At 42.6% G+C, this 144,179-nt stretch overlaps 1 protein-coding gene across 1 annotated transcript; it reads left to right on the top strand.

The window, feature by feature from the left end:
• Nucleotides 1–46,946: 46,946 nt before the first annotated feature.
• On the top strand, nt 46,947–126,737 carry LOC124556441 (heart- and neural crest derivatives-expressed protein 1-like). Its single transcript, XM_047130391.1, has 3 exons — nt 46,947–47,093; nt 115,426–115,658; nt 126,326–126,737. Exons 1-3 carry the CDS (start codon nt 46,947–46,949, stop codon nt 126,735–126,737), a joined length of 792 nt encoding a protein of 263 aa, XP_046986347.1.
• Nucleotides 126,738–144,179: the final 17,442 nt, after the last annotated feature.

Raw genomic sequence — 144,179 nt, 5'->3', positions numbered from 1 at the left:
TTTGTTGTTGTGAAACATGAGGTCGTGTTTTGAACACCTTTCGTAAATACACTCCTGGAAATTGAAATAAGAACACCGTGAATTCATTGTCCCAGGAAGGGGAAACTTTATTGACACATTCCTGGGGTCAGATACATCACATGATCACACTGACAGAACCACAGGCACATAGACACAGGCAACAGAGCATGCACAATGTCGGCACTAGTATAGTGTATATCCACCTTTCGCAGCAATGCAGGCTGCTATTCTCCCATGGAGACGATCGTAGCGATGCTGGATGTAGTCCTGTGGAACGGCTTGCCATGCCATTTCCACCTGGCGCCTCAGTTGGACCAGCGTTCGTGCTGGACGTGCAGACCGCGTGAGACGACGCTTCATCCAGTCCCAAACATGCTCAATGGGGGACAGATCCGGAGATCTTGCTGGCCAGGGTAGTTGACTTACACCTTCTAGAGCACGTTGGGTGGCACGGGATACATGCGGACGTGCATTGTCCTGTTGGAACAGCAAGTTCCCTTGCCGGTTTAGGAATGGTAGAACGATGGGTTCGATGACGGTTTGGATGTACCGTGCACTATTCAGTGTCCCCTCTACGATCACCAGTGGTGTACGGCCAGTGTAGGAGATCGCTCCCCACACCATGATGCCGGGTGTTGGCCCTGTGTGCCTCGGTCGTATGCAGTCCTGATTGTGGCGCTCACCTGCACGGCGCCAAACACGCATATGACCATCATTGGCACCAAGGCAGAAGCGACTCTCATCGCTGAAGACGACACGTCTCCATTCGTCCCTCCATTCACGCCTGTCGCGACACCACTGGAGGCGGGCTGCACGTTGTTGGGGCGTGAGCGGAAGACGGCCTAACGGTGTGCGGGACCGTAGCCCAGCTTCATGGAGACGGTTGCGAATGGTCCTCGCCGATACCCCAGGAGCAACAGTGTCCCTAATTTGCTGGGAAGTGGCGGTGCGGTCCCCTACGGCACTGCGTAGGATCCTACGGTCTTGGCGTGCATCCGTGCGTCGCTGCGGTCCGGTCCCAGGTCGACGGGCACGTGCACCTTCCGCCGACCACTGGCGACAACATCGATGTACTGTGGAGACCTCACGCCCCACGTGTTGATCAATTCGGCGGTACGTCCACCCGGCCTCGCGCATGCCCACTATACGCCCTCGCTCAAAGTCCGTCAACTGCACATACGGTTCACGTCCACGCTGTCGCGGCATGCTACCAGTGTTAAAGACTGCGATGGAACTCCGTATGCCAAGGCAAACTGGCTTACACTGACGGCGGCGGTGCACAAATGCTGCGCAGCTAGCGCCATTCGACGGCCAACACCGCGGTTCCTGGTGTGTCCGCTGTGCCGTGCGTGTGATCATTGCTTGTACAGCCCTCTCGCAGTGTCCGGAGCAAGTATGGTGGGTCTGACACACCGGTGTCAATGTGTTCTTTTTTCCATTTCCAGGAGTGTATTTGGAGTTCTTCACACTTAAGCAGTCTACACTATATTAAAACTGTTTTGAAAATATTGTTAATTCTTCTGTTACAATATTTTATAGTGATTAAAATTCTATATATTTTTGAAAATAGTTTTATAACGTGTGGACTATTATGACATACTTCGTTGGTTGTGCACCATCTTGTATCATTAAACGGAATGAGGCCTTTTATCACGGAACATGTGGTATTTGCTATTTAACTTAGTTTCTTTAATGTCTTGACAATTTTATCTGTCTTGAAAATGGAAACTGTTGTTGGTTTCCAATTGCTTGTTTTTCAAAATGTCCGCCTCGATAGCTGAATGGTCAGCGCGACGGAGTGCCGTGCCAAGGGGGTCGGATTCGATTCCCAGCTGGGTCGGAGATTTTCTCCGCTCAGGGACTGGGTGTTGTGTTGTCTTCATCATCATCTCATCCCCATCGACGTACAAGTCGCCGAAGTGGCGTCCACTCAAAAGACTTGCACCAGGCGAACGGTCTACCCGACGGGAGGCCCTAGCCACGCAACATTTCATTTCATTTTTCAAAGTGAATTTAACTTGTATCTGGTTTTTTATAATACTTTATTTTGATTTCAATTACTGATTATCGGTGTGTAGTAGAGTAATAATGTAACATATAGACATATAGACAATTAAGGGGGGGGTGGGGGGGTAGGATGTCAAATTCGCTGACTTGGAGCAGGAGAGGCACCACAGAACATTTCCAGTGTCTATACTTTTACAAATAAATTCATAAAGCTTTTTCAGCATGACCAGGAAAGATTCAGGATTCACACTCATAGCAATGGAAGTTCAAAAATATAACAAAAAAAAGTTTTTACTCGTGAAATTTCATCATTTTTTCACTTACTATAGGCTGCATTTGTTGCTATAGGTACACTTTTCTTCATAAGTAAGAGAGATTCTTAGATTAATTTTGCACAGCATACAATCCATACTTACAGGTGTACAAAACTCGAGAATTTATTTAATCTTTGAAAAAATGAATGAGCTGTTACACTTTAGACTTCATGTTTAGAAAAAATTCAACCTCAAATTTTATGGTTAATTATATCACTTTTTATCAGTTTTTTACAGATTTGTAAAATTCTCGAGTTTCATACACCTGTAAGTATGGTTTGTATGTTGTGCAAAATTCATCGAAGAATCTCTTACTTATGAAGAAAAGTGTAACTATAGCAACAAATGCAATCAATAGTAAGTGGAAGAATGGTGAAATTTCACATGTAAAAAAAAATATTTTGTTATGTTTTTGAACTTCCACTGCTATTAATGTGAATAATTCTGAATCCTTCCTGGTGATGCGGACAAAGTTTTATGAATTCATTTGTAAAAGTATAGACAGTGGAAATTAAAATGTCCTGTGGTGCATCGCCTGCTCCAAGTCGGACAGTCTGATTTCCTACCCTCCTTAAATTCAGTATTTGCAAGGCTTTCTCGATTGAAATACTTTTAAATTTGAATAGAATATTTGTTCCTGTTCGCCTCCGTTGCTGAGTGGTCAGTGCGGCTTATTGGCATTCCCGATATTTCCAGGGATTTTTCCTTGGCGGGAGGACTGGAATGCGGTGCAGTCAGTCTGGTGATGTTGACGGAGGAGCTACTTGGCAGAGGAGTCACGAAAACACAACGGCTGGGAGAGCTCACCCTACTCCCTTCCATACATCACCCAATGACGCCACTGCAAGAAGACGAGACGGCTGTCGGTCGGTACCGATGGACCTGCCAGGGCCTGTGTGAGGAGTTCACGTTTACGTTTGCATTTGTTCCTAGGTACATGACCGTGTTATATCTTGGAACATTTTTTTCGTATTTGGATAAAGCTTACTTTTCCGGAGTTATTTTTGTAATTGCAGAAAAAAAGCTTAAGGGCGCAAAAAGTGAATGCTATCATGTACAAATGAGACTAAAACGATAATTAAACTTCTGTTACAGGTTGAAAGTCTGAAAAGTGTTCCAAGGTACGATATTCTCCGCAATTAGATAGTAGACACAAGTGTATGTCGCATGTCAAGGAGCCTTCCATAAATTTGATGTGGTGTTGATCCGTGGTCTGATTATGGTCGCCTGATCAAATGTAATTGTCAGTGAATAAATATTTATTAACAACTTCTGTGGTTTCATTATTCTGGTCTTTAATTAAATTGAAGCTGCACAGGACCGTCTACAGGAAAAAATTTGCTTTTGGTTGTTACTCGACATAGCTTGTGTAATATGGATGTACCATCCAAATTGGTCAACTGTTGCTATCGCTGCTTCCCACATAGGACTAGAAGAACAAATTCCACTGATGGTCAAATGATTAACAGAACTTTGTTCAGGAGTATATCACAAGATAAGCCTTTAAAACGATACTTTCCAACCTATACACTAGAAAATGACAAAGGAGTACGGTATCCTCTCCCATTCCTACAATTTGCAAACTACTTCGTAATATATTTCAAAAACAAGTTCATTGTCTGCAAAAAGGTGTCAGAGTGGTAATATGCACACCGCACGATAAATAAACGTAAGTGGCATCTGGGAAATGTCAACTCGCCGTTTTCACCAGGCATAAGTTACCCCAGGTGTCATTTCCTTACTAATCAACATCCATAATATCCCTGCGTTCCTATGCGTGACTCTATACCTTCATGAGGAGACATGGTAGAACTCAAGCCTAAAATCCTGAAGAGGATTAACATCATAAAATCTCTAGCCTATACTACTTAGGGAGCCGATCCTGCGACGCAGTCGCACATATAAGAGTTTTAATCCGAGTCAAGAGGGTATATGGTTGCATGTTGCATGACTGTCTCTTCTTATGCGCTGAAAGTTTCATATCACCTACAATCTCAGTCATGCACACTGAACTGGTGACATCTCCATTTGCTCTGAGACGGTAGCTTTCGAGTTTAAGATGCATGTTAACAATAATATTGTCATGAAACTGGAAGGATCATATATCCTCCCATATCGATATACACTGACAGAAAAAAGTCACAATACCAAAAAATAATTAATGTACAGTAATGAAATTTCGGGAATACATATGCATAGGTAACGTGTATTTAAGAGATTAACATTGCAAGGTCACAGGTTAATGTAAACGCGAGATATGCCATTGTAAATGTGAAATGCGGGTACATTAATAATCGGTGTAACCGCTAGAATGTTTAATGAAAGCATTAAAATGTGAATGCATTATGTTGTACATGGTATCAGTCTGTGGGATGGGGTTCCACGCTTGTTAGACTTTGTCGGTCACTACAGAGACATCTAATGGTCGTTGTGGACGACGTTGTAGTTGTCCGATGATGTCCCGCATGTGCTCGATTGGAGACGGATCTGGTGATCGAGCAGGTCTACATCTACATTTATACTCCGCAAGCCACCCAACGGTGTGTGGCGGAGGGCACTTTACGTGCCACTGTCATTACCTCCCTTTCCTGTTCCAGTCGCGTATGGTTCGCGGGAAGAACGACTGTCTGAAAGCCTCCGTGCGCGCTCTAATCTCTCTAATTTTACATTCGTGATCTCCTCGGGAGGTATAAGTAGGGGGAAGCAATATATTCGATACCTCATCCAGAAACGCACCCTCTCGAAACCTGGCGAACAAGCCACACCGCGATGCAGAGCGCCTCTCTTGCAGAGTCTGCCACTTGAGTTTGTTAAACATCTCCGTAACGCTATCACGGTTACCAAATAACCCTGTGACGAAACGCGCCGCTCTTCTTTGGATCTTCTCTATCTCCTCCGTCAACCCGATCTGGTACCTCTGGTGCCTCGGGCACGGATGTGGTGTGTTGTCCTTAGGTTAGTCAGGTTTAAGTAGTTCTAAGTCTAGTGGACTGATGACCTCAGATGTTAAGTGCCATAGTGCTTAGAGCCATTTGAACAACACGTCGAATACCAGCTTGACGTACAAATTTGCAGTCGGGGGCGTGGGGTAACCACGTGAGTACCCCTGCTGTGAAATCGCACCGCAGAACATAATCCAGTGTGTGTAATAGCAAACAGCTCGGTTCCAGGCCCTCCTCCTAGCCGATACACGGCACCGGAGCAGAGCCAGCTGTCGTCAGACCTCCAGTCTGCCCTCGGGTAAGCTCTCGCTTGACACCACTGAAGTCGCAAATGTCGGTGGTTTGGAGTCTGTGCAATGCACGCTACAGGTCGTCTGGTGTCCTTTAAGTAACAAATTTGTAACACTTGATTGCGTCACTGTGGTGGCAACTGCTGCTCAAATTGCTGCTGCAGTCGCAGCGTGATGCGCCAGAGCCTTACGCCGAACACGATGGCCTTCCCTCTCGTGGCCGTCCAGAGCCCGGCGTTCTCTTCACAACCGCAGCCTGTAGCCATGTGCAGTGGCTGCATTGCTGTCCAGTCTTCCTGCAGTATCGCAGGAGGAACATCTAGCTTCTCGTAGCCCTTCTCGCTCAAACTCAGTGAGGTGCTGATAGTGGCATCTTCGTCGTCTGAAAGGCATTCCTGACTCACGTCAACTCACCACGTCCAATCTCAAAGGTAACTAGCGTTCAAGACCTTTACAGCGTGTATTTGAAATAAACCTGATTTGCATCCTCATAGTCGCGCTACTAAAGCTACTCTTTTGCGGCTGGTGCGAAATTTGAGTAGACGTTATCTTTCAGATCTAGAAACACATATTGGTTTTGCGTTGTTTTTTATCCATCAGTGTATTTGTCATTCTTCGTGGCATTTGGTCGTAAACTTATCGATCTCCTCCGTCGCCGACTGTATGCTACGTCAATGCAACTACTGCTGCTTTAACCGATACCAGTATTTCAGAGAAATCACTACCCGCTGTCAGTTCTTTCAGTGTAAGTGATTATTGTTGCTTGGCATGAGCGCTTAGCGTGGCACTAGACGGGTAATGGAGTTCAGGCGATCTGCGTGCCGACATTGCTCGGACGTACTTGCTAATTTGCATTCGATGGAATTATTTACGACGCTTGCTGTTTTATTTAAGGTTTCATTGTGAAATGATCAGTGTCGTACGTTGTCATGAGGAATGTTGATAAAATGGAGTGTATTTAAAAGTGTTTGAAATCAGTAATGATTTTGGTAATTAACAGTATACGCTAACAGTCACTGTTCTTAATCGATCAGTTACGATCCGCTTCCTCGAATTATCAGTAAATGAAATAAATATACCGTTAACTTCTTGCAGTGGGGAGATGCAACATCATTGTAAAACAGGCTATCTAGTGGTCTTGTTACACAGGAAGACCGGTGACAAGGATGTCGCATCCTCAGATCCCGAGCTTGACTTCGAGCCTCAACGTATGATGAGTGAATTGGAAATGTTCAGCGGCTCCTCGATTCTTCAAGCAACGTTTGACAGGACGAAGGACAGGGACAGTGAAGTGTTAGTTATAAATTGAGCGAGCAGTGCACATGTTTGAATAATAATGGTAAGTCAATCTGAAAATGGTAGTGTAACTATCGGAGAGCACAATGTTAACGAACACAGTACTGCTGCGGAGCTCATCGATGAATAGAACAGAATTCCAACTCTAGATGCTCAGAAAATTTCAATTTAAATTTGGACGTAAGCACTGTATCGCGTGAGGCAGGAATAGACAACATTCGTGTTGAGAATGAATGAAGGTGTGATACGATATTGAAATGGTTACGAGAACTGAAGACCGATAGTCAAAAATTAAGTGTATGTAATAAAAAAAGAGCGTATAGTTGAACAGAAGATTTGAAAACTAAAACGAAAAACTAGTTCATTGGAGCAAGATAATAGAGAAACTGGACAAAATGGTAGACGATTATTATCAAGAGCTGAGAACAAGTTTGGAAAGTTTTATTATAGGATCAACGAAAACCGAACATTCTGATGACAATCAGGATAGTAAACAATACGATGCAGAGAAAGAAGATGAGGTGGTGGAAGTTCATTCTCAGTCTGACAGCAACAAGAAGTTCAGCAGAATACGGTGATTCATGATGCAACTGTTGACATGCACAGGACACGAGATGAAAGTGATGCAGACACCAACTAGATTTCTTATGTACGACGACGTCCTTCTGATTTTGAACTTAACATTAAAAAATGGCCGGCCGGGGTGGCCGAGCGGTTCTAGGCGCTTCAATCTGGAACCGCACGACCGCTACGGTCGCAGGTTCGAATCCTGCCTCGGGCTTGGATGTATGTGATGTCCTTAGTTTAGTTAGGTTTAAGTAGTGCTAAGTTCTAGAGGACCGATGACCTCAGATGTTGAGTCCCATAGTGCTCAGAGCCATTTGAACCATTAAAAAATGGATAAATTTGTCGAAACCAAACAAAACTGCATTGTCGACAGTGATCGAAATTCGACATAAGAGGATTTTGAGTTGTTGATGCAAGGAAGCTACAATGAGGACTTATTTCAGCGTGATGAACGGCGATTTTTCATATAAACGGACAGTTTAAAGTTTAGCGTTCACGAAAGTCGAATGAGGCAGATAAGATCGGTTTTTGTGGACAGAAAACGTATGTTACTAACCACATAGTGAGAAATTTCAGTTTGGAAAAATTCACATCTACAATATTTAAACCAACATTCGCAAGTGGCTATATGACCACGGTTCAACGAAACAAGGTAAGCAGTTTATTAAGCCACGACGATCATGCCAAAAACCGCAATCAGAACTTCGTAACCATTTTTGAGAAGAAATTTAAGTGGAACAGTAGCTCGAAAAACAGAGCGAGAAGAAGACAAAAAAAGGCTCGTGCACTGAATTCGGAAAGAAGAAGAGAAAAAGCGACTGGAAAAGGAAGACGAAGATATTTCGTGTTTAATTTCGAATGATAACAAGTGATGACCTTCAGTACTTTGAATTGTGTAGAGATTTATTAGTGTCTCCATAAATGAGTGTGTATTAAACATCGTTGCACTGTTTCAAACTCACTAGTGCGTGACTTTTATTTATGTGTTCTATGATGTGGCGGCGCGGGTTTTGTTTTGGCGTGATAACTGCCGATTATTCTCTCCCTGTGTCTGTGGGGTAACCGGGTGCGACGCTACGTCAACGGACGTCTTGAGTGCAGACAACTGGTTCCTGGGAGCAGAAAGCTACTGCCACCATTCAATGGCCAACTCGGAGTACGGAGGAGGTGACGTTACGGAATAGGGGTGTTTCTTGTAGTTAGGGTTTGGTCCCTTTATTTTTCTTACTAAAGACATGCAGACGTTTTACAGCACTGTATAGAGGAACAGTTCGAATACAACGAGTGTCTATCAGCATGAAAATGCAGCCTGTCATAAAACAGTGTCTGTGAGGCCATGGTTTGTAGACAGTAACATTCCTGAAATGGAACAGCCTGTCCAGATTGCCGCCGTCAACGCAGTGAAGCACCTTTGAGGTAAGTTAGAGCGTCGACTTCACTCCCTAACTCAACGTCCAACATGACTAGCTCATCTGGTTTCAGCTCTTGAGAAAGAATTGGCTGCAATCCCTTAATAGGCATTCAGACGCCTCACTGAAAGTGTCCCAAGCATAGTTCAGGCTTCATAAAGGTGAAGAGTAGACGTATCCCATGTTAATGTCCACTAATATGTGTTCAGATCCTTTGGATCAGACAGTGTATAACAGTAGAATTAGACAGCATACACAAGTAACTTCAGCGTCTCAGGTGTGTCTACATTATATTCCTCTCGGGACAGGTGGCACAAAGTGTTTCCAGCTTCTTTACGAGAGCTGTAATCTCCGATGAGGTAGCTAGCTTCTTGCTACCCATAGGAAAGTCCTTGCTAACAACAGAATTATTTACTGTTTTATAAGAGAGTTAAAAGCCGACGAAGTAGTGTTATATACCGACTCTGTGAGCACTGTGCTGTCTCTCACGATTGTTGTTTCGAGGAAATCTGTAAACCGCCTAGCGCAGGATGTCGTTTGGAATATGCTTGGTGACTTTGGTTTTGACCTCATTAGCATAGTGCTTAGAAGACGCGTTTTTGACTAAGTGCCCGAATAGACAAAAAAGGTGCATGAATATTTGAATACTGCGAAGGACGTACGTCCGCCGCTTGCCACAGCAAAAATTTACAAAATCCCTTGCACATGAGGTCAAATGTTCATAGGAACTGCTAAACGAAGCATCAACACTGTGCTCGAAGAACAGAAGAGCACTTGTCGTTCGGGATACACTGATAAATCGGCAGTAGCAGATATTATACCGGGACAAGGGATTCCCCGATATTAATTTTTGTCAAGGTTAACTGGCAGTTGATCTTTATGTAGATAAATATAAAATATTGCGTATATATAGGCGAAAATATCCGTTACATCTCAGTTAAACTATTGGCGACAAATGACTGAAAGTAGTAACCACTGTGAAATACCTAGGAACAATAATTTAGACCAACCTAATGTGGAAAGACCGCATAAAACAAATTTTAGGAAAGACAGATGACAGGCTGAGATTCGTTGGGCAAATCTTAATGAAATATAATTCATCAATGAAAGAACTGGCTTGCGAAACACTTTTTCGAACGACTGCTGAATAGTGTTCATCAGTTAGGGATCCATATAAGGTTGAATTAATGGAAGATGTAGGGAAGATCCAATGAAGAGCGACGCGTATTGTGACGGGATCATTTAGAACGTTACGGGGATGTTCAACAAACTCCAGTTGCTGACACTGCAAGACAGGTTTTGTACATCGCGGAGAAATTTACTATTGAAATTCAAAGAGAGTAAGCTGCTCCTACGTACGTCTCACGAAATGACTACAATGAGAACTCATACGGACCTTTACCGACAATCGTCATTCTGCCCACGCGCCATTCGTGACTGGAAAAGGAAAAAGAGGGGTAGAGGGCGGGGGGGGGGGGGGGAGGGGGTTGGTTGGTTGGTTTGGGGAAGGAGACCAGACAGCGTGGTCATCGGTCTCATCAGATTAGGGAAGGATTGGGAAGGAAGTCGGCCGTGCCCTTTCAGAGGAACCATCCCGGCATTTGCCTGGAGTGATTTAGGGAAATCACGGAAAACCTAAATCAGGATGGCCGGACGCGGGATTGAACCGTCGTCCTCCCGAATGCGAGTCCAGTGTCTAACGGGGGAGGGGGGGAGGGAGATAGCAGCACCAGTAGTGTCCTCCGCTGTATACCGTAAGATGGCTTGCAGGGTATAGATGTAGGTGCACACATAGGTTACTAGGCTAGGACGTACAGAGAGGTTATAGAAATTCCAAAATACAAAAACAACTCTACCTGAAAAGAAGAAGCACTGAAATTAGACAAGTTCGGAACACTAGTGGTACAGTAAGTAGACAGCGCCAACTCTTCTGCTGTACAAGCAGCGTAAAATGCGGCAGCGCAACCTTAGGCAGGTGGTCACGTGTCATCATTGGCATCAATAAGTTCACCAAGTAGTCAAATCTCTGACATCATCGGTTTTAAGGCCATTTTGCCGCGTTCTGCGACATGTTTCTGTGGCTATCGTTTCACGGCCCATTGCGGGAGACTCCTCAGGGTATATAAAGACCTGGTCACTTCATTTTCAAACGTACACGTGATTGACGTGAAAACTTGCATTGTACCATCGTACGGAATGTGACAAGAGCGGAAGATATCCATAGGCTGCTCTGTTTACGTTGGATCCCGCGACAAACTCAATTAGGGCAACGAACGTCCTGATCTGCTTGACAAAAATATGTTACAACTGTCACATTTCACAAGCAATATTTATCCTTGCAGCGGAGTTTGTACTATTTTGTAACTTCGGGCAGATTAAAGCCGTGTCAGAGACTGTGACTCTAAGCCAGGAACAAGATATACAGGAGAGGGTCTATGAAGTTTGGAAGATAGAAGGGGAATGCACATAGAAATGGAGCTGTGAAGGGGCGTCTTAGAATTATGTTCTAGAAAGGTAAGGTTCTGGGATCGAATATCTATCTAGCACACACTTTCAATATGTCAAGAAGTTTGAATCTTAACCACATTTAATTTCCCCTCTTTATAGTGACTTCTATCCTTCGCATGCAGCTAATGCAAAGACAGAACTGACAACTTACATAACAAGAACATTAACTTCGAAGGACCTTGATTCTGGGCCATGTAACAATGTGTAATATGTTACCAACGCTTCCTCAATTTTGGTCTCAAGGCAAAGGAGGTCGTTCCCATATATATATGTTCTGGGAAATATATACAGGGTCGTCCATTGATCGTGACCGGGCCAAATATCTCACGAAATAAGCATCAAACGAAAAAACTACAAAGAACGAAACTTGTCTAGCTTGAAGGGGGAAACCAGATGGCGCTATGGTTGGCCAGCTAGATGGCGCTGCCATAGGCCAAACGGATATCAACTGCATTTTTTAAAATAGCAAACCCCATGTTTTATTACATATTCGTGTAGTACGTGAAATAAATATCAATGTTTTAGTTGGATCACTTTTTTCGCTTTGTGATAGATGGCGCTGAAATAGTCACAAACCTATGGCTCACAGTTTTAGACGAATAGTTGGTAACAGGTAGATTTTTTAAATTGAAATACAGAACGTAGGTACGTTTGAACATTTTATTTTGGTTGTTCCAATGTGATACATGTACCTTTGTGAAATTATCGTTTCTGAGAACGCATGCTGTTACAGAGTGATTACCTGTAAATACCACATTAATGCAATAAATGCTCAAAATGATGTCCGTCAACCTCAATGCATTTGGCAACACGTGTAATGACAATCCGCTCAACAGCGAGTAGTTCGCCTTCCATAATGTTCACACATGCATTGACAATGCACTGACGCATGTTGTCAGGCATTGTCGGTGGATCACGGTAGCAAATATCCTTCAATTTTCCGTACAGAAAGAAATCCGGGGACGTCAGATCCGGTGAACCTGCTGGCCGTGGTATGGTGCTTCGACGACCACTCCACCTGTCATGAAATATGCTATTCGATACCGCTTCAACCGCACGCGAGCTATGTGCCGGGCATCCATCATGTTGGAAGTACATCGCCATTCTGTCATGCTGTGAAACATCTTGTAGTGACATGGGTAGAACATTACATAGGAAATCAGCATACACTGCGCCATTTGGATTGCCATCGATAAAATGGGGGCCAATTATCCTTCCTCCCATAATGCCGCACCATACATTAACCCGACTAGTTCGCTGATGTACCACATGTCGCAGCCATCGCGGATTTTCCGTTGCCCAATAGTGCATAATATGCCGGTTTACGTTACCGCTGTTAGTGAATGACGCTTCGTCGCTAAATAGAACGCGTGCAAAAAATCTGTCATCGTCCCGTAATTTCTCTTGTGCGCAGTGGCAGAGCTGTACACGACGTTCAAAGTCGTCGCCATGCAATTCCTGGTGCATAGAAATATGGTATGGGTGAATCGATGTAGATGTAGCATTCTCAAACGGACGTTTTTGAGATTCCCGATTCTCGCGCAATTTGTCTGCTACTGATGTGCGGATTAGCCGCGACAGCAGCTAAAACACCTACTTGGGGTTCATCATTTGTTGCAGGTCGTGGTTGACGTTTCGCATGTGGCTGAACACTTCGTGTTTCCTTATATAACGTAACTATCCGGCGAACGGTCCGGACACTTGGATGATGTCGTCCAGGATACCGAGCAGCATACATAGCACACGCCCGTTGGGCATTTTGATCACAATAGCCATACGTCAGCACTATATAGACCTTTTCCGCAGTTGGTAAAAGGTCCATTTTAACACGGGTAAGCCGGCCGAAGTGGCCGTGCGGTTAAAGGCGCTGCAGTCTGGAACCGCAAGACCGCTACGGACGCAGGTTCGAATCCTGCCTCGGGCATGGATCTTTGTGATGTCCTTAGGTTAGTTAGGTTTAACTAGTTCTAAGTTCTAGGGGACTAATGACCTCAGCAGTTGAGTCCCATAGTGCTCAGAGCCATTTGAACCATTTTTAACACGGGTGATGTATCACGAAGCAAATACCGTCCGCACTGTCGGAATGTTACGTTATACCACGTACTTATACGTTTGTGACTATGTTGTGTACATAGTTCCGCGTAGTCAGCGCGTACATAACTTTCCTACTAGAGCGGGCCCGCTGAGTAGAACAGCACAGGCGCAGCGCTCGTCCATCTCCGCACTACGAGATGGCGCTACCATTGAGACGGACCAAATTCTGCTTCCGCCGATCCGCGTATTAATATGTAACGCAGCCAATGAGATTGCTGCAAACGTAGAACCTTTTCTCCTCGCGGATCACACTCGCGCAGTGATACATGAACGCCCGAGGTGTTATAACGAGTGTACAGACCTCCGATTAGTCAGTCTGCATTTGTCTGCACCAGTCTGTACCAGTCTGCATTACTCTGTACCAGTCTGTACGAGTTCTACATTTGTCTGTACCAGTCTATAGTCAAGTTTCAGTCTGCGCCTAATAAGATTACCATATTCCTGTACATAGCCATGAAGATATATGTATAGACACTTTTGCCAAGTATCAGAGATATATGTGAGAATAAGATTAACGTACCAATACCAAAGGAACTTCAGATTGTCAATTGTAAATAGCATCCAGAACCAAGTTAAGTCATTTTTATGCTTGTTATTATTTTAATAAATGTGTGTGAAAATTAATCAAGTTCTGTTTAAAGTTGACCACTGTCAATCTGCTACTTTAAGCGTGCAAGTGGCATTTCTATCGTCTGACCTAACGGCAGAAGATAAACACGCCACGATAAGACCACGAGACATATTGCTGACACTCGCCTACTTCGTTAAAGCGACAAGTCAAATAATCTGATGGTGTGTGTGTACCGAAGGTCTTACAGTACGCACACCACAGACTACTACAGCGCCATCTATCACAATGCGAAAAAAGTGGTCCAACTAAAACATTCATATTTCTTTTAAGTACTACTCGAATATGTAATAAACAATGGGGGTTCCTATATCCGTTTGACCTATGGCAGCGCCATCTAGCGGCCAACCATAGCGCCATCTGGTTTGCCCCTTCAAGCTAGGCGAGTTTCGTTCTTTGTAGTTTTTTCGTTTGATGCTTATTTCGTGAGATATTTGGCCCGGACACTATCAATGAACCACCCTGTATATCGAAGCGAAGCATTTAACATAAAATTAAATGTTTACTTCTTAACTGCTTTCTTCTTTCGCTCGATCAGAACACTATTTAAGGCTTCACTTTGAATGACACCGTGTTCAGTTACATCCTAAGAAACTTTTCAACAACTGAGATTAAAGATTTCACTGAGTTATACACCGATGTGCCACAAGTCACAGGATACGGTGCCCCGTAATATCGTGTCGGCCCTCCTTTTGCAAGACGTAGTACAGCAACTCGACGTGACATGGACTCAACAAGTCCTTAGACGTCTCTTGCAGAAACACTGAGCGATGTAGACTCTATAAGCGTTCATAATTTGCGCACGTGTTGCCGGTGCACGAACTCACATCTCGATTATGTCCCGTAAATGCTCGCTGGGATTCATGTCGGGCGATCTGGGTGGCCGAATCATTCGCTCGAACTGTCCACAATGTCCTTCAAACCAATCTCGAACAGCTGTGGCCCCGTGACACGGCGCATTGACATCCATAAAACGGCCAACGTTTTCTGGGAACATGAAGTCCCTGATAGTGGTCTCCAAGTAGCCGAACACAATCATTTCCAGCCAATGAACCGTTCAATTGGACCAGAGGAGCCAGTCCATTCCATGAAGCCACGGTCAGCTTACACAGTGCTTTGTTGACAATTGGGTCCATGGCTTCGTGGGGTTTGCGCCACACTCGAACCCTGCCATCAGCTCTTATAAACGAGCATCAGGACACTCTGACCAGACCACGGTTTTCCCGTCGTCTAGGATCCAACCGGTATGGTGACGAGCCCAGGAGAAGCGCGGCAGGCGATGTCGTTCTGCTAGCAAGAGCGCTCGCTCGCTCGTCTGCTGCCACGGCCTATTAACGCCAAATTTCGCCGCATTTTCCTAACGGATTCGTTCGTCGTACGTCCCGCATCGATTTCTGTGGTTATTTCGAGCAGTGTTGCTTTGCTTGTCTGTTAGCACTGAAAACGCTCCGCAAACGCCTTTGTTCTCTGTCGTTAAGTGAAGGCCGTCGGCCATTGCGTTGTCCGTGTTGAGAGGTAATGCATGAAATTTGGTATTCTCAGCACACTCTTGACGCTGTGGATCCCAGAATATTGAATCCTCTACGAGCTACGAAATGAAATGTCCCATGCGTCTAGCTCCAACTACCATTCCGCGTTCAAAGTCTGTTAATTCACGTTTTGTGACAGTAACCACTTCCGAAACCTTTTCACACGTATCACCTGAGTACAAGTGGCAAATCTCCGAACCCACTGCCCTTTTATGCCTTGCGTAAGCGGTACTACCGCCATCTGTAGTTTTGCATATCGCTATCCCATGACTTGTCACCTCAGTGCGCCACGTCGATGACAAATAAAAGATAGACATATTTTAAAATGGTATAACGCTGAGGACGTTGCATATTATTTGCTTAGTTGTAGATTAGTATAATTATTTACAGCGATGTATCGCTCGCAGCAGTCGTATTATCGGCCATCAGCGATCCCGAATTATTTGGATTACATACTTGAATTACGGTTTGATGAAGAGCGAAATCGGCACCAATTTCCAAAAAATGATTTGAAACTTCACACGCAGCAAATTTTATTGCTGCGTTTTCTTTCTGTAGTTCCTCACCTACAAATTCCGTTGAAAAAAAGTAATCTGTCCATAGAGAACAGTGAACTGGCGTATTATCAAATTATTGTTGTTTTCGACACAGTCACATAGTATGACAACAATCATAACCAGTTCCATTCATTCGATGGCCATCTTTGGATTCTATACGTCAGCCCGCATCTCGTGGTCGTGCGGTAGCGTTCTCGCTTCCCGCGCCCGGGTTCCCGGGTTCGATTCCCGGCGGGGTCGGGGATTTTCTCTGCCTCGTGGTGGCTGGGTGTTGTGTGCTGTCCTTAGGTTAGTTAGGTTTAAGTAGTTCTAAGTTCTAGGGGACTGATGACCATAGACGTTAAGTCCCATAGTGCTCCGAGCCATTTGAACCATTCTATACGTCATAAGTGGTATTTGAAAGCACTTTGTTCACCGTATTCCACCTGTAACGTGTAAACTATTTGGTGGCCAACGTATAGCCATAACTGGTTATGACTGTTATCGCATTATGCGATTGTGTCAAAAATAAAAACAAGTGTGCAATTTCTCCTTCTGTTTCTGTTGTCACCTAACAACGTACTATGCACATTTGCAGAAGTTTATGTATATTCTCAATTTCTTTTACACCACAGCATTACTCGGAACTGAGCTTCATACACAAATAAATTCACGAAAGAGAGAAATTCATCTGATTTAATAGGCGTCAGGTACCATTTAGCTTAGGTTTAGAGAAGAACCTCTGGCCTATTGTTCACTCTTATCCACTGCAAGAAAAAAATGCTATCATTCGCGTATGTCAAGTCGGTATTCGCATTCTCAAAAATCCTTGACATTATACAATATTTTACATTCAGTCACTTTCGTGTCATTTCGAAATTACTCACAGCATGTATTTTAATTCAGATTTCTGTTACAAAAGGCCATCACACATTATTCGAAGTGAGATCTCTGAAGCCGTAGCTCTGAAGAGCAATACTTTATTCACATTGCAGCTGCTCGTATGCCTACGCCAATGGAGTGCTGGCGCCTGTTTGAGATCAATACTCCCGGCTGGAAACAATGCGGCGTACGCTTCCACATCAAAACCATATCGTTACAGTGCAAACGGTGGTAAATAATTATCAGGCTGTACTGATAATTGACAAGAGTTAGAAACTCGTCCATAAGGTAACCATCGTGCAGTCAGGAACAGAGGTATCTTTCGGCGGCAAGTAGTTTCAATCTCGACTGCGCAGCCCTTATTGCTCGGATTCGTTAAAAAACGCGTTCTCATGGTTCTCAGTACTTCCAGCATTGTATGGAGAGACTTCCTCAAGTAATACGTGTGTGATGAGTCAAAAAAATGGCTCTGAGCACTATGGGACTCAACTGCTGAGGTCATTAGTCCCCTAGAACTTAGAACTAGTTAAACCTAACTACCCTAAGGACATCACAAACATCCGTGCCCGAGGCAGGATTCGAACCTGCGACCGTGTGATGAGTCGACAGCTGTACATGCTGTAGAAAAAATCGCGCATTCTGACTTCAAAGCGTGATCCCTAGCACACTAGCAAAACAAAATTGCTTTTTCCAAATTTCAAACTGTGTAAATTTCCAGTAGAAAATAGACGTCAAAAAAGCAGTTTGACAACACTGAAAGCAAATGTACAGCAAGTATCTTCATTTAAGACGTATCGGACGCTGGAATCCTATGTATCAGATGAATTAGTGTGAAAAAGAACGCTTAAAATCGCGTGACTGTGTGATAATTGTAATATAAAGCGACCTACCTAAGAAAATATGATTTCAATAGTAGGGAGCAAGAGAATCAGCGCAAGGTGAAAAATAATATTAGTAGGATTGGTGTTTTTTACTTTAGGAAAACCCATAAGCAACGCCGACAATGGACAGGAAAGCCCACACAATTGTAGCATTAGGTAACAAAAAAGGTGGACGCTTCAAGGCAAAATACGCATCGAAAAGTGGAATAATTGAAAACAACTGTACACTAGTTTCTGTGTTAGTGTCCATTACTTGCACGTAGTTTGTAAAAAGATGTGCTGTAACTGCTGCATAATAATTAAGAAGCCATACACGTTACCACCCAGTATAAAATTACCAAATAATAACTAACGTGACTATAACTGGAAAGTAGTCTTCGCCTTAATTATTCTGACCCACACTGACCCCCAGTCTATTAACAAGGTATTTCATTTTTAATGTCTTGAGTGAGGATACTTGCCATACATGTGATTTCATTGTTATCAAACTGCCATTCTTCCAAGTCCATTTTCGTCACAGATAATGTTGCATTGTTACCGTGCAAGAAATCGAACTGCGAAGTCCGACAGTACGAATTGTGCTTCATCCTGTATGAAGACGAGGACTGATTAACGGAAACTAATTCTCTTCGATCCGTGCCACACTTAACTGAGGTGACTAGGAATCGCATTGTCGGTATGCGAGAGTACGGTAGCACTATCACTACTATTACGATATCAACCGGCGAAGATGTTGATAAGAGAAGGAGGGCAAAGAAGGTCTTTGCTCGTGCAAAACACCAGGAAGGGCAAAGCAACTCCTAGCCACTGTAGATATCTGCATCGCGAAGAGTGCATAAATCTCGATCTGGGAGGGAGTGCGATTATAGCTGGTTTCAGTTACCGCAAGACTGCAAGAAAAAAGCCTTTTCATGTCGTCATCGAGAAACACGAGTAGTGTTCTGCTCCTAGTAATGGTAGGATAAGCTTGACTGTTTCGCGTTGGATGATTTCAGCTGGAGTGGGAGACCTGGTTGAAGTTTGATTCAGTATTGACTCGGAGGGCTACACTATCGCTTTAGCAGAATATATGCTGCCAATCGATCGATCCCTTTTTCCTATAGAAAATTAAAATCATCCCATTCGTGAACGACAACAGCAGCATGTCATATCAACAACAACCAAAAATTGTAGTATTTTCAGTGTCGTAATGGCCCATGAAATCTTCACACGTAGCCGGCCGCGGTGGTCTAGCGGTTCTAGGCGCGCAGTCCGGAACCGCGCGACTGCTACGGTCGCAGGTTCGAATCCTGCCTCGGGCGTGGATGTGTGTGATGTCCTTAGGTTAGTTAGGTTTAATTAGTTCTAAGTTCTAGGCGACTGATGACCACAGAAGTTTAGTCGCATAGTGCTCAGAGCCATTTGAACCATTTTTTTCTTCACACGTATATCTAACTGGGAATGTTTTGGCACTGATGGTTCGAAACTGAAAGCTGTGTCAGGAGCGTACTTCAGAGACTTCGGAATCATGTTTTCGCAGTATAGGAGAGCATTAAGAGAAGTCGGCACACCACCTTCTTCGTCCCTCGAAGGCTCAACAAGTTGTTGGACAGTGAGGGATGGAAACATTTACTGCTTTAAATTACATATAGATTTCCCGACAAAAAAAGTGCAGCACCCAGAAGAAATGGTCGGATGTCACTGTAAATTCGTACAAGTCCACACAATCTGTAAATGATAAGAGTTGCAGTTCACTATGACAAGTAGAACGGCCACCCAAGAGCATTAGTGTTGTTCGTGTTCAGAGCTTTTACCAGGCCTAGTAGGAAATATAAGGACGTGAACAGCGTCATATGTTGAGTGATCAATGTGAAGGATACAGAGACGCCGAGAACTCGTGTGAGCCTGACATTTTGAATGGGGTGTCATTGTGTGTTTCCATTTGACAGAATGGACAAATGCTGCAATATGCAGATTGGTGGGGCATTTGGATGTGACAGTGGCCCGATGTTGGACTGTGAGGGTAGCTATACTCGTCGTCAAGTGTCCGGTTCACCACTATTAGGGGAGATCGCCCTATTGTGCACCGAGCGCGTCTCTGCCCGCCATCCGATAACAGGCGGTGGATTCCCTTAACATTCTGTGTCATAAACTAGCAGCAATCTGAATAGGGGCATATGTAGGCTGCTGTTAACACCACAACATAAACAGAGACGCATTATGTTCAGCTATGAATCACGATTCTGCAGTATTCCGGATATCATTGTCAGCGAGTACGGTGGCGACATGGGGAGAGATCTCATTCTTCCAGTGTTTTGGAGAGGCCAAGTGCTGTTTCTCCCGGCTTCAAAGGGTGAGGAGCCATCGGTGTGACTTCAGGTCACGGCTGGTAGTGATTGGGGGAGCTTTCACGGCACAACTTTACATCACGGACAGTCTGCGTCGTCATGTGTTACCTCATATGCGATAATATTATGGTGTCATTTTTCAACAGATCAATGCACGTCCACACAAACAGTAAGATTGACAGGTCTGTACCGGACGAAACAGATGTGGGACCACCCCAAACATCAACTACTACATCCCGCTGCACGTATCTGGGATATCAGCGACCAGCTTGCCTGTGGAGAGGATACAACATTGTGACACCCTTCCCTATCGAATCAGTGCACGCATCCAGGACAGTGGGGATACAATGACACACTGCTAAGTGGACTGATACTGTCAAGTTCTTTACAACTTTGACTCGATTTTGTAATCATTGCAGTAGCATTATACGCACTCTCAAGCCGTGAAATTTTATTTAATTTGCTCCACCCCTTCTGGATGTTACAAGGACGCCACAGCGTGATTCCTTGCACACAACAATAAAAAAATTTTAACAAAATTTCAGCCCATATACAAAGAACCTTCAGTAAGTAACGCAACACACTTTTCCTAATAGCAGGTTGGTTTTATTCAGGATTTTAATACAGTATATTATTCCCCACTCTTTAGGCTACAAAACCCTATTTTTCAACTATGGTCTCCATTCGATGCGACGACCTTACGCCACCTTGCTGGGAGGGTACGATTCTACTGGCCGAGGTCGGAGCCAACGTCTTGCCGCATCAATAACCTACCCGTCATCCACCAACTGCTTCCCGCGGAGAGCCTCCTTCATGGGGCCAAGCAGTTGGAAGTCGGCAGGTGAGAGACCATAGCTGTAGGGTGGATGAGAAAGAACAGTTCAGTCAAGTTTTGTAAGCTCCTCTCGGGTGCACAGACTTGTGTAAGGCCTCGTGTTGTCATGGAGAAGGAGAAGTTGGTTTGCATTTTTGTGGCAAAGAATACTCCGAAGTCATTTCTTCAATTTCCTGAGGATAGCGCACTACACTTCCTGGTTGCTCGTTCCACCGTGAGGGAGAACATCCGTTCAGAGTCCCAGGAGATCGTCGTCATGACCTCACTGGCTGTGGGTGGAGAGGTGGTGTGGTGCCACTCAATGGATTGCCGTTTTGTTTCCTGTTCGAAGTGATGGACCCACGTTCCATCGTCTGTGACGATGTTCGACAAAAAATTGTCACAATCAGCAAGCAGTTTCGCACAGATTGTGCTTCGTTGTTTTTTATGGTCCTCTGTTAGGCGCTGAGGAACGCAGAGGGTGCACACATTTGAGTGGACGAGTGCGTCAGTAATGCCAACAGAAATGTCCACTGAGCAGTGAGGTGGCTGACTGTGATCCATTGGTCACCTCGAATGAGTGTCCGCACGTTCCACCATTGCACGAGACAGCCGTGTGCGGCCGGCCGGCACGTGGGAGGCCGACCTCGTAGCGATGCTGACATACGCCTCGTCCAACGACTCACCGTGCTTTTGTTCACTGTCAGCTCTCCGTAGACATTCTGCAAGCGCCTATGAATATCCGCGATGCGCTTGTTCTCCGCCACAAGAAACTCAACGACAGCTCCGTCTGGAACACACCTCCCTTACAGGCGCCATTTTCAAGGCTACATATAGCGCCGCCACCTGTCGGAACTTCATCAAACTACAGATGCTGAAGCGGAAATATTCCACGATGTCCTACAACAAATTCCGCATTTTTGCAATCGAAATTGGCCGAGAAAAAGAAATGTGTTGCATTATTTTTCGAACGCTCCTCGCATATTATCGGCAGAAAAACGACGTCAAAGAAACAATTTTCCAACACTGTAATCACATCACAATGAATATTTCGATTCAATGCTGTGTAATTGTCGTGCCCAGTTGATGCAGTGTGTACCATTTTTCGTTAGACTACATGAGTTGGAGAACGGGTATGGGCTTTTTTTTCAACAATGATATGCGCAATAATGCTGTAGTATACACTTTTTCTTAAACGATACATATCATAAAACAGCAGATTTTTTAACACTGAACATAACAGTTATTGTTCAGACATGTGAGCAATGTTCGTGAAGAAAAATAATGAGTTAAAAATTCACGCAGAAGTGCCGCAACACGACGTGGCACGGGCTTGACTAATGTCTGAAGTAGCGCTGGAGGGAATCCTGCAAGGCTGTCCATAAATCCGTAAGAGGGTGTGGAGATCTCTTCTGAACAGCACATTGCAAGGCATCCCAGATATGCCCAATCATGTTCATGTCTGGGGAGTTTGGTGGCCAGCGAAAGTGTTTAAACGCAGAAGAGCCACTCTGTAGCAATTCTGAATGTGTGGGGTGTCCCCTTGTCCTGCTGGATTTGTCAAAGTCCGTCAGAATGCACAATGGATATGAATGGATGCAGGTGATCAGACAGGATGCTTACGCACATATCAGAGTCGTATCTAGACGTATCAGGGCTCTTACATCACTCCAACGGCACACGCCATACAGCATTGCAGAATCTCCACCAGCTTGAAGAGTCCCCTGCTGGCATGCAGGGTCCACGGACTCATGAGGTTGTCTCCAAACCCGTACACGGCCATCCTCTCGATACAGTTTGAAACGAGACTCGTCCGACCAGGCAACATGTTTCCAGTCATCAACTGTCCATTGTCTGTGTTGACGGGCCCAGGCGAGGCGTAAAGCTTTGCGTGGTGCAGTCATCAAGGGTACACGAGTGGGCCCTCGGCGCCGACAGCCCATATTGACGATGTTTCGTTGAATGATTCGCACAGTGACGTTGATGGTCCAGCACTGAAATCTGCAGCGATTTGCGGAAGGGTTTCACTTCTGTCACGTTGAATGATCCTCTTCAGGCGTCGTTGGTCCCGTTTTTGCAGGATGTTTTTCCGGCCGAAGCGATGTCTGAGATTTGATGTTTCACCGGATTCCTGATATTCACGGTACACTCGTGAAATGGTCGTAAGGGAAAATCCCCACTTCATCGCTACCTCGGAGATGCTGTGTCCCATCGTCCGCGAGCCGACTATAACACCACATTCAGACTCATTTAAATCTTGGTAACTTGCCATTGTAGTAGCAGTAACCGATCTAACAACTGCGCTAGACACTTGTCGTCTTATATAGGCGTTGCCGATCGGAGCGCCGTATGCTGACTGCTGACATAACTCTGTATTTGAATACGCAGGCCTATACCAGTATACAGTGTAAATTAAGTGTCATACGACAGCAAAAATTATAAAAATTAACCCTGTGAACATGATACACATACTACATTCAGTAAGAGGGGCCAGCTGTAATATTTTGAATACACTATCAATGACAGCAAGTCCTTCAGAAACCATACACAGTCCTCAGAGCAGATGCTCCCTACATCTCCTAACATTTAGCGACTCGCTGTTTCGTGCTTCTCTAATTCTTCGCGTAACAACGCACAGTTACAAGAGGAGCATGGAAGTGCACTACCGGTCCTTCTCCATTCCTCGGCGGAGTACAATAAATGTAACAGAGTTTGCTAATTACCTTTGAAGCGGGTTGCTAGACCTTCTGGTTTACATTCTGTTGAAGAAGTGTAACGGACATGAAAGTGGAAGCGTGATAGTTGGTACTAATGAATAGCACCAATGGCAGGGCGACATACCGAAAACTGGGTTGGAGTGCAGTCAATGAAGTAGTGTGAAACCTTACACTCAGACAACATGGCTATGTAATTTTTATGGTTAGAGGAACCACCAAGGATAAAAGAACCAGGGGTGGACCAAGGACTTGAGCCGTGGCGTCACTTTTTTTTTCATTGCTAATAATGGACTGAAAATGTGTAGGAGGGGTGTAGTGTGTGGAAGAAACAGATCAAACGTTTAAAGGAAAAATATGCCTTCAAGAATGGCGTAATAGAAACGATTGTCCTCTCATTTCTGTTTTAGTATTATGTAATTGTGTGTGTTTTACATTAGGCTTGCTATATAACGATGACGAAGCCAGATCCAATATCAAGGAGCCTAAAATTATGAAGCAAAAAATTGCACCAGTACCAATCCCTCGAAAGCCATTATTCTAACTGTTGTGTACATAGTTCCGCGTAGTCAGCGCGTACACAACTTTCCCACTAGAGCGCGCCCCGCTAAGCACAACAGCGCAGGCGCAGCGCTCGTCCGCTCCGCACTACGAGATGGCGCTGTCAGAGACGGACCAAATTCTGCTTCCGCCGATCCGCGTATTAATATGTAACGCAGCCAATGAGATTGCTGCTAACGTAGAACCTTTTCTCCTCGCGGATCGCACTCGCGCGGTGATATCTGAACGCTCGAGGTATTATAACGAGTGTACAGGCCTCCGATTAGTCAGTCTGCATTAGTCTGCGTTTATCTGCACCTGTCTGTACCAGTCTACATTATTCTGTACCAGTCTATAGTCAAGTTTCAGTCTGCGCCTAATAAGATTATCATATTCCTGTATATAGCCATGAAGAGAAATGTATAGACACTTGGTCAAGTATCAGAGATATGTGAGAATAAGATTAACGTACCAAGACCAAAGGAACTTCAGATTGTCAATTGTAAACAGCATCCAGAATCAAGTTACGTAATATCTATGATTTTTATTATTTTCATAAATGTGTGTGAAAATTAATCAAGTTCTGTTTAAAGTTGGTCACCATCAATCTGCTACTCAAAGCGTGCAAGTGGCATTTCTATCTTCTGACCTAACGGCAGAAGATAAACACGCCACGATAAGACCACTTCGTTAGAGCGACAAGTCAAATAATCTGATGGTGTGTGTACCGAAGGTGTTACAGTACGCACACCACACTAACGCAAAACTATACCCACTGCACTAAGTGGGCAGGATAACTGCAGAGTATAGAATAAAGATCTCGTAATGTATGTAATTACAGTCTTGCAACGTGCTTTTTTTTGACGTCCATTTTCCACGGGAAAAATTTTTGTTAGAGGCGTTTCTGTACCGTTAGTACGCAAGGTATCGTGGTGTGGTGAATTTCGGTTCAGCCAGTATACACATACGACAGGTGATTAAATCACATTAGAGATTATTCTTTTGTGTTGTTTTCACATTCTCATTTTGATATATCTTTCGACGATATAAAATTTTACTTTACAAATACGCATTTGATCACGTTATAACCAAGTCAACACTTGCAAAGTTTCTTAAACCCACGTAGTGTAAGCGCATCAAATACGTAAACCACGCATATTATTTCTAGAGCAATATCGAACCATCTTTCAGGTTTAAGAAATATTTGTTGTAAAACGTATACGAGTCTGCATCCAACAACCATGTTATGTACATATTTAAACTCTGACGGGTAATCTTCTGATATAGATCTACGAATGTAAAAGAATTGCGTGTTAAGCCCTGCGCATGTTGTTATTCACATTATGAAAGTTATAGATTACAAGGCGATACATTCTGATACCAGTATTCGATGAGGCTTTGTGGAGCAGTCAGTCGCCATTTTCATCTGGGCACCTGCCACACATCTCCGGGTGAGCCACAGAAGACTGTTGTTATTGTGGTCTTCAGTCAGCAGACTGGTTTTAAGAAGCTCTCGACACTAGTCCCCCCCTGTACAAGCCTCTTCAGCTCTGCGTAACTATTTCAACCTACATCCATTTGAACCTGCTTAATGTATACGAGTGTTGACTCTCTCATAACTTTTAGTCCCCCCCCCTTCCCCCCTCCCACATATAAATTTCTGTCCATTAACAAAGTAACCATTCCTTGACGCTTCAAGATGTGTCCTACCAAAGTATCCTTTTAGTGAAGTGGAGCCATAAATTTCTTTTTTCCCCAATCCGACTCGGTATCTCCTCATCTGTTATTTAATCTACTCACGTAATCTTCAGCATTTTTCAGTAACAACGTATTTCAAAAGCTCCTAATCTCTTCTTTTCCCAACCGTTTATCGACCATGTTTCACTTCCGTATGGGGATACACTCCAAACAAAGACTCATACTTTCAGAAAAGACTCCCTAACACTTGAATCGATAAATGATGTTAGAAAATATCTTTTTTCAGTATTACTTTTCCCGCTAATACCAGTCCGCATTTTATATCGTCTCAACTTCTAACATCAGCTATCTTGCTGCTGAAATAGCAAAACTCATCGACAGTATTAATGTCTAATTTCATAATTTAACTCCTTCGGCAACGTCTGATTTAATGCAACTACATTGCATTACCATTGTTTTACATTTGTTGCCGTTCATCTTTAACATCTTTACTAGTCACTATCCATTCCGTTCAACTTCCGCTCCCAACGCTTTGCAGTCTTGGACCAAATGCAGTGCTATCAGCCATTCTTGGAGTTTTTATTTCTTCTACATGAAATTTTATTTCGTTTCCAAATTTCTCTTTCGTTTCTTTTACTGCTTGCTCAATGTGCAGACTGAATAGCATCGGGGATAGGCAACAACCGTCTCTCAACAGCTACAAATTTCCTTTCACATCCTTCGACTCTTCTAGCTGCAGCCTGATTTACGCACAAGCTGTGAATAACCTGTATTTTGTCCGTCCCTGCCGCTTCAGTCTCGTGGATTGTAGTCCACCCAACATTGTCAGAAGTTTTTTCTAAATCTATAAATGATATAAAAGTAGGATTGCCTTTCGTCACGTGTCTTCTAAGATAAGCCATAGGATCAGAAACGCCGCGTGTGTACGTACATTTCTCCCGAACCCAAAACGATCTTCCTAATGTCAGCTTCTACCAGTATTTCTATTCTTCTGTAAATAATTCGCGTCAGTATTTTGCAGCCATGAATTATTGAATTGAAGGTTAGGTAATATTCACTCCTGTCAGCACTTGCCTTTTTTGAAAGTGGAAATACTACATCGCTCTTTATGTCTGCGACTGTTTTGGATTTCTTACATATCTTGCACCCCAGTTGGAGCAGTTTTATCATGGATGACTCTCCGAAGGACCTCTATAGCTCTGAGCGAATGTCGTTTACTCCAGGTCCCTTTTTTCGACTTACATCTTTCAGTGCTCTGTCAAATTCTCCTTGCAGTATTATGTCTCCTGTCTCATCTTAATATATTTCCTCTTCCATTTCTCTAATATTGTCTTCAAGTTCGTTTCCCCTGTAAAGCCATTCTATATGTTCATTCCACCTTTCAGCTTTCGCTTCTTTGCTTACAAGGAGAACGTCCAATCGCACCTAAAAAAAAAAAAAAAAAAATGTTCAAATGTGTGTGAAATCTTATGGAACTTAACTGCTAAGGTCATCAGTCGCTAAGCTTACACACTACTTAAGCTGAATTATCCTAAGGACAAACACACACACCCATGCCCGAGGGAGGACTCGAACCTCCGCCGGGCCAGCCGCTCAGTCCACGACTGCAGCGCCTTAGACCACGCACCTCCCTAGATTTATTGGTATGATGGTCCAATGGATAGCCCGTCAGAAATTGACCACAGATCAAGCATGAAGAGTGGAAGAAGGCGTAGAACTGGGAAAAATCAAAATAGAAACAGTGAACGGTCCAAGCTCAAGATGTGCAACGTCGAGCGAATTGCAAGAATCCCGGTGCAGTGTTTGTGTGGCCACGGTGTTGTACTACAAAGCGTGAGGTATCTTTCTCTCGTGTTCGATTTTTTTTATAGTTATGAACTTTCCGCCCGGTCATTGACGTGTCTGTTCTCCGTATTTAGTCTTGGCAATTGTCATCCTATTCATTGGTTATAGAATATGAGTCATGAGGTAAGAATATATTACCTTCGCAAGTAAATGTGATGAATAGTGAGTGCAGGCGAGATGCCGCATACACCTCTCACAGAAATGAAAACAACAAATAAAATAGTGTGAACTATGTTGCAACAAAGGAATTCAAGGATCAAAACTTCCAAAACGGAAAGCAAGAGTCATAATATGTGGTATTTGTGTAGAACGTACCTTTGGAGGTCCCTTCCTTACACCTCGCTGTTGCAAACAGACGTCACACTACGACACACACACAGATTTGAATACAGAGAACAGACACTTCAATGACCGGACGGACAGTTCACAATTTTGTGAAAAAATGGGGCACAAGGGAGATATGAACACGGATCTCCTCCTTCGCAGTTGAAAGCCTAGCCCATATACCACGACGCCGTGGCTATTTGAGTTCGCCTCGATGTTGCACGTCTTGAGCTCGTATCGTTCACTGTTTGGATTTTGCCGGCCGCGGTGGTCTCGCGGTTCTAGGCGCGCAGTCCGGAACCGCGCGGCTGCCACGGTCGCAGGTTCGAATCCTGCCTCGCGCATGGATGTGTGTGATGTCCTTAGGTTAGTTAGGTTTAAGTAATTCTAAGTTCTAGGGGACTGATGACCACAGCTGTTCAGTCCCATAGTGCTCAGAGCCATTTGAACCTTTTTTTTTTGTTTGGATTTTGCTTCTTTTCTCAGAGTTCGGTATACCTTCTTCCTGTTTTCATGCTTAATCTGTGTTCAGTTTTAGACGGGCCATCCATTGCGCCATCTTACCACGAAATCTGAAGCGATGCGATGAGGAGTTTCCCTTGTTAACAAAAGATTATTATTTGACCTGTTGATATTCATACATCTGCTTCTCTTTTGTCCAAAGGTCTCCTATTTTCCTAGAGGTGGATGTATCTTTCCCTTAGTTATGTACGCTTTTACAGTCTCGAATTGTCCTTCAACCTCACTATTTAGACGTCTGGCTTCCCTCACACCAGCTTCGTCTACTGAATTTTCATTTTTCTCCTTATCAGTTAAATTCAATATCACATGTGACATCCAAGGATTTCTACGAGGCCTTGTCTTTTTATCGCCGGCCGTGGTGGCCGTGCGGTTCTGGGCGCTTCAGTCCAGAACCGCGTGACTGCTGCGGTCGCAGGTTCGAATCCTGCCTCGGGCATAGATGTGTGTGGTGTACTTAGGTTAGTTAGGTTTAAGTAGTTCTAAGTTCTAGGGTACTGATGACCTCCGATGTTCAGTCCCATAGTGCTCAGAGCCATTAGAACCATTTGTCTTTTTATCTATTTGGTCTTCTACTGTCTTCACCATTTAATCTCTCAAAGCTACCCATTCATCTTGTATTCCTTTAGTCTATTCTAGTCAATCGTTGCCTAATGCTCCCTGTGACTCCCAACAACCTCTCGTTTATCCAGCTTATCTAGGTCCCATCTCCTTAATTTCCAACCTTTTTACAACTTCTTCAGTTTTAAGCTACAGTTCATAACCAATAAATTGCAGTCAGAGTGCACATCTGCCTCTAAAAATGTCTAAAAAATTAAAAGTTGGTTCCGAAATCTCTAACCATCTTATAATCTATCTAGTGTTCCCACGTCTATTTCACATATAAAACCTTTTTTCTTGATTCTTAAGCCAATTGTTAGAGATAATTAAATTATGCTCTGTGAAAAATTCTACCAGGCGACTTCCTCCTTCATCCCTTTTCCGCAGTCGATACTCTCCTTGTTTTCCCTCTCTGCCTCTCCCCTCACCATTATTACAATTTCGTCTCCCTCAACATTCTGAATAACTTACTTTACCTCATCGGGCATTATTTTAGTGCCTTCATCATCTACGAAGTTAATAGGCATATAAACTTGTTCTTCTGTTGTAGGTGTTGCTCACGGAATTTTAGGAATTTGAGGCGCGTGTAGCTTTTTTTGATATTATCTAGACCTAAAGACTGTACATTTGCGCGTTCCATACCAAATGTGTGGTGAGAATTCTTTTCAAAATTTCGTGGCCCTCTTTGATTACACACCACGGCGTTCAGGGTTTTGATGCAGCGCGTGGTATCAAAGATACGTTCGGTCCTGTAATATCAATCATTTAGGTACTACGGACTATTATTTTATGCATGGCTTTAATTTTCAGCAACTGAAGTATTAATTTTTCAGGATAAATTTCAGTCATCAGTTTCCTGAAAAAAATATTACCGACTACTTTTCCCGTTATTTTAACTCCGTTCCTTCTTGCAGAATTACTCAAATACTTGGTAAACCTATAGATTGATAGAAGTTATCGTTTGAAACAAATGTGGATGAAACGGAGGTAACAAAATCACTGACACGAGGTAGTGAGACGGAAAGCTGATTTTCTGGAAGTCGTTATTGCAACAGCTAAGCGAATTTTACTCTAAATTTCCCCGTTAGAAATATCGAAAACCATGACCTCCTTAAAATTGCGTTAACTCCATTAATAATCAGTACCAAGCGACCGCTACGGTCGCAGGTTCGAATCCTGCCTCGGGAATGGATGTGTGTGATGTCCTTAGGTTAGTTAGGTTTAAGTAGTTCAAATGGTTCAAATGGCTCTGAGCACTATGGGACTTAACATCTGTGGTCATCAGTCCCCTAGAACTTAGAACTACTTAAACCTAACTAACCTAAAGACATCACACACATCCATGCCCGAGGCAGGATTCGAACCTGCGACCGTAGCAGTCCCGCGGTTCCGGACTGAGCGCCTGAACCGCTAGACCACCGCGGCCGGCGGTTAAGTAGTTCTAAGTTATAGTGGACTGATGACCTCAGAAGTTAAGTCCCATAGTGCTCAGAGCCATTTGAACCAATAATCAGTAAATAATAGATCATGGAGTCCAGGGTGACCGACCGCTACGATGGAAGCGGAAACTAGCTGTGATAGGTCAGGATGTATATAAGTTCATGTCCCCGGACGTGGCTGCAGTGGAATGGTGGCATGTGTGGGGTGGCAATCCTCAATGAAAACAATGCTGGTTGAATTAGTCCTTTCTTTATTCCACAACAACAGTGGGGACCGAGCTGGAGAGACGATCAGTGGCCTCCGCGACGCAAGCGACCTATGCCGGAGCCACTAGTAGCCCGTCATAAGGACGGCCCATTGCGTGATCGCCGGGAAACATCATGCCGTCGGTACACGGACCGTGCATTCGAATGTCAACGTTGAGTGCGCCGAGTTTCTGACGTCATAGCGTGAAAAAACAAACACGTTGGGGAGTCTTTCGGAACGTGTAGAGCACTGGTTCCCAACCTGGACGTAATTACTCCCCGAGGGGTGAAATGAAATTTCCTAAGTGGTAAAAAGAAGGGTTCACTAGTGTTTGTGTCTCGAAACTGTTTTCAAAAGATCATTATTATTTTCATCACTCTTGTGTCTTTGTCCAACAGTTTTCGCAGGGTCGGCACGGTTAGGGTAGGATTTGGCTCGGTTAATTTAAGGGGCGGCCGGATGCCCTTCCTGTCGCCAGCCCGTGACACGAATGATGAGGACAACACAAACAGCCAGTCACCGGGCAGAGAAAATCCCCAATCCGGCCGGGAATCGAACCCGGGACCTTATGACCCAGATGCAGCAATACTAGCCACTAGACCACGAGCTGCGGACATCATTATTATCATCACTATTTCGTAAGAAGTTAAGACTCATTACATAAGTTACAGATAATTACATTTTTATTCTAAATACAAGTATTACCGCGTGAGATAATGCGATGGAGGTTACAGCTTATGAAACGAATGTATGAATATCTTCCTTGTTCCTCACATAGTCCACCTACTGCAAATATACACTGTGACAGTAAAATTGATAGATATATGCTTAAATATCTCATAAAAATGCCTTCTACGAGTTCTGTGTAGTTCCCACAATGGACTTTAAATTGCTTCATTATCCACTTGACTACAATTGAGATCACAACACAGCTGTAATTGTGTAATGCTACTGCATTGCTGTGCGGGAGCAGTCAGACGCAAAGTACTGGCAGCCTAAAGTCTTCCAATTTGTACCGTTTGAGGGATAAGGAATCCAGGAATCTAGTGGTACACAGGCAGAAGGAGACTGTAGAGAGGGTATCTACCATCAATGTGGATAACTAGCTTTCTTTTCAGAGGAGAAGTTGTAGGTATCACTCGCGATGCACCGAGAATTATTATATCAATCTATAAATATCAATAAAATATTGTTAAAATTAAGCGGTACCAATTGTCTCATGGACTCATTATTTCTGGGTTTATTAAGACACCTACGAAAACCAAATATCATTAATCTTCCATCATTTAAAAAATAAAAGCGTTCAAAGAAAATTCTTTTTCATTCTAAAGTTTGGTTAGGCGCTAATGTTGTTGGAGGGGAGGGGGTTGGGTATTAGCCAATATCTCATTGCACTCAGAGGTAGTAGTCTAAGAAAGGTTGAGAAAACTGGTGTAGAGCAATATCAAGCATGACAGATAGGCCTATTCTGAACATGCGTCTGAATGCAGACCAAAGAGATGGAAAAACGTCACCTACGTCACATGCACGCAATCTCTTTTTCAGTGAAGAGCCTGTAGAGATCATATTAGCTTTCAGCTGAAGCCCGTGTTTGGGATGTTTATATTACACCTTACCTCCTATGGATATAAGCCTTTTTAAAGCACTAGCAATTTATGTCTTGAAAAGGCGTCGTTTATTTGAGGAATCGTTGTGAGAAAATGACGGGAAACGTCATATTGATGATTAAATAATTTTCGGATTGTAACTTGTATGCTACGTAAGTATGACGTTCAAAACAAACCATAAAAACACATTATAACTAAACGTCAATTAATGGCGCATCTGCGATCAAAGCCTTCAGGACATAGTAACAAAGAAGACAAGACCGCATGTTACGGTATTTCAGTGTAATTTAATGAATAGAGACGCAGAGTTAAACACGATGCTTGAAGTGTTGCAAGGTCACGTCCCACTACATCCACATGTCTTTTATTCGCTTTCGCATTTCCTAATACATTCGTATTAATTTAATTCAAACATATTCTATAATATTTGATGTTTTGTAAATGTAAGCGCACTTCCTCTCAGGAGTGTGCATGTTCGATTGGCTTTATCTACCAGAGAGCTTGCACTCCTTGCAGTAAGATATTTTGTACTTGTCTTGTCTCGTATTTCACTTGATCTAAAGATTCTGCTACTGAATAGAAACAGCGATAAAATAAGAATGACCTTAGGATTTTCCTAAAAAGAGGGAATGATGGAATCATTTTTATCGTATGTGGAGAACTATCGTAAATTTCTATCGCACTATTTGTAACGGAATTCTTGTAGGCCGATGTCCTTACTCGTTGAACATAGAGCTTTCATTTTTGCCTTGTAATATGTTCACGCATATTGACGTTTTTATTTATCTAAACTACAGACAGAACAACATGATTAGCAAATGGACAAGGGAGGAAATATGCGTCTTAATAGAGCTGACAGAAATTTTACACCCCTCCATTTAGTAAACTGTTTGGTTTGCGAGCCAGATACAGCAAATGTTTGCCGGTGGAGCGCGCGGCGATCGCGTATACCATTGAGAAACACGCACCGTATGCACAAGCCGCATCGTTTTTAAGCGTTCAGCAGCACGTTTGATCTCGGCACGCTCAGCGTTGACGTCCGAATACACGGAGCGTGCGCCGACGGCTTTTGGATCTCCGCTGTCATACTTCTCTTGACGTTACTATTATAGCACTTGTACAGGTCCACTTTCGACCGTTTGGGATGTTTATCGACTTTCGTGGTCGTATCGAGTTATTAGGAGACGACATATTGGATTTCGCTGTCTCAGATGAACCTCATATTTGATTAGTTTTATGCTATAACTTGTTTTCTATGAATATATGAAGGGCTTATTTCAATAGTGGTACAAGTCCATCACCTCCACTTTTCTGCCCATAATGCTTCTGAAATTAATGATCCAAACAAACAGAAAGAAAGGCTCATCTCCAGCAAGAAGCCATACGCTTGAATATTTCTCGTATCTCAACTGCAGATTTCTCAGCGCTCATTTAACTTTAAGACTCTGTATCTCAAAAGGAACAAATATGGACTTGTACCACTATTGAAATAAGCCCTTCATACGTTGTTTCAATATCGATAATCTCTAAAACGCGTTCGTGTTGGTGCAATTTGTCGTAATTAAGTGTAAAGTAACGACAGATCGGGGTTAAAGCCTTCAGGAGGAGTAAGTTAAAATACAGTGTCACAAATTATGTGTGTTTACGTTAGTGTGGTGGACAGAGGTGTCGAGTTATAAAGTGAGATGTAGCTGGTATGCCTGGTAATGTCTGGGTATTGAAAAAAGCAATCAGTCACATTATTTCTGAGAATCATTAAGTCACGGCAACAAGTACATGGTGGTTGTAATTAAACGTTCGCTACTTGAGCCGGTGTAGAAGGAAAACTGTTTACCGTAATGTTATAAGAAAGATGTTCAGACTGTACGCTGGAGGATTTGCGTTGTTAGTAGAGTTAGTGTCATGACTTACCGTTAGACGCCGGTAATGGTACGGTGAAATACCTACAAAAACTTTTGTGCTTTACTGTGGTACGTAGGTGTTTGTGAACATAATGGTTCAAATGGCTCTGAGCTCTATGGAACTTAACATCTGAGGTCATCAGTCGCCTAGAACTTAGAACTAATTAAACCTAAATAACCTAAGGACATCACACACATCCATGCCCGAGGCAGGATTCGAACCTGTGACCGTAGCGGTCGCGCGGTTCCGGACTGAAGTGCCTAGAACCGCTCTTCCAGAGCGGCCGGCTTGTGAACATAATGAACTGCATTTCTGTAACAAGTGGTTCAAAATGGTTCAAATGGCTCTGAGCACTATGGGACTCAACTGCTGAGGTCATTAGTCCCCTAGAACTTAGAACTAGTTAAACCTAACTAACCTAAGGACATCACAAACATCCATGCCCGAGGCAGGATTCGAACCTGCGACCGTAGTGTGTAACAAGTGGTATCTGATGAAGTAATCACGCACTAGTCAAGTTTTCTGCTTGCTTTTGTTTGCTATTTCTTTCATTTTCTCTGTCTTATGTACAAAATATCTAGGAGTGTGTCATCAATGGCGAGTTTTGAGTAGCATCTGCACTTCTGTTCTTGTTATGTTGAAATTTGCGTCTTTTAGCAAAGCTCAGAACAGTTTACAAAGAATAATCTCGCTAATATGTTAATGCAGTTGTAATTGTGACGGAATCATGAAACTGTTTTATTAAACAAGCAGCAGAGGAAACAACGGGAGAATAGATTATGAAAAAGCTCATGCTCTGTAAAAAGTAAAAGCCTAATTTCGTCACTTCTGTTTTTGCAAACCCACACCGCTTCCTATTTAATCAACTATCGATTGCCCTTAAAAATTACATTCTTCAGCTAAAAGAAATATTTATTTACTTGTATACTGCGGCAGATATTGAAGTTGCGAATATCAACCCACGCAGCTGGGAATTGCCTTATTAGCAGCTTCTGTGGTTACGCAAGGTAGAATGCTATGCACAGTAGTAATGGAACGAGATTGCTAATGTACATTAGCAAGTCAAGTGCGTAAGTTTTTGTATTCTTATTGTCATGATAACTTGCGTTTATAGGCTAATAGCGTATCATAAATTTCTGTAATTTTTCAAAGACTGCTGTAAATTTGTTTTAATCTTTAACCGCTATTCAGCAAATACACCTCATCTTCGTGTCCTGTCTTCTTGTACTGTCGTCACAGACTCTGTATGTGTCAACATAATTGTAAGGCTTTCTCTAAATAGAGCGCGTATATCAAAATAAATTTGCAACAGTCTTCGAAAAAGTTTTACTGAAGTGCTCTCTCTCTCTCTCTCTCTCTCTCTCTCTCTCTCTCTCTCTCACTCTCACACACACGCACGCACGCACGAACACACACACACACACACACACACACACACACACGCACGCACGCACGCACGCACGCACACACACACACACACACATTATACAGGTTGGTCCATTGGACGTGACCGGGCCAAATATTCACGAAATAAGCGTCAAACGAAAAAACTACAAAGAACGAAACCTTGTCTAGCTTGAAGGGGGAAACCAGATGGCGCTATGGTTGGCCCGCTACATGGCGCTACCATAGGTCAAACGGATATCAACTGCTTTTTTTTTTAATGGGAACCCCCATTTTTTATTACATATTAATGTAGTACGTAACGAAATATGAATATTTTAGTTGAACCACTTTTTTCGCTTTGTGGTAGATGGCACTGTAATAGTCACAAACATATGGCTCACAATTTTAGACGAACAGTTGGTAACAGGTAGGTTTTTTTAAATTAAAATACAGAACGTAGGTACGTTTGAACATTTTATTTCGGTTGTTCCAATGTGACACATGTACCTTTGTGAACTTATCATTTCTGATAACGCATGCTGTTACAGAGTCGTTACCTGTAAATACCACATTAATGCAATAAATGCTCAAAATGATGTCCGTCAACCTCAATGCATTTGACAACACGTGTAATGACATTCCTCTCAACAGCGAGTAGTTCGCCTTCCGTAATGTTCGCACATGCATTGACAATGCGCTGACGCATGTTGTCAGGTGTTGTCGGTGGATCACGATAACAAATATCCTTCAACTTTCCCCACAGAAAGAAATCCGGGGACGTCAGATCCCGTGAACGTGCGGGCCATGGTATGGTGTTTCGACGACCAATCCACCTGTCATGAAATATGCTATTCAATACCGCTTCAACCGCACGAGAGCTATGTGCCGGACATCCATATTGTTGGAAGTACGTCGCCATTCTGTCATGCTGTGAAACATCTTGTAGTAACATGGGTAGAACATTACGTAGGAAATCAGCATACATTGCACCATTGAGACTGCCATCGATAAAATGGGGGCCAATTATCCTTCCTCCCATAATTCCGCACCATACATTAACCCACCAAGGTCGTTGATGTTCCACTTGTCGCAGCCATCGCAGATTTTCCGTTGCCCAATAGTGCATATTATGCCGGTTTACGTTACCGCTGTTGGTGAATGACCCCTCGTCGCCAAATAGAACACGTGCAAAAAAATCTGCCATCGTCCCGTAATTTCTCTTTTGCGCAGTGGCAGAACTGTACACGACGTTCAAAGTCGTCGCCATGCAATTCCTGGTGCATAGAAATATAGTACGGGTGCAATCAATGTAGATGTAACATTCTCAAACGGACGTTTTTGAGATTCCCGATTCTCGTGCAATTTGTCTACTACTGATGTGAGGATTAGCCGCGGCAGCAGCTAAAACACCTACTTGGGCATCATCGTTTGTTGCAGTTCGTGGTTGACGTTTCACATGTGGCTGAACACTTCCTGTTTCCTTAAATAACGTAACTATCTGGCGAACGGTCCGGACACTTGGATGATGTTGTCCAGGATACCGAGCAGCATACGTAGCACACGCCCGATGGGCATTTTGATCACAATAGCTATACATCAACACTATATCGACCTTTTCCGCAATTGGTAAACCGTCCATTTTTACACGGGTAATGCATCACGATGCAAATACCGTCCGCACTGGCGGAATGTTACGTGATACCACGTTTGTGACTATTACAGCGCCATCTATCACAAAGCGAAAAAAGTGGTCCAACTAAAACATTCATATTTCTTTACGTACTACACGAATATGTAATAAAAAATGGGGGTTCCTATTTTAAAAAACGCAGCGCCATCTAGGGGACGAACTTTAACGCCATCTGGTTTCCCCCTTCAAGCTAGACGATTTTAGTTCTTTGTAGTTTTTTCGTTTGATGCTTATTTCGTGTCAAAATTACTGCAATAGTTCCTGAGATTAGCCTTCATACACAGACGAAATACTGCGGGAACTTCAAAATATCTATAGGTAATCGTGGTGCCCAAACGTCCTGTGTGTAGCTTCAGTGCCGCAAGTCCTCGGATAGATTTGTGAACTCGCGTACTCGCTCTACTTTCCACGTTGGTATAGTCCACTTGTAACCGACAACAGGTTAAAGCGACGAGTTTTCGGTTAAAGCGGCACCCGCGGAGAGCGGCGAGTCTGGTCTCCGAGCATACAGAAACAGCGACAGCGTCATAGGATCCGCTGGCAAGTTTACAGCAAGTTTACGGAGCTCATTTCTGATCTCTAGTGCACTCATGCTCATAAATTAATGATAATTGCAGAATGTGGTGCCACGCAACGTGGAACTACAGAAAATTGGCCCTAATAGCATAGGCACATAGGTAACACACACGACACATATCTATTAAGTCCACAGTATTGGTGATAAGTTGAGAAAACCGTCTCGAAACACATGTGCTATAAAACGCGACTTTTTCCTGCGCATGTACCCCGACATCAATATGGGATGTGATCACCATACACACTTACACAGGCCGCATAACGGGTTGGCATACTCTGGATCAGATGGTCGAGCAGCTGCTGGGTATAGCCTCCCATTCTTGCACCATTGCCTGTCGGAGCTTCTGAAGTGTCGTAGTGGTTTGAAGACGTGCAGCGATGGGGTTTAGGTCTGGAGAACAGGCAGGCCACTCCATTCGCCTGATATCTTCTGTTTCAAGGTACTCCTCCACGATGGCAGCTCGGCGGGGCCTTACATTATCATCTATCAGGAGGAAGGTGGGACCCACTGCACCCCTGAAAAGGCGGACATACTGGTGCAAAATGACGTCCCGATACACCTGACCTGTTACCGTTCCTCTGTCAAAGACATGTGGGGGTGTGCGTGCACCAATCACAATCCCACCCCACACCATCAAACCATGACCTCCATACAGGTCCCTTTCAAGGACATTAAGGGGTTGGTATCTGGTTCCTGGTTCACGCCAGATGAAAACCCGGCGAGAATCACTGTTCAGACTATACCTGGAGTCGTCCGTGAACATAACCTGGGACCACTGGTCCAATGACCATGTACTGTGTTTTTGACACCAGGCCTTCCGGGCTCTCGGCCGGAGTGGCCGGCCGGTTCTAGGCGCTTCAGTCTGGAACCGCGCGACCGCTGCGGTCGCAGGTTCGAATCCTGCCTCGAGCATGGATGTGTGTGGAGCCATTTGAACCATTTTTTGAATGAATGGCTTGGACATGGATCTGTTCTCTATGTCTGGTGGGGACTGGTTTCACCTGAGTGATGTCAACTCACGGATAATCCGCATAAGTTCCACGAAACACCATTGCATGACCAGAAAATTGGTGTTTGGTGTGCAGTGTCTCCACGCCCATTATTGGTCCCATCTTCTTTCATCTGACGCTGACTTCGGCGCGTTACATTGCCAACATCTTGAAACCATCTGTGGCAGCATTAACGAAGGAGGAAAAGACCTACACTTACTTGCAAGAGTATGGAGCAACTGCTCGTACAGCCGGCCGAAGCTTGGATCACATTTACACAATCTTCATGCCTGACAGAGTTGTTAGCAAAGGCCAGTCTGGTCGCGGCCCTAGTTGGCCACCCAGGTCACGTGATCTGTCAGTGTGCGGTTACTTTGCGTGGGGAGCCCTCATGTCTAAGGTATATTGTAACAACCCTCATAGTCTTCAAGAACTGCAGTAGAACATTTCGAATGAGATTATAGCAATTCCAGCGGTCCAGCTTCTATCCGCCTTCAGCAACTTGATGACCAGGGCCCCAAAGTGCCAAGAGATGAATGGTGGTCAATTTCAACATCTGCGACAATCGGGCTAGTATATTATTCCCTTTTCTCTGCTGTGTTTCTTTGTACCCTGGAACTCTGTTCTCCTGGCCGCTTTTATTTCCCCCACCCTGTACGTTCCTGTAGAAAACGAGCAAATCAAGCGCCTCTATGTACACGCTTCAACTCTCGACCTGAAGTGAAATAACAGTCTTTCACGTGACTTGGCACTTCAGCGCTGTCAACGTAGACAAAGAGGAAGCAAGGCTGAGAGTGAGAGGAAAGCGTATGCAGATAAGGACTGACAAAAATATAGCCTGGCCATCCGAAATATTCTCAAAATGTTCAAATGGCTCTGAGCACTATGCGACTGAACTTCTGAGGTCATCAGTCGCCTAGACCTTAGAACTAATTAAACCTAAATAACCTAAGGACATCACACACATCCATGCCCGAGGCAGGATTCGAATCTGCGACCGTAGCGGTCGCTCGGCTCCAGACTGTAGCGCCTAGAACCGCACGGCCACTCCGGCCGGTGAAATTTTCTCCGTCCTTGGTGGACAATACCGATAACACCTCGACAATACGTCGGTAATTACCAGCAACAGCCCGTAACATCATAAATATTACCCTACTATATCACAATATTGCATCCACACTGTATCTGTGTTGATGGTAACACTATTTCAGCCATACACTGCAGTAAAATATAGTCTCTGTAAAAGCATCTTAAGGCACAAAGCTCTTGGAAGGAAGATGCGAGGCAGCATCGCATCATATTGAGGGACAGTTCACATGACCTCACTCCAAAAAAATGGTTCAAATGGCTCTGAGCACTATGGGACTTAACATCTATGGTCATCAGTCCCTTAGAACTTAGAACTACTTAAACCTAACTAACCTAAGGACATCACACAACACCCAGCCATCACGAGGCAGAGAAAATCCCTGACCCCGCCGGGAATCGAACCCGGGAACCCGGGCGTGGGAAGCGAGAACGCTACCGCACGACCACGAGATGCGGGCACCTCACTCCCCTACTTTGTTTTACAGTGAAGTGACGAAAGTCGTCGTATGCACTAGGCACAAATACGGATGGCATTAGTATCGCGTACACAAGATTGGCAGTGTATTGGCGGAACTGTCATTTGTAATCAAGTGATTCACGAGGAGGAGGAGGAGGAGGAGATTAGCGTTTAACTTCCCGTCGACAACGAGGTCATTAGAGACGGAGCGCAAGCTCGGGTGAGGGAAGGATGGGGAAGGAAATCGGCCGTGCCCTTTCAAAGGAACTATCCCGGCATTTGCCTGAAGCGATTTAGGGAAACCACGGAAAACCTAAATCAGGATGGCCGGGGACGGGATTGAACCGTCGTCCTCCCGAATGCGACTCCAGTGTGCTATCCACTGCGCCACCTCGCTCGGTGATTCACGAGAAAAGGTTTTCGAAGTGATTATGGCCGTACGAAGAGAAATAACAGTATTTGAAAGCGGAATGGTAGTTGGAGCTTTCTATTTCGAAAATCGTTAAGAATTCGATATTCCGCGATCCACAATGTCAATAGCGTGTCGAGAATACCATATTTCGGGTATTACCTCTCACCACGGACAATGCAGTGGCCGACGGCCTTCACTCGACGACCGAGAGCAGCAGTGTTTGCGTAGCGTCGTCAGTACTAACAGACAAACAACACTGCGTGAAATAACCGCAGAAATCAATGTGAGACGTACGATGAACGTATCCGTTAGGGCAGTGCGGCGAAATATGGCGTTAATGGGCTGTGGCAGCAGACGACGTACACGAGTGCCTTTGCTAACATCACGACATCGCCTGCTACGCCTCTCTGTATCTAGACGACTGGAAAACCGTGGCCAGGTCAGACGAGTTGGTCAGGGCTGATGGTAGGGTACGACCGTGGCGCACACCCCCCGAAGCTATGGACCCAAGTTGTAAAAAAAGCACTGTGCAAGCTGGTAACGGCTCCAGAACACTGAGGGCTGTGTTTACACTGGATCCTCTGGATGTTCGGCTACTCGGAGACCATTGGCAGCTATTCGAGGACTCCAAATTCGCAAACAACTATGGAATTTTTATGGATGTCAAAGCTCCATGTCACGGGGCTACAATTATTCGCGATTGGTTTATAAAACATTCTGTACAATTCGAACGAATGGTTTGGCCATCCCGATTGCCCGACACGAATCCTACCGAACATTTATGGGACATAATCGAGAGATCAGATCGTGCACGAAATTATGCTCCGAAAACATTTAACGCAATTACGAACGGCTATAGATGCAGCATGGCTCAATATTTCTGCAGGGGACGTCCAACGACCTATTGAGTCCGTGTCACGTCGAGTGCTGCACTGCGTCTTGCAAAAGGAAGTCCTACACGATAGCCGGCCAGTGTGGCCGAGCGGTTCTAGGCGCTACAGTCTGGAACCGCGCGACCGCTACGGTCGCAGGTTCGAATCCTGCCTCGGGTATGGATGTGTGTGATGTCTTTAGGTTAGTTAGGATTAAGTAGTTCTAAGTTCTAGGGGACTGATGACCTCAGAAGTTTAGTCCCATAGCGCTCAGAGCCATTTGAACCATCCTACACAATACTAGGAAGTATCCCATGACTTTTGTCACCTCATTGTACACTCCTGGAAATGGAAAAAAGAACACATTGACACCGGTGTGTCAGACCCACCATACTTGCTCCGGTCACTGCGAGAGGGCTGTACAAGCAATCATCACACGCACGGCACAGCGAACACACCACGAACCGCGGTGTTGGCCGTCGAATGGCGCTAGCTGCGCAGCATTTGTGCACCGCCGCCATCAGTGTCAGCCAGTTTGCCGTGGCATACGGAGCTCCATCGCAGTCTTTAACACTGGTAGCATGCCGCGACAGCGTGGACGTGAACCGTATGTGCAGTTGACGGACTTTGAGCGAGGGCATATAGTGGGCATGCGGGAGGCCGGGTGGACGTACCGCCGAATTGATCAACACGTGGGGCGTGAGGTCTCCACAGTACATCGATGTTGTCGCCAGTGGTTGGCGGAAGGTGCACGTGCCCGTCGACCTGGGACCGGACCGCAGCGACGCATGGATGCACGCCAAGACCGTAGGATCCTACGCAGTGCCGTAGGGGACCGCACCGCCACTTCCCAGCAAATTAGGGACACTGTTGCTCCTGGGGTATCGGCGAGGACCATTCGCAACCGTCTCCATGAAGCTGGGCTACGGTACCGCACACCGTTAGGCCGTCTTCCGCTCACGCCCCAACATCGTGCAGCCCGCCTCCAGTGGTGTCGCGACAGGCGTGAATGGAGGGACGAATGGAGACGTGTCGTCTTCAGCGATGAGAGTCGCTTCTGCATTGGTGCCAATGATGGTCGTATGCGTGTTTGGCGCCGTGCAGGTGAGCGCCACAATCAGGACTGCATACGACCGAGGCACACAGGGCCAACACCCTTCATCATGGTGTGGGGAGCGATCTCCTACACTGGCTGTACACCACTGGTGATCGTCGAGGGGACACTGAATAGTGCACGGTACATCCAAACCGTCATCGAACCCATCGTTCTACCATTCCTAGACCGGCAAGGGAACTTGCTGTTCCAACAGGACAATGCACGTCCGCATGTATCCCGTGCCACCCAACGTGCTCTAGAAGGTGTAAGTCAACTACCCTGGCCAGCAAGATCTCCGGATCTGTCCCCCATTGAGCATGTTTGGGACTGGATGATGCGTCGTCTCACGCGGTCTGCACGTCCAGCACGAGCGCTGGTCCAACTGAGGCGCCAGGTGGAAATGGCATGGCAAGCCGTTCCACAGGACTACATCCAGCATCTCTACGATCGTCTCCATGGGAGAATAGCAGCCTGCATTGCTGCGAAAGGTGGATATACACTGTACTAGTGCCTACATTGTGCATGCTCTGTTGCCTGTGTCTATGTGCCTGTGGTTCTGTCAGTGTGATCATGTGATGTATCTGACCCCAGGAATGTGTCAATAAAATTTCCCCTTCCTGGGACAATAAATTCACGGTGTTCTTATTTCAATTTCCAGGAGTGTATTTAGGATGTCTACATGAAACAGAGTATGTGAGGAGACGACAAACGATGCAGAAGCTGAAAGTCAATATTTGTGCAGAAATGCGGGTACTTGGACCGGAAGTGTTGACCCCTGCCACGAATCACGTACTACACAGGACCAGTAGAGTAGAGTGGGGTAAGATTGCGCGGCGGGTAAGACTGCGCAAGGCTTGTATCTCAGTTTTAGTAACGCAGCAGTTGGCTACTCTGCAGGGCACGAAATAGCCTCTGTGGCTGACCCTTTATTGCCGTAGTTCGATTGTTGTCCTGGTGTTAACGGCTGCGCAATGCGGTAAGAACTGTTTTACGTTATTTTCATATAATATTTCATGTTCCGGAAATAAGCTATAACTCAGGCAATAATGGGATTATCAATGTTAACTTTATTCCATTGTGTACTACGATGCATTGTCAGCCTTGTGGTATATTAACACATCTATATTCCTACAAAGGGTTTCCATGTGCAGTCAAAAGCTGCAGTGTCGTAGTGCGGGGAAAGTTTACGCGTTGCAGGTGGGGCAAAACTGCGCGGTGCGTATTCTTATCCCACGCGTTATAATTATCAGCTTTTTCATAGACCTAGAAATATTTATTAACGTTGACGTGGATATTATACATCGACAGTAGTCCCTTAAAAATCCTTTTTTATATTTTAGCGTCTACAAAAGGAAAATCGAACGGAAACCATGCACTCCAGAAATGCTGGAAGCTGCAAAAGAGGGCTTGAAAAATGGCAAGTCTAAACGACAAATAGCGAGGGAGCTTGGAATAAGTGAAGCTGCCCTCAGAAATAGCCTTAAAGAGGTACGAGGCCCTTGCAAGTATACTTTTATCTCTATATTTTTTATTTTGGAAACTTTTGCCTACGTAGGGATAAGCTTAAAATTAATACTCGCACCCCCACTTTTTTCAGGGTTTTGGGGTAAACAAACTGGGAAGATTCGGAAGAACTTTCAATGATGAACATGAATTGGAACTCGCGGAACACTGCAGATATTTGGAAAGATTTCAGGAGATTAGTTCATGACTACTATGAGAGGAATAACATAACAACAAAATTTGACAAAAACACTAAGATGGCCGAAAAGGTCTAGGCTTATGATTTCCTGCAGAGACGAAATCTTAGCTCTCGGATCCCACAGAAAACTAGTCTCGGACGTGTGATGGGGTTCACCAAGCAGCAAACGAGCACCTTCTTTGATAATCTTTCGTCGCTGATGGAGAGATATAAATTTGAACCTCATCGCATATATAACATGGATGAGTCAGGAATTACAACTGTTCCTAACAAAGTTCCGAAAGTGATTGCAACATGCGGCAAGAAGCACATAGGCAAAATAGCACCTGCAGAAAGAGGTCAGCTGATAACGGTTGTATGTTGTATGGGAGCTGGGGGGAGTTACATCCCTCCAGGAATAATATTTCCTCGGAAAAGGATGAAGGAGAGTTTTAAGAACGGTGCCCCTCCTGGGTCACTAATGATGTGTTCGGACACTGGATACATCAACTCAGATTTGTATCTCACATGGCTACAACCTTTCTGAAAAAACATACACAGCCAACAGAAGATAATCCAGTCTTGTTAATTTTGAACAATCACTCGCCACCTTTGAGTCTGAACGCCGTTCTTTACTGCAGAGATCATAACATTCACGTGCTTACCATTCCTCCACACAGCAGCCACAAAATGCAGCCACTGGATCGCTGCTGTTTCAAGCCACTGAAGGACTTTTATTCTCAGGAATGCGACCAGTGGCTCATTAACCACCCTGGATATGTAATTACGCAAGAATGTATCGCTGAATTGTTTGGAAACGCTTATCGAAGGACGGCCACAATGAACGAAGGCAACAAAGGCGTTCGAGACATGTGGCATTTATCCAATCGATAGTCACATATTCACCGAGGAATATTTTCTGCCTTCGACTGTTACAGACCAAAGTGACAAATTTAATGATGCATCCACAGTTGAAACTGGATCTCTCCATAGCCAAAGTTCAGAGACATCTACAAATGAACCACAACCAGGACCAAATACCTACGTTTCCCCAAAAGAAATAATTCCTTTGCCGAGAAGAAAAGATTGCCAAAAAAGACAGAAGAAAGGAAAGGAGTCAGAAATAGTATCTGAGACCCAATTCAAGAAGCAACTGGAATCCCAATCAACAGAACAAGAAATAAAGAAACCAAGGAGGAAACTGTTTGATTCTTACCAAGCAAACAAAAAGAAAGCAAAGCAAAACTTAAATACGTGTAGGGAAAATTCACAAACTTTTCACTGTCCAGGTTGCACTGAAAAATACAATAATCCACCAACAGAAGACTGGATTCATTGTCTCAAGTGCGAGGAGTGGTGGCATGAATCCTGCTCTTGTTATGAAGGTTCTGGACACTTCATTTGTGATCTCTGTTAAAAAGATTTTCGTCCGACAGGAATATTTTTGCATGTTTTTGATGACAGGCCCAGATTTGTTCATTAGGTCAAATATTGTATCAACAGTAACTATTATATGCCGAGAAACAAGGTATATTACGTTTATGTACGCTATAAATTAAATAAAAGACGAAGAACTAAATGACACATATGTTTTTCTCATTTGAGAATAATGCGCAAATTTACCCCACTAGAAACGCACTCTTACCCCACGGTCGGGGTATTACAGTTGCGAATTACAGTTTAAATTGTTTCTACGACTTTCGGACTCTGTCATATAACAGGCAAAATTCAGATGAAATACCAGTTAAAATATAACTGTAATTTGTGACGTTTCCTTCAGTATATCGCTATTTAAACCTTAAGTGCGCAATCTTGCCCCACTTTAATGGCGGAAGCTACACGAGACTATATTCGACGCGTGTTTTCTATCTCCCACCCTTTAATTCTGTGAAATATCAATGGAAACTAATGATAACCCGAATAGTTATTCACAGGTCTATCGCCTTCGCGACTTTTGGCACAGCCTGTATAGGGTAATATGGTACGTCTATTAGAACTATTGTACGCCTTATTATTTGATTTCGCATTGTGCACAGAGGAATTTGTACTGTAATTCTTCCAGTACTTCATCCACGAAGCAACGGAAAGGAACCGTAATATTTGGTACGTAGAGAAGCACCATCTGCACGTAGTGCACACTGGTTTGCAGAGCACGCACGCAATTAGAGGAGAGTTGTCACATAAAGCGGTGCAGATTGTGTCGGCACTGGAGGATCAATGTCGGCGGGCGGAGGGGGCGTGGCCTGTCGGGACGGCGGGTCGCGGTTGGCCGGCCGAGGCGCCGGCGCCACGGAGGGGCGGTGCGACGCCGGGCCAGGCAGCGGCGGCACTCGCCATGTAGCTGCCGTCTGCGACTGCGGCCACGTGGGACGAATGAGATGTCAGGATTCGTACACGGCCTCGCCGCCAGCTCCGAACAGCCTCTCTGGGAAATAGCTGCGGCCACCGGCAACGCTCAGATCGCGGTGAGTAAGTTGCACTTCTTCCTCTTTAGACGTAGGGGAGACTCAGCCAACGTATCACCGATTTTAATACGTACTTAGATGTTACTAATGCTGCTTTAATACGACAGCTTCTCTATTGTACTCTAGAAATCGAGGGTCAAATTTATACGAGCGTGTCGAACACCACACGGGAGGGCGTCGGCGAGCAGCAGTGTCATCCTGTAGGTTACAGGTCTCCCCGTAGGCACGAGAGGGTGAGCCCCTTGACCCTAAATTTTACTAATGGCCTTTATATTTTCCCGTAATGTATCAATTTCCAAATTTCCCCCATCAACTGTCGGAGAATAAAACAACGTGGAAGCTAGGAGTCTAGAAAGTGCCAAAGATACTAGAAAATGACAAGCATTGTTTAGCGTAGGTTATTGTCCAGTTGTTTGGCTGAGAGCCTGCTCACGTGTATAGGGTTGTGGCCTGACCGTCTGCAGAGACCAGTCTAAGTGAAAAAGGCGCACGATCACAGGCGGACACAACCAGCAAACCCGATACGTTTCGTGAGTCCACACGAGAATCACTGACTTTCCCAAATGTAGGCGAAAACGACTGAAGGAAACAGCATCTCACATGCTCACTTGGCTATAGGCTGCACCCCTGTGTTCACCACCCTTGAGTTTAGAAGGGAATATTTCGAAATGTAAATAAACGATCTTAATGAAACTTCGCGGGTGTGTAGAGAAAGCAAAACAGTGCAATACCTATTTTCTTCTTTGTGCCCAGTTTCATTTTAAGGAGTAGAACACACACCGAAAGGTAATTTTGCAATTTAGGTTTAGAGGGAATATCTTCGAAACGATGATCCATAAAAAAATGATTTTACATGTAAGTTGATATGTAATTAATGCAAAATGCCCCACCACCATTAATTAATTTTGGAAAGTGAAAACTTGTGTTACAATATAAATTAAAGAAGCTTTCAAGCCACATGAACCCCTGTGTAATAAAGCTGGTTTCTGAAGTACCATTTTTGGAAAATAATCTGTACACAAAGTGCTGTAGGAATATTTTAAACATACCTAATTAAAATATCTAAACATTCATTGCAATACTAATTTTTTAGTTAAGTTGTATTTTTCTGATGTTTTGAATTACTATTTTACGTTTTACATTTATATTTTTTTAGCTTACTGTTTACATACGTGTATTTGGTTAATTAAAAATAATAAGTCATTATTATGACTAAAGCTTAATTATATTATTTCTGAAGTGGAGATTGAAATCATAATTACAGTATTCAGCAGAACTAGATCTGAAAGTCTTCCCACAAAGTTCTTCTAACATCAAAAGCTGTATTCGTCCTTTGGCTGTACCTGTCCCGTCGAGGTTTTTGGGATTACCAGACGAACGAGTTCCTTGTCCTCAGATACGATGCTCTAAACGGTTCTTTCACATTGACCACCGCAAGAATCTAATAATAATACAGACAATTCTCACTCACTGGAAAAAAAACAGCTTTCACATATCTCTTGACCTGGTCAGGTGTTTGTCTACCAGATCCCGATGCTGCCAAGGATATTTAGGGCGTCAAAAAGCGATTCCCAGATTGTCGGTCCAAACTCACCATTAATTTCTTTTAAAACTATGAAAAGGCGGATGGTCCGTGTGAGGAAAAACCGTTTTGAGCGTCATACCCGAGGACAAGAAACATCTGTTGATCCCAAAGGGCTTGATGGTACAGGTAGAGCGTTGGAACACATACGGCTTTCGATGTTGCAAGATTTTTGTGAGAAGATTTTCAGATCTAGTCATGTTAAATGATTATGATGTCAGTCTCCATTTGACGAACAATCCAATCAAGTTGAAGTCACTAGTACATAATCAGTTCCCTTCGCCAAGACTTAACACTGTACTAAAGTAAGACTGACACAAATCATGATGTTTAGAGGATCACCTTTGATAATTTGAAATCCTGCTGAATTTTATTTTATATTGTTTTCTCTGTCGTGTATATTACATGAAGAAATTTCGTTTTTTTATGTGCATGGTCTAAAGAACATTATATTTTAAGTATATCCTTACAGATCATCATTATTGTAATTATTTTCTATCCTAACAACGAAGTACTTATTATTTTAAATTAAGAAAATACATGCATGTGAAACGATAAACTAAAAAAACGAACGCAAAACAAAATAACAATTTAAAACACAAACCAAATACAACTAAAATAAATAATTATAAGAGTAATGAATGTTTAGAAATTTTAATTAGCTATGTTGAAAATACTCCGGTAGCACATTGTGTACAGCTCAATTTCCGAAAAAGTACTTCAGAAACCAACTTTATTACAAAGCGGTGTAATGAGGCTTGAGAGCTGCTTTAATTTATTTTGTAACAAAAGTTTTCATTTTCTAAAATTATTTAATGGTGATGGAATATCTTGCAAAATTTCAAATTATTATAAAAGCTGATTATAGTTTTCAAGAAAATTAATTAAATACCAATTTTTATGTGGAAAACATTTTTATATATCATCATTTCGATGATATCCCTCTAAACCTAAAATGCCAAATTACCGTTCTGGGTATGTTTTACCCCTTAAAAGTGAAACTGTGTTCAAACAAAAACTGTGAATTTCACTGTTTTGCCCTCTGTACACGCGCGCCGAGTTTCATCAAGATCGATTATTGACAATTGGTAATGTGCCCCTGTTAGTGAAATTTTGCAAGTGGTGAGTGCACGTTACTATTTTATACTTTGTAGTTTAGGAAGATGTCAAAGTGTGAGAGTTTGTCGCTATTATAGTTATTAAATCAGTTACTTAGCACACGTAGAATTCAATTTTTTGGGCGAATGCTGTACAAATTTATGGTATGTTAAAAAAAATGGTTCAAATGGCTCTGAGCACTATGGGACTTAACATCTATGGTCATCAGTCCCCTAGAACTTAGAACTACTTAAACCTAACTAACCTAAGGACATCACACAACACCCAGTCATCACGAGGCAGAGAAAATCCCTGACCCCGCCGGGAATCGAACCCGGGCGTGGGAAGCGAGAACGCTACCGCACGACCACGAGCTGCGGACTTGGTATGTTAAAGCATTACCCTAACAAAAACGACACGATAACCAAAAAGCTCTACTCACGGTCATATAATACCAGAGAAAATTGCCAGGTAAAATGAGACTTGCGGTTCAAAAAACCGACCTGAGAAAAAGCTTCATAACACACAACTCAGTACGATTACGATTTAGCTGTTTCCTACAACATTTTTCTAAATTCACCCATTCTCGTGTCTATAAGACATAGCTGCGAGAAAATATATGTAGGATGGACAGTAAGCAGTTTTCTGGAAGAAATAGAAATTTTCACATATTTGACTAAACATCCTAACATTGCTTACAACGGACAGACCGAACTAAAAAATACAACGTTTGTCGAAAATTTCACCAATACTTTCATAAATATTTAGTGCTGAAATACATTCTTTGTTAGAAACTTCGTTAACAAAGATAATAAGCTACAATTTTGAAACGAAGTTATATAATTTCGCTAGTGAAATTCGTCGTAAAGATCCATCACAATTTGAGAAGAACGATGATGTACATACCTACAACACTAGAGGGGAAAATGCCTTATTGCCCGTTGTTAAAGGTGTCAGTAGTTCATAGAGGAGTTCAATACGCAACAATAAAATTTGTTGATCATTTTCCAAGTAATATAAAATGTCTGACAGGTAGCGAAGCAAGTTTTAAATCTAATTTAAAATTATTTCTCCTGGACAACTCCTCCTACTCTATTGACGAATTTCTACCTAAAAACTGGCAGGCAGAAAAAACCTTGTTTTTAAGTGTAGTTGCACGATTAACAATAAAATGATAATATGTTAATTAAGGTTAAGAGTAAACATGTATACATATCCTGTAAACTGACTCGTTCCACATCATTTCGATAAAAGAATCGTTGAAATGAACTATGGAACATGTAACTAACTATACGCTATGAAATCAACAACTCAAGAAATATCTTTGATGTGAAGCACATTGCAGAGTACCGCAGCGGTTACTCGCCTTAGGAAGGACGACGGTTCAAACCCGCGTAGCCGGCCCGTTAGAGGCGCTGCAGTCCGGAACCGCGCCACCGCTACCGTCGCGGGTTCCAATCCTGCCTCGGACATGGATGTGTGTCATGTCCTTAGGTTAGTTAGGTTTAAGTAGTTCTAAGTTCTAGGGGACTGATGACCATAGATGTTAAGTCCCATAGTGCTCAGAGCCATTTGAAACAAACCCGCGTCCGGCCATCCTGATTTAGGTTTTCCGTCATTTCGATAAATTGCTTAAGGCAAATGCTGGGATGGTTTCTTGGAAAGGGCACGGACGCTTTCCTTTTCCATCATTTCCTAGTCCGAGCTTGCACCCCCTCTCTAATGACATCGTTGTCGACGACACGGTAAGCATTAATTTCCTCCGCCTCCTCCACATTGCCAGCGACAAGTACTTAATATCCAAAGCTAATATGCTGATTAACTTTGTCTTATAGGCCTAATTAGGTAATTATGTGATTGGTGTTGGCAAACGTCTTTGGCATATGCTAGAAGAGCCCCCCCCCCCCTCCCCCCCCCCCTCAAAACTGGACGCGTACTGCTCTCAACTGTTTTTTCCTAATCTTCCACCAAACACTTGCATCTCTACAACGAATCATTTTCCTTCGGAACGGAACAATAATGATAGTCATTTTGGTACATTCGTGGTGCTGTATAATAAAGAGTCTTGATGAAATGAATATTTGTTTATCGATATTATCAAGTGTATATCGCAACTAGAGTGTACATTATTGAAAGCAGGTTTAGCCTGGTATGAATTTACTGCCATTCGCGTGTGACTGCTTTAGATTAGAATGGATATACTTTTTGTTGCATAGACCCGCAGAGTGGGAATCTTCAGGGAAGTAAAACATCTCATACAACAAGACTACTGTTTTATACACCAAATACAACTGGCATCCAACATAAATGTGGCAAGAAGAGAAGTAGTTGCTCTTACTGAGGTGGATCGCTTGCACGAAGCCTTTCCACAAGGAAAAATACGTTTAGGCAAATTACTGTAAAAATTGCGGAAACGCCGATTGGCGACAATTAAACAGCTTAGTAAAAGAAATTATACATCCGTATCGTGAGTGTGAAGGGGATCTGTGTCAGTGCACAACAGTGTTCATTTGCACTGATCTACTTCTTAACACTGGCCTAGTCCTGAATCCAATGAGCAATAGCTAACGTAACTAGTACAATGTTCAGTTGGACTCTTCTGGGGACGACTGTAAATCGTGATCCTACCTTCAGGCACAGTGTTGACACTGTCGAACTAAACGTCTATACATACTGTTGAGCGGAGACTTGCGTCTGCTTATATCCGGATTTGGCAGAAGGATGTCCACATTGCAACTACCATAGCGTGCAAATTTAAGGGCGGAAGTAACTTTCACATGATGTGTCGCTGTCAAGTCACATAGCTAGACGAAAGTTGGACCATGCGTACAAAGAACTCCTACAGTATAGTACAGAAGGTATGTGAAGGAAATACGCAATCTGTCGAACAGAAATGACGCATTTACGGAAAGATAACAATTGCCCTGAAAACATCGGAACTCATGATGGCCCCCCTGGATATTACAAAAGACGGTAGACGATGGGGTGTGTGGTAACCAGAGATGGCAGCGCATCCCACGCTGGCCACAGGGAGTTCTTGGGGTGGAGTGTTCTACGCCTCCACCAGGATGGTGGGTAACTGGCGGATGGTCGTTGCTGCATGTGGACGTCTCCCTACGGCTACGGCCAGGCCAGTCCATTCGCCGAATATCCTCCTCCACCTGCGCTGATCGATGCGGACGCGCATTCTCATTCATAAAAATGAAGTGAGGGTCTAATGCACCCGTGAAAAGACGCACTTGGGGAAGGAATACAGTGTCACAGTCGGGTTACTGGTGACTGTACTGTGTTCGGGGATTCTGGGGTGGCTGCGCCCATGCAGCGTTATGCCTCCCTACACCAAAATAACTGGACCACCGAAACGACCACGTTCGACAGTGTTCCTCGGTGCATTACTTGTTCTCACCTCTCGTCGTATGAGGGTAGTAATGCACGCAGGAACATAGGCGAACATGATCGTTTTGATGGTTCGTGTGTTGTGGTGTGGGAGGCATACTGTTGCAGGGCCGTACTGACATCCACATCTTTGACGCTGCACTCTTTTCCTTCTCTTCAGGGATGCTTTAGGCCCTGACCTAACTTTTGTGAACGACAATCTGCGACCGCATCGAACGGCGCAGGTGGAGGACCTCTGGGAACGAAAAGATATTGAGGGAATGGGCTGGCCTTCTACTTCCCCCGACTTAAATCCCAGCGAGCACGTGTGGAATGCGATAAGGACATGTATTGGAGCATGTCCACATGTACCGTGGTGATCACACACCCTCTTAAAAACCGTGTACCGCCGTTCGCAGTGTTCTGGGGACCACCAGGAATCGCGGTGATTTCAGTGTAATTATTGCCTTCGAATAAAAAGTGTCATTTCCGACTGTCTCGTTGCATATTTCTTTCAATTACCTTTTGTAACACACTTTAGCAGTTATTCCTATGTACGAATCAAGTTGCATCGAGCAATGCTGTAGCGACACATCGTGTGAAAGTCACTTTCGTCCTTAATTTGTGCACGGAATTGTGTTTTCGTTCGTAAGATGGAAGCAGACTGTGGTCCGCGTTGTGTGTGTGCCCTGCACCTTCCTATCACCGTGAATCAACCACAACGATTATCATTATTATTGTTATTGTCCCTTTCCGAAGAAGCACGATTCGTTTGCAGCCACACAAGTGTTCGAACGCAGTACAGGCAGATCTCTAGTGTTCGGCATTAGACTGTTGCACTAACGCCGCTGCCCGACGACAGGCGCTCTAAATGAGATCCTGGTTCCACAACTAGCTGAATTTTCAACTTTAATTTAAGTTACTGTAATTTCGGCTGTTTCGGCAGCAACACAAATAAAGATTACAAATTCAGTCAGTTCTGAACCACGTTGGCACTTAAAAATTTCGTTGTAGCTGAGAACCCACAAGTCACAAAATTAGTGTCTTAGTATTCTATAGGGGCCTAAATCATTGAACTCGATTTCTCGAAAACGACTGAGAAGCGTATCGTACTACAGCACCATTTCTTACAACAAACGGTGCGAAAGAGGAGGAAAGTCTGTGATCCATTGAGTATATGATTCTCTTGTGAGTGGAAATCATCCAATAACGATTTTGCCTCACAAAAAGGATTAATTTAATCAGTTTTTTATTATTTTTATTGTTATTTTTTTATTATTAGTGTGACCCGTTATTGAGTACTGTTCGCGTGTTTGCGATCTCCACCAGGTCGGATTAAAGGAAGACATCAAAGTAATTCAGATGTTGGCAGCTATACTTGTTACCGGTAGGTTAGATGAGCGCTTAAATATTAAGGAGCTGCTTCGTGATCTCAAATGGGAATCCCTGAAAAGAAGATGATGCTCCTTCGGCAAGACACCACTGCGTACATTTAGAGAACCGGCAGCTGAGCACGACTGAACGATTCTACTGCTACCAACGTAGAGGATCGTGAAGATAAGAAAAATTAGAGCTTTTAGGCAGTCATTTTCCCTCGTTCCCTTTGTGAGTGGAACAAAAGGAGAAATGAATAATAGTCGCACAAGGTACCCTCTGCAATGCACCATGAGGTGATTTGGGGAATATGTATGAAGATGTAGTACCAAGTACATCGTAACCCATTCACATCAGCGTTTGCCATCAGAAAACGTCCTGCATCATTCTGTGTCACAGAGCAACATTGGTCGGAGAATGGTAGCAGCCGGACTAGGGAATTACCGCCCCATGCGTAACTGCCGTTAAGACGACAGTTTGGAGTGGGAAACATGAACTGGTAATGAACGGCGTCGTATCGTGCTCAGCAATGAATCGCGGTTGTGCTCTGCCCTGAGTGCCCGTGGCGCCGACCTGGGAAGAGATCCCGTTGTCACAATGATACGGAGAGGCACAGCGGTGTTACTTCTGGCCAGCCTCTGAGTATCACGTCGGGTCTCGGCTGGGAACTCTCGACGACACAACGGCTCGTCACAGACATCCTGCGTCCTCCCACCAGACAATACCGCGGTGCTATTTTTCAACAGGACAATGCCCGCCCACACATGGCACATGTCTCTATAAATAGTCAGTGTGATGCTGAAGTACTCCTCTGGCCATCTGATCCCACATCTGTCCCCAACAGAACATGACTGAGACCAGCTCTGACATGAACGCTGTTCCAGTACCAGTATCCAAAATATCAAGGGCCTGTTACAACAGTTGTGTCCTAGCTTGCCTTAGGAAAGGGTAGAATAGCTTTACGACACTCTTGCCAACCGAATTAGTTTATGGATCGAGGCGAGAGTGGGTTCAACGCCGTACTGATAAATGGACTCATACTGTAAATTGTATTTTGTAATCACTGAAATTACGTCAGATGCCGTCTCAATATGTATAGTTTCATTCTCCCGTTCTGAGTCTTTCAATTTTTTTGTCAGGTAGTTTATGTTAGTGTGCCTCTGAAGGCATATAGTAGAAGGGGCGGCAAAAAGTTTCCGTTTGAGGGCGCTGCTGCAGCGTAGCGAGACTCCGTTGCGGGTATACAAGCACCAACGTGCAGGTAAGGGATTAGCGTGGCATTCGTGTCTTTCCGACCTGAGTTCGATAAATGCGGAAACATCAACTATGGTGACGTTATTACGAAATGCATCCGAGAAGGATCAACGTGAACTTAGTTACGCTTTTCCTGTATGCCGAAGGACAAACACCGTTAGACATCCATAGGAAACTGAAGACAGTGTATGAGCCAGCATGTCTGTCGGAAACCAGGGTTGTGGAACGGTGCGGGACAAGATGTGCTGATGCTTCATGATAACGCACGTCCCCATTATCTCAAAAGTCGTAAAGCAGAAGTTACACGAGGGACACACTGGAGCATCCGCTCTGCTGTGTACAGTCCTCATTCACTCCTTCGGTCCTTAGAAAAGGCCTCGAAGAGTTGACGATTCCTGTCGGACGACGATGTGCAGCAGGCAGTTACGGACATCTTCACTGCAGCAGAGCACAGAGTTTTACCGTGCGGGTATCATCTGCCTGGTACGTCTATGGGACAATTGTCTCAATGCTCACGGCCATTTCCCCCAATTGGCGTACTGATACTGAACAGTACGAGCTTCGAGAGGAAATTTTTTGATCGGCCCTTATTTAACAATGAGCAGCTCAACAAATAAAACTATTATTACTTAAAGCGTCATAGTTCAGCACTAATATTCTGGTACGCGCTAATCACCTGGCGATTTACGAATCTGAAGTATTGCCTATGCCTTTGTTGGACACTTTAACAAGAAGTTGTTTATGTATCTACGTGTGGTTATATCGCTTGTCGCTAATAAGGTTGCCACATTTGTTAGTCGTTCGTTTCCCGAAGGCACCATATTCTGCAGTAATTTCTTGGTCTTATGGTATCGTAGGAGACAGTCAAAATAAACATCTTTCAGGGCTTCTTCGGTGTCTCAGTCATAGTAGGGAAATGGAACCGTATTGAGTCGGTATACGGGCTGAATCTCCCGTGATTATATCTAAGGCTCGATGTTGTCATTTGGAAATACTGTTGCAGTTTCTTTTATCATACCCAGAATGTGGCAAAATAGGGACAAATGCTGCATAATCTCTTCTCGTACTTTCTTGTAATAGGTTTAGCCGTCATTTCACTGATTTATTCTTTGGGTTTGATGGTGCAGTGGAAGTTTTACGGTGGTAGTTTCTTGTACATCATTGATCCAGAGTACACTGCTTTCTTAGTCCAAGCACTGACTTCTTCATTGACCTTAAGTCCACTGTGAGTTTCATCCACAACATGACGGTTTTATTTTGGCTTGAAACGTTCTGTGAGTTTTCTGGGATAGTTATAAACAATAAATACTTCCGTTTTTGTTAGTATGGTGCTACAATAGTCTTGTTGAGTCTGATCATACCGTAATCCTGCCCTCCGAGAATTCTTTATCGTAACTGAGTCCCTCCAGTGTTGCTGTGTTTTCAGCTGTAAAGGTAGATGCTTTTACCGTATGCTCAAATCTACCTGCTCGTCTAGTCACACTATCGAAACATCAGCACATTTCGATGCTGCGGGACACCGTTATGACATGCTTTTGGTGAGAAGCTTTTCACTGATTTGGCAACAGGTGAAAGGGATATATGTACGAATACTTAGTTCAGCTGTGGTGTTTAGCCACCTTGTCTCGAAACACTACAGAATTTAGAAAGTGGTACTGCTTCTCTGCAGCGGTACGACGAGATGTGAGGCAGGTGACTCGATTGGAACCGAAGTCTGAGTCTATGGCTGCACAATTGTTTTGTCGGAGTCATATGCGAACATGGAGACGCTACTGAAAAAATACGTACGCAAGAAGAAGAATTAACAATTACAAGGTACACTGCTGGCCATTAAAATTACAGCACCGGGAAGGATACGCAGTTTTGAAATTCGGATTATTGTGTGTTTGCAGTATAACAGGAAGAATGCTAGAATAAATCTGCAGATTTTGGAGTATACAGAATGCAAAACACACAAAATACAAAAGTACACAGTACGCCCACTTCTGGAAACAACAGTAATACTAATCTCACTGGGGCATCGATACGACATGAGCTTGGATGAGAGGTAGGGGTACGTCATTCCATACTGCTTCAGTTCTATACCAGAGTTGAGGCGTGCCAGTCTCTCGGCAACATATTGTCAGACGTTTCCAGCGGGTAGAGTTCTGAGAACGTGCTTACCTGGCAGAAGTTGGACGCCCTCTGAATGGAGGTAGGTCATGAGAGCACGGGAAACATGCGTTATCGTGTTCAAAATTGACGTCACGGAGACCACGAAGATAGGCATTGCCACTGGCATTAACTTATCAGAAGCATATGGCTTCCTGCTGAAATTACCAACCATCCGAACCAGGGGTGATCGTCTTGTGTACTCAACGGCACGCCATACTATCACGCCCGTACGACGACGACGAATGAAGTCAACGTTTGTTCTCCTCAGAACCTCCAGACGGAAACGTCCTTCGTGATGCCAGGACTCGTCTGAAAGACGACGTGCTGTCGCTGTGCGGATCACTGCCAGTGCGCCTGTCTCTGCTGCCTGCTGCCGCGTCAAAGGAAGCTGCAATAGTAGTCATCGCGATTGTCAGTCCAGACACCGTCGGACTGTCCCTGTGGATACTTGTCTCGTGACAAACAATCGTAATGCTGACTCGTGGTAAGTGGCGTTGCTGTACGATCCTGCACGGCAGAGCGAACAAAACTTCCGTCCTCTTGGGTGCTGCGTAGTGCCGTTGAGATACTGCATCGTGTAGAGAATGATACTCCTGGACCAATCGTTTTGATATTTACAAGACAGTCGTGGCACCCCGACCAACGCGAGCAGCGTAACTCGACAAACCGCAGTCTCGCCCGGCGAGGAATACCGACACGTGCTGCTAAACGTTCTCTTTGTTACACGAGGCATAACACGATTTCCTCACAAACAAACAACGTTCAAGTGCGCACTGCCTAGTCGCATTAATGTGACCACTTGTCAAAAGCTTGAATCACAACTTTGCATTAGGGCCAGAGGTGTACAGACGTATTATTGATTTGCTCAATCTGTGAAACTCTTTCTCTTGACTATATCATCCAATTTTTCTGGAACTGTAATAATTTATCTGTACATTTACATCACATGTACCGATTTTAAGCCCCATTCGAATATTTCTTTGCCGGCCGGGGTGGCCGAGCGGTTCTAGGCGCTACAGTCTGGAACCGCGCGGCCGCTACGGTCGCAGGTTCGAATCCTGCCTCGGGCATGGACGTGTGTGATGTCCTTAGGTTAGTTAGGTTTAAGTATTTCTAAGTTCTAGGGGACTGATGACCTCAGAAGTTAAGCCCCATAGTGCGCAGAGCCATTTGAACCATTTTGATAATTCCTTCATGGTGCGTTGGTTTTATTTTCTTTTTTTTCTTTGTCGGAGTGTATGTCGTACTGTGGGGCGGCGGGTGGAATAATTGTTAAATGTTCCTATTATTTATTTAATGCTGTTGTCTGCCATTCTCAACACTGGCTCTCTAACTACAATATTGGCAACCAGAAAGTGATTAGCAAAACGTGAAGCCTGTAATTAGAATTCCTAGTGCCCACTTCATCTGAGAAATACATTTATAGCTACAGTTTATAGGTGTGAGCAATTAGGAGATTGTCTGGGATTCATAATCAAAAACCATTCTCTCTAAAATGTTCACTATATTCTGAAAGTCACAGACCAAAAAGGATCCACACAATCCAACTACCAGAGCAGTTCAGAGTCTAATGCGCTGATGCAACTATAACTGTTCAAATTAAATGTTTTAAGTGAATGCTCGCCATAATTTGATGATAATGTTCATCAAACGCCACGCTAAATAATGGTAGAATGTCTGTCCTGCGGCGGCACGTGAAAATACGACATACGCAAACTGAAGATAGATCCCAGAATTAACACTTCACTCGAAAACTATTTCATGGTTACGCGTATCCCGAGTAACTTATTACTGCATCCGAGGCTGTTTATATCAACGATACCGACGCGACGCGACTCCCGGCATAGGTGGTGCGCTAATCAGTGTCTGGAGAGAACTGGGGCCTTCTTCCCTCGCGCAGTGTTCTTACATATAAAGCCGCGTGCGGACGGCTAAGGGAACGCCTGATCAAATCCGCTCTCCCGACTAGCCGCTGGGCTAGTAATGCACCACTTTAAGTTATCGAATAAATCATTGCTTCCTTTGCTGATGGCCGATGAAGCTCTCAAATTAAATGTGCAATCAGCACACAGGTAAGTAATCATAATAAAAGTCTGACTTGGCTAAGTCAAAATATTTTGGGCGAGAGAATTAATTTAATTACACTACACGCAGTAGACGAGCTCTGAACTTGCCCTTTGGAGATACGCTATCGCTATAGTTTTATAGTTATTCAGTTGTACTTCTCACATCTATATGATTATAGCGGATCTCCCTTATACTTAAATTTAAACATCCTAGCTTTATTTATTCGCCTACTTAATCTATCTTGCTTCCTTAATTTCTAAGACAAAAAGCAGAAAATAATGAATTTCAACTAAAATTTTAATTTGTGAGATCCAGAATACTGTTTCTACTAAATTATTATGCAAAAGGAATCTAAATATAATTTTTTAAGTTTCTAGCTCTTTTCTGTTGCGCCAATGATTTTTACAGAAAAACGTCCAAATTTCGAAAATGGTTAAAGTTATTGAACTGATATTCAACACATATTGATTTAGTATTACTCCTGACATGCTAGATACGTTTCAGGTTATTTACTTGATTTTTAAAGTATTGCGCAACATTTATGACGTCAGAGCTAGTTACAGCGGACTAGGATGGCACACAATGGAAAGACTGATGTGAATTTTATAAGGCGTGAGTATGCTGCTTCCCTACAGTACTGTGTTATACTCAAAGCTTTACTTTAAAACTAATTTATCGACAAGATATTCATTAGCCGTAGTGTTATCATTATCTTCATCGCAAATCATAAAACAACGCCTGGACTTTTATGTTACCGCTTTTTGTCACCGTTTCAGAACTGTTTCTTAGTTCAGCAGCTTCTACTGTATTACCTCTAGACGATCCTATTCTTACTAGCTTTTGGATATCAATCAAATACATGAATACGGTAGTGAAAGTTTCCTACAACGGCTTCGCTGGAGAGCTTGGTTTCATACCGAGGGTGTAAGAATATGAAATTCCTCTAAACTTCTTCAATCATGAGGCGATTTATGACAGCTGGGGAGACAGCAACGTTCCTCTACAGCCCAGGGTATACGACTGATAACGTCGTTGCTCCTGTATGAGTTTTCGTTTTTCAAGAATGAAGTTTCAAAACTATCGTAGCCAGAATCAAAGTCGAAGTTGCAGTTTTAATCCCAAGGTCGACCTTTTGGATCCTGCGGTGACGGTCATCTACATGCCTAATCCTGGTACTTTCTGTATAGTTTATGTTATCCGCAATTGTTGTTTCAGAAACACCTTTCCTTGCTTCTTCCAACAAGGCTAATTAAAAATGGGGAACACAGCGTTATATTTGTTGCGGTTTTTCTTATAATTTGGATGTAGTCGCAAGAACAGCAGCAGGCCTACAACACTTCGCTAGGGAACTCCAGATGTCACTTTCGTTTCACTAGATCACTTCCCGTCAATTACTGCGGCAAATGAACACAGAGTATTGCAAAAGTAAAAAAGTAACGGTATGGAGCATTGTATGTACCAAAAATCACATGAAACACGCTTTACCCAGTATTAGTTTAGAGACACGGCTAACTCATAATCATGACGTTTGCCATGTTGGCCACTAGAATGCGGAAACCGGGTTACGTTGAAAATTCAAGTCTGCACCTAAAAATATGAACAAGGGAGGAATTTTAAGTAAAGGTACATACGTTAAAGAATGTATGTTCATATATGTTCAAGTATGTCTGATTCATGATTTAAACACGGGCAGCCACATGATAAACCGTGGCTCTCGAAACACATGGCTGTGTCTTAACATTGCTTTCTTGTGTACTGTATGCTGAATAAACATAACGATTTACTGAATCATAACCACCGATCCGTGAAGTGGATAGAGTGGAAACAGCCGGCCGCTGTGGCCGATCGGCTCTAGGCGCTTCAGTCTGGAACCGCGCGAGCGCTACGGTCGCATGTTCGAATCCTGCCTCGGGCATGGATGTGTGTGATGTCCTTAGGTTAGTTAGGTTTAAGTAGTTCTAAGCTCCAGGGGACTGATGACCTCAGATGTTAAGTCTCATAGTGGTCAGAGCCATTTGAACCATTTGAACAGTGGAAACACAGTAAAGTAGTTGTAGAAACGATAGGTATTGTAGTTGTAAATTGTCGTAGCTGTGTAGGGAAAGAACCAGAGCTCCAATCCCTAACAGAGACCACTGAAGCTCAAATAGTTATAGGTGCGGAAAGCTGGCTAAGGCCGGAAATAAGTTCAGCAGAAATTTTTGCAAACGACCTAACAGTGTTCAGAAAGGATAGATTAAATAATGTTGGTGCTGGTGTATTTATTGCTGCCAGAAATAGTTTACCTTGTAGTGAAACTGAAGTAGATAGTTCCTGGGCAGAGGTTATACCTGACAATCGGACTAAACTATTCATTGGATATAGTTGGTGAACAGCTCAAAGAAAACTTGAGTCTCATTTCAAATAGGTAGCCCACTCATACAATTACAGTCGGTGGCGACTTCAATCTAATCTCGATATGCTGGAAAAATTATACGTTTAAAGCCCGCGGCAGGCATAAAACGACACCGAAATTGTACTGAATGCTGTCTCAGAAAATTATTTTGAACAATTAGTTCATGAGCCCACTCGAAGTGTAAATGGTTGCGAAAGCATACTTGACCTCTTAGCAACAAATAATCCTGGACAAATAGGGAGTATCATGACGCATACACGGATTAGCGACCAAAAGGCAGTTGCTACTAGGCTGAATACCGTAACACACACAACCATTAAAAAGAAACGCAAAGTATATCTATTTAAAAAAACTGATAAAAATGCTCTTAACGCCTTTTTAAGAGACTGTCTCCACTCCTTCCGATCTGATCACGTAAGCGTAGAAAAGATGTGGAATGATTTCAAACAGATAGTACCGGTGGCAGTTGAGAGATATATACCACATAAATTAATAAGTGATGGTACTGATCCCCCATGGAACACAAAACGAGTCGGATCGCTGTTGCAGAACCAACGAAAAAAGCATGCCAAATTTAAAAGAAATCAAAATAGCGCGTGTTTCAATCTGAGATGCTTGTAATAATTTCCATAACGAAACTCTGTCTCGGAATCTGGCAGAAACCCATGGAGATTCTGGTCATATATAAAGCACACCAGCGGCAAGACGCAATCAATACCTTCACTGGGACCGATGACCATGGCAGTCTGGTCCCTTTAATCCCCCAAACCAACCAATCAATACCTTCACTGCCCGATAACAGCGGTGAAGTCACTAGCAATTAACGAGATATTATTTTCGGTGCTATGTTAATGTGTTTTTTTTATTTTGCTCTTCAAATTGTGCTTTTCTGTGTTATCGTGTGAAATATTGCGAAAATAATGGTGTGTGAAAAACGTAACACTAGGCTCCAAAGTAGATTGAGAAATGATAGTGACGACGAGCGTAACTTATCGGCACCACCGTGTAATGAATTAACAGACATTCAAAGTAGTAATTTGGTAAATGTACATTTGGAAATGGAGCGGGCGGAAAATAATGGTGTAGCCAGTGAAACAATTAGTGAACAGGGAAGCATTATCGATCGATCGGTCGGCAACAGCTCACCTCAGGAATCCGAAATGACAGGACACAATCTTACAAATACTGTAGAGTCAGGTTTTGCGTCCTCACCGTTTTCTCAAATAAGTCAAGACATATTTTCTGCTTTTCAAGATGCGAATATTGCCGGTTCAAATGCACTGCCGAATAGCACTGAGGAACATGTTTCAGACACCAGTGCATTGTTATTACAGTTAATGCAACAAATGGGAGAAAGGCTACAAAAGTTAGACACAACGCTTGAACAAAATCAGAAACAAATGGGACAAAATCTTCAAAAGTTAGACACAATGGAACAAAATCAGAGACAAACACAGCAAAAGTTAGACACAATGGAACAAAATCTTCAAAAGTTAGACCCAATGGAACAAAATCAAAAACAGCCACAGACTACACACAGCACAGCCAGTGATTTTCGTACAGAGCGCTACGTGGCGTTACCAACATAAAAACCTAAACAGCCTGCTTACAGGTTCAAATGGCTCTGAGCACCATGCGACTCAGCATCTGAGGTCATCAGTCCCCTAGAACTTAGAACTACTTGAACCTAACTAACCTAAGGACATCACACACATCCATGCCCGAAGCAGGATTCGAACCTGCTGCGCCTAGAACCGCTCGGCCACTCCGGCCGGAAGGGGATGTCAAGTTGATTACATATTTTTAGATTTCTAGAAGGCTTTCGACACCGTTCCTCACAAGCGTCTTCTAACCAAACTGCGTGCCTGTGGAATATCGCCTCAGTTGTGTGATTGCATTCGTGATTTCCTGTCAGAAAGGCCACAGGTCGTAGTAATAGACGAAAAGTCATCGAGTAAAACAGAAGTAATATCCGACGTTCCCCAATGAAGTGTTATAGGCCCTTTATTGTTCCTGATCAATATTAACGACATAGGAGACAATCTGAGTAGCCCTCTTAGATTGTTTGCAGGCGACGCTGTCATTTACCGTCCTGTAAATTCATCAGATGACCAAAACGAATTGTAAAATGATTTAGTTAGAATGTCTGTGTGGTGTGAAATGTGGCAATTGACCCTGAGTAAAGAAAAGTGTGAAGTTAATTCACATGATTACTAAAAGAAATCCGCTAAATTTCGATTACGTAATAAGTCACACAAATCTGAAGGCTGTAAATTCAACTAAATACTTTGGGACTACAATTACAAATACCCTAATTTGGAACGATCACATAGATAAAGTTGTGGGTGGAGCAAATCAGAGACTGCGTTTCATTGGCAGAACACTTAGAAGGTGCAACAGGTCTACTAAAGAGAGTACTTTCACCACACTTGTCCGCCCTATTCTGGAGTACTGCTGTGCGGTGTGTGATCCGCATCAGGTGGGACTGACGGATGATTTCAAAAAAGTTCACAGAAGGGCGGCTCGTTTTGTATCGCGAACTAGGGGAAATAGTGCCACAGACATGATAGGTGAGTTGCAGTGGCTATCATTAAAACAAAGGCGTTTTTGGTTGCGATCTTCTCGTGAAATTTCAGTCACCAGTTTTCTCCTCCGATTGCGAAAACTTTCCGTTGGCGCCCACCTAAATAGGGGGAAATGATCACCACGATAAAATAAGAGAAATCAGGGCTCGCATAGAAAAATTTAAGTGCTCGTTTTTCACGCGCAGGCGCAGCTTGAAGCTGGTTCATCGAACACTCTGCCAGACACTTAATTGTAAATAGCAGAGTAATCACGTAGATGTAGAGGTACAATGGTTTTGGTTGCTGTAGATTTCATCTTGATTCACAGTATTTGGACGAATAGACTAAAATGATATTGCAGTGCCTGTGTTGTTCTGATTACGATGGAAGTTCAAAGGAACAGGCACTGCGGCGGCTACGGCCTTTATGAAATACATTAAACGAACTCGCAAATGCTCATGAGGACACCCCTCAGCTGTAGAATGGAATGACAATGAAAATATGTCCCGCTCCGGCACAAATTTTCATTGTCGCCAGTCCATTCTATAGCTGATGGTTGTCTTCATTCGCAATTGCGAATCCATTTAATGTACTAAACTAAAAGTCATCGCTCACTGCCTAAAATCAATCAGGTAATGATTTAATAAATTACTATATCTTACACCATTCCGATTTCTGACAGTTTATAAGTTTATAAGTCTTTAGTTGAATTTCGACTGAACGATATCACAAATTTGAAAGTTATAGATTCAACGAAATACCTAGGTATTGCAAATACAAACAACTTAAATTGAAAATAATTGGAGAACCAAAGACTGTGTTTTATGGCAGAACACTTAGTAAATGCAACAAATCTGCTAAAGAACTCATCTACACTACGGTTATACGTCCTCTTGTGAAGTACTGCTGCACGGTATGTGATGATAACCCGAAAGAATCGATGGAGGACATCGAAAAAAAAATTCAAAGTAAGATAGTTCGTTCTTTATTATCGAGAAACATGGGAGAGTATATCGCGGGTGTGATAGGCGAGTTGGGGGTGGCAATAATTAAAACAAAGCCGTCGTTCGTTGTGGTGATATTTTTTCACGAAATGTCAATCACCTACTTCCTCCTCTCTCTATGAAAATATTTCTTTTCATCTCCTCTACATAGAGAGAAATGACCATCGTAACTGAGTCAGAACTCACACGGAAAGGTTTAGATGCTCATTTTCTCCAAGTGCTGCTCGAGAGCGGAAAGATCAAGAAATAGTCTCAAAGGCGTTTTATGAACCCTATGCCCAGCACTGTCGTGTGATTTGTAGAGTAGTTATGTAGACGTAGGTAGCTCTCTTTACACAGTGTTTCACAATTCTGTGTCCGGCGTTGTACGGTGATTATTACAAGAGAGGCTCCGACCACCACAGTCCTCTGGTATTAGCAGGTGGCATAGCTGAACGAGAGTCAAGAACAGTTTTGGAGGAAAAAATTCCGAAAAATCGTTGTGCCATTTAGCACTTCGCACTGGACTGTCAGCTGCATCTGCTAACGGAGCAGCATCCAAACGCAAACTGAAGTCTTAGCAAGCAACGCTAATACTTGGACTGTCCAGTTCAGATACTGTTGCTCTCCGTCAGTGCTGCAGCTAGCTATTGCAGCTCCTGCTTCATCCTGATACGCCGTTTATTTTCCCTCTGATGAAGCATGGTTACAGTAATACGTGATATCACAACGCAATCGACGTTGCAGTTCTGAAAATTATCATCCCCCCTCACTTATCGACCTTAATGACAGTGAAAAATTAAACCGCGTGTACCTAATGGAAATTTGGGAAAAGCAATCGTCACCGAAGTTAATCTGTCGGTAAAGAGGGAGGAAAGGGTTATATCTAAATGAAAGGAAAAATGTAAATGAAATTGGTGGAAATTAATTTTGAAAAGTGGTAAAGTTAATAAAGAAAGTAAATGTGCGGTCGTCACGCTAACAATTAATTGGTGTTAATTAGATATTTGAGATTTGGGGAAAATTACGGTCGCCAGTCCTATGGACAACTACTATAATAACTGAGAAGGAAAGGTTATTGCACATATAATTAGCACTAAAAGCGTGGCAACTGAAGGTTGACACGTGTTGTGTGAAAACTGAATGCTTGTCAGAAGTAATAAATTTCACTACACTCTGACTTAATTTAGCAAAAGAATTAATAAAACCGGAAAATTGAAAGTTAATTTAGTGACTGAAATTAATAGTGCACTTTGTTTCTGAAGCACTACGAAATTCAATAAAATAAGGTTAGTCTTGGGCTACCTCAACAATCATTTCAAAAGCTACTTGAATCTACGCAATTTAGAAATAAGATATTTAACTCTGAACTTGAATTAAATGATTCTGAACATTTAACAATAGTAAAATTTAGTACGTACCAAGCTGAGCTGCAGCCACAGGTAAGCTAAAATATGGTAACAAAACTCGCACTCTTAATTTGTGCTTGTCTAACCTAAATATTGTAGCCAGCTATGAATACCTTAACTGAACTTCGAAATTAAAGCAGTGAAATCGAATGATATTACTTTAATGCTGGCGTTTGAATTTCAACGACACTCGGGTTCATTCCGGAAAAGGAAGGGACCCTGCTTGGTAATGCAATTGGGACAATGAGCAACAAAGGTTCATGCTACCTTGCTGTAATTTTTTTGAGACAAATTGAACAGTTTGAAAAGCTGAGGTCTGCCATACAGTTCTAAAACTTTACGTGCTTCCAGTCTTCCTTGCTGGTTGATTGAAGGTTTGAAGTCGTCGATCGAGGAGGTGGCGACAGTCACTCATTGTCGGCCGTCGCTGTTGCAGAAGCTGGATGTTGGCGCGCCTTCTTCTCGACACGGTCATCAGGCGAAATGGGCTCTTGATGTGCGCCAGCTAATGCTTCCCGTCCGCGACACCGTGTCAGAAACTATCATAGCAAGTCAAGCGCAATTACATGCTGCCAAACCCCGAAAGCGCGGCAACTCGCGGGAGCGTCACACAACACACCTGCTCCACCGCCCTATTCCAGCCAGACTCCCTCTGTCCGCGCTCCATGCGGCAGAGTTAACACTACCAAAGATCTTAAACACTTTGGTTCTCCACACGACCTATCGATGAATTCGTCCGACAGCATAGTTTTCCCTAGGCCAGACCCAGCATAAAAATACAAATAATATTTACAAAACAAACCAATTATACATCGACATAAATGCATATATATACAAATAGTAAAACTACTACAATATATAAAGACACAGAAATGTCATATCTTCAGGTAACAAAATAAGGAAAAAAATTTATAGTACAATAGATGGAAATAGGAGGATATGCATTTCCGGCGTTACAAGTCTCTCCATAATTTAAAAGCAGGAGTGCGCCTCGCAATTAATGCAACACGAATTCCTGGGCCGATGTTTTTCCACAATTTATGATAGCTATGGACACAATATGGGGTAACTTTTCCTCAGAGAACTAACAATTAACCTAATTATGGTAACTTCATACTGAACAATTCAGGAACACATATTGCCAACGTGAATGTAACAATATTACGACGCTAAATCTTTTTTATTTATTTATTTACGCGTCAAGTTCCGTAGGACTAAATTGATGAGCAAATCTTCAAGGTCGTGGAACGTGACAGTACATGAAATTACAACATAAAAGTAATAACAGATAAAAATGAAATGTTTATGAACCTCGAAAAAGTCAAGCTATAAGTTTAAGTAAACGCAATCAACATACAACAAGAATCAGCTTAATTTTTCAAGGAACTCCTCGACGGAATAGAAGGAGTGACGCACGAGGAAACTCTTCAGTTTCGATTTGAAACCACGTGGATTACTGCTAAGATTTTTTAATCTAGTGGTAGCTTGTTGAAAATGGATGCAGCAGTATATTGCACACCTTTCTACACAGGAGTTAAGGAAGTCCGATGGAAATGCATGTTGATTTCTGCCGAGTGTTAACTAAGTGAAAGCTGCTTATTCTTGGCAATAAGCTAATATTGTTAACAAGAAATGACAGTAAGGAATATATATATTGAGAGGCCAATGTCAAAATACCCAGACTCGTGAACAGGGGTCGACAAGAGATTCGTGAACTTACATCACTTATTACCCGAATCGCCCGTTTCTGAGCCAAAAACATCCACTTTAGAATGGGAAGAGTTAACCCAGAATATAATACCATACGACATAAGCGAATGAAAATAACCAAAGTAAACTAATTTTCGTGTCGAACATTCACTTACATTAGATACCGTTCGAATAGTAAAAATGGCAGCATTAAGTCTTTGATCAAGATCCTGAACGTGGGCTTTCCACGACAGTATACTAGCTATCTGAACATCTAGAAATTTGATCTGTTCAGTTTCACTAACCATATGCCCATTCTGTGATATTAAAACGTCAGGTTTTGTTGACTTATGTGTTACAAAGTGTAAAAACTGAGTCTCACTGTGCTTTAGCGTTAGTTTATTTTCTACAAGCCATAAACGTGTGTCATGAACTGCACTATTTGAAACCGAGCCAATGTTGCACACAACATCCTTTGCTACCAAGCCAGTGTCATCAGCAAACAAATATTTTAGAGCTACCTGTAATACTAGATGGCATATTATTTATATAAATAAGGAACATGAGTGGCCCCAACATTGATCCCTGGGGCACCCCCACACCCCTCCCTCATTTGACTGTACCCCACTCAGACCCCACATCACAGCCATTCTCAACATTGTGAATAATGACCATTTGCTGTCTGTGGCTAAAGTAAGGGCTGAACCAACTGTGAACTGCTCCCTGTATTCCGTAATGGTCCAACTTTTGGAGCAATATTTTGTGATCAACACAATCAAAGGCCTTAGTTAAATCAAAAAATATGCCTAGCGCTTGAAACCTTTTATTAAACCCATCCAGTACCTCAAAGAGAAAAGAGAATATAGCATTTTCAGTTGTTAAACGACTTCTAAAGCCGAACTGTACATTTGATAGCAAATCATGTGATATAAAATTATCAATTAACCTTACATACACAGCCTTTTCAATAACTTAAGCAAACACTGATGGCGTAGAGATAGGACTAAAATTGTCTACATTATCCCTTTCTCCCTTTTTATAAAGCGCCTTTACTACTGAGTTCTTTAATCGATCAGGAAACTGACCATTCCTAAAGGAAACATTACAGATATGGGTAAATACAGGGCTAACATGTGCGGCACAGTACATACTTTAATATTCTGCCAGGCACTCCATCATAACCATGAGAGGCCTTAGTCTTCAGTGATTTCAGACATCAATCACGGAAAGGCATTTGCCAAGGAAGTTATATGATTCCCTGTAGAAACTAAATTTTTATTTAATACACCAGCAGTGCTCAGAAAATGATACTGTACGTATATCTGATTTATCAGTAACAAATATTTTTACTATGAACTGACTTTATGTCGTCGGCCTTGTGCTGCTGGCCAGACATCCTTCACAACTGAGCATATGGTTTTAATTTTATCCTGTGAATTAGCTATTCTACTTGCATACAACATACTCTTTGCCTTCCTAATAACATTTTTAAGCACCTTACAGTACTGTTTGTAATGGACTACTGCAGCCTGACTGTGGCTACTAACATTTTGATATAATTCCTGCTTTGTTCTACATGATATTCTTATTCCACTAGTCTGCCATGCGGGCTGCCTTTCACTGCTATTAGTAGTATCCCGTTTAAAATGTTCTAATAGATAGCAACTCTCAAATAGCATGAGAAATGTGTTCAGGAAAGCATTATATTTGTCATCTATGTTATCGGCACTATAAACATCCTTGCCACTCTTGTTCCTTGACGAGGTTTGAAAAACTCTCTATTACCATTTGATTAGCTTTCCTACATAGTTTGTAACTGTATGTGACACTTGGTTGAGTACAAAAGCCATTTAGTGTTAAAATTTGTGCATCATGGTCTGAAAGGCCATTCACCCTTTTACTAGCGGAATGCCCATCTAGTAATGAAGAATGAATAAAAATATTGTCTATGGCTGTGCTACTGTTCCCCTGCATCCTAGTTGGAAAAAACAGTCTGCATCAGATCATATGAATTTAGGAGATCTACCATCGCCCTTCTTCTTGCATAATCCTATACAAAATTTGTATTGAAGTCACCACATATAATTAATTTCCGGTACTTCCTATAAAGTGAATCAAGAACCCTCTCTAGCTTGATCAGAAATGCTCAAAAGTCAAACAACAAAAATTAGAAGTTTAGTTTCACTAAATTCAACTGCTCCTGCACAACATTCAAATATCTGCTCAGTGCAGTGCCGTGATACGTCCATGGACTCAAATGGAATACTGTTTTTTACGTACATGGCCACTCCCCCACCCCCCAAGGAACTACTTGAAAAACAACCAGCTAATATGTATCCTGGTAAAGGAAGCCTCTAAATTGTCAAATTATTTTAGTGATGCCCCGATATACCAATAATTCCAGAGTCAGCATCTATAAGCAGTTCACTAACTTTATCTTTAATATCTCATATTTTGATTAAATATGCTAATGCCTTCTCTACTTGGAAACATGACCTCCTCTGAAGGCGAGCCCTTAGTTAGAGGGACTTTCTTTAAGCTGGTATACCTATCAGCTGACTTCAGTCTAAAAAAGGTGCAGATCTAACACCAATTACTACAGGAATTTTTCCATGTATGATCCCACCACCACCCACTACACTGTGACCTATAAGCTTTGCCAGCCTCCCCTCCCCGTACTTATTGAGGTGCGGGCCATGTCTAGTGGAACCCGATCTACTTATGGGCCGGCCGGAGAGGCCGAGCGGTTCTAGGCGCTCCAGTCTGGAACCACCCGACCGCTACGGTCGCAGGTTCAAATCCTGCCTCGGGCATGGATGTGTGTGATGTCCTTAGGTTAGTTAGGTTTAAGTAGTTCTAAGTTCTAGGGGACTTATGACCTCAGCAGTTAAGTCAAAAAAATGGTTCAAGTGGCGCTGAGCACTATGGGACTTAACATCCATGGTCATCAGTCCCCTAGAACTTAGAACTACTTAAACCTAACTAACCTAAGGACATCACACAACACCCAGCCATCACGAGGCAGAGAAAATCCCTGACCCCGCCGGGAATCGAACCCAGGAACCCTGGCGTGGGAAGCGAGGACGCTACCGCACGACCACGAGATGCGGGCGCAGTTAAGTCCCACAGTGCTCAGAGCCATTATACTGATGGACTCGATTGGCACCACTGAAATGTGACCCATGCCCTCTGCCATCAGTGGCTTCTCCAACCCCATGTTAATGTGGCTAACACCTGCATTAAGATGAGGTCGATTCCCGGCAGGGTCAGGGATTTTCTCTGCCTCGTGATGACTGGGTGTTGCGTGCTGTCCATAGGTTAGTTAGGTTTAAGTAGTTCTAAGTTATAGGGGACTGATGACCATAGATGTTGAGTCCCATAGTGCTCAGAGCCATTTGAACCATTTTTTTAAGATGAGGTCGACCATGATGCTGAAACAATTGCAGGAAATGCACATTATGCCCACCAGTTTGAGTAGCTAGTTTTACCAGGTCACCACCTACATCATATCCCCCATCCCTATGAAGACTGTTCCCTGCTCCATCCACTATCACTACGTGATCCTCCTTCGTAAACTTCCTTCATAACTCCCCTATGCTGTCAGTCATCTGAGCCAACCCTACACTAGGCTTCACACTGCTGGTGACCTGGTACTCACTCTCCAACACTTCCTGCAACTGCTGGCCCACACCTCTACTGTGCGAACTATCTAGCAGCAGAACCTTCTTCTTTCTGTTGGACTTTGCAACTGGCCTAGGCCTCCCAACTTCTGAGGACTGCTGCATGTTTCCTACACCTATAGCTACAGCTACAAGAGGCTCCTCTCCACTCCACTCTGACAGTTGGTCAAAACTATTGCATATATGCAAAGTATAACTGTCTGAATACCTTCTCCTCCTAGATGCCTTCTTGTCAACTGCCAGTTCCCACTCCCCACCACCCTTCACCCTCCTCAACCTATGTAGTTCCTCCTTTGCGTGTTGTAACTGCACCCGAAGGGCACAGATCCTACGCTCCTGCTCCTCTCTCAACTTATTTCTACTGCAGAGGCTGCATTCCCCGGTGAGGATCTGGCTGGAATACCCACTGGCATCCTCACTGCATTCCCCCCAGTGAAAATACTTTGAACAAGTCCCACTCCGTAACCCACCACTCACAAACCTATGACAGAGCCCTCACTTCTCACTCATAGTAAAATTTTACAGTTATTGCAAAAAATTGTACGTCTACATCTAAGTTCAGTTACATCAGCAGAACTATTTATAGAACTAACAATACTGGTCTCGAAATTCTCTCTCTACTACTAAAACCACTACTTGTATTAATACTACTAAACCACAACTAATACCAATGCCAACAAAACTTCACAAAGCTATTAACTAAAACCAGAAATTCAAGCAGCCACTGGAACACCCAACGAAGTTAAGACACTGCGTGAAAAATTTACTGAAATATTTCACTAGAAACTATAAGAAACGCCAGCTGAAAACTAAAGCACGCAATTACTAAATGACTTCAACGCACAGAGAACTCTAAAAAACACAGCGAGTGAACGTTTCCAAAAATTTATAAATCGTTATTTCGCCACAAACAGTACAAAACACTGCAGAAAACTATTAAATTTAATAAGTGTATAACAGTGCACAAGAAACTTTTTCAGTACTTAGCTTTATAAGTGCTACAGGTGCCATTGCACGCCGCAAATAGTAAGGACACTCGAATAAATAACAGAGGAAGAAAGACTGAGATTAATGAAAATCCACTAATAAGTCACTTCTACAGCAAATATTAACACTGTAGATGGTGTGTTGGACACGGATGGGAACTGTCAGGATGTGCCGTGTTAAAACTCGTTCGAGTTTCCCAAGTGATTTATTATTTCCAGCTACAGTGCCCCCGTTCCTCTCGATCTGAATCACCAGGTCCTGCAATGCTGAGGATACCACTTTGCTGTCTGTGAAACGGCTCGGCGCGGAATGGCTGCCTCAGCGACCCGTGCAGCGCACTGCTGCGTGTTGGCCTTGTGCGGCCGTGGAGTTGAGCCGACAACAGGCTGCGCCGGCAGTTGACTCAGTGGTCTCCGTCCCTGCTGCCTCAGCGCCACCCACTGGGAGCTTGGGACCTGCAAAGTGCCTGTGGTATGCTTCCCCGCCAACCTAAGACTGCAGCGACAACAAGCGCCCGCGACCCAGCATCTGAACCTGCGGCCCTCAGCTCAGGATGCCTCCGGCGTGTGTTGGGAGCCGTGGCGTGACCCGCCACTGGCTGGCTGTGGACCCCGTGTTGGACTCGGATGGTCGAACCAGCGACCTGCCGTGAACTGGAACGCTGTCTGTGCCTCTGTTTTGCTAATGCACCACTCCGAGTCATGTGCTTATAACACCTAGGTAGGCCAGTGGGCCCCTGCTGCCTGTAACTTGTGCCATGTACACCGCTGCGTTTACTCTTTTCAGCAGGTCTACAGCCCTGTGGCCTCCATTCTACTTTGCAACCGCTGGTAGTGCAACTTACTGTCAAGAGGCCCGCGACTGGCTGTAACTCGTGTGCTCAGAAATACTGCCCCGAATCTAACTTTTTCCTGTCTTAAATGGTGGTGCCGCTACAACACAAATAAACTTTAAAATAAGTAACTTAAGACTAAAACTTTATAAAATCTTGATGAGCAATTTCAACAGAAGTCCAGCACACATGATGTTATACCAACTTCCAATAAAGTTCTCGTTAGTTCGGTGCAAAAAGTTCACACACCTGTCGTGTGTTATGGTTTGGTAGAAAAAGGTAGGTGCAGAAATTCTTATTTGTCTATAAGTATTACATTCTGTGCAATGCCGACATACGGCTTACACCTGTACTTATGATTTTTAGGCGTTGGAAATAGTTCAAAGTGTAACACAGTCCAATTTTCTTGCATTCTTCCGTCGGATTTGCGACACTAGGTAAGCGGCGATTGCTTACCGAGCCTGTTCGACTCAAAATAAAAACTGAGTGATTCATTGCATTCCGTGCCAGAGTTTTGTTTCTATGCTACTTGCACTACTTACAAGGGAAACTCCCCATCACAGCCCCCCCCCCCCCCCCCATCACATTTAGTGGTAAGATGGCTAGTGGACAGCCCGTCAAAAACTGAACACAGATCAAGTGTGAAAACAGGAAGAAGGCGTACTAAACTGTGGAAAAAAAGCAAATAGAAACAATGAACGGCCCAAGAAATGCAATATGGAGCAGGCTTTAATGGACAGTGTTGTGGTTCAGTAGCCATGGTGATAGACGGGCAATCCGTGATCAAACTTCCTGTGTGCCTTTTTTTTTTTTTTTTTTTGTTCAAAACTAGACATGATTGTCTTAATGGGATTTCCGCGACCGTTCTTTAAATAAAAATGTGGCATTTAAGTCTTTGATCGCTATATTTTTTTTCATTGCCGGTTTCAGGCTAGCTGCCCATCTTCAGATTTGTTAGGCAAAGTTAAAAATATAATTAACAAGAGAGATACATTTACTGATAGAAATATCTTAGTTTACAAAAAGAAGAAATTTTGGAATGTATTAAATGCCATCATACCATATATTGCAGTTACAGAGTAACTTGTCAGTACAGAACTATCGGTTCACTGTCATAACTAAAGTAAATTTTAATCTGTTAAAAGCTTATATCGCAGTTTTGGAGAAACCTGATTGGAAACAGTAAAAAGTGCCCTCTACCTATAAGAATTGTGCATATGTTATTTTTTCACCGTACATGTTAATGGCGAATATACTTTTTAAGAAAACAATTTCTTTCTTTCTTTTTTTTTTTTTTAGTGGGACATGAACCGAAATAATTTACACTAATGTAAATTTTTTTATGAAGCAAATTAAAAATATGATTAAAATGTAGATATTTTTTCGAGAGTGTGCGCTTCCTCTTCTTTGTATTGATTGGTGGAGGAGAGGGTTTTCCAACGTCAGAATATATACAACGGCACGTCCAGTCCTCTTCCGCCGCGCCCAATTCACCTCGCTGCCAGTACGCTGAGGGCCGTTCCGCTGCAGCTTGTTCTTACTGGAGCGTGCTGTTGCATTCAGGAGTACGCGTAAAACAGGTCTTTACAGAATGGTTCAAATGGCTCTGAGCACTATGGGACTCAACTGCCGTGGTCATCAGTCCCCTAGAACGTAGAACTACTTAAACCTAACTAACCTAAGGACATCAAACACACCCATGCCCGAGGCAGGATTCAAACCTACGACCGTAGCAGCAGCGCGGCTCCGGACTGGAGCGCCTAGAACCGTACGGCCACCACGGCCGGCCAGGTCTTTAAAAATCTCATAATAACTTCTGTGCATAAAATCACTTTGCTCATTAAGTAGTAGATCTGGGTTTTTTCTTTGATTAGCGTATATTTCAATCTCTTCGAGCACGTTAAGATAGAGACTTTTTGGAGCTTCATGTAGCACCTCCATTTGTTCATTTATATTATTCACTTAATGTTTACTATCGTTGAAATGTGCTCCAAATGCTGTCCGATCGCTATGGCTGCAATGTTCCCTGTATCGAATTTCAAAATTCCATCCTCTCTGTCCTATATAATAACTGTCGCATTCAGCGCATTTGATCTTATATACTCCGGAATTGTTGCATTTGATTTGCTTTGTCGTTGCTGGTTTATGTCTTAATCTATGTGCCATTTGCCCTTCATTCTGGAATGCCACAGCGATGTTTTTTGGAAAGCATTTAGCAACTCTTTCCGACACACGCCCTTTGTATGTCGTGGTGAAAAACTTCTTCTTAACTTTAATTTTCCTAGAATCATTATTGATACCCGCGGATTTGTTTTTGATCTTGTTCAACATACGCGTAACATCTTATGTCCTGTATCCATTAGCTGCTGCAACTTGCTTAATAATTCTCGAAAGAATATCTACATTTTAATCATATTTTTAATTTGCTTCATAAAAAAATTTACATTAGTGTAAATTATTTCGGTTCATGGCCCACTCAAAAGAAATTGTTTTATTAAAAAGTATATTCACCATTAATATGTACGGTGAGAAAATAACATGCAGAATTCTTATAGGTAGAGGGCACTTTTTACTGTTTCCAGTCAGGTTTCTCCAAAACTGCGATATAAGCTTTTAACAGATTAAAATTTACTTCAGTTATGACAGTGAACCGATAGTTCTGTACTGACAAGTTACTCTGTAACTGCAATATATGGTATGTTGGCATTTAATACATTCCAAAATTTCTTCTTTTTGTAAACTAAGATATTTCTATCAGTAAATGTATCTCTCTTGTTAATTATATTTTTAACTTTGTCTAACAGATCTGAAGATGGGCAGCTAGCCTGAAACCGGTCAATGAAAATAAAAAATAGCTATCAAAGACTGAAATGCCATATTTTTCTTTTTTCCGCTGTTCGCTGTATTCAAATTTGTCTGTGCCGAGGTGTAACGTCCATTTGCAACAGCAAGGTGTAAGGAAGGGACCTATAATTACAATTGCTTCAGCACAACTACTCTATTAGCTGCCGAAAGGAAGCGGCTTTCGAATGGGAATCGCAAAAATTTGATGACAAGGCAACAAATCAACCGAATCCTCCACCGGAAAACACGTCTGGCGTGTCATACATGACATTAGTGACAGTACGAGTGTCATATGACAGGAATCTCTTACTGCTGCACCTAATTTGTACGCCTGATAAGTGAGTAAGTTTGCCTCTCTGTCCGATTTATATGTTCGTAGGTATGTGAATGTGATCAATCCCAAGAAAATGATGAAAAATAATAGTTTTTCACGTAATCTGCAACAGTTTCGCAATCACACAGTTTCTCTGTGCTCTGTGAAAACATACGTTTTTAACGTTTTTGAAGTTTTGGCTCTTCAATTCCTTTCCTGTATTCGTTTTTTTTTCATTTCTGTTCTCGCTGTTCATCACGTTTGCTTGCGACTGTAACACTTTCTTACCACATGACTCGTACTCCATAACCGACGTATCGTATGACAACTGCCAGGAGTATAGAAAGGGAACAAACATCTCAGTGACCGGACGGAGAGCTCATAACGCTGTAAAATAAAATACATAACATGGCGTTCTGAACACGTTTCGTCCCCTTCACAGTCCACCAGTGTCACCAATTGACCACGACGCCACCGCTGTTTAGTTACGCTGAGTATTTCCCTTGTTGAGCATGGACCGTGCATTGTTTATATATATATATTTTTTTTCACAGTACAGTACACCTCCCTGTTTTCATGCTTCATCTGCGTTCAGTTTTTGATGGGCCATCTTACCACTAAATCTGAGGAAGGGGAGCGATGTTGCGATGTTGTTAGCCCCCACATCTCCCCGTTCTTTCCTTTAAGGACGATCAGTCGCCCCCCTGTATTGATCTCGCGTCGGTAACTGTAGAAAGCTTTATGCACTCTCAAGCTCAGAAAATCTGAAGTTACCAGGGACAAACTACAAGATGCATAAGGTTATTAATAACTTGCCACAGCAAGGGCAGGTTTGAGAACGTATTTCCACACAAGCGACTTGTCATTTGGCGGCCCCTATTATCTCTCGCACACTTTGAGTCGAGTCACCTTTCGCGACTACTTGTGATGCGCACTGTATATAAATCTTACGCTTATGCACCCTTAGCTACCCTCTCAGCTTGATGCCCCAAGCGACTGCTACTAACTGCGATGTGTCCTGTACGGAAGTCACTAAGCTGTGGCGTCTCTTACGCCCCTTTGAGTATATAGCACCCTAAGCGGAGGCTTGAGTCGCTTGGCCCTTAAACTGGCCCTGCACAGAACTATATACTCTTATAACTAGAGTCAAAGAACACAAGATACGAAAACGTATCCAACTGCAGCAGTACTGCTCTTATTCCGTGACTGTAACCAGTTTTATTAATCATAGCGAACCCGGCAATGCTTCGTAATTGCTAAATATGTATGGGAACTGCATATACGTCCTAATCTCCTTCTCCCCCTCTTTCTGTCAGTCTTCTCCTCCCCTTCTCTTTGTCCATCTCCTCCTCTTCTCCCTCTCTTTATCCATCTCTTTCTCCTCCTCCCTCCTCTCACTGTCCATCTCCTGATAGCTTCCCGCAACTCCCAAATCTCTCTCCATTACCTCCTCATCCCTCTCTCTGTCCATCCCCCCCTCCCACTCACTCCCTCCATCTATTCTTCCACCCTCCTTTTGACCTTTAGAGTTTTTTATTGTTACTGCAAACGAAACCTCGATTGGAAAACGTAGTCACTTAAAATGAAAGAGTAAATCGGTTGGGATCATTTATATAAGGGACATAGGAGAGACCGCCCCAGCTGCTGGATCTGTGAGGATAGTAATTTCAATGGCAATATTTCTCATAGTTTTAATCTGTGAACGGGTACGATTACAAAGTTTCGTGTGATCCAGACTCCACAGTAGTATTCTAATCGTAAGTCAATAAGCCGTAAATACAACAGTCCTCTATCCTCTTAATACTGCCTGCGACGGAGGAAACAAAACAGCATACTGTTTCGTATACAGTTTTTGTTTAATATCATACAGGGCGAATCACTAAAATTTGCACGGCGGTTATTGCGGGAATGGAAAGTGCTGTCGGTGTGCGATTTCCAGAGATTGTATTGTTAGCCAATAAACTGAAACGTCCCCTTTTTACAATTATACATGACTGTGCTTAAACTGACACACAATATTTTGTTAGCGCAACGCAATCTGACTTTCAAAATTCCCTACAAAAGAATGGCCCTGACTAACATTAAACTATACCTTTCACAAATCACTTACCTCACAAAAATCTTCGCTGCTCAAGCTACTGCAATACAGCGAGCGCCACTACTGCCAGCTAAATAAAAGATTCAAACTATGGAAGGCACTAACTACTGATAGGGATAGTTAGCAAATGAAAGATATTAATAGAGAACAAACAATGTATTTACCTTGATATCATCATATATAAATATAGCAGTTCATGACAAATTTCAAAACTCCGCCATCTCTCTCCCCACATCCACCACTGCAGGCGGCTCACCTCCAACTGCGCAACGCTACGCGCTGTTCACATCCAGCTGCCGCTGCCCAACACTACAATGGCGAGTATTACAACAACGCAAAGCAACCACAGACTGCACACAGCACAGCCAGTGATTTTCATATTGAGCGCTACGTAACGTTGCCAATAAGAAAACATAAACAGCCTACTTACATAGAGAAAACATAAACAGCCTACTTACATAGCCCCCATGCTCCCCACAAAAAATTTTACAAATTTTTTTTGGGCAGTGGCCAATAATGATTTGATAAAATTTTTCATAATTACAATAACAAAGAAATCAAATGCACACACTTATTGATACAATGTTGGTCAAAAGCTAAAATTTTCTCACAGTCCATAAAGACAGTCCTGATCATTCATCACAGTAACATTGCAGTGTTTTTCTCAAAGTCTGAGCAGTAAAAGAAAATGCACACGGAAGTAGTGGATTTCCATGCAGTCTTGAAGAAGTAGTGTTGTCCTTCCAATGGAAAGACAGTGCTGACTCTCGACATGCAGACAGATAATGGACCACAACAGAGCAAACCCACAGCAGAGTCATTCGATGTTTTGAAGAATATTGGTAGGTAAGTCATCACAGAGCAGACCCACTGTAGTCCTGGTAGAGAGTATGGTATTGGTGGGCCACCAGAGGTGCAGACCCACTGCAGTCCTTGTAGAAAGTGTGGACAGGCCCACTGTAGTCCTGGTAGAGATGACCAGCAGCCATCTGTTGTGATTGTTCAGGTGCACAATCACCAGTGAAGAGTCTTGCAGTTAATATAGCAAGTCCATAACCACCACTTGTGCACTCACAAAGTTTTTTGGAATTGTCCTTAGAACGAGCAATGCTGTTATCCAGTCCCTTGCTGAATTATCAACACATGTGCAAACACTAACAGTCCCTACTTCTCACATATTGTCCATATACTATGACCAACAGAAATGTGTGCAGTGAAATGTAACTTACAAGTTAATAATAAGATGAACTGGTGTCAATTACAATTTTATAACATGAGAATACAATTACAAAGGTACAAAATACATCACTAAAAACATAATAATACAGATAACATTTGTAGGAATAGGGGCTTTACAAAAGAATAGAAATAAACATATACATCAGTGTTACAGGAATTATGACATGAGTACATAGATAAAAGATCAGAATAACTTTCGAAACATCAACTTCACACATGAGCATTAACACAAAACAGAGTAAATAATGTCTAAACATCTTTACAAAGTAAATAACACATTATTAATGCCAATTGTATTTGAAGATAACAGTATTCCTCATCATAGTGAATGTAACTTAGTATTAGAAGAGAAAAAAGTTCTATGAAACAGTACACAGAGACAGGAAGAAAACAAATACACAAGGGTACACAAACATATAGTGGGATAACACCAATCGGAAAGGACAGGGTTCGTTTTCAGTGTAACATGTGGTACTGCAGTCCAACCCAAAACTTCATATATCTTTCCTCTTATTTCATCCTTTGTTTCCACCAAAAAAATTCTATCTAAGCATGCTTTCTGTATTTATATGTTCACACATTTCTTACCTCAACACTTATTTCCAAGAAAATCCTACCTAAACCTGTTTTCTGTACTTTTTTTTCGTATAACTTCTGAATGCATTTCTTCCAATTCATCGCAACTCATTCTCTTAGAGACTACCCCCTCTTAAACTAACTTAAATCTACTGAGCTCAGATGCTAAACTAAGGGACGAGGCAATGCAGCAGCACAAAACAAGTAACACAAGCAGCAATGACCAAAAAAAAATGGAAAATTGCAAAGCAAGCTACAGTAAATCTAAATTACCAAGCAATTCAACATTACAACTAATATGAGGCAATGCGCAGCAAACAAAAAAATAAATCTGGCTTAGCAGAGTAACACAAATTAAAGTTCAGTAGCACTATGCCTGGCAAACAGCAGCTTATATCTAAACATGACATAGCTCAAGCAGAAAAAATATTACACTAAAATGGCCATGTCTAATACCTATGTCACATCTTAACACTAGAGTGATGCATCACGTGAACTTACACTAGCAGATAAGTTACCAAATCGTAAAGAAATTATTTATGCAATTCCTGTGAAGGGAAATGTATATTTATGTGCCCTCGTTTTCTTGGAAGTAGATCATAAATTTCTTATTGACTGGATCTGTAGGCATAAAATAACTATATTAGTACATACATTAAATTTTATTTTAACCAATGCTGCAGTGCAGCTAGAAACTTAATATTAAACAAAATGTGTAAATAAATACATAAAGCAAGCCATATGGCATTTTTCTCAACTAGCAAGACAATAGCCATGAAATGTTTCTCATCGTTTCATGAGGCATTTCAGTAAATATCATAAATTACGAGCTCCACAGTATGCTTTCAACAAGGAAATGTCAATAGCGAGTATAATGGCCCCCCCCCTTTTTTTTTTTTTTTTTTTTTACCTGTGCCACTGAAAGGCTAATGGCTTTTTTTCGGGCGGCTGTCGCCCAGGTGGGTGCCCGCGACGCATTACGTGTAGGTGGTCACTTAACTTTCTTACGGAAATATTTACGACAGCAGTTTCCGCTACAGTGACAGTCTCACATAAAAATATTTCACAGGTCAAGAATTAGCGTTGCAAATCTTGATATCATCATGTATAAATATAGCAGTTCATGACAAATTTCAAAACTCCGCCATCTCTCTCCCCACATCCACCACTGCTGGCGGCTCACCTCCAACTGCGCAACGCTACGCGCTGTTCACATCCAGCTGCCGCTGCCCAACACTACAATGGCGAGTATTACAACAATGCAAAGCAACCACAGACTGCACACAGCACAGCCAGTGATTTTCATATTGAGCGCTACGTAACGTTGCCAATAAGAAAACATAAACAGCCTACTTACATAGAGAAAACATAAACAGCCTACTTACAAAACTAGCTGCAACAATACTTAGAAAATGTACGTTTTTTAATGGAACAACAGCCACTGACACAAAAAGACTAAAAGTAGGATAATTAGAATGTCAGTGGTGTTTGTTTCAGGATTCTAGTGAGGGTCGTTTACGAGATATCCACACCGACACTTGTACGATACCTGTGGTAGCACACAAGTGCATACACTAGTTATGTGTATTCTGACCAGTAACGAGACAACTGACCATCACAGGTTGTCCGAAATGACCACCGGCAGCGGCACTACACGATTCCAGTCGGTATGGAACGACTGTAACACTCGTGCTAGCATTTTAGTGGAGATGTCCGAGAAGGCTGCAGTAATACGTCGTTGCATATCATCGGGTGTGGTTGGTGTGTCCTTGTAGACAGCGTCTGTCAGCTTTCTCCACAGAAAAAAGTGTACAGGCGTCAAATCCGGGGAACAGACCAGCCAAGGTACAGCTCCTCTGAGTCCAATCCAGCAATTCGTGAAGACATGCTGTAGTACTTGGTGCACTGTGGGCTGGACAGCCATCATATTAGTATTACAGGTTCCTCTTACCCTCCAGAGGCAAGTCTTCTGGCATCCGTCTAAGGTGATATGATAGGAGGCTGCGATACTTGTGCGTGTTCAGTGTTCTGTCTATGAAAAATGGACCTATGAGCTGATAGTTCACTGTCCCGCATCAACGTTTAAACTCCATAGACGTTCAAGTTCCACCTGACGAAGCCAGCGGCAACTGCGAATAGTCAGTAGTGCATATTTCGCTCGTTTACCTCTCCGTGATTGGAAAATGTGGTTTCATCACTAAAAAAGATATAAGATACATCTGAAGTATTCAGTCTTAATGCCAATGTACACAAGTTAACACGATTCCCATAATCGTTTCCATCCAGCTCTTGATGGAGAGAGATGTGACGGGGATGGAACTTACGTTGACTCGCACTAGAACCCTACAACAAACTTGCCCACTCTGCCACTTCCTAACGTGCGGATGAACTGCAACAGCAGCAAGAACATTAATTTCGCCCTCTTCAGTGGTCACTTGTTTCCTTCTGTTATGTTGTTTAGGTGTTATACTATCACATCCACGTAACTGATTGAAGAGGTTGATAGATAACTGCCGAGATGGTTGACGTCTATTGGGTTATCTTGCAGCATACGCCCTACATGAATGAACTGCATTCTTCCTACACTTTCCATACATATACCTTGGGCGTGTCGGCTTTTTCTGCGTTGGTATTCCCATCGTCCACTCAAGAACTATTGCCTGGACTGTCAGACACTGACTAGCAAGTCGCAACGCACTCAGTGAACACACAGACACACTGTAAGCAAAAATAACATCATCATACCTCGCAACTATGCATGCTGTGTGGTACAAACACGTGTCGGTGTGGAAACTTACAAAATACGATATTTCATAAACGACTCGCACTAGAACCTTACAACAAACACCACTGACCTTCCAATTTATCCATTTTTAATTTGTTGATGTCAATAGGTATTGTTCCATTTTAAAAAGTGTATGTTTGCATGAAAAATACATTTTCTAAGTATTATTACGATCTGTTTGTTGATTAACAATACGAGGCCCTGACTAGCAATCCACTCTGTGAAAGCCGCACATCAATAGCACTCTCCATGTCCGCAATGTCTGCGGTGCAATTTTTAGGCGATCCACCCTGTACACAAAGAGAAAGGATATATGCGAAAGAAACAATTTGTCTAATGTATTAAATGGCCTGATATCTAATTTAAAATGGACTGCGAGAAATGAAGTGAAACTGCACTTTTTCATAGCGCAATTGTTTCTTTCTCGCAGCCAGTTTTAACAGAAATTCTGTACATTATTGGTTAAAAAAATATATTGCCAACGTCCGTTTCAAAGTTAGCAGAATATCGTGTAACAATTTGAAGTAAAACTGTCAAGAACTTTTCAAGATTTTTGCTAACAACGTTGTCCCTAATATAGTAAGTATATTTTTATTTATTGCATACACTTAAAAAGTACAACCAGGGTCTGTCCGAATGTTTACTGTAGCATCGTGTTATAATTTTAAATAAACTGCTGAAGAACTTTTTGAGGTTTTTACTAACAACGTTCGCCCCTTACCTGATTATATATATATACGTCCGTCCGAAAGTTTGTTGGAGTGTCGTGTAAAAATAGGAAATAAATTGGTCAATAACTTTTAGAGATTTTTACTAACAAAGTTTCCACTTTCTGTATTACATACATATATATGAACCATATATGTTGCCTATCGCCATTAGAACGTCTTTTACAGTATCTTGTATAAATTTGAAGTAAATCGGTGAAGAACTTTTCCTTATTTTTGGTAGCAACGTTAAACTGCAGCTTGTCTTTAAGTGTATAGATTATGTAGGTCTCAGGTCCAGTCATCAGTCGGTTCCACATTCTATTCTATCACTTCCTTTACCTCTGATAGTGATTATTCTTTTCGCCCGATATATAATCCTCTCTATAATAAATAACCAAAGAAGACAATGAATCATCGAATATATTTTGTGCGGGGAAGAAAAATATATATTAAAAACTTGCAGGTTAACAACGATGAGTATTCCAGCACGAAAGTTTTATCACTTCAGAGCCTCTGAAAGAAAGCGTATGAATATTTTTCTGGTCGATTCCCATTATTTTTAGATCGCCAATAGAAGCGCAGAAAATTATTAATATTTCATGAGTCTTTGCTTTCGTCAGACACATAGATTGCTTCATACCAGACTGTTGAGTTTACTCCACAGTAAATGTATGACAATGCTGGAATAATATTAGCTTTAGCTACATAGGAAAGCTTGAAGTGTTGCTTTGGTGTCAGTTGTTAGATCCACGTCTTGTAGTCGGTAGGTGACTGAATTCCACCGTTACGACGCTAGTTGTCCAAGGGCTGTGCTGTCTGAAAAGATATGGCGGCGCCTGAGCGTTGGCCACACTCTGTAATTCAACACATTGATGTACACCTTGGTGACCAGACACTGATGTAAATATCAACACCACTCCTCTCTTTTGCTCAAATTTTGAAAGTTGAAGATTCTTAGTTTCATGATTCGAGACGGCGGTCTCTTGCTCAGGCACCGACGCAACATCGCGCGTTAGTAACTTCATCTGCGGAGGCGCGTCCAACAATAGCATACGAGGGTCAAACGAAAAGTCATGAGCCAACTATTATTAAAAATATTGATTACTGCTTTTTAGACAAGCCATGGACATCATCTGAAGTGGCATAATTTTTTGTCAGTTTTCATAATAGTCTCCATTTATTTGCACAGATTTTCCCATCATTTATACGTTTGAACTTTCCGTAAAGAAGAAGAACGTTGCGGCTGCCGGAAGATGTTGATACACCACTTTCTGGATGTCCGTCAGCATCTCATAGTGGTGGCGTAACTATTGTTTCACGAAAGCGAAAATGTGGCATTCGGAGATGGGACTGTAGGGGGACATGTCGAAGGCTTTGCCACCGATTCTCCGAAGTGTAAGGCCGCGCTTTATAGTGCCACGGGATGATCTACCGCAGGCACGTTTCGTGCAAGGCACGTTGGAGCTTCAGAAGTGTCTGAATGTTGCAGACAATAGTTATGGCACGTTCATATTCAAGACAATGCCCCAAAAGACAGCTTTCTGCATTCCAGAAAACGCTGCCCATAATTTTTCCAACGGACCGCACTGTCATTGGTTCGTTTTTCGATGGCGAATCCAAATAGGGCAATTCCATAAAAAAATGGTTCAAATGGCTCTGAGCACTATGGGACTTAACAGCTATGGTCATCAGTCCCCCAGAACTTAGAACTACGTAAACCTAACTAACCTAAGGACGTCACACAGCACCCAGTCATCACGAGGCAGAGAAAAACCCTGGCCCCGCCGGGAGTCGAACCCGGGAACCCGGGCGTTGGAAGCAAGAACGCTACCGCACGACCACGAGCTGCGGACGGCAATTCCATACTTTTGCGTTTTGTTTTAGGCTTACAGCGATGGACGTAGTTTTCACCACATGCCACAAGCTCATCAAAAACTAGTCTTCTTCATTTCCGAAACTCTGAAGAAGCCTCCGGATGATAGTTCTCCTCCGAACTTCATGGTCTTTTGTCAATAAATGTGAGACACAACAGGCACAAAGTTTTTAATAAACATAGATTTCAATCATTTCCTGCACTGATTTCTCTCCTGAAGAGCTGACAAACGGTTTGCGGTATTGCACCAAGACGTGCTGAATTTCTACCTGTAAATAATTATGCCGCACAACAGGTATTGTGACGTTAAAATCTGTCTACGCTAGCATTGTGCACACAACTCCATCACAGTTAACACGACAGAAGGGAAAAATGGCATCCTGAGCTCTCAGCTAATCAGCGTCGGTATCACCATCGCCCAGTTTCTATCTTTAAGGAGGGACGTTACTGAAAAACACACTATTTAAAAGATGCGCCACATACACAATTTTGAAGATATGGCAACGAAATTTTATACCATGTTTTATATGAGAGTGCTACACTTACTGTTAAGTTTCTTACGTTATATATATATATTTAACTTTTTATGGAATTTGAGAATTTTATTTTCGAAAAAAATGTATATGCCTTTTTCTCGGAAACTATTGAAGAAATTTCTACAAAATTTTCTCCTTTTAACCGTTTGAATATAGTAAACTTCTCTCATGAGGTTTTTTTCAAAATATCGAATAGGAGAATTTTAATAATTTTTATTATAATTCTGTAAGTACAATACAAAATTCATATAAAATTCCGAGCACTTTGCCCCATCTCATCTTACTCAGAATTTCAAAATTTACTCTAGAAAATTCATTTGTTGGGTTTATAGAAACAAGTGTAACAAATTTCATAGTTCTAACCCTCAAGTTCAACCTAACGTTTCTTCTTACGTCACTTCTTCAGAAGGCCCCAGATTCGTACTCAGGGTCCTCTTTCTCTTCAAGACTTCTCTTCTGGTGTCTCTTTTTCTGCCCTCTTTCCTTCAACAGTTCTCCAACTGACTTTTCAGCTGCAGAGAGGCTCTGTAAATCTGTTTCTCAAGATGTCTTGAGTCAAATTACCTATCTTAAACCCCTTCTTTCTAATACCTTCGTCCTCCCTATGTTCCTATCATTAAACACAAGTACTGCAAGACAAGTTGCAACTGTAGCAAATAAAAATGTCGTTCTAGGGCATCCTTCCCATATGAGTGAATCTACATCTACGTGATTACTCTGCAATTCACAGTAAACTGCCTGGCAGAGGGTTCAATGAACCACCTTCATGCTGTCTCTCTACCGTTCCACTCTCGAACGGCACGTAGAAAAAACGAGCACTTAAATTTTTTCCGTGCGAGCCCTGATTTCTCTTATTTTATCGTGATGATCATTTATCCCTATGTCGGTGGGTGCCTACAGAATGTTTTCGCAATCGGAGGAGAAAACTTGTGATTGAAATTTCATGAGAAGATCCCGTCACAACGAAAAACGCCTTTGTTTTAATGATTGGCACTCCAATTCACGTATCATGTCTGTAACACTATCTCCCCTATTTCGCGATAATACAAAACGAGCTGCCCCATCTTTGTACTTTCTCCATGTCATCCGTCAGTCCCACCAGATGCGGATCCCACACCGCACAGCAGTACTCCAGAATAGGGCGGACAAGCGTAATGTAAGCAGTCTCTCTGGTAGACCTGTTACACCTTCTAAGTGTTCTGCCAATCGCAGTCTTTGGTTTGCTCTACCCACAATATTATCTATGTGATCGTTCCAATTTAGGTTATTTGTAATTGTAATCCCTAAGTATTTAGTTCAATTTACAGCCTTCATATTTGTGTGACTTATCGCGTAATCGAAATTTAGCTGATTTCTTTTAGTACTCATGTGAATAACTTCGCACTTTTCTTTATTCAGGGCCAATTGCCACTTTTCGCACCATACAGATACCTTATCTAAATCATTTTGCAAGTCGTTTTTATCATCTGATGACTTTAGAAGACGGTAAATGACAGCATCATCTGCTAATAATCTAAGACGGCTACTCAGATTGTCTCCTATGTCGTTAATATATATCAGGAACAGTAGAGGGCCTATAACACTTCCTTGGGGAACGTCGGATATTACTTCTGTTTTACTCGATGACTTTCCGTCTATTACTACGAACTGTGAACTTTCTGACAGGAAATCACGAATCCAGTCGCACAACTGAGGCGATACTCCGCAGGCACTCAGTTTGATTAGAAGACGCTCGTGAGGAATGGTGTCGAAAGCCTTCTGGAAATCTAAAAATATGGAATCAATTTGACATCCCCTGTGGATAGCACTTATTGCTTCATGAGTATAGAGACCTAGTTGTGTTTCACAAGAACGATATTTTCTGAATCCGTGCTGACTATATGTCAATAAATCGTTTTCTTCGAGGCACTTCATAATGTTCGAATACAGTATATGTTCTAAAACCCTACTGCAAATCGACGTTAGTGATATAGGCCTGTAATTCAGCGGATTACTCCTATTTCCCTTTTTGGGTATTGGTGTGACTTGAGCAATTTTCCAGTCTTTAGGTACGTATCTTTCTGTGAGCGAGTAGTTGAATATAATTGCTAAATATGGAGGTATTTTATCAGCATACTCTGAGAGGAACGTGACTGGTATACAATCTTGAACGGAGGCCTTGCCTTTATTAAGTGATTTAAGTTGCTTTGTTACACCGAGGATATCTACTTCTATGTTTCTCATCTTGGCAGTTGTTCTTGATTGGAATTCAGGAATATTTACTTCGTCTTCTTTGGTGAAGGAGTTCCGGAAAACCGTGTTTAATAATTCTCCTTTAGTGGCGCTGTCATCAGTGACTCCACCGTTGTTATCTCGCAGTGAAAGTATTGATTGCGTCTTACCACTGGTGTGCTTTATGTATGACCAGAATCTCTTTGGGTTTTCTGCCAGATTTGGAGACAGAATTTCGTTGTGGAAATTATTAAAAGCATCTCGCATTGAAGTACGCGCCGTATTTCGAACTTCCGTAAAACTTTGCCAATCTTGGGGATTTTGCGTTCTTTTAAATTTGGCATGCTTTTTTCGTTGGTTCTGCAACAGCGATCTGACTCGTTTTGTGTTCCATGGGGGATCGGTACCATCACTTATTAATTTATGTGGTATATACCTCTCAATTGCTGTTGACACTATCTCTTTGAAAACATTCCACAACTTTTCTACACTTACATGATCAGATCGGAAGGAGTGAAGACTGTCTCTTAAAAAGGCGTTAAGAGCATTTTTATCAGCTTTTTTTAAGTAGATACACTTTGTTTTTCTTTTTTATGGTTGTAGGTGTTACGGTATTCAGCCTAGCAGCAACTGCCTTGTGGTCGCTAATCCCTGTATTCGTCACAACACTCACTATTTGACCAGGATTATTTGTTACTAAAAGGTCAAGTATGCTTTCGCAACCATTTACGCGTGGAGCTCTGGTACTTTCCCAACACAGCTACGACAATTTACAACTGTTATACCAATGGTTCCTGTATCTATTTTCTTCCTGTGTTCAGCCTGCAACCTTTGTGACTGAAGCCCATCTTGTGTTTTCCCGAGACACTCTAACCTAAAAAACTGCCCAGTCCCTTCGACACAGTCCCCGCTTCCCGTGTAGCCGCCTCCTGTGTGTGGTGGACCCCTGACCTATTAAGCGGAACCCGGAAACCCTCCACCCGATGGCGCAAGTCCAGGAATCTGCAGCCTACACGGTCACAGAACCGCCTGAGCCTCTGATTCAGACCCTCCACTCGGCTCTGCACCATAGTACCACAGTCGGTTCTGTCGACGATGCTGCAGATGGTGAGCTCCGCCTTAAACTCGGAAGCAAGACTGGCAGTCTTTACCATTTCCGCCAGCCGCCCGAAACCAGACAGAATCTGCTCCGACCCAAAGCGACACACTTCATTGTTACCGACATGAGCAACCACCTGCAGTTGGCTGCACCCCGTACTCTTCATGGCATCCGGAAGCACCCTTTCCACATCCGGAATGACTCCCTCCGGAATGCACACGAAGTGCACACTGGCTTCCTTCCCCTCCTTGGCAGCCATGTTTCTAAGGGGCCCCATTACGCGCCTAACGTTGGAGCTCCCAACTACCAGCAAACCCACCCTCTGTGAATGCCCAGACCTTGCGGGCCGAGAAGCTTTCTCTGGAACGGGGTGGACGACTGCATCCGGCTCAGAGACATCGTCAGCCACAGGTAACGCCCGAAACCTGTTCGTCAAACGAAACGGGGAGGCCCTACGATCGGCCCCACGGAAAGTTTTTCGCTGCCTGCCAGACTTTGGAATGATCTCCCACTCGACCACGGGTGAGTGGTCAACCTCAGTGCAGGTCACAGCAGTGGACCGATCGGAGGACACGTGGGATGTGCTCGACGTCCCTCGCATCCCCGCGTCCGATCCCCCACAGTGACGCCCCTTGGCAGCAGCCTCAAGCTGTGTGACGGAAGCCAACGCAGCCTGAAGCTGTGAGCGAAGGGTCGCCAGCTCAGCTCGCATCTGTACATAACAATTACACTTCCTATCCATTACTGCACTCCTCCTGCTTGAAGCTCGTAAAAATATGTAAAAAGCGAACGGTGTAGTCGCCTTATTAGCAGCAGGAACTAGCGACCCGCTCTCTCTGACGGTCTAACTGACACTGAGCTGTTCTAACCAAACAAACAAAAGCCTGCACGATACGAGAGTCGATACAATAGTCGATAGCAACGGCGGTACTGTACACTACACTGTTATTGAAATAAAAGGTTGTGCCTAGTAAGCACTCGAACACGCAAGAAATTACAAAAATAAACTAGTAACTACACAGATAACTGAAAATAAGTCGCTCCTGTTTGAAGCTCGTAAAAATATGTAAAAAGCGAACGTTGTACTCGCCTTAGTAGTAGCAGGAACTAGCGATCTACTCTCCCTGACGGTCTTACTGAATTTAGAGACTCATTTGGATTCTGGGTTTTGCCATTAATATACTGTCTTAAAAGTTAAAGATCGGCCAGAAAACTGTTAGTCGATTTGACAACATGCAGGATTCAATTTGGAAGCCTCTCCTTGTGAATGTAGGGGTCGTTATCCCTCTGAGCCTGTACCTATTGAAGTATTGCTTTAAAAAATGAGCGTGGCAGGAAGGTCGCTTCACACCTTTGTTTTTCAAGCACTTCGGATGCTATTTCACCATTGAAACTTTGCGAACTTATTGTCCACGAGTTCTACTTATAAACAGAAAATAAACGGAAACTGAAATTTTCCGTCGTTTTCGTTAACGTCCCTCCTTAAAGGGTGATTCCAAAAGCTGTGTGCAAAATGAAGGAACTGATGGAGGAGTCGAAATAATACAATAACTTTGGAATGAGAACATATGACCCTGGAAGTAATCCTGAGCCAGTGAAAGCTTTTGAATGTCGGGAACAACAACAACAATAACGCAAACGCGGTTTAGGTTTCTGTGTACCTACGGTTGGATGCAACTAGACAGAGAACCCGCAGACTTGTGGCTAGTTCAAATGGCTCTGAGCACTATGGGACTTAACTTCTGTGGTCATCAGTCCTCTAGAACTTAGGACTACTTAAACCTAACTAACCTAAGGACATCACACACATCCGTGCCCGAGGTAGGATTGGAACCTGCGACCGTAGCGGTCGCGAGGATCCAGACTGAAGCGCCCAGAACCGCTCGGTCACACCGGCCGGCGCAGACTTGTCTGTACAAGTACTTGGCGTATTCAGTGCCATATATCCCAGGCCTTGGCTCGGAAGGGATGGTGCAATTGTATAGCCATCTTGCTCTTCTGATATGTCAACTATTAATTTTGATTGTGCAGACATCTCAAAATCCTCACGTATTAACTCCAGTTGCCGACGGAGAAACGCTTCTCGGAGTATAACTAGTTTGTAATGAGGTTCGTGTGATGTCTGGATACTTGATAGAGTATGTAAGATTTTATACCTACACTGATTGTGGTGGTCGTCATTTTGAGCACCTTCAGTAATGTAGAATATTGCTGAGTAGATAGTACATCATCTTTACTGAAATATTAAGGTGCATGGGCATTAATTACCCTTGTTGTTTCTGAAAATCCAAAGTTTTCACGGTTCAGGATTACTCCCTGGACCATATGTTCGTATTCCAAAGCTGTTTTATTTCGACTCCTCTGTCAGCACCCTTTGTGCACAACCATTTGAATTACTCTTTATATAGCCTCTCTACTTCATTAAATTACACAAGCTGGTGCAGCACGATACAGACTCATCGTTGACAGGTCAGAATAAGACACTAGTCTCTTAGCAAGCGGTGTAAGGTCCCCATTTTGAGTCTGCCTTTTACATTAAGGTGGTGGCTAACTTCTGGCCTACTGAACTCATCTAGAGAACGGGTGACGGCAGACGTGCCGAGGATTACAATGTGTTTGTTTATTTTGGAGCTCACAGTAGTTGAAATTGTGCTTTGCTGCCCTGACTGCATCTGTCATTTAATGGCCGGTTGTCAGAGGTCATGGGCGGGGGTGTTGTATCAAAAATGTGTCTGTAATAAAGTTTCAGAAAAAGGCTGCAAATATCCGTCAGTGCTGTCAAGATTACAAAGGGATGAAATGACTGACAACTTGTTTTACAACTTCGCGAACTTAAAATTATGCACTTCAGGAAATGCAAAAACGTACTGTCCCATGAAGATAACATTAATGAATCACAGTTAGAATCTGTCAAATGAAACAAATATCCTGGTGTAAAAATTTGTGGTGATTGAAGTGGAATATTCACATAAGCTCAAACGCAGGTAAAGCACGTGACAGACTTTGGTTCATTGGGAGCATACTGGGAAACTACAGTCCATCTACAAAAGAAATTGCCTTGAAAACAGGCATTCGACCATCGGTAGTGGTTCGAGCCAAAAGCAAGGGCTCGTTGCCAAAAGAGAGCTACTTTCCGCAACACGGTGACGCAGTATTACGCAAAGCCTTTGGTCCACTGGAATCGTAACAGGACTGCTTGCTCGAGGATCCAGCTGCAGCACTGATGGACCGAGGGGCCAACTGAGATCCTCAGCGCCAGATGCCGCGGTTCGCACTCTGGATGCCGTGACTCGACACAGCCGGTGTACGCCCTGCTCTCGTACTAGTCTCGTGCACTACCGCCTCACACAGCTTCGTTGCCCGGCCAGAAATGCTACTTTAGAAAGATTGACCCACCATCAAGACGAGCTGGGCGTAGCAAATGTCGCCATCTTCGTGACAACTCTTCACCGCCGAGAGCCGACCAATCAGCGCTCACCTGTATCGAGCTGCTTGTGGCCATCCTGCCTCACCAACGTCCACCAGAGAACACCCACACCCTCTATACGTCTTAGAACATTGCTCAAGTATGTAGGACATACTTTATAATAAACAGGATTAACAGAGTTTATTGGCAGTATGCAAAGTAGGAAAGCACAAGTGATCCCACGTTTCTCTGACTCGCATGAGAGCATCACGGAAATGTTTCAAAACTTGAACTGGCAGACGCTGGAACAATGGGGCCAACAATCTTGCGAAAGCCTACTTACAGATTTTCAAGAACGATTATTAAGTGAGTAATGTAGAAATACATGACAGCCCTCTGGGTATCGAAAAGATAGATAAGACTAATTACAGAGCGCGCACAGAATATCCTATTGGAACGAGAATAAATTCTAATATATGGTACAGTGATAAGTAGTACCTTCTGCCATGTACTACACAGTAATTTGAAAAGTACATAGATTAATGCATAGAATACCACAGGGCTTCTATAGGGAGTAGCTTGCGGTTGCCGTTTATGTCTCCTGGTGAGTGCCAGTCCTTCCTTTCAGATGCACATGAACACGACGATAAAATGATTCATCATTACGGGCTTAACGATTTAAGCGCCTCAGCCGGATCAATGTGGTCCGTGAACAGTGACGAAGATTTGTAGCAGCAATCACGCTCCACTTCACAATGAGAGAATGCTGAGAAGACGTTTAGACGATTTATGAAGAATCCCCCCCTCCCCCACCCCCACCACACACACACAGTTCTTGTCAAAAACGGACTGGTGTTTTGTTGCCAAGGAACTAGTTGTTCTGGAGATTAGCAAAACTAAAAAAATTACGGAGATTTCCACCTTCGATTTGCTGAAGATAATATCATGCAGTACACCTGCAGAACTGGCCTTGCATCATGTGACATTATTGGCAGGGAGCTCCTGTATAGTGACCTAACTGGAAAAGTGGCCACGATGGTAGATTCTTTTTGTGATATAAGAAAATTAATACTTAAGTGCAACCGTTAGCTAAGATGAGTATGATATCGTAACTACAGTTTTTTGTGGTAACGTTGTAGGTAACAGTAATGGAGAAGGCACATGATATCATAGGGGCATCATGCGTACGAGCACACTCTGCATTGTTGCCAAATGTATCCAAGATGGCGGCGATGACTTCATCCAAGATGGCGGCGTGTAGACTTGGCAACAGCGCATGACGTCATCCAAGATGGCGTCTATGATGTCAGCTGATGATGCAAGTACCATCCAGTGTGTTCACCACGAGGTCCATACTCCATCTAACTTAGTACACAGCGCCACCACCAGAGGGCATTGTCGACATGGTGGCTGTCATGATGTCAGCTGATGATGTAGCTATCGTTAGACCTGTGACGTCACAGACACACTGGTAGGGTTCCCACCCCAAATCCATGATGGCAGCAGTGGGAAATTCAAAAAGTGATATGACCCCCTCCCAGGCAGGAAATTCAAATTTTTTCATATTATTGCGAGTTCCACGCCCACCTGGACTTGGAAGGAAATAGTTAAAGTCTCCACCATGATCCTCAACCGTCCACAATGTCCCCTTAACAACCCATGTTGGCAGAGTAATGTGTACTAACGTGTACTAATGTGCACTAACATGTACTAATGTGCTCAGTGCATGACATCATCCAAGATGGCGGCTGTGACGTCATTTGATGATGCAATTGCCACACCCCCCTGGTGAGAAGTTTGAATTTTGATGGGAAGATAGGTCAATTGGGCTACCTCTGCTACCCTAAGAAAATGGCACAAAAGAAAGGCCACTTGGACTACCTCCACTAACCTAAGTGACCTGACCGCCACCTCCTCCTAGGGATTCGTGGGAGAAGGACTCAGCCTGCACTAGGCTGGTGGAGAGAGGAAGAAGTGTTCTTTATTTATTTTATAATAATTTATTTAGGGATGGAGTATATTTCTTACAGTGATACAAAACACACGCTCGGACATGCTTGGGGCCATGTCACACAGTGTACAGTCATGTGAACCAGTAGAAGACTCTGCAAACATTCTTGCTAATCCTCAACTGTCGAAATCATGCACCTGTCTTTATTTAAACAATTTTAGCCAGTACCACCATCCAGTGTGTTCACCACAAGGTCCTGCCCAACTGACCTAGTGCACAGCACCACCACCAGAGCTCGCTGTCATCCCTCCCATCCGTTCAACTGCTTTCTCTCTATCGTCATTCTAACAGGACACCTCTGATACGTGGATACCGACGTCACAGATGATGCTGTTCCACCGCTCATGGTGTGTGTGTGTGTGTGTGTGTGTGTGTGTGTGTGTGTGTGACGTGCATATGGACTTCACAGAACGTGTTATACATAAACTGTTCCACTGCCCCTATATAATTCAGTACATTGATGTGCAGACACGAAGTCGTCAACTGTCCAAATAACGCATAGCATAGCCTACAGACCTGCTCGCAAAATAATCCAACAGATGCGTGCAACCACCCTCTGCTATCCCCTGTACACTAGACCACACAGGAGGTTAGTGGCAGCCCCTGCAAAGTGACCCAACCGTCAGCTGTCAAACCACACACAGACGCCCGTTAATGTCCCACACACATGAGATGGTGGCGTCCCTACCATACTTGACACCTGAGAAATTCTTTGCGAAATACGTGATCACCTAGGCGCCGGACACAGGTGAAAGTTGCCTCTTTTTTGAGTATACAGTCACTGTTATACTGACGTTACAGAACTCCAAGGTGAGCTCACGCAGCCCCCATATGCGAGACACCTCTGGGCAGCACGTGTCTTTACTGTTGATGATGGAGTAGTTACAAACCTTCGCAAACGCATCTAACAAGGTTCTCAATCTTATACTTATGTCACATCACTGTGTAAAATATAAGAACAGAGTCGACCTCACAGAAATTGTATAGTGCCCCAGAAATAGTTAACGCTCGCTTTCTTGATGTCTCAGCTTGTGTGCATGAAAATTCTTGCCCTAACAGAACCTGGTTACGCAAATAACGCAGAATAACGTCGAATGCAGTCTTCCTCGTGGATCTAACGTGCTACCCACTCCATCACATGTTACTCTTCCTGCTTTCAACACACACAAATGTTCCCTCCCCTATGTAGAAGCTCCTATATCCCAGCACACAGGATGTGAATGAATCGAGCGTTATGATTGGCTCTTATCGAATTTACCCACCGAGTTACTGATGCCGCCGGTATCGAAACACCATCCACCTTTTCTTTCTTTCTGCAGATGAGACATTCAGTGGTAAAATTATTTTGCACAGATCGCTAAATTGCACTGACAGTTAAACCCACAAAGTTGTCTACAGATCATCAAATACATACGAGACTCACAAGAATATTGGAAGCCAGGAAGGTATTTATCAGTGTAACTACAATTAAATATTACTATTGCTGCTACAGTCTGACACCAATCGATGTACAGGTAATGTCTCCTCTTGACGACTGTGCTTCTGCCAGGCATGGTGGCTGAGCGGTTCTAGGCGCTACGGTCTGGAACCGCGCGACCGCTACGGTCGCAGGTTCGAATCCTGCCTCTGGCATGGATGTGTATGATGTCCTTAGATTAGTTAGGTTTAAGTAGTTCTAAGTTCTAGGAGACTGATGACCTCAGAAGTTAAATCCCATAGTGCTCAGAGCCATGTTTTTGACTGTGCTTCCAGAACGAATCTCAGTATCCGTAGCGCACATAATCTTCCACTCAAAAAATCTCTCGCAGTTATTGATGTGCTGAATCTATATGCCCCTCATGATAGGACACACAGTCATCCTCTCTAGTCATACCACATCATATAGCATAGTAACTTTACAATGAAATATATACACATTTTACACAATGTAAGCCACAGTAACTTTATAATACAATATACACACATTTTACACAAACAGTGTAGTTATCCTTTATATCTGTACAGCACCCAAAAAAAGTTTCTTTCTTTCTTCAGACATGACATTAAGCGGCAATAAACTATTTTACACTGATCACCATAGTGCACCGACAACTAAACCTCGCGAAGTGCCATACATATCGTCAAATATGGAAAGACGCTTACTCAATTACACTGCTCTTCCACTGAGGAGAGTGAAACTGATATCCAACCCAGCAATATATCACCGCATACTGTGTCGATGTAGTGAACACAAAAGTCATATCCTCCGCCATACAAAATCATTCCTTTTACATCAGAGCCCCATTCAGCGGACCGAAGTCGCTCTCAGAACTGTTCTACAAATTCGGGATCGTTTCCCCGCGGCACAAACGCGTTACTGTTTTTGCTCCAAACCTGCTTCCTTCCTTGCTCGCTTTTCTATGCATCTCTCCAGACTCTGGGATTACAAGAACACACGTATTTTCGCATGGTTTGCCATAATATTATACCATTTTCGCGGTACTTCTCGATATCAAGCACTAGGTAGCATCCTACCGATCGCTAGCGTAACATAAATCCCAAGATATAGACTGGAAATTATTTCTCCACAAACCCAACCTTTAGTGAGGTGCAGCATGCTGTAAACCGCTGAGTAACTAGAAACAAACAGAGGAAACTGCTATTTCCACTCTCGAATACCGATGTCGTTGTTGTAACAGATTCAAAATCATCCCTATAATTTACAAGCCAACTAAGGTCTTTCCCATGTCTAGAGAACAGGCAAACGTGTCTTCCACATGCTAGAAGCACACACCACAATCGATCTTCTCTTAACTAAATAGAGGCGCGAAATGTGCAGAAGCACTCAACCAAACAATTTACATGGGAGGGAATAACGGTCCAGTGCAAACGCACCTCCATACACAATCTTCTCAAATTTCCACTTGATCACAAAAGCTGCCCAACACATACTAAGTATTAGTTCGTTATTCGGTCTTCTAGACGACGGAAAAGTTAACTCAAATACATTCCTACACTCCAACAGACCTCTGCATTCGGATGGCTGCTGCCATTAACGGGTAACGTGAATCATTCCCACCACAGGCCATGTATGCACGGAATCATTCTAGAAAACTGGTCACATGTATGTTCTGTCATTATACTTACAATTAAATGTTGCGATCGCGGTCTCAATTGAACGGCATTCGACAATGCGCGAAGTATCAGAAATACACCCTGCTGAAGGCTGTGGCTCTGGAAATGGAAATACCTGTACCTTCCTTACTACCGGACATAGTCATCTCCTTTACACATATCGGAACACAAACACATACATTATAAGCCTGATGCTCAACTGCGACCATATCACGCACCCCCCACTACTACTAAGTATAACACTTGACCAATAAATGTTTCCACACGTTGCAAAATAGTGCTGACCAAAAATCAACGATGGGTGGGCATGTGTCTTAGGTTTTTCTTGCGAGTGCTACCACTGTGTCTTAGAGAGACGTAATCGGCCAGATGTTAAAAAACCCGATCGCAACAACTACTGTATATTACCGTCACAAGCAGTCTTGGTTCTACAGCTGTACGCAAGTATCGAGATACGACATTACCTCTGAATGAGTTGGTTTTTTCTGGACAAATATCGCGACGGTGATCGTAGGAATGTGTATTATCAGACCAACACATAGCCCATGATGCAACCTTGTCAGAAACTTAACGCATTTTGAAAGTGATTCGGCTAAGGAACGTGGTATGTAAGGGGCATTTGCGACTCCCTCACACCGCCCCAGCTAGATAATTCTATGGTATTTGTAGCACCTTCTGTCTCGATACCATATCAGAGGTTCCGAGATATTTTCACCAAGTTATAGGCAATGACTGATTGAGAAGGAACACAAACAGCAGTAGTAGATGATGTTCTGATTGAGGTCGTAAGAAAATGTACAGTAGATTCTCAGATCTCTAGTGTCACACTATCCGCTAAAAATGATGTCCATGATTTGGAATCAGGTCTTTCCATTCAAGCACATACCTGCGTTGGTTCCTATTGACAATTCCTTTAATGATTACAACCACTACTCAACCATATTTCTGGCACTCTCATATCTTGCAACGAGTCACCTTCCTTGAACTTGTCTGCTACAGTCAAATTAAAACCTGGTTTTAGTCAGTCCCTACGCATCTTGCAACTGATCTCATTTCTACAGCTTTGCACATGTGATCGTTCCAATTTTAGTCGGAACTGAGCAGAAGTCGGAGAAAGTCATATCCACCACCTTCTGCAACCTGTGTAGAAACAGAACGACCAGAGTTAGTGCAACAGGACCGTGTTTTGACCATTCGGCGGAAATGCGCACATGGTACATATCCAAACTAGATACAGATACTACAGTCCGAAGCAGATCCGCGACCATTCGAATCAATCAGCCCGACATACTGTCATTGTTATTCTCTACCCCCCAACAGAGAAAAATTACGAACTATAAAAGCCCCACTAACTTCATCCGATATAGAAGTCACCTAGGCACCGATGCTGGCGCAATGACGCATAGCTGCAGTGTGGTCCATCGCGGAGAAAGAGATTTCGCAACACTCCCCAGAAAAGTGCAGTGTGCAGCCCTCCAAGCATTCCCAACGGTATACCCAGTCCGTCACCGAATTTACATCTCAAACTGCTGCTGCTTCGACAGTCTGTGTGGCACGATCCTATTAAATATACAGCCACTGCAGAGGCCCTTTAAAATTTGATCACCTATACTCTAGGTGAATGATCGTATCCCACAGACTATACTAAGTCACAAGAGACACTCCCTCTGGTCCTGTTTAGTTACTTGAGACACTGTTTTCTAACACGCTTTTGTACAACGCCAAACATTTCGTTTTTCTACCACGATTTCAAGGCCTGTGCCTGGTCCTAAACTGACATTAAGAAGTTCTGATCCACGACATTTTGTAGGAAACTAGATGTTGCATGGTGTAAATAATGCTCTTATGGTGGATAGCATAACACACCACACATTGTCTGATATTAAATAAAAGACAGTTACTACATAAGGAAACCAGAAGAGTTTTACAGCGTTGGTGTAGGTTTCCAAACAACAGTCCAAAGGTGATTCACGAGCTCTACATTTAGACTTGTCTCTCACACTGATGGAATAGCTGATGGCTCTGGGTTCCCTTTCGACTGATTCCTCATATTGCACTTATGTGCGCGATCAGTGTTTCGGTGCTATCCACCCTAGAAGGTGCTGTCCATCCAGCAAAACTTTCCTTAACTCAAACAAGCGATATCAGTCAATCATTATGTGGTACCCATCAGCATGCCAGTGCACAGATGGGATGGAAAAGACACCATCGATGTACTCTAATAATAAGCATCACAGTTGATAATGCGAACAATTTTAGTAATTTTACAGTAACTTCAACACAGGCCAATGATGTGACAGCATGTTTCCCCAATTTAAGTATCATAGCCAAACAACCCATTCTCCACTCTGCGAGTATCATTTCGAGCATGGATAGATGACGGTGCAGTACGTCCATTCCGAGTCCTCACCCATATCGAGTTGGGCCCATGTTGAGGAGCTTAGCACTCCTTATCGATGTATAGTAACAGATTTCAAAGTGACATAATATAATAGCAGACAGTTAAGAAGAACAAGAAATGAGTGATTTTTATGCGCGATAGAGCTCCAGATGGATGGAGTTCGACGCATTTTTACGTAAATCAACCAAGCTATCAACTCTTAAGTATTGTTCTAGAGTCTAGGATTGGTACCTGGAAGGTACTGGCATGAGAGAACATAAACACATACACTCCTAAGGCTACAACATTCTGCACTTAAAACGGTCTATAACGTTAGATCACCTGCGTTTCCGACCTATCAGTCGTATGGATTGTAGCGTTGTTAATATTTCATTGTGAGAAATATATTTCAAGCATATGACATACATCCTTCTTCCCACTTGCTCTACGATAAACGATGTTATCGAACCGTAAATGCCCGCATCTCGTGGTCGTGCGGTAGCGTTCTCGCTTCTCACGCCCGGGTTCCCGGGTTCGATTCCCGGCGGGGTCAGGGATTTTCTCTGCCTCGTGATGGCTGGGTGTTGTGTGCTGTCCTTAGGTTAGTTAGGTTTAAGTAGTTCTAAGTTCTAGGGGACTTATGACCACGGCAGTTGAGTCCCATAGTGCTCAGAGCCATTTGAACCATTTTTGAACCGTAAATCGGAAAAAACTACTTCCGTAAAACACTTGCTCTGCGTGATAAGAGCACAATGTAGCTGTTTGGAGATGTATAGTGTCCACGTCCGATCATGGTTCAGAAATTATATGATGCCTGCATCAGGCCTATATAAAATGATCGTTAGTAGCGGGGGATACCTCCTGCAAGGAAACAGATAAACTCATAGCAGCAGCGTCCGACATGTGTAAATTACAAGTCATTCCGTCACTAACTCTGTAAACACCACATCTGTCGGGCAAATGTGTACACGGGGATTACAGCACCTCACAAACACCTATCGCTAACTTAGTTATGACACTGCTTTAAACCACGTACAGAACACCAGGCTGTATATGACTAGAACGCAGGCTGTCACGCGACTGATGCATCCAGACAGAACACTGGAAAAACTGACCTGCAGCAACTTCTCCTTCTCTAGAATGCGTCAGTCAACCATTAAATCATACCTCGTTACAGCTCCATCTCAATCGATCACCCTGTTCACTCCCTGTTATCCTTTAACGCAGGTGCAAATACACTCCTGGAAATTGAAATAAGAACACCGTGAATTCATTGTCCCAGGAAGGGGAAACTTTATTGACACATTCCTGGGGTCAGATACATCACATGATCACACTGACAGAACCACAGGCACATAGACACAGGCAACAGAGCATGCACAATGTCGGCACTAGTACAGTGTATATCCACCTTTCGCAGCAATGCAGGCTGCTATTCTCCCATGGAGACGATCGTAGAGATGCTGGATGTAGTCCTGTGGAACGGCTTGCCATGCCATTTCCACCTGGCGCCTCAGTTGGACCAGCGTTCGTGCTGGACGTGCAGACCGCGTGAGACGACGCTTCATCCAGTCCCAAACATGCTCAATGGGGGACACATCCGGAGATCTTGCTGGCCAGGGTAGTTGACTTACACCTTCTAGAGCACGTTGGGTGGCACGGGATACATGCGGACGTGCATTGTCCTGTTGGAACAGCAAGTTCCCTTGCCGGTCTAGGAATGGTAGAACGATGGGTTCGATGACGGTTTGGATGTACCGTGCACTATTCAGTGTCCCCTCGACGATCACCAGTGGTGTACGGCCAGTGTAGGAGATCGCTCCCCACACCATGGTGCCGGGTGTTGGCCCTGTGTGCCTTGGTCGTATGCAGTCCTGATTGTGGCGCTCACCTGCACGGCGCCAAACACGCATACGACCATCATTGGCACCAAGGCAGAAGTGACTCTCATCGCTGAAGACGACACGTCTCCATTCGTCCCTCCATTCACGCCTGTCGCGACACCACTGGAGGCGGGCTGCACGATGTTGGGGCGTGAGCGGAAGACGGCCTAACGGTGTGCGGGACCGTAGCCCAGCTTCATGGAGACGGTTGCGAATGGTCCTCGCCGATACCCCAGGAGCAACAGTGTCCCTAATTTGCTGGGAAGTGGCGGTGCGGTCCCCTACGGCACTGCGTAGGATCCTACGGTCTTGGCGTGCATCCGTGCGTCGCTGCGGTCCGGTCCCAGGTCGACGGGCACGTGCACCTTCCGCCGACCACTGGCGACAACATCGATGTACTGTGGAGACCTCACGCCCCACGTGTTGAGCAATTCGGCGGTACGTCCACCCGGCCTCCCGCATGCCCACTATACGCCCTCGCTCAAAGTCCGTCAACTGCACATATGGTTCACGTCCACGCTGTCGCGGCATGCTACCAGTGTTAAAGACTGCGATGGAGCTCCGTATGCCACGGCAAACTGGCTGACACTGACGGCGGCGGTGCACAAATGCTGCGCAGCTAGCGCCATTCGACGGCCAACACCGCGGTTCCTGGTGTGTCCGCTGTGCCGTGCGTGAGATCATTGCTTGTACAGCCCTCTCGCAGTGTCCGGAGCAAGTATGGTGGGTCTGACACACCGGTGTCAATGTGTTCTTTTTTCCACTTCCGGGAGTGTAGGTTTAGAGGTGAATGGTTCTCTGTCCTCCTGAAAAGCAATAAATACAGTAGTCAAGTTGCGTGTATCACTGGTACCTCAATAGACATACAGTATAATTTATTTATTTTTATTTATTTATTGTTCTGTGGGACCAAATTAAGGAGAAGTCTCCATGGTCATGGAACGAGTCAATACATGAAATTATAACACGATATTAGAAACAGATAAAATGAAATATAAAAAAACAAATTCAGGTGACGAGTCGTAAGTTTAAATGAAGAAAATCAACAATGTAACACTGGAATTTGCTTAATTTTTTAGCTCTTCCAGGAGCTCCTCGACAGAATAGAAGGAGTGAGCCATGAGGAAACTCTTCAGTTTAGACTTAAAAGAGTTTGGGCTACAGCTAAGATCTTTGAGTTCTTGTGGTAGCTTATTGAAAATGGATGCAGCAGAATATTGCACTCCTTTCTGCACAAGAGTCAAGGAAGTGCATTCCACATGCAGATTGGATTTCTGCCTAGTATTGACTGAGTGAAAGCTGCTAACTCTTGGGAATAGGCTAATATTGCTAACAACAAACGACATTAAAGAAAATATATACTGTGAGGGCAATGTCAGAATTCCCAGATTTTTGAATAGGGATCGACAAGCGGTTCTCGAACTTACACCACATATAGCTCGAACAGCTCGTTTTTGAGCCAAAAATACCCTTTTTGAATCAGAAGAATTACCCCAAAAAATAATACCATACGACATAAGCGTATGAAAATATGCGAAGTAGACTACTTTTCGTGTTGAAGTGTCACTTATTTCAGATACTGTTCTAATGGTAAATAAAGCAGCATTTAGCTTCTGAACAAGATCCCGGACATGGGCTTTCCACAACAGCTTACTATCTATCCGACCGCCTAGGAACTTGAACTGTTCCGTCTCGCTTATAATATGCCTATTCTGTCTGATCAAAATATCGGTTCTTGTTGAATTGTGAGTTAGAAACTGTAAAAACTGAGTCTTACTGTGATTTAACATCAAATTATTTTCCACAAGCCACGAACTTATTTCATGAACTACATTATTTGTTACTGTTTCAATATTACACACAAGATCCTTCACTATCAAGCTGGTGTCATCTGCAAACAGAAATATTTTTGAATCACATGTAATACTAGAAGGCATATCATTTATATAAATAAGAAACAGCAGTGGCCCCAGCACCGACCCTTGGGGAACGCCCCACTTAACAGTGCCCCATTGGGACTGAACATCACTACCACTCTCAATATTGCGGAGAATTACCCTCTACTTTCTGTTCTTAAAGTAAGAGGCAAACCAATTGTAAGCTACTCTCCTTACTCCATAACGTTCCAACTTCTGCAGTAATATTTTGTGGTCAACACAGTCAAAAGCCTTCGTTAAATCAAAGAAAACACCTAGCGTTCGCAACCTTTTATTTAATCCGTCCAAAAGCTCACAGAGAAAAGAGAATATAGCATTTTCAGTTGTTAAACCATTTCTAAAACCAAACTGAACATTTGACAGCAAATTATGTGAATTTAAATGCTCCAGTAACCTTGTATATACAACCTTCTCGATAACTTTAGCAAACACCGATGGCATAGAAATAGGTCTAAAATTGTCAACATTATCAATGTCTCCCTTTTTATAAAGTGGCTTCACTACCAAGTACTTTGATCGGTCAGGAAACCGACCACTCCTAAAGGAAAAGTCACAGATATGGCTGAGAACTGGGCTAACATACATAGAACAATACTTCAGTATTCTGCTAGATACCCCGTCATATCCATGAGAGTTCTTGGTCTTTAGTGATTTAATTATTAACTCAATCTCCCTCTTGTCAGTATCATGGAGGAGCATTTTAGGTAACAGTCTCGGAACACTTTTTTCTAAGAGCGCTATATGATTCCCTGTTGGGACTAGGTTTCTATGTTCACCTGCTATATTCGGAAAGTGATTATAAAATAGTGTACATATATGCGACTTATCAGTAACACGGACATTCCCACTACGCACTGATTCTATATCCTCGACCTGTCTCTGCAGACCAGCAACTTCCTTTACGACTGACCATACGGTTTTAATTTTATCCTGAGACTTAGCTATTCTATCTGCATACCACATACTTTTTGCCTTCCTAATAACTTTTTTAAGCACCTTGCAATACTGTTTGTAATGGGCTGCTGCATTTAGATTTTGACTGTTTCTAACGTTTTCATATAATTTCCACTTTGTTCTACAAGATATTCTTATCCCTCTAGTCAGCCACCCAGGCTGCCTGTTTGTGCTAGTACCCTGTTTTAAACGTTCTAACGGAAAGCAACTTTCAAAGAGCATGAGAAAAGTCTTGAGAATAGCATTATACTGTATTTATCGTCTACTGTATCAGCGCTATAAACATCTTCCCACTCTTGTTCCTTTATAAGGTTTACAAAGGTCTCTACAGCAACTGGATCAGCTTTCCTGAACAGCTGATGACTATATTTAACACGTGTTGCAGCACAAAAATCTTTTAAAGTTAAAATTTGTGCATCATGATCTGAAAGGCCATTCACCTTTTTGCTAACAGAATGCCCTTCTAGTAATGAGGAATGAACAAAAATGTTGTCTATGGTTGTTCTACTGTTCCCTTGCACTCTCGTTGGAAAGAATACGGTTTGCATAAGATTATATGAATTAAAGAGGTCTACCAGCATCCTCTTCCTTGCACAATCACTTATACAATTAATATTGAAGTCACCACATGTAACTAACTTTTTGTATTTCCTATAAAGTGAACCAAGAACCTCCTCTAGCTTTAGCAAAAATGTTGTGAAATCGGAGACTGGGGATCTATAAATAACAACAGTTAGAAATTTAGCCCCGTTAAATTTAACCACACCTGCACAACATTCAAACACCTTTTCAGTGCAGTACTTTGAAACATCAATTGACTCAAATGGGATGCCGTTTTTCACATACATGGCTACTCCCCCACACCGCAAAGAGCTCCTCGAAAAACTGCCAGCCAACCTGTATCCTGGTAAAGGAAGCCTCTGAATTACCTCCTTATTTAAGAAGTGTTCAGATATACCAATAATTTCAGAGTCAACATCTATAAGCAGTTCACTAACTTTATCTCTAATACCTTGTATATTTTGATGAAATATACTAATTCCCTCATTACTCGGATACCTAAGCTTTGTCAAAAATGATTCCCTTGTTAGAGAGACTTCCCTTAAGCAGGAATACCTATCAGCTGACTTCAGTCTAAAAAAGGTGCAGCTCTAACACCCACTACTGCAGGAATTTTCCCATGAGTGCTCCCACCAACGCCACCTATGCTGTCACCTATAAGCTTTGCCAACCTCCCCTTCCCATACCTGTTGAGGTGCAGGCCATGTCTAGTGAAACCCGTCCTGCTGATAGACTCCACCGACACCACTGAAATGTGACCCATGCTTTCTGTCATCAGCGCACCCCCAAGTCTCATGTTATTACGCCTGACGGCTGTATTAAGATGAGGCAGATCGTGACGCTGAAACAGTTCCACGAAATGCACATTCGTGTTGCCAGTCTGAGTGGCTATCTTTTCCAGGTCACCATCTATGTTATACTCCCCATCCCTACCAATACTATTACCAGCCCCACCCACAATCACTACCTGATCCTCTTTAGTAAAATCCCTACATAACCCCCCTATGTTAACAGTCATCTGAGCCAACCCCGCATTAGGCTTCACAATGCTGGTGACCTGGTACTCACTCCCCAGCACTTCCTGCAACTGCTGGCCTACACCTCTGCCATGAGAACTACCTAACAGCAGAACCTTCTTCTTCCTCTTCGACTTTGCAACTGTTCTAGGCACAGTAACTACTGAGGTCTGCTGCATACTTCTTACATCTACAGCTACTAGAGATTCCTCTCCACTAGACTCTGACAGTTGGTCATATCTATTGTAAACACCAGTAGTAAAAGTATCTGAAAATCTTCTTCTCCTAGCAGATCTCTTGTCAACAGCCAGCTCCCATTCCCCAACCCCCTTCTCCCTCCTCATCCTATCTAGCTCCTCCTGTGCGTTTTTCAACTGCACCTGAAGGGCACAGATCTTACGCTCCTGCTCCTCTACCAACTTACTCTTGCTACATAACCTGCAGTTCCAGGAGAGGATCTCACCAGAATGCCCACTGGCTTCCCCACTGCATTCCCCCCAGTGAAAATACTTCGAACAAATCTCACACCGCAATCCACTACTCACGAACCTACGGCAAAGCCCACACTTCTCACTCATGGTAAAATTTTATTTTTACTAAGTTCCGCTACTACAATAAGAAGGTGTTAAAAACCTGACTACATTAATCACAAACTTACTCTACAAGGGAAGTAACTACTATTATTAACAGTATTAATAAACAACAAATGTGAATATAACAAAAGACTAATACAGAAAGAGAATCAAACGTCTAATGACACAGTAACGAAGCTGAAAACAGTTCCCAAAAGGTTCTTATGAAATTATTTCACCAGAAAACACCAAGAACACCGGTTGAAGACTACTAAAGTTCCTAAATAAACCACTATACACAAACAATTAATTAGTACTTAGCTTTCGATGCGCCGCTACAGCGGCAACTGGTCAGTGCGGAATGTAAACACAGGCAAGAGGTTAAGTTGCTCGATACGAAACACTCACAAATATCAGGTCACAACACAAGAAAGGCAGAGGTGAATGAAGAAACCACTAATACGTCACTTATATAGCAAATATTATCACAAAAACCGTTAAAATATATGAAAACTTAGAGATCGATCTCACACGCAGTCGCTCGATGGAAAAAAATTGACTGCCTCCCTGATTCCCTTCGTTTCGATGTCGACATTTCCTCGGATTCCTCTTGTTGCGGCGTACTTGTTCCCATGTACAATTTATTTGGCTCGAACCAGAAGATACGCAAGTACTTACTCAATTTCCCCACATTTTGCTGTATATTTGGTCAATATTTGGTCAATGTATGCCTATTCGCTCATCATTTTTCGCAATTCTATCGATTTTATGTCAGATCTATCTATGCAATCATGACATCTCGTTCTGTGTTCTAAAATTGCCTGTAAATGTAGCACAGCTGCCAACACCTAGCCCAAAAATACTGATCGGGAGGCGTAATATAGCATTGTACTTTACTTTATCCAGTCACCCCCACATTTGGACAGCGTTTGCTCTGTCTTCTGTATTTCTGTGTATATGCATGTCAGATGGAGACTAACTGTTTCCTTCCAAGTCCAGGTGGGCATGGCACTGGCGAAAATATGACAAAATTTGAATTTCCCACCTGGGAGGGGTGCGTATCGCTTTTTGTATTTCATGCCACCGCCATCTTGGATTTAGGGTGGGAACCCTATCAGTGTGTCTGTGACATCCCATGTCTAACGGTACTTGCATCATCAGCTGACGTCATGACCGCCACCTTGTCAACAGTGCCCTCTGGTGGTGGCACTGTGTACTAGGTCAGTTGGAATCTGGACCTCCTGGTAAACACACTGTTTCCCGCCATCGTGGATTATGTCACAGATGAGAGCGCCCTCTGGTGTTGGCAATGTGTACTAAGTCAGTTGGAACCGGACCTTGTGGTGAACACACTGGAAGGCTGTGCTGCACGAAATTGTTTAAATAAAGACTTATGTCCAAGTCCTTTTCCCACGGCTCCTTAGGAGGAGGTGGTGGGCGGGTGACTGAGGTTAGTCCAAGTATCCTTTCTTTCGAACCATTCTCTTAGCTTAGTAGAGATACGCAAATTGACCTTTCTTTACCACCAAAATTCAAACTTGCCGCCAGTTCATGGGTAGAAGTGGAGGTTGGGTGACTTGGTTAGTTTGGGCAGCCGAAGTGACCTATCTTCCTGCAATTTTCTTAGCTTAGTAGAGATAACCGTGGTGTGATGCATTATCCTATTGGAATTTGAAATTCACCCCGTTTTTCTGGGGGGGGGGGGGGGGGACGTGGCACTTTCCCGCCATTGGCGCCATCTTGGATACACCTGACAACAATGCAGAGTGTGTTCATATGCAGCTTGCCCCAGTACTCACAATGAGCCCCTGAGACAGTGTATTGATCAGTTCTCGAGTAATACCATGGAGGCTGCAGACCATAGCGTACTCATAGGTATGATAGATCATCGTCAATAGTGTCTCACGGTCTCACTCCTTTAGGCAATGGCAAGGGTACGGATCACAAGCACGGGAACTGGTGCAACGTCTCATACTCAATAGATGTACTCCACTAACGCTCTGTCGTGTTTTTCAACCTCGCAGGATCCTACGGAACCTTATGCCGTGTTGCAGAGGTTGGCAAAGAGAAAATAGTGACTGTCGAGAAAAGCAGTAGCACCTCGTACGAAGTATCAAAAGCACGCTGCTGGTACATAATAAGAAGACTGTACATTTGAAGGATACAACATGAACTGTTCAAAATAAATTTTGTATGGCTCTCATGACTTGCTTAGTTCTGATCAGAAACCTCTTTCTCATTACTCTTCTGATCACAAAAAACTGCTATCTATAGGCACACATGTGATAGAGTTGGAAGTAAACTAGCATCATCATTGCAATTTCCATTGTGCCTCCCCCACGGACGAATCTTTGGACCCGCATCTGTCGGTGACTAGTGTAGACGTCATTTTCAAGTCTAATAACATTTTATAGGAGTTTGCGTTGTGTGTATCTGAGGTGGGGCGTGAGGACCAGTCCGGCATTCACCTAGCAGCAGGTGGAAAAGCGCCTAAAAGTCATATCCAAGCTGGCCATCGTCGTTAATCCGCGAGGTGGATTCGATCTGGGGCTGGCTCACCTCCTCGTATTCCGGAAGCGTGAGACTTCGTAATATCGGCTATCCAGGAGGGTCGCGGTTGAGCCGGAATATTTTCTTAAATTATTGAATTGCGTCTGCGACCTCTAGCTGTGGATAAAATTAAAGAGAATTACATTTATTACAGCCATCTGAAAGCTGGCATAACGCTGTCAGAGAAAATATGGCTTTCTAAGAAATAATGCGACGCTTATTTTCAATGAGACGTACTAAACTACACTCATTTAAGGCAGTTTAGCATTTACAATGCCACCTACTTCTTTGCGTGAACACACACACACACACACACACACACACACACACACGCACACGCACTTCAAAAGCAACGAGAACAGCATGCCACATTTAAAAGACCGTAAAATCCCCGAGATTGGCGAAGTTTCACAGAAGCTCGATATACATTGCAGATTTCAATGCGAGATGCTTTTAATAGTTTCTTGCAGAAAATCTGAATCTCGTCGTATGTTAAGAAGACCAGCGGCAAGACACAGTCATTACTTTCTCTGCCTGACAGCGATGGTAGCGTTAGCGACGACAGTGCCACAAAAGTGGAGTTACTAAATACCGTCCTCCGAAATTTCTTCACCAAAGAAGACGAAGGAAATATTCCGGATTTCTAATCAGGAACTGCTGCTGACACTAGTAACTTGGAATAGATATCCTCGGTGTAACGAAGCGACTCAAATCACTTAATAAATGCAAGTCTTCCGGTCCAGATTGTGCACCAGTTAGATTCCCTTCACAGTATGCAGATATGATAGCTTCATACTTACTAATCATATACAACCTATAACATCTATGTACGTACATTGTGCCAAATATGACGTTAACATACAATAAGTATTTCCCTCTGCAAGTAATTCTGAAGTTTGAGTGTGTGTTTACCTAATGGACAGAGGGTATCGAACAAGGGTTGCTGACTATGGCAGTTGATAGAAAGCTGAAAGACTTTAATTTTGTAAGTAATGAAAGTAGCAAAGTTCACGTAAATGAAATACTAAACGGTTGCCAGCCTAATTAGGCATAATACATTGAAACATTAAGTTTAAAGAAAAATAAACATGGATTGCTGAAGAGACTTCCATTAATGCTCGTTTTAAACACTGCAATGGATACACACAACTAACGTACGAACTACGTAGTGGTTAGCAGTAGATAACTTTTTACACAAATCGGCAAACGTAGGGAACTAAATAATACTTCACTCATGGTAATAAAAGTTACTATTGCAATCATTAATTAATTCAGTACTAATTCAACATTAAGATGTTACTAAAGACACACTGGACTGAAATTGGGCATGGAAAGAGTTCTGAGATCAGCTAACACATACATACCACAAATGAAATTAAAGAACCCTCACCTATACTCATTAAGCCTTCATTACCAATGTCACAGATTTCTTTTATTAGCGACCAAAAAAAACTATCTTCAGTTTGACTTTCTTATAGTGGAAAAGAATATAGTGGGGGCCCATAAACTGTCATTTACTCTATAGGTAAATTCTGTACCTACTTCAGAGACAATTGCATTACACTAATGTGGATTTCCAACCCCTCTTGAATTGGTTTATATTTCAACACTATATAGCAATTTACTCAATTAATATTTTCAAATAAAACTTCAGAAATTAGTTCCTAGTAATAGTTACAACAAAGTAAAGTTTCATGAATGTTCAAATTATGTGCCTCTTTCATTACCTGTGAAGCAGGTGGTTTAACTAGTATCATTTATACACTTTAGCACTGAAACTTTGGCACATTCAAAGTAGAAACAAATCACTGATTAGTCAGAAACAAGACACTCGGTCTTTAGCACGTTTAGGATAGGACCCTGCATAGGTTTCATGATCAGGGCAATGTCAACGTTCCAACACATATTTTTATCACTGAAATTATTATTGAAAAAACACACAAATGTTCTGGTCCATACTAAAATACGTATCTGATTTCCTGAAGTTAGCGGAGGAGTGGCGCAATAGTGGTGGAAAGCACGTGGCGGCCATCTGGTCTTACTTCTTGCAGTTTAAGGCTCTTTTCAGATTCCTTCTTGGCTACGTATCAATCATTTCAGAGCCATTCCATAATACAAGAGCAACATATTACAGCCGAAACCACATCCGAGGCAATTTTAACATAAATTGGCTTCCTAATGCCTCACTTGGCACCTACGGTGTTGACTGTACAACTGCGGGCCACTGACTGCCTAATGTGCTCTCTCTCTTGCCGCCCAGATTGACCGCCAATGTCACCTTTTCCCGCGCGCCAAGCCTCTTCCGCAGCGGAGAGGGTTGCCTACACCTTTTCCTTTATATAATACAACTTCCCTGAGTATGAAACAGTATTCAAAGTACAATTTCTCTTTTGCGAGCACACATATTTTATGAAGTTTCATTATTTTTAAACGTTATTAAATCTTTACAATATATACATCATAAACTTCCACTTTCCCTCTGACAGTTCAAAGATCTTAACTAGTACAGAACAATCAATTCATAGTTAAATACACATAATAACACTGTATAAACTACTTACAATCGATAATGATGTTACAAACCATTCGCTCGACGAAAGATCCGTGCCTAAACACTGGAAAATTTCCAGGTGACACCAGTAGTTAAGAAATGAAACAGCAGAAATCCGCTGAATTACGGACTCGTATCACTGACGTCGATCTGCAGTAAGATTTTGGAACGTGTACTGTATTCAGCCATTATGAATTCAAAAAATGGTTCAATTGGCTCTGAGCACTATGGGACTTAACATCTATGGTCATCAGTCCCCTAGAACTTAGAACTACTTAAACCTAACTAACCTAAGGACATCACACAACACCCAGCCATCACGAGGCAGAGAAAATCCCTGACCCCGCCGGGAATCGAACCCGGGAACCCGGGCGTGGGAAGCGAGAACGCTACCGCACGACCACGAGATGCGGGCCATTATGAATTACCTCGAAGGAAACGATCTATTGAAAAATAGTCGGCATGGATTCTGAAAAATATCGTTCTTGTCCAACACATCTAGTTGTTTATTCTCTTGAAGTTAAGAGTGCTATCGACAGGAGATCTCGAATTGATTCCGTATTTCTGGACTTCCAAAAGGTTTTTGATACCGCTCTTCACAAGCGGCTTCTAATCAAAGGACGTATCTGTAGCCGCCTGCTTAGCTGAGTGGTAACGCGCTTGCTTTCCCTGCAGCGTGCCCGGCTAAGGTTCCCGGTCGGGTTGCAGATTTTCTCCGCTCGTGGATTCTGTGTTGTGTTGCCCTCATCATTCCATCCTCTTCGCCGACTCCCAAGTCGCCCAGGGCGGTGTCGACTGAAATAAGAGTTGCACCCGGCAGCCGAATTTCTCCGTATGGGGCCTCCCAGCCAATAATACCATACACTCTTTTTTTTTTTTTTTTTTTTTGTATCTATGGAGTGTGGTCTCAGTTGTGCGACTGACTTCGTGATTTACTGCCAAAAAGGTCACAGTTCGTAGAAACTGAGGGAAAGTCATTGAGTAAAACGGAAGTAATATCTGGCGTTCGCCAAGGAAGTGATATGGACCCCTTGCTGTTGCTGATGTCTACAAAAGATTTGGATGGGCCAACTTATATTGTTCGTAGATTATACTGTCGTTTGTCATCAGAAGATTAAAAAAAATTGTAAAATGATTTAGGGAAAATCTCTGTATGACACGAAAAGTGGCAACTGTCCCCAACGCCAACTTGTGCAGAATCAGCTGCTCATCGGCGTCCGCTCCCCACCCTCGCGACCGGAACCACTCCTCCCAGCAGCGCCAGACAGGCAACAGACGGCGCGACCGAAAGGCCGAAAGATAGCACGGCTGAGCAATTATACAGACATTGCTCTCGAGACCAGTTCTGTGCGTAAGGGCTGAAAACAACCAGTGACCTCTATAAGGATCTGCCATCTTACGTAGCGTAAATTACGGTTATCGCAATCACCTACAGTTTTTGGATTAAGCTCAGAGGTTAATACGATCGATCATCTAGAGAAAGTTGAAATGCCACCTTATCTGTATGCAGTGCGAAGCATCTGTGACCGAAAAGAAGCAGATATTACTTTTATGTACGGTGTGTGACAGGCCGCAGACATTGGCGTGTCGAGCTACGGGGAGTTGGCACCGTACTCGAGCCTGTGGGACCACCATCACCACCACCACCACCACCACCACCACCGGCACGCGGGGGCGGCGGGCGTGGCAGGCCCAGGAGCCATGGTGGGCTACCCGGGCGCGCACCCTGACCTCATCGGCTTCGCGTCCGAGCTGTGGTCGGCCGCGCCGCAGCACCGCGCGCAGTGCATGCTGCAGCAGAGGTGACTACTCGTGCCCACCAGGAAAGGGGCGTGTAGGCGCTGCACTCATCCAGTCTCTTCCGAGTGCTTACATTTATGAAACTGATTGTATTACACGTAGCTGGTTTGAACAGGAAGAAAAGGATACAAAAATTTGTTCTGAATAATTCAATGATTTAAGCAAATAAAATAGCAGTGGCTGGTAATAAAACACGAAGGAAGTCCCGCAGGGCTTGATTTTTGGTCGACTCCTATTCCTTATATACACTCTAAGACAAAAAAAAAAAAAAAAGACGGACCACTAAGGCACTATCCGAAAGGGTCTGAAAGAGGTAGACGTGATGTACATGTACAGACAAACAACTGATTACAACTTCGGAAAAATTGGATGACTTATTCGAGAGAAAGAGCGTCACAAATTGAGCAAGTCAATAAAGTGTTGGTCCACCTCGAGCCCTTATTGAAGCAGTTGTTCTGCTTGGCATTCATTGATAGAGTTTTTGGATGTCCTCCTGGCGATACCGTGCCAAATTACGTCCAGTCGGGGCGTTAGACCGTCAGAATTACGAGCTGTTTGGAGGACCGTGTCCATAAGGATCCAAACGCTCTACACTGGGGAGAGATTCGACGACCTTCCCGACCAAGCTGGGTTTTGGAAGCACCCAGACGTGTACTAAAAACTCTGTGAGCAGAAGGGCGTTATGTTGCTGAAATGTAAGCCTGGGATGGCTTAGCACGGCAACAAAATGGGACATAGAATATGGTCGACGTACCGTTGTGCTGGAAGGTTGCCGTGGATGACAACCGGAGTCCCGGAATGGCTCCTCAGACCGTCACTCCTGTACAATTGGAAACAGTCAGGTTGCGGTCCCGCCGCGTCTTCAGACACTCTTCGGCCTGGATTCTCGTTGTCTTCAGGGATGAGTCACAACTCCAACTCAGACCCCATGACCAGCGAAGACATGTCTGGAGACACCCCGGGATGCCAACGTGACTGGCACCCGCCATACGGCCAGACAACCAGGAATGATGGTCTGGGGTGCCATTTATTTTCTTGGGCTGTCACCCTTACAGCACAGCGGTACATCGACGATATTTTACGTCCCGTTTTCTTACCCTTCATGGTAAACCGTTTTAGGCTTACATTTCAGCAAGATAATGCACTCCCACATACGGCAAGAGTTTCTACTGCTCGTGTTCCTGCTTGCCAAACCCTACCTTGGCCGGCAAGGTCGCCGAATCTCTCGCCAACTGAGAAAGTTTGGAGCATTATGAGCAGGGCCCTCCGACCAGCTCGGAATTTTGACCATCTAACGCGTCAGTTGGACATAATTCGGCACGATATCCCTCAGGAGGACATCCAACAACTGTATCAATCGATGGTAAGCCGAGTAACTGCTTGCATAAAGGCCAGATGCGGACCAACGCGTTATTGACTTGTTCAGTTTGTGAAGCTCTTCTTTCTCTTGAAGAAATCATCGCTTTTTTTCGAAACTGTAGTCGTGTACATCACATCAACCGATTTCCGTACTTTTTTTTGTCTTATAGTTCTCGTGAATAAACTTTCCAGCTCCCGTACATCGAATAAAATCAGTACTTCTTAAGACTATGATTACATAAGCGATAAAATTAATCCTGTTAGAGAGAAACAAACAAGAAGAAACTGTTAATAACGTTTTTCAAATGATTAGAAAACTTTTCACCGTAACTGGACTCTACCGTTTTCTTTTTCTTTTTTTAAAAAAAGAACTTCGTATTGTTTGGTTCAGTTAAACCACTAGTATACCATAAGAAATTGATGTAGCACATGAGCAGGAATCAGTAAATAGGACAGGACGTCACAACCGTTTGGGTGTAGATATCGACGAAAATTTGCATTGAAAGAATCGTATTACTGCGATGCTCAAACATCTAAGTTCAGCAGTCGTTGCTCTTCGTATAATTGCTAATATTGGGAACAAACAAGTAAACATTTTAACATATTGTGCATACTTCCACTCACTGTCTTCTGATATTATCTGAGGCAACTCACCATTTAGCTCGAAAGTACAGATAGCACAAAAGTGAGACGAGCAGCAGGAGTAACATGTGATGTTACCGACAGTCATCTTGTAGACGCCTCTTCAAGTAGTTGGGCATTTCAACCGTCCCTTCAAAATCTGAATATTGACTAATAAAATTCGTCATAAATAGTCAGTCACAATTTAGAAGAATATTAGTTAAGGTCCACAGCTACAACACTGGAAGAAAATATGACCTGCATTACTCATTGTTAAAGCTGTCAGTTTCTCAGAAAGGGATTAAGTCTGCAGCCGTAACAACCTTTATTCATTTTCCCAATGACATAAAATTGTTGACAAGCAGCAAAGAAAATTTTAAATCTCGCCTAATTCATTTCTTCTAAACAAATCCTATTTCATAGACAAATATTTATTAAAAACTGGTGGCATGCTTAGCTGAAAAACAGGTTGAAATAAGGAGTTGTTCTCAAATTTGTCTGTCAGTAGGTATGGCTATGCTTGCCCTTATTAAACTTACCCCAGCATACTATTTAGTAGCCCGTATTGCGTATACCCTCACACTTCAAGAAGAATGTAGTAATTCCAATTCCAAAGAAAACAGTTGCTGACAGATGTGAAAATTACCCAACTATCAGTTTAATAAGTCATGGTTGCAAAATGCTAACACGAATTTTTCACAGAAGAGTGGAAAAACTGATAGAAGCTGACCTCGGAGAAGATCAGTTTGGATTAAGGAGGAATGTAGGAGCACACGATGCAATACTGATCCCACGACTTGTGTTAGAAGACAGATAAAGGAAAGGCAAACCTGCATTTATAGCACTTGTAGACTTGGAGAGAGCTTTTGACAATGTTGACTAGAATGCTCCCTTTGATATTCTGAAGGTAGCGGGGGTAAAATACAGGGAGCGAAATGCTATTTACAACTTGCGCGGAAAGCAGACGGCAGTTATAGGAATCGAGGGGCATTACAGGGAATCCGTAGTTGCGAAGACAGTGAAGTAGGGTTGTAGCCCATCCCTGATATCATTCAATACGTACATTGATCAAGCAGTAAAGGAAACCAAAGAGAAAGCTGGAATAGGAACTAATGTTCAGGGAGCAGAAATAAAAACTTGAAGTTTGCCGATGACGTTGTAATTCTATCAAAGACAGCAAAGGACTTGGAAGGGCCGCTGAACGGAAGGGACAGTGTCTTGAAAGAAGGAATGAGATGAGCACCAACAAAAGAAAAACAAGGATAATAGAATGTAGCCGCATTAAATCAGGTGACGCCGAGGAAATTAGATTAGGAAACGACACATAAAGTAGTAGATGAGTTTTACTATTTGGGCAGCAAAATAACTGATGGCCGAAGTAGAGAGCATATAAAAAGACTGGCAATGGTAAGAAAAGCATTTCTGAAGAAGATAAATTTATTAACATCGACTATAGATTTAGGTGGTAGGAAGTCTTTTCTGAAGGTATTTGTCTGGAGTGTAGCCATGTATGGTAGTGAAAGAGTGACGATAAACAGTTTAGACAAAAAGAGAATAGAAGCTTTCGAAATGTGGTGCTACAGAAGAATGTTGGAGATTAGGTGGGTAGATTACGTAACTATTAAGGAAGTACTGAACAGAATTGGGGAGACAAGAAATTAGTGGCACAGCTTGACCAAAGAAGGGATCGGTTGATAGTACACATTCTGCGACGTCAAAGGATGACCAGTTTAGTAATGGAGGGCAGTGTGGGGGCTAAAAATCGTAAAGGGAGGCCAAGAGATGAACACAGTAAGCACATTCAGAAATATGTAGGTTGCAGTAGTTATTTGGAAATGAAGGGGCTCGCACAGAACAGAGTAGCATGGAGAGCTGCATCGAACCAGACTTCGGATCGATGACAACAACAACAACAATCGTTTATATCTAGTCTGTAAACTGACTCATTCCATATCATTTCGATAAAAACCGTGCAAATGTTCTAAGGAACATGTAATTAACAGAAAAGCATCAATCTCTACGCTGATGGTGTTCAGCGACACGTTCAATTAAAGCTACTGAAGCTGTCACAGAATGTCAGTCAGCTTGAAAATTTGGGGCGGAAATGGAGAGTAAAATCAACACTCAGCGAAAGCCATCTTATCACATGCCTGGCCCATCGTAAAACTCCAAATAGGGTAGAAGATCACAAATACACTCTAGAGGCGAGATATAAAAATCGATAAAATTAGCGCAATAACTAGGAATATTCATCTTGAGCTTGAAGCTCTTCTGTCCGTGTTGGCTTACATATTGATTTGTTTTCGGAGAGGGTCCACCTTGAGCAAAACACAATTTTTTCTTTTTATTGCCCAAACATGTTTCGCTGAAGTTTCAGCAACATTGGAAGGTCTTTATCTTCTATAAAACAGGAAAATTGCTTTTTAATACTGGTACAAATATAAATTTAAGTTTTTTAAGACAATATTTACATATTTGAAAAACAGACACAATTTTTATATATAGTGACGAGGTATATATATATAAAGTTATCTCTGTTTTTCAAATATGTAAATTTATATTTGTACCAGTAGTAGAAAGATTGTGTGTCTGCGTGTGTGTGTGTGTGTGTGTGTGTGTGTGTGTGTACATGTGTGTGTTTGCAATATGTTTCACTTACTTAGTCTAGTTTCCCTATTATGTGAAGAAAAACTGAAACACACACACACACACACACACACACACACACACACACACAAAATCTTCCACGTTGTATAAGTTAATGGTAGACATAACCATAACATGTCCAGTCGTAAATTTTCGAAGTAAATAATTGTTCTAAATTAAGTTCTATATGGTTTGCAGATGAGACAAACCGTGAAACAAAACAACTGCATTAAATTACATAAAATCCAGGAAATCCACAGCATGTGATGACAAGGTATATAAACAAATTTTTGTCTGATTTTCAAATACGTAAATACTGTCTTTAAAAGCTCAAATTTATATTTGTACCGGTACTGAAAAGCATTTTTCTGTTTTATAGAAGATAACAAAAAGCTCTCTCATGATGCTGAAACTCCAGCGGAGCATGTCTGGGGAATAAAAATAAAAATAAAAAATTGTGTTCTGCTCAAGGCGGACCCTCCCTAAAACAGATCAGCTAGGAATATTATTCGACTAAGCACTATGAGAACCTTTACATGGACTCCCAAATCGAATAGTCTGCAAAATGCTATTCCAATGTAGGTTCTAGTTGGTTCATATAAACACTCCAGTACTGATTTTTGTAAATGTGGCTGCCAGATTTCAGCTCGTACAATCGGTTTATGCTTTATGTTTACTCTGCTTCTTTTGAGCCATGACTGAGTTATTAACTGGATACCTGATTTGTAAAATGTTTGTTAACGTTGACGAGATGATTTTGTGTGGAGTGAAACAAAACAAGATGTACTGTACTGACCAGGAAGTTATTCAATTGAAGAAAAGCAAGTTCCATCTTTATTAGATGGGAAGAAATACGTAGGGTAACGTTGCTGTCGATGGGCTGGCTCGATTTCGCTGCGGGTATTGACAATAAGTGCATTCTAAAGGACATTAAGTGTAACCCGTTTTGCAAAAGTTTTTCACAGTTTCATCAACAGTGAATAATTATGTCTTCTGTGGTTAATATAGTGAAATGCAAAAATATTCAAGCTACGTTGGGAATAAAATATTTGTTACAACACCCGAGGATTTTATTACACATTTTCTTTTGGTGGCCCATCGATAGTAACCTTCCCCTAAATACAGATATATTCACTAAATTAGAAAAATCGAACCACTTGGCAACAACTTCATATCCTGCGTCAATTGCTATACCCACTGCAGCTTTTGGTTGTCAAGACTCTCCTACAAGCATGATCTGATGAAACAAACAAACGTTCATTCGGTGCGCAGGAATGGGGATATATCTTCACTCCGTCGGAACTTTTCTAGCCATTCAGAGCCTCCAAAATGTTTGAGTGCAGTAATCACTTTGCACTTTTTCCTGCTTTGCGCGTGATGTAGGTAGGTGTAACAAAATAACTTCGCTCTCACTATTTGGCGTGGATAGGATTTTCAAGGACCTCTCCTTGAAGGAACTCTTCTTCCTCCTCCACATCTTCCTAAAGGGTTCACAGACATTTGTGAGGAAATTGTACTCTCTCTGTATTAAAAAATCCCGAAGGGCTTGTAATCTCACTTCACCGGGTTCATGAAATCTGAACAACTGTTTTGGGGAGGCAATTCTTATAAACAATTCATGTTCTTAAAACGGATTCAGGCGCAACTTGTAAGCACAACTGCGCAAAATTGGTATCCGACTTTCGATTTTTGCCTTCCATGAGGTGTCTATCTATCTATATTCGAATCCCGCTCCAGCTACTGCCGGGTCTGGGTGCTGACGAGTCCTCTCTATTTGGCTCGGTCCTTCCACCACTTTTCTTCCTCCACTTGCTGCCAGGTCACACCTCTCCTTTCAACAGATATTCTCACTCCCATTTTCCACCGTGTTCTTGGGCGCCCTCTAGGTCTTTTCCCATTCATCTTTAGTTCTTCCATAATTTTGGGGAGTCTCTGCCCATGCATCCTCTTAACATGCCCATACCATCTTAATCTCTTTCTTTCAATTTTTTCTCTCATACTTTCTTGTTTGATGTCCTTTCTAATCTCTACATTCCTTACTTTGTCCATTCTTGTTTTTCCCTTAACTGCTCTGAGAAATTTCATTTCCCCTGCTTGCAGTCTGCTCCAGTCCCTTTCTGTCATTGTCCCTGTTTCTCCACCATAGGTGACAATAGGGATGTAATAATTCTTATACATAAGGAGTTTTGCTCTTTCTGAAACTTCATTATTCCAAATCAGATATTTTATTGTTTGGTAGAAATTGCCTCCTTTCTGTAACCTCCTATTAATTTCGTTAGTTATTCTTCCATCCCTGGATATTTCACTCCCTAAATAAGTGAAACTTTCTACCACTTTGAGGGGTTCTCCATTCAAGGTAATATTTCCATTGATTCCTTTCTCTCTTCCAAATACTATTACTTCACTCTTATCTTTATTTATTTTTAATCCATACCTTTTCATTATTTCCTTCCACGCATCGAGCTGTAACTGTACATCTACCTCTTTATCACCCCATATTACCATATCATCTGCAAAAATCATCTTTTTGTCTTTTTCTTTTACTATATCTTTAACTGCCCTATTCATTCCCCCCATCACAACATTAAAAAGCGCAGGAGATGGAATACTTCCTTGCTTAAGTCCTTGTCTTATTTCGAAGTATTCAGAGTCCGCCAATGGTGTTCTAATTCTACAATTGTGGCCTCTGTACATTGTCTTTATAACATTAATGTATCCATCTTCTATATCTATCTTCTTCAGTTCTTCCCAGAGTCTTTCCCTGTCAACTGAGTCATATGCCTTTTCTATGTCTATAAAAATCATTATCACCCTTTTGTTATACTCCCAACTTTTTTCCATCAGTTGACGGATAGAAAATATCAGATCGATCGTGCTCCTTCCTTTCCTAAACCCATGCTGTTCTTCACTCAGCTCCTTTTCTATCTTTTCACTTATTCGATTTAGTAAAATTCTTTCAAAAATCTTGGCTGTATGACTCATTAGGGTTATTCCTCTGTAGTTTTTACAAAGTCTTTTGTTGCCTTCCTTGAAGATGGGAACAATGTCTCCTGTTCTCCAGTCGTCAGGTATTGTACTATTTCTCCACACGCTTGATAGTACTCTATACAGCCACTGCATTCCCACTGGACCTGCTGCTCTTATCACGTCCACTGATACTTCATCAGGTCCTGGGGCTTTCCCCCCATTCATCTTCTTCACAGCTTTTTCCATTTCTTCCCGTGTAATTTGTCCTAATTGTGCTTCCCAACTTCTCTCAATTTCTCCATTATTTGTTGTTTCCTCATGTACCTGCTCCTCAGCCTTTACCAGCTTCTTAAAATGTTCTTTCCAGAGATCTTTTATATTCCCTGGATCTTCAATAATGGTACCGTCCTCTGTTTCCATCTTTACTGGTACTTCAGAAGCCTTCCTTTTATTTTTCATCATTTTATAGAACATTTTCTTATTGCTCTTTACATCTTCTTCAAGTTTTTTTGTAAACTCTTCCCATGCCTTTTTCTTTGCTGTTTCCACTATTTCTTTGCACTTCTTCTTTTCCTCTATATATCTTTTATGGTCTTCGTCATTTTTAGTTTTCCACCATTTTCTCCATGCTCCATTTTTTTCTTCTAACTGCTTGGATTGTGTTATCATCCCACCAACTTGTCTGTCTTATTTTTTCCTTACCAGATGTTCTGCCACATACTTTTTGTGCTGCTTCGACTAAAGTGTCTTTGAATAAACTCCATTCTTTTTCTACATCGCAGAAAACTTCTTTTGGAAATTTTTGTGTTATTAATTCTCTGTACTTCCCAGCACATTCACTGTCCTTCAATTTCCAATCCCGTATCCTCATCACTTTCTTCTGTTTTCTATTTTTCAGACACTGATTCATTTTCCATTGTCCCACCAGTAATCTATGGTCTCCATCTGCACTCACACTTGGAATTACCTTCACATTTGTTACTTTCTCTCCCCATTCCCTATCTACTAGAATATAATCAATTACACTCTTCGTTCTTCCATCCCAACTGTATCTGGTGATAACATGACTTTCTCTCTTCATAAACCAGCTGTTTGCTATTTTCATTCCACTCCTCTGGCACAAATCCAGGAGTCTTTCCCCTTCTTCATTTCTGCCTCCATATCCAAAAATCCCAATACTTGCTCAAATCCCTATCTGTCTTTGCCTACCTGTGCATTAAAATCTCCCATCACTATATTAGCACTCTCTATATGGTTTTCTAACACATTTTCAAAGTCCATCTTCTCTTCTTCGCTACATCCCACTTGAGGTGCATAAATCTGGATTACTTTTAGTGTTTCTTTTTGGAATCTCAGGTTTAAGATTATGACCCTGTCTGAGGTGTGTCACGTTGAAATGTAGTTAGTAGCAATTAAAATAGTATGATGTCGAATTATGTTAGTAAAACGTTAAGCCTTCCTTCTGTTGTATTGTATGGAACTGGGGACCTAGAAACGACGGAGAGGCTTCGTCCCCGCCCTAGCCCGCAGTGGTACACAACGCGACAACAGGCTACAGCAGTCCACCCACCCCACCGCCATCCCACACCGAACCCAGGATTATCGTGCGGTTCGGGCCCCAGTGCCGGCGACCGGCACGCCTTCCCGCCCGGAAAGCAGTGCGTCAGACCGCACGGCTAACTGGGCGGGCTTCAATCTTCCTTACTTAAACAGAACACAAACTTTTCACCTTACACACATAAAAATGTCGTTCGCCTTGTAAAATAAGGAGCAACAGCCTTCATAAATATAAGGCGTAGTCAAATGAAAACGAGACAGGTGAAAAAAAGTGAACTCTTTATTATTTCAAAAGTAATCACCGTAACTGTTAATACATTTACCCCACTCTGACACAAGATGGTCAATACTTCCAGTGGAAAAATGTTTTCTGTTGCCTAGGGAACCATGATTGTACCTGTGCGTGCACCTCTACGTCCGAAAAAAAAAAAAAAAAAAATGTGTGAGGAGAGATCGGGACTTTGTGGAGGACGTGTAAGGGCTTCCCACCGAAACTTCTGCAGCGTACTCGAAACAACCTCGGTAGCGTGAGCCAACAATATGGGGGTTGTGAGTCCACCTTGACGCAAAACACTGTTTGTTATTTGTTTATGTATTTATTCCCAAACTAGTTTCAGGGACAATATCGCCATCATCAGTGGGTTCTTTAAATCCTATTTATTGTAGATTGATCTATAAATCAAAAGAAATTTACAAGTTCATTTGTGAAACGACATCCCCTCAAGATCTCCAATTTATTACCGCTAATTTCAACAGTTAACGTGTTTTTTATGCTAAACATCATCTAAGCAGACGCCATTACATCATCGTCATCCACTGCAGCCATTCTACAAGAAACTTTGATGAGAAACCAGAAATAGCCTACATTGAATCCTAAATGAAAGGAAATTGATAAGTTTATGTGTGAAATCGTGTTCCTTGAAAACCTCAAATTTAATCCATTGGCAGATCTCGAATTTCAGTGTCTAATGCAATTTTTTTGTACCAAAATATCGGTTAAGCAAATGCCATGTCTTTTTATTTTCAGTGCGTATTTCCATTATGCATCGTTAATTATATTCAGTAGTTTACAATAAAACTCATTTTACAAAACTGTTGAGGCTTACAAGGATGCCCCTTGTTGGCACTTGGCCTGTTGGGTTTTGTCTCGGTATCTTCGACCGATGCTTATTTCACTATTTTTCTGGTGTTTCGCCAGGACGAGTAGCTAGCACTATTTAAGGTTCTCCCTCCATTCTGGTGGGGGACTGGACTTCCCGTGTCACTCAAATTCGCTCACCAAGAAAGCTCGTTTCATCGTGTCGTCTTCCGCCAGCAATGAAGGATGAACCAATTACTCGTGTGCGCGAAACGTCATAAAAATCGTTAAACAGATGTCAGATGAAGATCCTGAGACAAAAGCCAGCAGCCAGTATGTCAAAAGTAATTAAACTGAAACTTTTGCTTAGTCCTGTAATTACTTAATTCAGAAACTATAATTGTGCAAATAACACTTCCAGCCTCCTCGTGTTATGTGCAGATTCGGGTCTCACTCGGCCGTATCGGGTACAGCAGCTAGCACGGGTAGCCACAAGAAACCTCGCCGGCGGGTGGCCACCATGGCGCAACGCAGAGCCGCCAACATCCGAGAGCGTCGTCGCATGTTCAACTTGAACGAGGCGTTCGACAAGCTGCGACGCAAGGTGCCGACATTCGCGTACGAGAAACGCCTGTCACGCATCGAGACGCTGCGGCTGGCCATCACGTACATCTCGTTCATGAGCGAGCTACTGACGGGCGGCGTGGGTGCCGGTGCAGGCGCAGCCGCCGCCAAAGTGTGCGCGCCAGCCGACTGTGCGCGTGGGGCTTCCCCGCTCTACTCGGCGGGGACTCCCCGCGACTACCTGCCGTACTCGCTGGTGCGCCAGGTGAAGCACGTGGCCGCCAACTAACGCCGTCTCACCCGCTCAGCAGCCGGGCGCGCCAATCTGAGTGCGCTCGACTCACCCACCGGAATACAGAACCCTGCTATCGAGTGAATCTCGGCGTGGGTGCCGGTGCAGGCGCAGCCGCCGCCAAAGTGTGGGCGCCAGCCGACTGTGCGCGCGGGGCTTCCCCGCTCTACTCGGCGGGGACTCCCCGCGACTACCTGCCGTACTCGCTGGTGCGCCAGGTGAAGCACGTGGCCGCCAACTAACGCCGTCTCACCCGCTCAGCAGCCGGGCGCGCCAATCTGAGTGCGCTCGACTCACCCACCGGAATACAGAACCCTGCTACCGAGTGAATCTCTGGACTCTTCGGATATGATGAGAGGAACTTGGACACCGGATTTTTCCCCTAACTCACGTTTACCATAATCAGTGTTACATCGAGAGCAATTATCGTTGAAATGACTAACGCACGTACATCATTACCAAGGATTAAAAAAAAATGTTCAAATGTGTGTGAATTCCCAAGGGACCAAACTGCTGAGGTCATCGGTCCCTAGACATACACACTACTTACACTAACTTATGCTAAGAACACACACACATTCATATACCGAGGGAGAACTCGAACCTCCGGCGGGAGAGGCCGCGCAATCCGTGACATAGTGCCTCTAAACGCGCGACCACTCAGTGTGGCACCAAGGATACCTGAAGGCAATAGAAGACTAAATCATTTAATTTATTTACTTATTCATTTATTTATCCTGGCACGACTAGGGCCATTATACCCTCCCTTACATCTAACCACACTCTTCATACTCTACATTATATTCATTGTGATGCACATGTTATAAATAGTCTCCCATATAGTATGGAGCCTATCAATAGGAAAGAGTTAGAACATAAACAGCGTAAACAGTAATAGCTAGAGCAGAAAACAGGATTTACATTCATCTATGACCACTCATATACTATAGATAAAGGCAGGTAGATTTAAGGTGTGGGCTCTGGCAGCAGTGGATCTGTATGAAGGTGTGGGAGATGGGAGTGAAAGAGAAACGTGATACAACAGAAGTAATGAACAGTGTGTGAAAGGAAGTGAAAGAGAAAGTAAGAGAGAAATAACCTTTACTAGGAGAAGATGTGAATATTTGCTTTGCTGTCTGACAAAGAGAAATGACTATGTAACCATATGTTACTGTTTAAGGTAAAGTTCTGATATTGACAAAATTAGGTGCTTCCGATTCTTCTTAAAAACAGCAGTACGCTGAATTGTTCACGGGATGTGAAGTACCTTGTTGCAGAAGTGGGGCAGCAGCAAAATGGAGAAGGGATTTGTAAAAGTTGTTCTTTTATGACTGGGCACAGATAGAAACTTTTTCTTGCAGTTATTGTGAGATGATAGGTATGTGAACTGTGGTACAAAGTACTGGAATACGCCCAGATTGGAGAGGCAATGAAGTAAACATACGCATCGTTAGTCACTAACTTGGCTGACTGCAACTGCCCTAATGAGCGTACGACACACGCACAATGTCAAATGCGTGGATGTTGTAGATACAAGTACATCGTTACACCACTATTATGCCAGTGTTGGATACATCGTGATAGTGGAGGTCCGGCAGAACGAACTTCTACAGTTAACGTTTCATGTCTTGTCGAAGTATGTTCAGAAACTTATGCAGAGCATAAAGGCAATCAAAATTCTTCCTGGACATAACGAAAATATTTTCTTCCTGGCTCAGGTGCTCATCCAAAGTTACACCCACGTTCTTCGACGTTTCTTTATTAAAGCTATCAAACAACGGAACTTTCCGCCGAAGATGCTTGGTAGTATTTGAATGATTATAAGGTGTGTTGTCAACGCGCTGTACTGAATTTTTCTTTTCCTTTTCAGAGAATACACATATTTTGAGAGAGAAAGTGTTGTACTGTCCCGAAACTTGGCATCTACAATACATTTACAATGTTAATTATCCTGCTTTAAATCGTTTCCAAATAATGAACTGTGATTCTCACTCACCCACGATATTTCACTTTGCACCAGATTTCCATTGCTCAATACTCAGAGCATATGTTTCTCCGAGTCGCTTGATTAGTACAATGTGGCCACTATTCGTTCGATGTTCAGATGCTACTGGAGGCAGAAAGATTATCCCCGCCGGCCTGGTTGTTGTTTGTAGTCAAGCGGTCTACTGACTGAGCAACTCTTCCGTCAAGTCGACATAGATTGACAAATGACACGTCGTCGACAAACAATAACTACTGCGTCAGGCTGTTTACGATTTATGATTTGTTTTACGGCCGTCTTCGAAATAAATTTAGACCTCACAGAGCATAAACAGATTGATAAAAGCGCAAAAATAAGACTCAGACGACAGATGCTAGCTTCTGAAACAAATTACTGACAAAGTAAAATTACATTTATCTCATTTTGACTTTCATAAAGGAGTTACTTCAGTTTTACCCCTATTTTGAAGTATTTGGAAAGACAAAATCAATGTTTATTGTGATTTTAGACCTCTACCCGCTGTTCAGGTATTTTAATCATGCTGTTAGGAACTACGCCCATCGGCTATTGCGTGAGGCGAAGACAAGTAAGCTATGTACAAATAAACCTTCACCAACAAGTAAATAGTTCAGTTATATATGTTGCTAATATTAACACGGGTTCATTATTTCTGCAAGCCGCACATCTTACTCGCATCAAGCATCTTTTTCGTTATGTAAGTGTTGAAGGGAGGATTTTAACTGACGTCGTGTGGCGCTTCACAAACATTGAAGCAAAGATACCGAAATGGCTGAAAAAAGTAGCGTGCAGATAAAGTGGCACTTCTACTGTCTTGAGCTAGGAGACGATCAGCGGTAGTAACCCATGAGTTTAATCGACAAACTGGAGGCGGATGTGGTGTGAAGACCAAAATTTACGTCAAATATGACAGATTCATTTGCAGGTCACCGATCGTGCTTTGCACTTACACACACAGTTGGTCTCGATTGCAATGTCTTTATTATTCTACATCTACATCTACATCAACATTGATACTCCGCAAGCCACCCAACGGTGTGTGGCGGAGGGCACTTTACGTGCCACTGTCTTTACCTCCCATTCCTGTTCCAGTCGCGTATGGTTCGCGGGAAGAACGACTGTCTGAAAGCCTCCGCGCTCTAATCTCTCTAATTTTACATTCGTGATCTCCTCGGGAGGTATAAGTAGGGGGAAGCAATATATTCGATACCTCATCCAGAAACGCACCCTCTCGAAACCTGGCGAGCAAGCTACACCGCGATGCAGAGCGCCTCTCTTGCAGAGTCTGCCACTTGAGTTTATTAAACATCTCCGTAACGCTATCACGGTTACCAAATAACCCTGTGACGAAACGCGCCGCTCTTCTTTGGATCTTCTCTATCTCCTCCGTAAGACCGATCTGGTACGGATCCCACACTGATGAGCAATACTCAAGTATAGGTCGAACGAGTGTTTTGTAAGCCACCTCCTTTGTTGATGGACTACATTTTCAAAGCACTCTCCCAATGAATCTCAACCTGGTACCCGCCTTACCAACAATTAATTTTATATGATCATTCCACTTCAAATCGTTCCGCACGCATACTCCCAGATATTTTACAGAAGTAACTGCTACCAGTGTTTGTTCCGCTATCATATAATCATACAATAAAGGATCCTTCTTTCTATGTATTCGCAATACATTACATTTGTCTATGTTAAGGGTCAGTTGCCACTCCCTGCACCAAGTGCCTATCCGCTGCAGATCTTCCTGCATTTCGCTACAATTTTCTAATGCTGCAACTTCTCTGTATACTACAGCATCATCCGCGAAAAGCCGCATGGAACTTCCGACACTATCTACTAGGTCATTTATATATATTGTGAAAAGCAATGGTCCCATAACACTCCCCTGTGGCGCGCCAGAGGTTACTTTAACGTCTGTAGACGTCTCTCCATTGATAACAACATGCTGTGTTCTGTTTGCTAAAAACTCTTCAATCCAGCCACACAGCTGGTCTGATATACCGTAGGCTCTTACTTTGTTTATCAGGCGACAGTGCGGAACTGTATCGAACGCCTTCCGGAAGTCAAGAAAAATAGCATCTACCTGGGAGCCTGTATCTAATATTTTCTGGGTCTCATGAACAAATAAAGCGAGTTGGGTCTCACACGATCGCTGTTTCCGGAATCCATGTTGATTCCTACATAGTAGATTCTGGGTTTCCAGAAATGACATGATACTCGAGCAAAAAACATGTTCTAAAATTCTACAACAGATCGACGTCAGAGATATAGGTCTATAGTTTTGCGCATCTGCTCGACGACCCTTCTTGAAGACTGGGACTATCTGTGCTCTTTTCCAATCATTTGGAACCTTCCGTTCCTCTAGAGACTTGCGGTACACGGCTGTTAGAAGGGTGGCAAGTTCTTTCGCGTACCCTGTGTAGAATCGAATTGGTATCCCGTCAGGTCCAGTGGACTTTCCTCTATTGAGTGATTCCTGTAGCTTTCCTATTCCTTGGACACTTATTTCGATGTCAGCCATTTTTTCGTTTGTGCGAGGATTTAGAGAAGGAACTGCAGTGCGGTCTTCCTCTGTGAAACAGCTTTGGAAAAAGGTGTTTAGTATTTCAGCTTTACGCGTGTCATCCTCTGTTTCAATGCCATCATCATCCCGTAGTGTCTGGATATGCTGTTTCGAGCCACTTACTGATTTAACGTAAGACCAGAACTTCATAGGATTTTCTGTCAAGTCGGTACATAGAATTTTACTTTCGAATTCAATGAACGCTTCACGCATAGCCCTCTTTACGCTAACGTTGACATCGTTTAGCTTCTGTTTGTCTGAGAGGTTTTGGCTGCGTTTAAACTTGGAGTGGAGCTCTCTTTGCTTTCGCAGTAGTTTCCTAACTTTGTTGTTGTACCACGGTGGGTTTTTCCCGTCCCTCACAGTTTTACTCGGCACGTACCTGTCTAAAACGCATTTTACGATTGCCTTGAACTTTTTCCATAAACGCTCAACATTGTCAGTGTCGGAACAGAAATTTTCGTTTTGATCTGTTAGGTAGTCTGAAATCTGCCTTCTATTACTCTTGCTAAACAGATAAACCTTCCTCTCTTTTTTTATATTCCTATTAACTTCCATATTCAGGGATGCTGCAACGGCCTTATGATCACTGATTCCCTGTTCTGTACATACAGAGTCGAAAAGTTCGGGTCTGTTTGTTATCAGTAGGTCCAAGATGTTATCTCCACGAGTCGGTTCTCTCTTTAATTGCTCGAGTCGTTTCGGTCTTAGCCATCATATGGTCAAAATAAAACCTGAAGCGTAGATACGTCTACATCATCACTCTGCAGTTCACACTGAAATACTTGGCAGAGGGTTTATGCAACTATTTTCAGAATGAAAGGGGAAAAATAAACAGTTAACTTTTCACGTGCAAGCTCTGATTTCTATAATTTTATTAAGATGGTCATTCCTCCCTATGTAGGTGAGAGTGAACAAAATACTTTCGCATTCGGAGGAGAAAATTGGTGACTGAAATTTCGTGAAAAGATCTCGCCGCAACGAGAAACTCCTTTGTCTTAATGATTGCTACCCCAAATCGCAAAACACTTTCGTGACACTCTCTCTCGTATTTCGCGATAATACAAACGAGCTGCCCTTCTCTGGAGTTTTCGATGTCCTTCGGCAGCTCTACCTGCTACGGATCTCATACCGCACGCCAGTACTCCAGTAGAGGACGGACAAGCGTAATGTACGCCGTATAGTTAGTAGACCTACTGCGTCTTCTCACTGTTCTGCCAGTAAAACGCATTCTTTGATTTGCCTTCCCGCCAACATTTTCTACGAGATCGTTCCTATTTAAGTTGTTGGTAATCATAATCCCTGGGTATTCAGCTGAATCAACGACCTTTAAATTTGTGATTTATCGTGTAACCGAAACTTAACGGATTCCTTTAAGTACCCGTGTGGATGACTTTACTCTTTGCATTGTTTACAGTCAATTGCCACTTTTCGTACGTTACAGATATCCTGTCTATATCATTTTACAATTGGTTTTGATCTTCTGATGACTTTGCTAGACAGGAAACGACAGCATCAGCTACAAACAATGTAAGATGGCTGCTCAGATCGTCTTTCAAATCGTTTGTATAGATAAGGAACAGCAGAGGGCCTATTATAGTGTCTTGAGGAACACCAGATTTTACTTCAGTTACTACGAACTGTGAGCTTTCTGACTGGAAATCGCGAACCCAGTCGTACAACTGCGACAGCACAGCAGAGACGCTCACTTTGTTTAGAACCTGCTTGTGAGGAACAATGTCAAAAGCCTTTTGGATGTATAGACTCAAAGTGTGAACAGATAGTTTTGTACGAGGTATTTCGTAATGTCCGGACACAATGTATGTTTCAAAATCCTGCAATATATCATTTAAACAGTAGCAATCCACAGTACAGTTGATATTTTCATAATATCTGTGCTTTATATCTGTTCTAAAATCTGCTTATGAATATGGACAATACCAAAAACATTGCGATCCATATAATTTCTGTGCTTAAGACCACAATTTTAATAATGAAGACATTTTAGTGAGTTTTCTTTAACACAGAATTTATTTCAAAAGGAGTCTTATGCTTAATTTTGCTGTGCTGCACGCATCAAACTGCGGAAAAGATACTGATCAGCCAACCATATTTAAAAATAAAAATTTCGATAGTACTTGCAAAATTGTAGTTCTGGTACACTTGTAGCTTCTACAGATTATTATTATTTTCGTCTCAGAGTGCATAGCATCACAAACTATTAAATATAAATAATTATAAATTTTAAGAATTCTCTTATTCCAGATAGATTTCTCAATATATTTGCTTCGAAACGGCAACAGCAATTGACTCTCCAATGGCATGATTTCCGAAAGTGCAGTGAGTAAGATGAAACTAACACTGGTACATATATATGTTCTGCCCCGCACTCACAATGATCTTCCATATAGTCCCAGTTTTCAACTAATTACAGGTTCCTTGGTATCCGGAGACGGTACCGTGTTCAGCTGGTCGCAGGTTTCGCTGGGGTGATTCATGTTCAGTAGAGTAAGATTAGATGTGACTTACAGATATCTAGGAGCAATACAGTGCTCGATCCGTATGTAGCAGAACGTAAAAATGACCTCTCCCGATATGCCCTAAATGAGTACTTGTCGAGGGTGGGCTATTCCAGCTCAAATCGGACGAAAAATGAGTCAACTGACCTCATATTTTTTGAAATCCTTGATACGAGGGTCAGTCAAAAAGTAATGCCTCCTATTTTTTTTTCTACGTTTAATTGTCAGGAAATTTAAATGCAATTACATAGGTTGAAAACCACAACATTGAGGATCATTTTGTCATTTTTCAATGTAATCTCCGCCCATCTCTACAGTTTTGGTCCATCTTTGAACAAGGGCATGTATCCCAGCACGGTAAAAATCACAGCTCTGCTTCCTAAGCCATTGACGCATGGATGTTTTGACGGCCTCCTCATCTTCAAAATGAATCCCACGATGAGCTTCTTTTAGTGGCCCGAACAGATGGAAGTCTGATGGTGCCAGGTCAGGGCTGTATGGGGGATGAGGCAGATCTTCCCATCCAATTTTGACAATCTCGTCAGAGGTGTGACGACTGGTGTGTGGTCTTGCATTGTCATGCAAAAGAAGATCTGCCATTGATTTTGTTGGGCGAACTCGCTGAAGACGTGCTTTAAGTTTGTTGAGGGTTGTGACGTATTGAACAGAATTTATTGTGCATCCCTGCTCCAAAAAATCAACCAGAATCAAACCCTCTGTGTCCCAGAAAACTGTTGCCATAACTTTCCCTGCCGATCGCACAGTTTTGAATTTTTTCTTCCTCGGCGAGCTTGTGTGACGCCACTCCATTGACTGCCTCTTTGATTCGGGTTCAAAAAAATGCACCCATGTTTCGTCCCCGGTCACAATTTTTTTCAGAAACTCATCTCCCTCCAAACGGAAGCGCTGCAAGTGTTGGGAGGCTATTGTTTTCCTTGCCTCTTTATTCTGATCGGTTAACATTCTTGGAACCCACCGTGCACAAACTTTTGAGTACCCCAATTGTTTAATAATCGTGATCACACTGCCTTTACTAAGAGAAATAATGCGACACACTTCATCTGCAGTCACCCGACGGTCACCACGAATGATGTCATCAACTTGCTGAATGTTGTGTGGAGTCACTTCACTCACCGGCCTGCCGCTCCGCTTTTCGTCAGTCAACGGTGTTTGCCCTTCAGCTTCCTTACAACGACGAACCCATCGTCTAACAGTGCTGACATCCACTGTCACAACACCATACACCTTCTTCAGTCTTTCATGAATGCGTATGGGCGTTTCACCTTCTGCATTCAAGAATTCAATCACACAACGCTGTCTCAAACGAACATCGATGTCGGCCATCTTACAAACTTCTGCTGTGCTGCCACCTGTTGACACAGAAAGTTACTACTGCAGTGGATTGCAGAAGAAGGTTTGAGGAATGGCGCCAAATTCAAATTTTTCACTTAACTTAATTTCTTTAAGTAGAAAAAAAATGGGAGGCATTACTTTTTGACCGACCCTCGTATTTTTACATGTGACATTTACTGTAAAGGTAAACACCCTTCATGGTGTTATCTCTTAATGTTTTCTACATTTAGAGTTAAAATTCGGTAAAATTTTCGTTATTTTCCGAACGCGACATTTTGTCTGCCGCGTAACTCATGAACATTTTATCGGATTTCAGTGAGCTGCGTTTCATTTTGAGGCTGACTGTCTGTTGTTGATTGCCGTATACAACAATAACATAAACTAATTAATACAGTTTTCAAAAACTGTTTATTCGTGTATTAAGCATAAACACCATTTTCGAAAAGATTAAAGTTACGGAGGCTTGAACTTCTTTTTATTGTACATTGATTCCTATTTTAAATTTTATGAAAGCCATAGTCTGACACGTGGAAAAAAATAATTGAATTATAAATATTTAAGCTCGGGCTATGCTTAGGTTGCTATGGGCTGCCGTGAAGCATAAACAGCAGGTGGTCGGCTATGTCTTCGTCATGATTCACAAGATGTAGCGCAACCACGTGGGTTGCAACTTCTTCTATTTGCGTTTTATTTTTTCCACGGCTCCACATTGAAGATACCACAAAAATATTTACTATTATGGTTTTTAAATCAAGTGTTGTACGATATGGCATAGTTTTTATTTCATTTAAAATGGCGTTTTCCAGTAAAAAGTATGAAACATGATGAAAACCACATAAAATTTATGTTATAAAAATACCTCATAAATACCAACTCAAAATGTACAATAGGATCTACATTTTGAATTTTATTTAAGGATTTTACACAGAATATTTTCCGAGCTACGGGTTTCAGAATCGCGAGTTACGGTAATTTTAACCACTAAGAAAATCCGGAAGCATTTGTTTATCACTGGTGCGACTTTCCAAAATATGTTAACGTAAGATCCACTTTGGATAACAGAAAACTGAACCCTGCAAAAAATGTAAGGTTTCCTGCTGTCTGAACTGAAATGGAATTGTCCGTATGGGGAAGGTAAGCACAGAGGTTAAAGTCAAAGTTACGAAAATTCTTTATTTTCTTGCCATATTGATGGGGTTATTGACTACAAAGTAGTCAAATATGGCTGCAGCGTTCATTACTACACTCAGTTCACATGTAAGGGCAAGACCTCTTATCCAACGCAGGCTAGCCACTGTTGTTTTTAATCAAATCATGTTTCCCTTTTGTCTTTTTTTGGCATAGATAAACACTTACACATGCAACACGGTACGTCATCATCGTCGCCATTATCATCGACGGCATCAAGTATTACACTAACTCTGGTTTTCTTTTGCCCTCGAGCACTTTGCCTATCCATATTTTCTATAGACGAGCGGTCTTCCTTCTTCCTTATTTTGGTTTATAATTCAACAGAGACTTGGGTGTTCTGAATTCTTGCATTCTTGTTAGATGCTCTTCCCATTTTCACCTGTACCTAATTATTTATTCATTCGGAATAAATAAGTTTAATTCGCTCCCCAAATTTTTATTTATGTCCCTATTAATTAATGTTTGGCCTGCTGCTGCTCCCAGAAATCTCACCTGTACTTTTGACCTGTAGTATATCAAGCGTCAAACATTAACAACCATATAAAAATATTAGTACTGCTTTGATTTTTCATAGTTTAAGCAATGTATCTCTTCTGCTTTTTTTTTAACGTCACGTTTGGTTGGGCCACATAGGTACTGGGATTTCTATAGCTTAATACTCACGTCATCGTTTGATGTGTATGTAAGATAAATATCCTTCGGTAACAATTTTTGCCATTTATTTATAACAGCAACAACACACAAATGAGTGACAGAGGGAACATTTGTCAAAACCCTTGTCTTATTTCAGTTTGCGCTATCCCATTAAAAATTTTAATATGTGTGCTACCATACATACTTTGTATTACTCTTACTAAATGCTGCAGAATTTCCCTGCCCAGTACCATTATATGCCGAGTATAACTGGTTTTGCTATTACGCCTACTATCCTTGCATACATTTTATGTGCCGTGAATAGTTAACTTAAACGTCCGTAATTTGCTGCTTTTGAATATAGGATGCACTCACTACCGCTTTCTCATCTCTATCTTTCATGGCATAAGAACGTCACAAATTCAATTTCATTAGAAGAACAATTTTTACACTGGGGAAATGTGAAGAGGTATCCCGTACAAACCGCCTCCTTAGCGAAGCTCCCTAACGCACGCTAGTGTGGTGGCAATCATCCTAGAGGTGGAGCAAATTTTCGTCACCAGAATTTGGCTGACATAGTCGAGATGAGAAGGTTGCACCTCAGACTATGCAGTAATTTTCTTTATTACGCGTCCAGCTTCTAACAGATTTAGGGGGTCTGTCGTGTTGGGACCCATCGGAGCTATTGAGGAGAAGAAAGTTATGTGCCATATTCAGCCGTAACAACACGCAACACTGCCTGAGCAACCGTCACAGCCAGCTGCACAATTTAGACATGCGACTTCATTGACATGTTGGAAGAATTCAGGGGCACGTCAGCTTCACGAGTACGAGATCAGGAATGCAATTTTCCTGAAGTTTAGCACTCAGTATGAAACTGACTCAGAGTATAACTGACAAAGTATTGGAAAGTTAGGCATAGGCCTTCAGAGTTTGTCATAAAAGTCCACTCTTCTTCATAATATCTGTCCAGTGCTCCAAAATTCAAATAAATTCAAACTGTCACATCCTAAGTCTACCGAACACTACATTTCAGACTGAATTGTTCACTTTCTCCACTTATTTTAGAAAAGATACCTGCTTACTTAAAGCTCTCCAAACACGATAGGCCGCCTTGACTTAAACTGAGCCACTGATAAGCTCTCCAGACATGGAGGTCATAGCAAATATAAATCACTAAAGCTGAAAATCAAATCAAAGACGTTTCAGAACTTCCCTCAAAATAAACACTACTTTGCAACCTTGGCGATTTTAGTTTTACGGGTGTTAGGCCGTGGTACAAGGCATATTTCTCTGTCTAACGTTTCGTATTCCAGATCAGAAGACATCATCAGAGGCTATAAAGACACAGATAGCAGTAAAAACGTAAACGCAACGGTCGGTTTGTGACCTCATCAGGCCGCAGCCAAGGATCGCAGAATCGCGCTGAAGTGTGTTATGCAGTTTGTATTGGGGAAGAGTTCTCGCTGTTTGCTTTGTTTAGCACTAAAGGCCTATAACTTACCTAATTTCAGTCCTTCGTCTTTCCCGTTGAATTTTTATGGCCTCTCTGTACATCCTAACACAGCAGTGTTTGCGTATAGATGAAGACATAGTATCGGAGAAACGAATTTGGTGGTTACCTAGTTCCATTGCATGATCTGGTGCTACTGATTTATCCTTGTTTCCCAGACAATTGCTCTCGTGTTCCCTAAGGCTGTTTTTAATGCTTCTTTTTGTAGATCCTATGCACACATGGCCGCATGCGCAAGGGATTTTATATACTCCTACTGTGGCAAGCGGCAGGCGTACGTCCTTTGCAGTATTCAAACATTCGCAAATCTTTCTTGTTAGTTTAAACACTATGACGATATCACGTCTTCACACTTATCTGCTGATGCGATCTGTGACTGTTTTCACGAATGGGAGGAAAGCTTTCCCTTTAGTTGGTTCTTTTCACTAGAAACTACAATTCATCAGATGCTTAACAAACCTGACGGAACCTCAAGCTACGAAGTCTGCAGGAGGGCAACTCACAGGTATAGATACATTTACAGAAAATTCGACCATCGTCCTAAACTAAGAAGAGGAGTAATCAAAACATTGGTGGACCAGGCTAGAAGAATCTGTGAATCACAGTACCCGTTGGACGAGCTCGATAATTTAAGAACTGCTTTCAGAAGCAACGGCTACTCTGACAAAAAGAAAAACAGAGCACTACTCTCTCAAACATCTAGAGCTTTTAGTGAAAAAGAACCAACTAAAGAGAAAGTTTTCCTCGCATTCGTGCAAACTGTCACATACCGCATGAGCATAGTGCGGGTATCAAGAAGAGACGCTATCGACACAGTGTTTAAAACTGTCACTCGTCACCTCAGCAGAATACCAAGAAGACATAGTGTTTAAACCAACCAAAGAGGAAGGTGCGCGAATATTTGAACACTGCAAAGGACCTTCGCCTGCCGCTTGCCACAGCAGGAATATACGAAATTCCTTGCACATACAGTCAAGTGTACATACAAAAGAAGCATTAACACTCGACGTAAGGAATGCAGGAGCAGTTGTTTGGGAAACACGGATAAGTCGATTGTACCAGATCATGCAATGGGAGCAGGTAACCACCGACTTTGTTTCACCGACACTACGGTTTTATCGATACCCAGTCATTACAGTGCTAGGATGTTTAGAGAGGACATAGAAATTCAAAAGCACAAAACAACTTTAACAGAAAAGAAGAAGAATTGAAATTAGACAAGTTGTGGGCCTTATTGTTAAATTAAACAGCGCCAACTCTTCCCCATTACAAACTTGGTAAGAGACGTCGACGCGACTCCGCTATCTTAAGCAGCGGTGTCATAGCGTCACGAACCGATAGCTTTGTGTATACGTACAAACAGTTCGGCTTGCTGACAATGGGTCACATGTTCTCGCTCAAATTATATTCATACATAGCGCAGCTAATAGAGCAACAAAATATGTATACGATATAAAAATTGTAGCTGCTATGGATTATTAGAATAGGAAATATCAATCGTCAGCGCTACGATGAGAATACTGTAAGTAGGAATGATTTATTACACAAATGGATTATTTTTTCCTCAATGATAGACGTGATTTCTCTCACGACTTGACAAGCTTTTTCTTGAATGTCTGTATCTCCTTCAATCAATCACTTGCTAACGTTGTGGGTTATTTTGCGACAGACAACCTTATTTCTGTATTTAAAATTCTTTACGCACGAGTTGAAAGCTTTGAACTGCAATGAAATGCGAGGGTCAATTTTATTCTCTATTTTCAGTGCCCAAAGTCTCAATGTGCAGTCCTCTATTACTGAGTTATTCTGTCTATTATAAAATGATTACGTAATGCACGATTTATCATATCCAGCATAATTTCTGGGCTTGACTAATGAAGTTGTTTTAACGTGTTTTCGAGGTCTTGTAACACAGTCTTGCTCTTTATTTTCCTTTTCTGTGCCACCAGTGTTGTAATACAGAGGCGCGGTGTCATAGCAATTACAGACGGGGAGGATCAACGTTTCCGTCTTTTTCTCTTGGTTGTTTTGTCCATATCTTGTACGCATCAGCCAGATATCCGTCTGGAAACTTCTTTCGTTTTCTTGGAGCTGATGTCTTATAAGATGAACTGCTGCTTCCTTGGAAATCCGCCACTGGTGACATTGTTTCATCCTTCACTGTCATGGCCCAATCATTTTCTTGATCTGATGTCTTCATCTGATGTCTCTTCATCTAATGCCTCTTCGTATATGAAAAGTGTAGTAACCTCTTCTATTGCAGCAGCCTCTTTTGTCAACTGTTACTTTATTTGTTCATAAATAACACGCTCTTATCCTGAAAGTACCTCTTCTGCAATACCAAAGTACTCTACCGACAGTTTCACAGTTGCTGTCTGTTTCTTTGTCCAGGGTGTCCACGGTAATACATTTACTAACTCTGTAAATACGCTTCCACGCCACAAACATCATCTGATCAATAGACACACACGCATCTGACATATTGTGACCACTGCGCTGCTTGCAGAGCGATACGTAAATGGAGGGTTTTGGTAGAGAGGAGGGAAACCTATTACCACCCACCTTTCTCTCCCTTTCCTGTCAGTGCCGTTGCAGCATATTAGCTAAAACTTTAGAGTTTTCTTTCTAATCAATAACAAAACAAAAAGAGATTTGTTCTACTCTTCGCGACAACTACCGTGACCTTCCCTCGTGAGCTTGTTTAAGTTTGAGACTGATATCTGGGACTTGTTGGCATCTGGTATTGTCTCCAGCATTGGAAAACTAAAAGTTAGGCACAGAAATACGACTTGAACCACGGCCTAAATTTCATTCTCAGAGGTACATAGCGTTTTATGGACTACTTCTATAACAACATTTTGTCATTATTTGTGGTGACAGATTATTAAGATCTCCCTAAAATAGCAAGGGCTCATTCACCTGTTCGAAATGATTTGTCACGCTCATGGACTAGCCCAGAGATCACAATCGTAAATACAAAGCAACGTTTCTTGTTTACCATCTACGTCCACAAGTCACTTCTCGAGAGATGCCACTTACCAACATTAGTCACTTATCCTAGGAAGCGAGGGAAATCAAATATCACTGTTCATCCTTGGCTCTTTCTCCTCATTCTAGGAGCACCTACTCGGAATACAGAGTACGGCAGAGGTATAGACTACTTCTAAATTTACTCAGTTTTCGCCGAAACAAGTCACGTTCTCTGATGAGTTCCATTTAAGTTTCTGAACATCTCTGACACTCATTACTAAGAGATATATCGAACTTTTACGACCTCCTAGTAGAGCATTTCTGTATTCCTCTGCGTCTTTCGTTAGGCCTACTTGATGAAGACGTCAAACTCATTATTCGCACTACAGTATTTTATACGCTTCCTTAACAAATGTGCTACGCTTTTCAAGTATAGTTTCATCAGTTCTTAGTCTCAAATTTACCTTCATACTACTTATTTCAGGTATTCATTCCTTTTCATATCGCTTTTTAGTGTTGTCCTGAGGTATTTAAAAGGTATAAAAGGCAAGATTTTAAACATGGCTTCAAGATTTTAAACATGGCTGAAACAGCAATTGTTGAAATTCTTCGCGGTAAGTGATGACAGCCAAAACAGTTGCAAGATAAAGATTTATTAAAATTCTTGACCACGGTTTCGGTATATCTAAATATACCTTCATCAGAAGTAAAATAAACCTGAACAGGAAGACACTCTCATTAGCAAAAACTTAGCATCGGAAATGAGAAAGAAAAAACACTGTAGCTTAAGTAACCGTAAAATTACCAGAGTATTACAAGCACAAAAACTTTTAGTCACTTACTAAAATTACATCCTGCAATGATTGTTTTATTAATCTCCATTGCAGGATGTAATTTTACTTCTGATGAAGGTATATTTAGATATACCGTAACCGTGGTCAAGAATTTTACAAAAATCTTTATCCAGCAGCTGTTTTGGCTGTCATCATTTACCGTGAAGGTATAAAATGCTCCAAACACTTATTAATGATAATGTAATCTTATGCTGTTGTGTTCTGTCTCTTGTTTAAATGCCTTATCTTGCATGTATCCATTTTGAAGGTGTCTTACCAAACATCCAACAAGATTACTTTAGACAACTGCGTCGGTAGCGTGCAGTCCGACGGTGATGCTAACCCTTACGTTTACGGAGCACATTGGCAGTTTTATCATGCGTCCTTAGGATGCACCCGATGCTGGCATTGTTTCCGATGGACGTCTACCTTTCATTATACGTACCGGTTACTGTCATTCACCAACTTTTCGAGGCAATTACTGATATGACAAGACAGTCCGCATTTTGAAATCTTTGTTATTAGTCGCCAGTGTAGTACGGTATTGTAAGCAGAATGTCGTTGGGTTTGGTGGGAGTTATGCCACAATAAGACAAACTGAGGAACAACAGAGGGAGTTAATACAACTGCATCAATTTAGTTTCGACAGGCCAATGTAAATAATTTAAGTGCAGAAAAAGGATTCCGGAGGGTATACTCTGCTCTGATTAACATAGCAATCTTGAGAAGGAGTGTCTGCCAGTGAATTTAGTTTCATCGTATTCTTTTCTAGAAAGATTCATCACGGCGCGCAAAACGGTACATAAGGGGCTGTATTACAGCATAAATCTACAAAGTGAATATTTCTTGTGGTGATGACGGTTGTCACGCTTAACGTACTAATAATATAAATCAGTCCTTTGAGCTTCAGGCTATCCTTAAGCTTCGTCTTTTAAAGTGATTAATACAATAACTGTTTGTGAGAAATATTAACAGCAACCATTAAATAAGGTTAAAATTTATTCAGGTTACTGAAGAAACAAGTGTTAAACTTTTTTTTTTAGCGTTTGGTGTACTTTTTGTGTAGACAATCAGCAGAAAAGATTACTACTAATGCACACTGTCGTGTCATAAATACTATTCTGTGAAAGATACACTGTTACTTGAAAGTAATTTTCCTTGCTCATATTATTAATTTATTAACTTACTTTATTTTGATCTCATTATTCAGTGTGAAACCTGTTGGAAACAAGTTTATAAACACTCGTTTGTAACAGCTATGCTGAAATTCGTTGGCATCCTCTTTTATCACGAGAATTATAGTGTTGCGACAGGATCATAAGAAAAAACTGAAAATGTAGTGGTTCCTAAATTCAGCTCTGTCTTACGTCTTGTCGCAAAAGAAACAATTAAAAGGGCAATTCCTTGACCTAAAACAACGATTTTATTACCATTAGCATAAATCTATTCGTAAAACTTAACAGTAAGCATTACAGTGCTATAGTTATACGTATATTCATATATGTAATGACAAATGAAATATGTAATAATAAATATATACCGATATGTACAAAATATTTTTTCGGGCGCTGATGTCAACTATTGACATCATCACTTGAAGATGATGAGCAGATACCATGTCAAATCACGACAGAAATTCAGTGACGTCACTAGTGCGCCTTAGTAAAATGACGTAGGATTCCAAAAGTCTCGGCTATAGTAAGTGAAATCTTAAAATGGCTTACCTGGTTTACTCGCTGGACTAGTACCCGCGAGGAAACCAGAATGTGGTCGTTAGTTACACTCGTCTTCGTTAAATATGAGTTTCTAGTGAATTTTGTAAATGTTATTTTCTAGTGGTTACGACAAGTGAAAGA

This window comes from Schistocerca americana, chromosome X (assembly GCF_021461395.2).
Source record: "Schistocerca americana isolate TAMUIC-IGC-003095 chromosome X, iqSchAmer2.1, whole genome shotgun sequence".
Lineage (NCBI taxonomy): Eukaryota > Metazoa > Arthropoda > Insecta > Orthoptera > Acrididae > Schistocerca > Schistocerca americana.
This window is presented reverse-complemented; position numbering and strand designations above follow the sequence as displayed.

Bases quoted from the DNA above. Each gene is read 5' to 3' on its own strand.
- LOC124556441 (XM_047130391.1), top strand. From the start codon at position 46,947: ATGTCGGCGGGCGGAGGGGGCGTGGCCTGTCGGGACGGCGGGTCGCGG. The intron at 47,094-115,425 runs GTGGGACGAATG...GGTGTGTGACAG, and splicing joins CCGTCTGCGACTGCGGCCAC to GCCGCAGACATTGGCGTGTC. The intron at 115,659-126,325 runs GTGACTACTCGT...TGTTATGTGCAG, and splicing joins CAGTGCATGCTGCAGCAGAG to ATTCGGGTCTCACTCGGCCG.